The following is a 142,756-nucleotide window of genomic DNA, read 5'->3' on the forward strand; positions in this document are numbered from 1 at the left end:
CAAAGCAGCTTTACAAAAAGTCATATTGTAAGCTTTAATATTGAGCAGTTTTATGGCTTGGCGATATCACAAAATATGTTGCTGATAAATGGTACACTGTTTGAGATTTAGCCTAGTACTATATTAAAGTAACAACAGGTAGTTTTTTGCTCTCGGGGTCCCCCTACAGTTGGGAAACAGTATTGTCCTCTACTACTGTCGTAAACTGTCATCCTACATGCACGTGCATTTGTTGACAACCATGATAGCCCTGAACACTGTAGGAGGAGGTCACATGCAGGTGTTCTCGCGTGTGTGAAATGTCTTCATCCCAGGTACAGTGGCATATATTTCAGCATGTCATATGAATATAATTTCATGTGTTTTATTTTTTTTATAACGACAAATGATCGCGATGATCACTTTTACAAGCCAGGGTCATTATAGTAGCCTAGTCTATTGGTTACCGTTTTTCTGAATCTATACGATACTTCAATGCAATCACACAGAAGTATTGCACAAGAACAACATGAGGGTGGAAATTAGTCATCCGAAAAAATTGCGACAAGAATCCCGTTTGCCTCTGTATCTAGCAATAATCGGAAATTACACAATCAAGTAACTTTACACATGTAACAAATGAGAAGCTATGAACTCAATGATAATATTATTATCTTCCTCCTTTGTTTGTACATGTTGAGTAGACTACACTTTTTAGGTCAAACATTTGCTATTTGCATTTCATCGATTGCAAAGTTCCAATCAGAACGAGAATGCTAAAAGAACGAGAATAGCGTTTACTAGCTACCAGATTGATAATTCGCTACTCTACTATCATTACTTCATTCATGAAGATAAACGGAGGATAAAATAGCTTCCATAACATAATCAGGCAGCCAAAAAAACAAAGAGATAGTATGCACGCAATATACTTACTGGTCCAAAAGCATGACAGCCAAGTCAGCATCTGTCGAGAAAAAGCTGGCCCAATGTTGATCCTCGTTCTGCCTTTTATGCGATCACTTTCTCTTTTTCTCTTTTTGCTTTCCTCCGACAAAACCTTTGCTTTCTTTTTTCTCTGTGCTGCTTCGGCCATGACTGTATAAAATTTGGCTCGCACGTCCGACTTTAAGGAAGTGGGGGTGGTGGTGGAAGTGACGTATATGCCGTAAAGCAGTCGAGTTTTGTAGTTCTCTTTGTTCGCCGGTTACTACCCGAAACCCGAAGTTTAAAAGTACAATTAAAAACACTACAGACCCCGTCAGGCTATGGCAGACGTGTCATTCAACCTATTGTTAGTCGATGTACCATCACAAGTGACTTGGAAATGTATTATGAAGGTTGAAAAGTTACCTGGTGTTACTTTAAGTTACCCTGCAGATAAGTCAGTGCCACTTTTGGTGGGCAATGAGCATGACTGCATGAAATTACTGGCATATCAAAGGAGAGATCATTTCTATATAGGCTGATTTAGACAATATGTTTCCGCATGTCATGCAGTGCTCCGTAATTTTACATCATTCGTTTATGCTTCTTTGTTTTTCCATTAGGATCAGTGAATAAACACAAACTCGGGATTTTACACACATGATGACAATTCCCTGTATTTCAGTAAAACATCAGATAAATCCGAAAGTGTGTTTTATTTTATTTTAAAGCAAAACCACTGTGACAAATAAGACAATAATAGGCTACCAAATAGCAAGCCCTGCATGGCCATTGGGTTTTGTGCGTACAATGGGAATAAAGTCTGTGCAGCGCTACAATGTGAATTTTTTATTTATTTTTTAAACAGATGTTATTATGTCGATCTATAGCAAATATAAGGCTACAATATAGGCTATGTGCTCAAGAGAGTATTTAAGCAATAGGCCTAGTACATGTTCATATCACTTCTCTGCTGGGTATTTTATTTATTTTATTATATTATAATTGCACAGATTTACAGCAGTGGGTTTTTTATGATTATGCAGCTAGCCTATATGTGAGTGTTAATATTTGAAACCATTTTTATCCCCTAGCCTACATATACGATGATTAAAACATGAACACGCAATGCGATGGTGGATGAATAAACAATTGGATTTTTAATATAGGCTACCTGATGTCACAGTCACAGATAGACAGTCGTACATGTTAACCGGTTGACACTTATTAGAAAACATGAATCTTTAAAAACTATAACATAGGGATTTACAGAACCAATAGGCCCTCATATTGAATGAACAGGTAAACAACCAGGAAACATGTTTGCCATTAAACATTTTATTTGCACTTTGTACCAAATAATGCAAGCATTGGACAACAAATCTTGTTAAAAAAAATGACAACAAAAATGGTCATGCTTTAGAATTTAAAATCAGCTGCTTACATTCTTAAGGTGATGATATACAGGGCAACTTTTTGAGCAATGTTCCTGGGCAATGTTGCCGTCAACGGGCAACCAGATGAGACACAGGGCCCACGACCAATCTAAATTATCCAGATAGAAATGTATCGCCCATTTTCAATTGGAAAGTGCCCAAGCAACAATCGCTCGGCAAGATTGCCCAGCAACATTGCTCAAAAAGTTGCCCTGTGTATCATCACCTTTACAGTGAATTATCCTCATTTGCGGAAAATCCCGAGTTTGTGCTGATCAGATCCTGATAGAAATATGAAGAAGCCAAGTGAATGACACGTAATGTAATGTTAAAACATCTCCCTGCAATACAGGTGCCGTCACCAAGCGTTCGTTTTTAAACAATAACTTAATCTATTCTGTGTCTTAAGTATAATAAAGTATTAGCCAATAGATATTAACAAAAATGACCATGGTAAACCGATAATAAGATACGATTAAAGTTAGCATTTAATATTTCTTTAATACGGCCAAATCATTCACTAAATCGTACATAAAAGAATGCGCATGCTCAGACCTGAATCGTCTACACCAATAAGATTGCGGTATTATGTAACCAATTAAATTGGGCGTGGGCGTGGGCGGAGCGACACGTGTCGCCCAGCCTAAAAGTGTCGCCCCGACCCATCGTCCAGACTGCACTCTGGGGTACTACAAATTATTTACGACAGCGGTAATTGACAATTCCGATTCCAACCTGTAGGGCGACCGCAGAGGAAAAGTTACTTGGTGTTGCTTTAAGTCTATGTGCATTTCTACTGTTTTTCGGTCTTGCTAACCTAGCTGGGCAGGCGGGCAGTGCATCTCTTGCATCTCTTTGTGCCTGACAAAAGTGAGGGTAAAATACAATTATTTATTACGTTTGTTTTTGATAAACGACAAAGTGCAACGGTGTTTGTTTACTGCAGCTCGGAAAAGATAACCGCCTCGCGTGTGTTATCATGCGTTCATATGCGCGTGCACGAAATGAAACGCACATTTTTCAAGCAGGAATATATGTGGAGACCAGACACACTGTACAATATATGGGCGTGAATGATGGCACTCCTCATCAAAGTACACATTATACAGTATATACTTTTAAAACAAGACACTGAGTATCTAGTCTCAGTAAATGTGTAGTTAAAAACTCTAAACTGCACTAATTATGCAAGATGGAAAGCAATGTATCGACAATTTGACATTGATTGACTATTGATTTATAGGCTATATTGAATTTAAAATGTTGTTTAGCTAGCTGGACATACTGGTCAATATGGATGCACATCCCTCAGTAAATAATAACCATAAATCAAGAATTTCTTCAACATGCATAATAAAAAAACCTTTAACATGATATGGCAAGCCATTTTAGCTTTTAATCATTCACAGTTTATGCATTTTTGATATCAAGAATTAATTTTTTTTACTATTTGCAATGTGAATTCTTGATTATTTTTACTGGTAGGGCCCCTTAGTTACATTTTTATTAACCAATGTCTATTTTTGATATCAGGAATTACATGTTCACTTGTACAAAAGTTAATTCTTGATATCAATGATGTCACCACTCACAGGGATTATTGATATCTGCATCACTAGTTCACCAGTTAAATATTACAAGAGCCAAGCCATAGTATAAATAGTATTTTATATTTGAAAATGTATAAAAGGAAATTGGGAGCCAGTTTGAATGGGTCTGATGCAGCTTATAAAATGAGTTATCTATAATTTGCAGGTGCTATGCTTAAGTTTGTCAGTAGAGGAGATGCTGGATTATCAGCCAATATTCTATTAAGTACTCAATTCAATAAATATTGTTTGTTTGAACCTCATTCTGTTCTATATTGTTGTACTTATTCTTTGACTGTTTTGTTTAAAGGAGGGAGGATTGTATTGGGAGCACTGAAGTGTCAGGTGTGACTGTGTGGCAATGGCAAATGGTTTACATAGCTCACGGCGTCACGGGTCAGGTAGAGGCCCCTAGCAGAATCTTGCTTAGGGCCCCAGGGAGGTCAGGATCGGCACTGCCCACGAGTTCCTAATCCATGCTCTCAGATTTGTAAATCGTGCCTTCAGTTTTTGCAATCTGTTCCCACGGGTTTGTAAACTGTACTCACGAATTTGTGGCCTCTCCCCCAGTCTGTGCCGGATGATTCAACCAGGCCCTGTTTAGGGATGCATTTCATTATGTTTAAACTTCATTTTTTAAAATGAATAATTTCTTGAATTTTCTAAAAAACAACATTTACTTGTATCTTTAAAGGTTGTATCAGCGATTTCAGGCCCAAACAAAAATTATCACATTCATCTAATCTTTCCTAACGATCCGCTAGCTGCCCGAACCATAAGCAGGCTGTCAAAAAACCGCGTCTCTGTAGGCAGCCTAGGCTCTGAGATCTGCACACAAAAACAAATGGGTACAACCACCACTCAGAATCAAAATAAACAGTGTTCTAACCAATCACCGACAGGGGCGGGTGTTGTTTGTTTTTGCGCTCGTGCACGGGGCCTGCACGCGAAGTCGGAGCTGAAGAATAAGCCAGCGTCTATCAACCCATGGAAGAGGCAATCCCCAAGAAGAGAAGGAGGATTAGGGTGAGGGAATCCCGTCGTTTTTCGTCTAAGAAACGAATAATAATCGGGAAGGCTTTTGAACGGTGGAGAGAACTCAAAGAATTAAACAATTTTAAATCGGACGCCGAGGTTGCACTGTTTTTTCTGGACAGGTGAGTAGCTTCTAGTGCTGACTGTTTTGTATGTGAACTGTGTGTGAAAATATAATTATTTAAAAAAATATGAGTGAAGCTGGACTAAACTTGGATAGCTCTAGCGAATATCAGATTGTAGGGATTTAGTGTGTGAGTTGCGTTTGTTATATGCGTCTACTTTGATGTGTAGCCATAACATTGTACTATTAGCAATACCACTAGCCTACGTTCAGGACTAACGTTAGCCAAATAATAATAATAAGCTGTTATAATATTATTCCAGATAGCTGTTGTTACCATGAGTTTTCCCCATAACGTTAGATCTGTAGCTATATGACTGATTCTGGTATGTTTTATCATACTGCTGCTTCCAGTGAAGCACCAGCAAAACTAGCTGTATGATATGACATGGCTCGACTGCAGATTTTATATACATCATTATACTTTGTAATCCAAAGCAGCCAAGTTCACATTTTAGTTTTATTGTTTTATTTATTTATTTTATTTTTGCGATTTCTTTTGGTGATCTAATGTTTGATTGCCTCAGCTATCAGAAAGACCTGATGACCTTTCCCATCGTGTAGAGGGAGACCTTTCCCATCACAACTGTCAAGCATTGTCTCTTCATCTGTAAGGTGGGGCAGTCTGTCATTTATTCCTCTTGACTTGTGTTTGAACAAAGCAGCACATTTGTAAGATATAATATGAAATGTTATATTTATTTATTTAAATTTGTTATGTGATGGTTGGTGTAGTGATTACTTCCCCATTGAAGGAGTGGAAGAGCTGGACAGGAGTACTTTGTCTGCAATGGAAGAAGGCAGGTATGTGTACAACTACATGAATTCCGATTGCATTGATTGTCTTTAGTATTTCATCTGTCTTATCTTAGTTGGCCTCTAGTAACCTTTTGTGTTTAGACCCTTGTTATGCAAGTACTTCAGGTGCCATGACTGACTTTGTTGTATGTAGGACACTAATTTAATCATTTATTTTCCCAAAGCCATGGAGATGTGGGATTTGACAGTAGGACCCAGTCTGCTGTTGAACAAGCCAGGTATGCACAGTAAACACTACGGCATGGTAGAGTACACAAGTATGCACAATGGCCACAGGTAGCGCTTGCTCTCTATTTATTTTGCACACGATTTATTTTTAGTATCACAAACAGAAATTTGACTGTTAGACATATGTTGCCATATGTATGGATGCTTTCAACGACCTGAAAAATGCCACGTAAGTAGGTTTTATGCATTGTGCTACTGGGAGACTGTACCCTATTGAAAGCCTACAATAGATTTATTTTTCCCACTTTGTTATATAGCATAGATTGGGAGGATACAACAGATAATCTAGAGGAGGACCCTGATAATGTAGAGGAGGACCCAGAAGACTCATCATTTACAGATGAGGATGATCCCCAAGAAGTGGACAGTTCTGATAGTGACCTGGACTTCACACCACGGATTTGTTTGAGGTACACCAGACACCTTGTTCTAATATGAATAACTTTGCACTTTACTGTCAGTTTTAGATTATGATTTTTCATGGTCATGTTTCACAATAGGACTGCTGCTGCCCTGGAAACACAGATCAACTTGAACAACCTTCCTGAATTAAATTTAGAAGACACTCTGTATGACTGTGAAGAAAAGGAGGAGGAGGAGGAGCACGACGACAACGACGAAGAGATATCAACAGATGTTACATTTCCAAGTTCAAGTAAAGTTGTATGTGCAGACGATATAATTGGTGTCCCAGCTTCGATTGTATATCACAGCAGCTTGAAAGAACTTGTCCAGCACGTAAACATACCGACCAGGACATGCACAAAAATTGATAAAAACAGAAAGCTGCCTTGTGGTGCATCCAAGCCATTTGAGGTTGTCGTCAAGTCCAAGGGTACAGCTGCAGTAGTTGAATGGGTACGTTACTTTATTTTTAAAATGTTACTTTATTTTGAGAAATGTAAGACATGTCCATGGAGTAGAGGTAGATATGTCTAAAGAGCTGCAAGTCAGGTGTGTGTGCGTGCAGTGCAATGTCTTATGATGTTTATGTGAGTTATGAGGAGTGAATGTGTGCAAAGTATTGTGTGTGTGTATAAGGTTTTGATGGCCTGAGGATAAAAACTAATGGCTGATGATATACTCTGTTTTAGATATGTCCACGTGGTCACACTGTTTGGAGATGGTCTTCCCCGCCCACATTGAAATATGGGATGCATGCAGGAGACTTCCTTCTGTCAACAAATATACTGTTGTCAGGGAATAATTTCACAAAGGTGGCATTACTATTCAAATTTATGAACATCAAAATTGTGAACAGGACCACTTTCCACCGACTCCAGGGCCACTACTGTGTTGACACCATTAAAGACTTCTGGGAGACACACAGAAAAAAACTTATTGAACAGCTACAGTCAAATGACAGTGTAGTGGGCCTGGGTAAGTATTTGTTTAAAAAAAAAAAGCATGACGTGCTGGCCCCGACAGCTCTTAATAATTGAATCGCAAAAGCTGCACTTGTATATTTACATTTGTCTTTCTAATGTGCCTGCAGGTGATGGGCGGATGGACAGCCCAGGGTTTTGTGCCCAGTATTGCACATATTCCATAATGGAAAATGAAAACAAACAAATAATAGCTATTGAAAATATAGACAAGAGGGAGACAAACAGAAACTCTGTAGCCATGGAGAAGGAGGGCTTCCTGCGAACAGTTGCAGTCCTTTGTCAGGAGGTAAAATTGACAGAGATCTGCACGGATGCCAGTCCTCAAATTTCAGCACTCTTCCGTAAGTTGTACTCCAGTGTACTACAAATTTATTTTTTATTAAATTGAAACTCATATAATGCAATTATATAAATGAGAAATATATTGTTTTAAAATTGTGTCTTGTGTTCATTATTCTTCTATAGATCCAAAGACGGGCAAACTGAAAGATAAGGGCATTCACCACTCCCTTGATGTCTGGCATGGCTCCAAAAATCTTTCAAGAAGACTGACTACGGTATGTTTGTGCTTTGTCTTTTCAGGCCTTAAACTGTGATGTTTTATGATCACTAATTTATAAAAATACACCTTTAAAAATATGCATTTCACAGGTAGGCCAGCAGAAGGGGTGCTCCATTATCCATGAGTGGTGCAGGGACATATGTAACCATTTTTGGCACTGCTGTATGAAGGCTCGGGATTATAATGAATTCTTTGTAAGTACAAAAATTACAAAATACAAAATTAGCAGCAGTCAGGTAGCTTATTTTTTGATATTTGCTGATTTGTGAAATCCATTCACATGCTACAAGGATGTATATCTGTGCATTTATGTACTTTTCAGGACATGTGGGCTGGCCTGCTCCATCATGTCACTGGGGTGCACTCGTGGGCTCTTGGTTTCTGCCATCATGGTCCTTTAGTGGAACAAAGGGAGAAGCACTTGATCGATCCTAATTCAGTTGCTCATCAGAGGCTGTCTGAAGTGGTTTTGGATGCACGATGGCTCAAGAATATTCCCAAATATTTGCATTTCAGGTGTGTTGCAGTCAGAACACATCAGATCCAGAAATTATAGAAAAGATTTTGTATTGTGGACCGCAGCGTCAGTAGTCTAGGCCGTCTTCTTATGGCATTTGTGTACCATCCAGTCGGCCCTCCGTAACTGGTTTTACTGACCAGCACTCCTTGGGTGTATTCAATTTTGTCACTCTGCACCTGTTTGCATCCATGACAATCTGTCATCTTTCCCCTAGATCAACGGGTGACCTTGAGTCCCTCCACAATCATAATCTCATGTATGCGAGCAAGAGGTTCAGCTTTCCCAAAGCTGGGTACAGTGCACGCATTCATCTCGCCGCACTTGATTACAATCACCACACCATCCGGGAAGCAAGGAAAAAGAAAGATGGGTCTCTTCAGTAAGTATTCTATACATGGTGATAGGATGGATCACAATCGTAGGGTTATTGACAGTGCAGACTAACTGGGATCAGTCAGTTACAAAGTTCAGTACCTTTGGCTATTGGTTAAAACATATGTGCTATGCCTTCATCACACACAACTGTAACCACTTTAAAACAGATGTGTATTTGCATAGGCCATAAATGGCTCAAGGGTTATCTGTGCCTTTTGAGGTCATGAGGGGGAATGTCAGTGAGAAAGTATGGTTGTAAACTTTGCAATCCTTTTAAGGTTCACGAAGCTGTACAACAAAAGATCTCGCAGGTGGCGCTTGCACACTTTGAAGGTAAAGAAGGAGTACCGTTACATCCCTGAGCTCCAAGGAAACATTTTGCAGAAGAAGTTGACAGCTGATGGAGGGGTGCCCCTTGTGAAAAAAAAAGACCTGGTGACCCGAGACTACTTGGACTCCTCACTGATGTGATTGCTCCTTCAACCGAGGAACTGCTGATGACGGAGCAGAGTAGAGGAATAGGTAAGACATGGATAGGCTATTTAGGCCACATATGTCCTAACAGTTTGTTGTTGTACATGTTATATAAGCAATTAGACTGCCATTGGTTTATGGTTACAGTAGCTGGTCATAACCCTTTCATAATGTGTTGTTTGTTTCCACAGGTCACTCTGCAACACATCAATGAAAGTAAAAAATTAAATAGGAAGAGGACCAATAAGAAGAAAAAAAGAAAGAATTGACCAAAGTGCCTTGTGTTTTTTCAACATTGTGTTGCAACTAGGCTACAGTCCTAATTCAGAATCCAGATAGCCTAAAAATAACTTTCATGACCACAATTTTTTTTTTCAAAATACTTTTATTTTTTGAAATGTATTGTAAAAAAACAGTGAACATAAAAAGGAACCATTACAATTATGTATAAATAAAAAATTGAAATCAGAAAATTAAAAAGTATTTACATTATTCAATATACACACTATTTACACCCTAGTTGGAATGTAACCCGTGTATTGCCCGTGTGGGTCTGGGTAGCGGTCCCTAATCCTCCATACACAGCAACTTGGGATCACCACCCTGTGTCCCTGGCCAAGTGCCCCATACTGCCACACCACAAACTGCCGGTAGGCAGCATAACGAAATTGTTTCAAGCTCTCACCGGGGTCTGGAAGGTCCTGGGTAGCCCTGACATCATTCCAGATCCTCCGGGAAAGCCTTAGCACCCCTTCATCAATTATGTAAAGGTCCATGTGAGGCAGATTTGAGATACAGTACTCTGGAGGCTGCCCACAGCACTTCCGCTCCAGGTCAGTTGGCATCTCCCTGCAGGCCTCGCAGACACACCAGTGAGGCGGTCCAGCTACAGGAGGGGGAGCGGCAGCAGGGTTGCCCTCAGATGATGGAAGAAGGTCGAAAATTAGACTTGCATCCCTAGCCAGACAGCGCTGTAGTAGCTGACGACATTCGTTCAGGTTCATATGCTGAATTCTGTCCTGTAAAGAGTAAAAATTAATTAAAATTACAACATTCACTCAAGACATATTTATACATCACCATGTAATGTGGGATTTGATAACCAAGATTTTTAAGACATGTTAAAATTTTATGCAAAAGTTCAGGTAAGCTAACATACTTGCTGGACTGCCAGTCGTCTTTCCTGCATCAGCTGGACACGCTCAACATCAGCTGTGGTAGGCTGTAGTTCTTGGGAAGCAGCCCGAGCACGACCTCTCCCTCTCCCTCTTCCTCTCCCTTGTACAGAACTGTTCAAGGTAAATAAATGATAATAGGCAACGTTCTGACAACTTTCTAGAAACCATTTACTATTCTGTTAGCTGGGAGAAAAGCTAGAAGCTAGCTATGGAAAGAGAGGAAAGAGACCCCAATGGAGGAAAGAGGAGGAAAGAGACCCCAATGGGGCTGATAAGGGTTAGCTACCCTTGTCGGCAGTATCCAGCTCTGTGTTTACAGGATGCTGGAGACACCCGCCCAAGGCTTCTGTAAGATTAAAGAGGAAAATACCCCTAGAGTCTGCGAGAGAAGGGGCGGAAGATGACTCAATGGTGGACAACATGGTTAACGACTTTGGAATGGAAACGGATATGAGTATAGAGAGTACTTCACAAAAGACTAGTTCAGGTTCTGCAGTTAGCAAAGCCATTGAACTCCAAGTTTGTGTCTGTGGCTGGAGCAAGGCAACAACGGTCAGGGGTTTGAAGATTCATCAAGGGAAAATGAAATGCTTGAGGGAGAAGGGACAAGGGCCTTGCATTGATCAGTACTTCTTACGAAGTCAGTCAAGTCAGTCGAATGAAATCCAGCGACAGGAAGCAAACCACAGTTCGCAGGATATCAGCACCCCTGTCATAGAGGAGAGGAGGGTTTGCACAGTTAGTGATGAACACATTGATTCTTGTGAACCCGGTCAGACTAACCAGCATAAGAGAGAAAAGAACCTCAACGGGCATAGGCCTGGAGTTAGATGGCCAAGAGCTTGTGAGAAAACTGCATGGGACACGGTAAACACAGATCTATGCTTTGCATTAGAAAGATTAACTGGTACAGTTGAAAAGAAGCTGGATAAATTCGGGGACATCATTTACGCATATGGAAGTGAGAGGTTTGGTGTGGAAAAAAGGAAGGAAAAAGTACAAACTACTCCTGGATTGTCTAGACGGCAGCAGAAAATTGAAGGGTTAGTTAGAGAAAGGAGACAGCTGAGGAAGCAATGGAAAAGAGCGGAACAAAGTCAGACGGAGGGACTCAATCTCTTACAAAGGGCCATAAAAGATAAGCTTGCAATATTACGCAGAGCTGAGCGCCTACGGAAACGCTACAAAAAGAAGGAGCGTGCGAGGGCTAATTTCTATAAAGATCCATTCAAATTCGCAAAGAAGTTATTCACCAGTGAGAAGAATGGCACTTTAAAAGCATCTAGGGTTGAGCTAGAGAGATATTTGGAGGAAACACATACAGATGCAAAAAGGCATAAGTCTATTCCGTCAGACATCCCACCTGTCAATCCACCAGAATACCAAAAGGGGGTCTGTGCACCTAAGTGGAAAGAGATAGAGCAGGTTGTGAGAAAGGCAAGGGCTTCATCATCTCCAGGGCCTAATGGAGTTCCGTACAGAGTGTACAAGAGTGCTTCAGGAGTTCTACGAATTCTGTGGAAATTGATAAAAGTGGCTTGGGAAAAGCAGGTTGTACCTAGAGCATGGCGCAGAGCAGGGGGAGTCTTTATACCCAAAGAAAAAGATGCTACAAGCATCAGTCAGTTTCGCCCTATTTCACTATTAAACGTCGAAGGAAAGATTTTCTTCAGCATTATTGCTCAGAGATTGTCAACCTACCTATTAAAGAATGGCTTCATTGACACTTCAGTTCAGGATGCTTAGAACACATCAGTGTTATCTGGCAACGAATACAATCAGCTAAAAAGGAGAGGAAGGAGCTCCACGTGACATTCCTGGATTTGGCTAATGCATATGGTTCAGTGCCACATGAGCTTCTTTGGGCATCATTTGATTTTTTCAGGGTACCGATGTCGATAACAAATTTAGTGAAAGCCTATTTTGGAGATTTGCAATTTAGTTTCTCAACTCCAGAATTCAGCACTACATGGCAATGCTTAGAGGTTGGAATAATGGCAGGATGCACCATTTCTCCACTGGCTTTTACCATGGCAATGGAAGTAATCATTAGGGCATCAAAATGGGTAGTAGGAGGAGAGCGCTTGGCTTCTGGGATGCGACTACCACCAATCAGAGCATACATGGATGACATGACAGCCATGACTACAACGGTAGCCTGCACTAATCGGTTATTGGGGAAGTTAACAGATAATATTGAATGGGCACGAATGCAATTTAAGCCCTCTAAATCAAGGAGCATCTCCATAATTAAAGGCAAGGTAGTAGATAAAACATTCTTCATTAATGGTGAGGCAATACCAACAGTTTCTCAGAAGCCAGTGAAGAGTCTAGGGAGATGGTACGATGGGGATCTAAAGGACACAGTTCGAGTGGGAGAAGTTAGACGACAAGCAGTGGAAGGGTTGAAGAGCATAAACAGCTGTGCTCTACCAGGCAAACTGAAACTCTGGTGCTTTCAGTTTGGTCTACTGCCGAGGTTGCTGTGGCCACTGACTGTGTATGAGGTTTCTTTGACAACAGTGGATAAGCTGGAAGCGTTAATAAGTTCATACATCAGGAAATGGTTGGGAGTTCCACGCTGCCTCAGCAGAGTGGGACTTTATAGTAAAGGAGTATTGCAGCTGCCAGTCTCTGCTTTAACCGAGGAGTTTAAGTGTGCCAAGGTCAGACTGGAAATGACTTTAGCAGAGTCACGTGACAAATGTGTAAGGGAGACAGCCCCTGTGGTAAAAACTGGTAGAAAGTGGTCAGCAAAGAAATCTGTAGTAGAGGCAAAGGCTGACCTTCAAATTGGGGATATCGTGGGACAGGTACAGCATGGAAGAGGGGGTTTTGGGCTCAGTTTAGCTCCTCCTAAATGGCACAAGGCAGGCCCAGCCCAAAGGAGGAAGCTGGTAGTCAACGAAGTGCGAAAGCAGGAGGAGAGGATGAGATGTATAAAGGCCATTTCCCAGGCCAAGCAGGGAGAGTGGATGAGATGGGAGAGTGTGGAACAACGCAAAATGGGCTGGCAAGACCTTTGGTCAATGGAAGAGAGTAGGATCAGTTTCCTTATTAGGTCAACATATGATGTTCTCCCATCACCGCAGAACCTAAACCTCTGGGTAGGAGAGGATCCATCTTGTCCTTTGTGTTCATCACCTGCCACATTAAGGCACATTTTGACAGGATGTAAGGTGGCTCTTAGCCAGGGTCGGTTTACTTGGCGCCATGACCAAGTATTGCGATGTTTGGCTTTAGCATTGGAAGGCAAGCGTAGTATGACCAATAAATTGCCGCCTGTTCTAGCAAAACATTACACGCAGAAGACAATATTCCTCCGCCCAGGCGAGCAACCACCAGGAAAAGGTGCTAACACCAATTCTCGCCCAGGACAACTGGAAGCTGCTAGGGACTGGAAGATGCTGGCTGATCTTGATCAACGGCTTATTTTTCCACCTGAGATTGCCACCACTAACCTACGGCCAGATATTGTTTTGTGGTCTGGATCAGCACGCATTGTTCAACTGATAGAGTTAACAGTGCCATGGGAGGATGCGGTAGATGAGGCATATGAGAGGAAGAAACTGCGGTATGCTCATCTGGCCACTGAAGCAGAACAGCGAGGATGGAGAGTCCAGGTTTATCCAGTGGAAGTGGGTTGTCGTGGTTTTGTGGCACACTCTACAACCCGGTTCCTCAGAGACGTCGGATTCAGTGGCCAAGAGTTGCGTCGTACAGTAAAGAACTTATCTGAAGCAGCAGAAAGGAGCAGCAACTGGCTGTGGTTGAGACGGAAAGATTCTAGCTGGCTGTGTACAGGCCGCCATGCTACGGTTTCGTAGAATTCTTGAAAACTTGAAAGGTCTGTTGGTTTATTTGTATAGGTTGTATAGTATTTACAGTCATTACGTTCCTGTGTATATTGCGTGAATGACGGGTGGTTGGGCAGATATTGTGTTTTGCGGTAGGTGTTATGCCATACGGAACCGTTGCCACTGAAACTGCATATTAACGCACCAGTGGGGCTCGACAGCCTTAGTCAAAAGGGTTGGCGCGTATGGTTGGGTTGCGGTGAGATTGTGGTTAGGTCTCAGCAGCAACTGTTGGTTTATTTGTATAGGTTGTATAGTATTTACAGTCATTACGTTCCTGTGTATATTGCGTGAATGACGGGTGGTTGGGCAGATATTGTGTTTTGTGGTAGGTGGTATGCCATACGGAACCGTTGCCACTGAAACTGCATATTAACGCACCAGTGGGGCTCGACAGCCTTAGTCAAACGGGTTGGCGCGTATGGTTGGGTTGCGGAGAGATTGTGAGATTGTGGTTAGGTCTCAGCAGCAAGAGGGAAGTAGAGGTCAGTAAGCTGGGCTGAGTTGAGTGGGGGACGGAGGGGGGGGGACTCTGGGACGCCAGAGTCACTGTCGAGCCCTCTTGAGGTGTCGTGGGCTAGTCGACGAAACACTGAGGACGGAAGGTGCCCACTTGAAGACCCTAGAGATGTTCCCTACTCCGCTCAATCCAGAGGGTTGTTATGGGGGACCGCACTGTGGTTGCAGCCGTTGTGTGTGCTGACGCGCAATACACTGTATTAACACCAGACAGAAGATTCACGTCACTAGATGGAAAGAAGCGTAAATGGATGGAGAAGCATAGGTTACTGTAAAGCTACGTCTTAGTTGGTGATTATCTTGGCGAAAGCCGAGTACAAATCAGCATGAAGTTTTAACATCTACTCTCGTGTAATGGAAATCATGTAGTTGATAACATAATGTTCATGCATACGAAGTAAAAAAAAATAGAAACATTTTCTGCATTAACCTATTTTAAAATAAACAATATTGAAAGTGTAAGTAACGGATATTACATTTCCTTGGTTATAAATTTATCTTAGAAAAACAACTTTAATGACTTACCCAGCAGAATGAGCCATCATTGAGGTAGACCGTCAATCTGAATATAGAGTGTTTTTGCCGCTTTAAGAAATGCGCGTGCATGATAGTTTTTTTTCCGGGAGGGAGGGGCGAACTAACTTGGTTTGTTTGGGATCTCGCTTCAAACACAAACATAAGGTGAAGTCACCCACAATCGCTGATACAACCTTTAAAGTCCATTTTTTGGGAGGAAAAAGCTCAGTATAATAGAATAAGCAAAAAAAGACTTCACATATATAAAAAAGAAATAACACAAACACATTTCCAAAACTGTAAAAGGTTAGGTTATATAAAAATAAAACATTTATAAATGATTTTATGATAAACATATTACTGTCTTCAGTGAACTCATTTATAGTTATAAACGTAATAATAATAATAATAATTATCATTATTATTATTATTATTAGTACATTTAGGCCAGATATTTAGAAGGCATTTTTATCCTAAAAAAGGAACAAAGCAATTCGTCAAATGTCAGTCATAATACAGGTTAGACAATAATAATTGTATTATTATTACAGTGCTAATAATACAGTGCTAAGATTATCACAAATAAACACAAGATTTTGACACATATCCAAGTGTTTGTGTGAAGTTGTTCGTTTTTTTAACCCGTAATTGAAAAATGAACGGTTGTTGTATTTTTAAAACGCAAAGTTGAACACCAAAATTTTAATTTGAACTGTAGGCTACACACCAAATGCTGCAAAAAAAGAAAAAAATACTGATGTATTTTCAGATTTTTGTTTATGACTTTTTGCCCCTTTATTAAACATTTAAAATATTCACAAATTAATATTGAAAAAATGTCGATTTAACTGGTTTTCTAAGGCCAAATTAGAAATGATATTTCCCCGCAGTGCTGAATGAGAAGAGCCATGTCTCTGGAACCATACAGAGAGCTTTATAGGCTAATGATAATAAAATAAAATAAAACAAATAACGAGGCATTTTAATTGTTTGTTTAAAAGTGGACATTTTAAGCTTTATATAGTTGGGCTATATTTTGTTTTAGTTCATTTATGAGACTCGCTCCAGTTCACGGAGATCATGAAAAGGCGCCTGATTGTTTTATTTTATTTTACAAAAGCACAACGTTTTCTTGTTATTGTGAGTTTGGACAAATAAAAAAGTGATGCGAATTATGTATTATTCTTTTCTGTATGACCAGAAATGATAGAGTATTTTAAGTTGTTTCCACTGCTGATAGGAAAGTGCAAGTGTTCGCGCCCGCGCCTCCGTGCCATGCAGTGCGCGCTCCACACTCCGCACACACACTTGGATATGCGTCAAAATATTGTGTTTATTTGTGATAATCTTAGCCCTGTATTATTACTGTCTAACCTGTATTATGACTGACATTTGACGAATTGTTTTTTTCTTTTTTGAGTAAAAAACGCCTTCTAAATATCTGGCCTAAATGTAATAATAATAATGATTATTATTATGACAGTAATATGTTTATCATATTACTTTTTTATATGTGAAGTCTTTTTTTGCTTATTCTATTATACTGAGCTTTTTCCTCCCAAAAAAATGGACTTTAAAAGATACAATTAGCCTAAATGTCATTTTTTAGAAAATTCAAGAAATTATCCATTTAAAAAAATGAAGTTTAAACATAATGAAATGCATCCCGCATGGTTGAATCATCCGGCACAGACTGGGGGACAGGCCACAAATTTGTGAGTACAGTTTACAAACCCGTGGGAACAGATTGCAAAAACTGAGAGCACGAATTAGGAACTCGTGGGTACGGTTTATTAATCCGTGTACATGATTTTTTAAACCGAGGTAACAGTTTAAGAATTCGTGAGTACAGTTTATAAACTAACGGTAACGGATTGCAAAACCGTCGCCACGGATTGTTTTGTTTTTTCCCCACAGGCGACTTCCCCGGCTCCGTATTACGGGGTTGAAAACCTGTGTAAATATATTCACCATGGTCCATTAATGTACATGTTACGTTCCACGTATGTTTGTGTTTTGCAGTAGTCCAACCGTAGATCATTTAGAGTGAAGCTTTGTATTGCTAGTTGCCTAATCCTCATTCTGTCTCTACAATTAAGAATCTGTAAGACCACGGTAGGTAGTGTTCTAACTGTTCGTTAGTTGGAGAGTGGTCGTCGCCCATTGTTGTTTTGTTTGTTGAGTTTGTTAGTATAGTTTATGTAAGGCGTCGAATACGCTGAAGATTGCGGGTTGTTTTCTACATTTTTCTTTTTGGTATGTAGTTTTAGAGGTTTTGGGTTAAATAGATATGGGGGTTATGTTTTAATTATTTTGTTAATTTGGCGACCCTCTTGTTTTCTGATTATTCATGTTTTCTTTTACATTGATCATATCCTTTGTAACGTCCTCACTCTTCGGTGATTGAATAAACGTTTTCAACGTTAAGACCGGGTTTCTATGACTGTTTTTGCCACCTGCCCACCTAGTCGCAGTACCTCACTTAAATGTTACACAATCATCCAGCTAACATATTTTAAACACGTAACAATACATAATAAAAATAATACACTAGCCTACAAAATCACATCAAGGTAAAATATAAGTGAACATTTGAATCTTATTTATATATATATATATATATATATATCCTCACCATGTCCTCCAGTAAAATATAAAACATAAAATGACAATAACCAATTCTGGCTCCATATATATTTACTCAATTATATAAAATGAATGATCAGGATGGCAGCTGTACTCTCGCACCGTTGCTAGGCGCCAGGAGCGGTAATCGGGAACACCTGGATGCGCAATTAGGAAATCCTGCGAAGGCTACATGGTGCGTCCTTCGAAGGATGCAGCCTTCACATTGGGACACAGCTTAAGTTTGATACTTGCGTGTCTTGCCCATTTGAATTAAACTGTCCTGATGAAATTTGTTGAGGCTCCAGTTGATCTTTGCTGACGTGGTCTTGATGAGAGAGAGCCAGTGGGAGTCAGAGGATCTTTGGTAAATGGAAAGACAAGCTTTCCATTCAGCCTGGCACAACATCATCTTAGCCTAGTTCAGCATCATCTTCACATCAGGACTTCTCAGGAAGGACTAAGAGACCAAGAGACTTGATATTGTGATCAAAGATTTTTAAAGTGTGAAGATGTCACACCCACTGGAGGTTTGTAAGCCAATAAGAAGTTGTCCCTTTGGAGGGAGATTTTACGACCCTTTGTGTTCTAGCAGGGCATTTGAATCTGTAATTTGATTGGGTGTTTTAGAAAAGAATCTTCAAGATTCTTATAGTACTAAATCGTCATAAAATTTAAAAAAATGTAATGTAAATGAACAAATGGGGGACGAAGATTGAAGTTTATAGAGACTAAACATGCTACATATGTGATTTAGGTTAACCATAGTATGTAAGTCTGAAACATTATTACATATAAGTTTAGAAGAGAAAATGAAGAAACAGGCCAAACCACATAAAAGGAAAATCATGAGATGGGAAAATTAGATACATGTTTATACATTTCTCACATGGTTATATATAATATATATATATAGGATTAAAAGGGTTTATTTCTCCTTCTCAGCCAGAATTAAGTGAGTCACAATTCCCAGCAAATTCCTTTTTTGGGGTCATAATTCTTATCAGTGTTAATGTGTCCTGTAACAGGACACCGGGTGTGTGTCAGTGTGTTAGCTTCATTTGTGATGTTAGTTTTGGGGGAAGTTTCATAGTCCTTTGTTGGGAGATTGAGTTTGCTGGATTATTCATTAAATATAATGAATCATTTGTGTGTGTCTGATTGATGCTACATCTTAATTGTGAAATTAAATTATTCAAAGGAGTACACGTTACAAGGCAGTGCGAGGAGAGCTGCCAGATCCAGATGTCCTCAAAGTTGACGAGGTGTGCAAAGACTTCTTGACAAACATTGCTCCACTCATCACCACCATGGTGACAAATGCAGACATCCCACTGGTTGACTCTGCTTTTGGGAAAGTCCAGGAAGGTAGTCCCATATCCTACCAGCATCCATTACCAGTGAGCCGGGTTGTAGTACACCACCCAGATGCCCCTCCACCACCACCTCTTCCTGTAGATAGAAATAGGCTGGAGCCTACCAGCTGTCAGTTTGTCTGCAGTCACCAACAACACCTCCATCTACAGTCACTTGTCACTACAGTAGACATGGCAAGGAAAATATGATGCAGAATGATAACAGCACTGGTGGTTTATGGGTTGCAGTGCTGAAGACAGCTCTGACACACTGACAAACCAGGGACAGAAGGGGCACTCTCTCTCTCTGTGTGTGTGTGTGTGTGTGTGTGTGTGTGTGTGTGTGTGTGTGTGTGTGTGTGTGTGTGTGTGTGTGTGTGTGTGTGTGTGTGTGTGTGAGTGAGTGAGTGAGTGAGTGAGTGAGTGAGTGAGTGAGTGAGTGAGTGAGTGAGTGAGAGAGAGAGAGAGAGAGAGAGAGAGAGAGAGACGCGATCGAACAGTGGAAACATGTTCGCTTTGCGTCTGCTGCAACAATTAGCTTCCACTATAATCAATGGAAGTAGCTAGACTACACCAGACTGATAGCGGCGCGTACGTTTGAAAAAAATAGACCATTGGTCTAAAATGGATTTTACGCGTTGCGAACGGTACGCTTCAGTTATGTGCCTTGTGTAGCTTACCCCTAAGTCACACATTGGAATTGACTTCAGCTAACTAGCTAGCGCTAGTTAAAAAAAAAAGTTAATGATTGTATTTTATAGGCAAAATATTTTATCTTATATGTATTTTTTAATAGATCGGATAACATTTTAATCTGTCATGTAACAATGTACCCCACCTATGGGGCATGTTGTCACATTTATCTTCCATTCTTTCAGGGTAAACCAAGAAAAAATATGTACTGTTTTAATGAAACAAAACCACATAATTGCACTAGATGTGTGAAATTATTGCAAGAAAAAATAAATATTCTGAATCCTAAGCAGGTTTACACAAACTGAGAAAGTGAAAAAGCGTTAGGTTGTTTAAAGGTACACGATTTTTGAAGTTTCATTCGTCTAATAAACTGACCTGTATGAGTAGTAATACGGCACTTGCGGGTAGTTCGGTAGAATGAAATGTCCTTTATATCCGTGGGACTCGCGTGTGGCGCTGATATCTGTCTCTCGTATTTACCACTATATGACACGAGTGAATCAGTGGGCGGAGCCAAAGACGTGATGATGTAGAAGTGGGCGTCGATCTTCTTCTGCAGAGGCGGTGCTTCATCACACTACTACGTCATAATGTGCCGTTTTCTGAGTTTGGTTTCAATCAGAGCTGTTTTTAGACTAACAAGGACGTTTTCAGTTCTGAAACTTACAGGATTTCTTTATAGTACAACCACTGATAAACACAACGAGACGTGTTTGACCCGTTTGAAAACATAACATGCATTTAATATACACGATAGGCTAACAAGAATACAAAAAATACAAAGAACTGCATCATGGCACACGGGACAGGAAGCTAAAAGTTATCTTTTTATTAGCAGTTACTTTACTCCATCCTAACTCAAACCAATGCTCTGCTGTCGTATATACAGTGTAGTATCTGTTATGAGCTCCTGGCCTTTATTCTTTAATGAGAGAAAGCAGTGGATGAAGATGAGGAGCAACAGAGGAAGAGGATGGACAGACTATTCCCTGTACTCGAGAGATTGGCAGAAAAATATAAGTGAGGTTTTTAATATATCAAACAAAAGATAATCAAGCAATTTGCAGTTTAAATAAGTTTATAAACAGTGAAAAAATTATATTGACAGTAAAGAAAACAAAGGATTAAAAGTAAACAAGAAAACAATTGTGTATTTTTAATGAAATCATATAAATGTACAATTAAAATAAATCATTTTAAAATAAAAAAGGTTCCACTTCGTCATTCTGTTGTCTATAGTGACGTTGGACCTGATGTTGTGTGTGTTTGGGTGCAGTCCCTCAGTTCTCCATGTTCCCTTGTTTTCGTTTAATCCACTCCTTCATCTCCGTCTGCCTGCCTTTGCTCCTCGTCTCACAGAATGACTGAGTGAGGATAACATACACAAGAGTAGCAGGCTAACAGCTGGAACAATCAAGTCTAATCGACCGGGAAAACTTCAGAGAATACAAACACAACAGGAACAACAGAACATAAGAGTCCAGGACACATGTGACACGTGTATCAGAATCGAGTTAAAGCATGAGAAATATCCTGACTGTTTATCAAAACCATCACACACACACACACACACCTACAATACTTCTGAACAATACTTCTACAGCATTAATTAATCTTAGTTACTATTCATTTCAACATTTACTAATACATTATCAAAATTAAAGGTTGTATTTGTTAACATGAGTTAATGCACTGGATTTTTATTAACTAACATTAATGTAACAAATGTATTGCTCATTGTTAGTTTATTTTAGTCAATACATTAACCAATTAATCTTATTGTAAAATTGTTGCCATATATGTGTGTTTGTGTGTCTTTTAAATGTATTCATTGATTTAATTAACGTTACTTTTTTCTTGTTCATGCAGAATAACTAGAATCAATGAAATTAAAATTATATCATCCCAAAACAGCAGTTTGACACGTTATGATCATTTGTGATACGTGACATATTAATATTCAATGTTCAATATAATAAATCAATTTTAGATGTATGATTTTCTCACAAGCTGTTCAGCAAAATAATACAGGTATTTACTGTACATCATGTTTAGAAGATGAAGACCTCTTTTAAACTAACATATTTTAAGTATAGTAAAAATGCATGCAGAGCATCTTAACACAGAGCCAAATGTTTTAGTTTATAGTCATAGTAATTGTAGATAAAGGGTCAGTTTGACTTGAATTTACTGAACAGGGCATCTTAGATCATTAGAAGCTTTTTCTCTTGTTTCAGGTTTGTATGCTTTCCAATCTTCTGGAAGCACTTCTCCAGTGGAAACCTTACTGATGATCTCTGCCTTCTTCCTGACGTCCATCAAAGCCTGAATGCGATTTCGAAATCCAGGCTTGGCTTCTTGTTTCTCAGACTCAATCATCAGATTAATGTAGTCAGGGGTGGACAGAGGATTGGGCTTGAGGGCGATTCCCTGCAGACGCTCCAAAGACTTTTGAGATCTTTCAATCTGTCTGGCCACAATATCCTGGACAGCCTGAAACTCCTTTTCAAGCTCTTCAAAGATCTTTTCTTTTGACATGACCTGTCCATGTGCAGCCTTAAATCGCTTTTTTAAATCCTGATAGGTTTCCTTTCTCTTTTCTGGGACATAAGTCCATTTGTATTTCTGATTGAAGTGCACATTCCAGGCACACTCTCCTGGACAGACCGTACACACTCCATCCGTCATGGCCCTGCACTTATATTTATGACTGTCATTTGCAATTTTGCATGTGTCATGACATGTATAGTGACACTTCTGGCAGTTGGTTAAGTAGTAGTCATTTTTGTTTTTGATCTGTTTTGGGACAGTTACTTCTAATTCATATTCAAAATCCTTGTTCGCATCCATTTCCACCTTGTGTTGCTCCAGAGCAGCTTTTGTCTTCTTGATTTCATCCAGTTTTGTCAGACCAGAATTGATTTGGGGCTGAAGGCCTTCCACAAGCACTTCCAGCTGCTGTCGCTCTTTCAGGACTTCCTGTGTCAGAGACAAGCTCTTGGTTTCCATGTTTATAAGGGATGTGAAGAACTTTCTCATGCTAGAAAATCCCAGCTTCCAGAACATTTGGTCAAAGTTGTCACAGTCAGACTCCTCATCGTCTGCAGAAGTGTTATTGGTAGCAAACAGAGCAGAGTTGTTGAACTTGAAGTGAAGTGGCTCTCCAGACTCATTGGTAGAACAGGGAACCTCAGAGACTTTGATGGCCTCCAGGACAGGAGGTGTTTTCCCATCTGCAAAGGTGACCATCATAAGGATGTTTTCCGCAATATCCTTCCCAAATATGGAAAGAATGGAGTCAAAGATGTATTTCTGTGTGTGCGTCAGACGAGCAAGTGAAGCCTGTACTACAAAACACACGGCATCAATGCGGTCGATCCCTCCACGGGCAGTAAAGAACTCCTGAATCTGCGTTGTGATTTTCTGGTCATGTGAAATTCCTCTGGTATCACCGAAGCCTGGTGTGTCCACAATGGTCAGAGAATATGGGACCCGGAAACCATCCATGTGATTGATTTGATATGCCGTGATCTCCGAAGTTTGACTTTCAGCCTGGGATTTCTGCTTCCCTTCATCTATCAGCACAAACCGGAAGTCATCTTCCCATCGCACTCCCAGGATGTAGTTGATCATGCTGTTTATTAGAGTGGTTTTTCCTGAACCTGTGGCTCCGATCATCATGATGGTCTTATTCTCTTTTGTGATGTCTTTCCCAAACGTGCTTCTTCTGCAGAATCCATCGCTGTTCTGCCATGTTTCATCCAGGTGGAGTTTAAACATGGGCAGGTTTTCATTGCTTCCATCTTCTATTTTCCTGCTCCTGTTGTTCTTTATATCATGTGCAAGACTTAAACTCTTTCCATCGCTGTGGTCTTGTCCCATGGTGCTGCTGCTTGTGTTTTCTCTTGATGTTTTTTTATTGTTGTTAACAGCACCTGTTTCCACTTGTGCTGCTAAAAGAAAAAGAAAATAATAGTTTGAACATCCAGATAAGAATATAGTATAATTATAATTCACACTCTGTAAGGCTGTACTGTACCTAGACGAAATTGAATGTGTTGTGTGAACAGCTTAATCTTTAAACGTATCATGACATGTTTTAAAAGTAAGTTATACAGTCTGAATCTTAAGCTGATTTCCGAAAGCTTCCAGAAATGATGATAAAATCATGCCAGATATATTTGATGTATAGAAAATCTAAATATTGATAGTGACCAAAAGCCAAATTCAAGGGAAAATAAACCGATCACTCTTAGAAAATATAACTAAAGCTAGTAGGTGATTTTCTGGCTCCTTGCAAACCTACAACTTTTTTAAGGAAATCCTACAGGACAACCTGATTTTTCTTTATGGACATGGCCAAGGATAAAGAAGGGTATATGGCCATAATGCTGTTTTTGCACTATTTCAGAGTTACTTTAACACTCTATTGAGTGGGACAATATGTACTTTGAGCAGTGTTAATTAAGCTCTGAGGATATTGCTGTGTGTGTATCTGTCCTTCTTTCTGCAACATCTTTGCAGCAACCTTCTAACAGCAACACCGTAGTATCCATCTTGCAAAGTTAATTTGATCTGCCTGTTTGCCTGAGAGACTACGTAAAACAGGGGTGTCCAAACTATTTTTGAAGGAGTGAGATTCGTTGCTGCGGACGAGGGGCCCAGATTTCTCATTCATCCATAAGGGGCTTTTGCAGCAATTTGAATGATTTTAAGTCTAGGAACATGTTTGAGAGACTAAATTAGCTCCTACTTCAGAGTAGTGAGTAACCAAGCACAATAGGAACTACGAATGACGTAAGTGTACGGTGATTGGCTGAAAACATGCAAAACACCTGCACTTACCATTTTTAAAAAGCCATGTAAACACATAGCTTACATAAACTTACTCAATGAACATAGATACCAGCATTTACCTGTTGTCTGCAATGTAGAATTATTATTATTTTTTTATAATTATTTTTTTATATTATATTATTTATTTATTTTGTCAGAGGAGATTATGCGTTTACATTCCATCTCCATTATCAAGAAACCCACAGCTCCGATCATGGCATCCTTCATCCACCAGTTATTGACATTTGTAAATGCCGTGCTTAAATGATTCCTCTTTCGGCCGCTTCAGTTTCTACTGCTGGTACAAATGCAACCAGGAAAATGTTCTCAGGGAACCACCCTGGTGGCTAGTAGTTTCTAGAACTATGTGGTGCAAAAGCCCCCTATACATATATACACTATATTCCCAAAAGTTTTGGAAGATCTGCCTTTACATGCGCATGAACTTTAATGACATCCCATTCTTAATCCGTAGGGTTTAATATGGAGTTGGCCACCCTTTGCAGCTATAACAGCTTCAACTCTTCTGGGAAGGCTTTCCACAAGGTTTAGGAGTGTGTTTATGGGAATTTGAGAAGCGCATCACGCACTGATGTTGGACGAGAAGGCCTGGCTCACAGTCTCTGTTGTAATTCATCCCAAAGCTGTTGTATCGGGTTGAGCTCAGGACTCTATGCAGGCTAGTCCAGTTCCTCCACACTGAGCTCCTGCTTCACATGTAAAATTAACCAAATTGCTAATTACAACATTGAAATAAACATGTAAAGCCTGTAGAAATACTAGAAATCCTGAAATATTTTATCAAATTATATCAAATTATATTTTAATCAAATATGCAAATTCGTTTGAAGAACTAAATTAGCCAGACATAAATTATCAGGATTAGAAGATCTGGAATCTGTCAAATTATTTCAGAAGTATTAAAGGTACTCTAAGCGATGTCATACGTTTTTTAGGCCAAAACATTTTTTGTCACATACGGAAAACATCTCCTCACTATCTGCTAGCTAACAGTCCCCTGAACACATTGTAAAAAAACGCGGTCTCTGCAGACACCCCAGGCTCCACACACGGCAACAAAAACAAACCCACACCACGAAACATAACACACTTTTCCAGCCAATAACCGACAAGAAGGATTTGGGGGGTTAGTGCGCTGATGAGGAGGAGGGACGGTCTAGCTAGCCTCCGTTTTGTTTGACAATACTTTAAATGTCAACAAGAAGTGATGTCACCCGACAGCGCTTAGAGCACCTTTAACCCACTGGGGTTGGTGGTATCGCCGGCGATACCAGCTCACTTTTTTTCTTATCAGTGTAAAAGAAACTCAAAATACTCTGTTGATTTTGACCTTACATATAAGTGTTATATATCATTCGATCCCGTTAAGTGTCTATATTTTTGTGTATACTCAAAAAGCACAACACTTTGTTTTTATTGTGTCAAATAAAGAAAAATAAACATGATGCTAGTTTTGCCTTCTCTCTGTCAGTGAAGTCCATTCTGAAACGCGTCCTAAAACGAACTGTAACTCTGCGAATACTTGTCATACAGGCACGAGAGATTTTTCTTTATGAAGCTTGAACTCTCTTCTTTTAAATGAATTTGATTAAAAAACAAATATTCTCAGTTTATGTAATCTGTATGAAAAGAGAGAGGTGTCAGTCTTTTTCTTTTCAGCTCATTATACCTGATTAAGTATTAAAGGGGAAATTAAGCAGTCAGTCAAGTTTACATGATTTACAAGATGGATTTCCACTATAATCAAAAATGATATAAGAAACATGACAAATGTTAACATATATAAAAGAAAAAAGAAACACCGTTATATCTTTCGCGGCAAGAGCGCCGCCATTGTGCAGTATTATAACCGGTGACGTCACGGGGTGGGTTTGCTCTGTGCTGAGTTCAGTAAAATACAGTGAAAGATGCATGTAAGCTGGTCGAACCAGCAAACAACAAACGTTAGGTACAGTCATTGTTAGCTAACAGCTGTAAGCATGAACTAGCTAACGCTAACTTAGTGTTTAGCTAGTGAACTTTATTAGTACCAGACAAAAAGACGACGTCTAACGTTAACAAACTGCACATGAAAACATTGTTTGCGATGTCTGCCATCATATTCCTGTCTCTTGTCAACACCATGGTTGCAATACATGGTCAAGATCAGCGTCTTGACAGCAGATGGATCGTGCTATCGTGGCGTAATAATCGGTTTGGTTGTAAAATGTATTACCTGAATGAAATGAAATCGAATGTATCGTCCTGTGGAATCATTCATTCACAGACAGCATACGAAGATGTTCAACTAATAAAGATCTTCATCACTGGCAAACAATTTGACAGATTTGCTTACACTAGACTGTACTGTAGGTCCACGGCCACTTCATCCAACGCTCTTGATGTTCTTAAATCTTCCTGTTACGACTCCGAGTCGAGTGTGAATTGAAAGCGCTTCTGTGATTCAGTGCGTGCAGGAAACTGAACAGATCATTCATACTGATTCGCGAACCGATTTAGACAGATCTGCCAACATTTTTGATGAAGTCTTTGAACAGAATCGACTAAAAAAAAGAGTGATTCATTTGTAAATTGAGCATCGCTCATCATGCGCATAAAAAAGAAACAGCGCGCTTGGAATAAACTACGCATTTAACAACATGTATTGCATTAAAATAAAGTGTGCCGTTTGCATCCCTGCATATAACGAGATTTGGGCCATACTGCCAGGAGTTCTACAGACACATAATGAATGAGAAGGCCCTATTTGAAGCTGTCAGACAAAAATTATAAATTCAAGATGCACTGAATCCGGTAAGAACGCATTTAATCTTTCTAGTCTTTCCTGGTGGAATTTATGTGCTTATTTGGAAATGTGCTTTTAGCGATATTTAGATTGAATAGATTCATTCTGTTGAAATGAGTTTTATATTATTAGTGACGTTCACAGCGCCGTCATTAACATTTTTATAAAGCCAATTAGCAATTTAAAGCATGTTAACATCACTGCAAAAAGACATCTAATATAAAATCAATATTTATTCACCTAGCATAATAATATTAAGTTCTCTCCCTCGTGTCCCGCAAAATCAGGTCTGCTGACCTGCAACAGAGCAATAGCCAGGTGGTCACCCTAGCTCGGTTCCCACACCGTATCGGCTCAAATGCATAAGCAATGGGACACACGGGCTCAACAGGTCTTTCAAGTTCGTCTTCCTCCATTTCAAATCAAGTGCGTATTCAGTCCGGTCCAGAAACGCTTCACTCTCTTCACTCACCAACTGTAACATCACTTCACTCACCAACTGTAACATCATATATAAGTTTCTGTGAGGATACATGCATTCCTACCAGGACATTCTTATCATTCACTAATGATAAACCATGGTTTACTGGGAAACTCAAACACCTTCGTCATGCCAAAGAGGATGCTTACAGAAGTGGGGATAAAATCTTGTATAACCAGGCCAGAAACAGATTGACAAAGGAGATCAGAGTTGCTAAAAGGAACTACTCTGATAAACTGAAAAACCAGTTTTCATCCAACGACCCATCATCAGTCTGGAATGGCCTGAGGAACATTACCAACTACAAGTCACCATCCCCTCGATCTGTGGACAATCAACACCTGGCTGACGATTTAAATTCATTTTACTGCCGGTTTGAAAAGCCCTCATTCACACCACACACCCGGTCTGATCTGCACTTCACACATTCAGCATCACCTCCTGTTCTCCAATTATCACTCCCCCCTCCTGCCATCCAACCTGAGCTTAAGGTCTGTGTGGAGGACGTGAGCCGAGTCTTCAAAAAACAGAAGACTAGGAAAGCCTCAGGCCCAGACGGCATCTCATCTGCTTGTTTAAAAGCCTGCGCTGACCAACTGGCCCCGGTCTTCACGCAGATCTTCAACAGATCATTGGAGCAGTGTGAAGTTCCCTGCTGCTTCAAACGCTACACTATCATTCCTGTCCCCAAAAAACCCAAAATCACTGGACTTAATGACTACAGACCTGTCGCTCTCACGTCTGTGGTCATGAAGTCGTTTGAAAGACTGGTGCTGGCCCACCTGAAGGACATCACTGGACCCCTGCTGGATCCCTTTCAGTTTGCTTACAGAGCAAACAGGTCTGTGGATGATGCAGTCAACATGGGACTGCATTATATCCTGCAACATCTCGACAGACCAGGGACTTATGCAAGGATCCTCTTTGTGGACTTCAGTTCGGCCTTCAATACCATCCTGCCTGGTCTTCTCACAGCCAAACTGACCCAGCTCTCCATACCATCCTCGATCTGTCAGTGGATCACCAGCTTCCTGACGGACCGGCAGCAGCGAGTGAGACTGGGGAAACACACATCCAAGACACTCACAATCAGCACTGGTGCTCCCCAAGGGTGCGTTCTCTCCCCACTGCTCTTCTCCCTGTACACTAATGACTGCACTTCTAAAGACCCCACTGTCAAGCTCCTGAAATTTGCAGACGACACCACTGTCATCGGTCTCATCCGAAACGGTGACGAGTCTGCTTACAGACTGGAGGTTGAACAGCTGGCTGTCTGGTGCAGTTATAACAACCTTGAGCTGAACACGCTCAAAACAGTGGAGATGATCGTGGACTTCAGGAGGAACAGCTCAGCACTCCCCCCACTCACCATCATGAACAGCACTGTGGAAGCGGTGGAGTCATTCAGGTTCCTGGGCACTATCATCTCTCAGGACCTGAAGTGGGACAATCACATTGACTCCACTGTGAAAAAGGCCCAGCAGAGACTGTACTTCCTTCGCCAGCTGAGGAAGTTCAACCTGCCACAGGATCTGCTGATTCAGTTCTACTCAGCCGTCATTGAGTCTGTCTTGTGCGCTTCCATCACTGTCTGGTTTGGTTCAGCTACCAAATCAGACATCAGGAGACTACAACGGACAGTCCGGACTGCGGAGAGGATTATTGGTGCCCCCCTGCCAAACCTCCAGGACCTGTACTCTTCCAGAGTGAGGAAGAGAGCAGGTAAAATCATCACAGACTCCACTCACCCTGGACACCACCTGTTTGAACTGTTACCGTCAAGACGGAGACTCAGATCACTGGCCACAAGAACATCTCGGCACAGGAACAGTTTCTTCCCACAGGCCATTTCCCTCCTGAACAGTTAACACACCTCCCAAGGCATATGCCTGTAAGTGCAATACTCCCACTGTTTAGTGCAATATCCCACAACTCAGGTGATACTTATATGTAGATTTATTTATTTATAATATTCAAAACACTGTAAATAGGTTCATAATCTGTAAATCTGAAAATGTCTATTCTGACTAAACCCAACTGTGATAGTTTTATTCTCATATATTTATATTTTTATTTTTTATTCTTATAATTTGTAGTATTATGTTTCATGTTGTATTTGTATTTGTATTTGTATATGTCCACTGGAAGCCTCAGTACCAAAACAAATTCCTTGTGTGTGCAAGCACACTTGGCAATAAAGCTCTTTCTGATTCTGACCAACAGAACCAACCAATCTCGTTACGTAGGCTGTGACGTCACGCCAAAATGGCGACTCGCTAGATGGATAGCTAGCTAGAAATTTCGAAAATAATTTTGTCATATCTGTGGTTTTAACAACTTTTTAAAATAAAATCTTAGGCAATGTGATTTTTTTAATATATGTAGCTACTACCAGTGCCAAAACATGGACCTTTCATTTCCCCTTTAATGTGCCACGCCCACGGCTATTCAAACGCAATTGATCTGAGGCACACATCAGCTGGATAAACGCATCAAGTTTAATAAGAAGTGTACTTTACCTCTTCTTGCTGCGCTGTGAGGAATAATACTATCTAATACTTCTGGAACATTACCTCAGAAGTGCTGGTATTTTCATTTCGAGGTGCAACGGATCCAGCTGATGTAGTAAGTCATTTATTCTTAAGTGTTTTGTTCTAATCGCGATATTGAATAGTGTCTGACTATAAACTGCAAAAAGACTGTTTAAATATGAATTGCGTGTCTGTGTGTAGGCTAAATGATGAATGAATGGCACAGGCACGTGCGCGCTGTTGTTTACTACAGTTATACAGCGCGTCTGTGCCGTTCATTCACTCTCGCATCTACATTATTAAACATGTTATTTTTACATGGACACATCCAAACTATATTGCTATAGCCTACTAAGATGAGTAAAAATAGACTGAAATATGTTGAAATAAATGTCTGTATAAGCAACAAACTGCAAATGAACATGTATATGCTAAAATATCATAAACACGATATGTTACAGACTAAATATGAATGTTTAGACAAGATTTTGTGATTCTTTTTGGATAGATTATAAAGTTTTGACTGTAAAAAAAGACTACTGTCACATTAAATAGTTAAGCTTTTGTTCACCAATTTCTGCTTGTTAAATATACTATAGTATGATGTTTTGTCAAAAATAAAGTAGGTATATTAAATTATCAACTAAGATGTTATTATAGTGTTTGTTCCAATATTCAAACTAATGAATCCTTACCTTTTTTAATACGTATGATAAAATGTATACTTTTTACAAAGAAAGAATACACTTGAAATATTGATAAAATTGTAATTGTTGTTGTAATTGTAACCTATTTGTAATTGGTTACAATTTCTAATTGTAATATATATATATATATATATATATATATATATATATATATATATATATATAAAATTTATTTTGTAAATTTACTCTGGTACCCCGTGACACATCTGTGTGAAAGGCTCATTAATATGCAGCTCATTAATATGCAGCTCATTAATATGCAGCTCATTATGCGGTCTTTGTCTTCTCAGGTGTGAACACGCCTCCAGGCATATTGCCTTTCCAAACAAAAAGTGTTTTACAAAATTTAAATCAATGTATTGTTTTGTGTAAATGATTAGGCAGGATAATTTTCAGATCATTTTGAAGCAAAAACTCTAGGCAACGACATCCATTGGTCAAAAGTCTTGTGGACACATATTTAGTATGTGTTTTGTGGCCTTATTTCAGAAACTTTAAGAATTCGTTTTTTCAATAACCACGCATAAACAATATTCTCTCAAAAATACATACATGTACATACATGTTGCTCACATATTATGGTAGCCCTGTTTGTGCTAAATAGAGTGTAATTACACCTTTATGGAAGCAGATTAGTCTCAAATATAATTCACGCAAAAAACTAGATTCACACATGCGTAGACAATTTCACATGCATGAAACCTAATTCACGTACACACAAAAAAAATACACGTGCGTGAAAAAAATATATTCACAAAAAGCAATTCAAATGCGCAAAAAATTATATATCCATAAAATACATTTCATAAATGCAAAACACAATTCGTAGATATACAACTGTGCACAAAAACCTTTTAATGTTTAAAATGTACGAGTGTGTCCTTGAATTTGAATGTGCAAATCGTCATTCACGTACGAATCGCCTTGCATGTGTGTGTGTGTGTTTGAGACTTTCCTGGCAGCGCTTTACTCGTAACACAGAGCAGTCGTACTCTTTAGCCAATCAGATGTAAGCTTATCAATCAACCAATCAGTATCTCGTGAGGGCGGGCCATACCTGCATTACATCATCAGCTTTCGACCAGTTCGTGGCTGAGCAGCGGTAAGTGCAGTTAATCGTTCATTTCTGTGTTAACTGAACTTAGAGATCAGTTGAAGCAATAGTTTATGAACTATTAACTGATGTGAGCAAGTGCTGTTGTAATCAGATGTCCCATATCGTGTCAAAAATGAAGAAGAATTATGCTTTTTTTGTTGTATTTTAGCCGCAGGTACAGACAGCTTTCACACCCACAACAATCACGCTAATGAGTGCAAAACAATCATCTGTGGTCAATACCCACCTAGCTCTCTCAGCACTGGCCTCATCGAGATTGTTCTTTAAATGGTGAATAGACCTATTTTAATGAGCACACAGTGTTTATTTGCCATTTGTGTATGTTGTTAAATTATTATTAACACTTGTTTCCCTGTATTTTTTTCAGGATTACTCACCTTTGGTGTGACATCTGGATAGCAGACACAAACATCTTAATTCATGTTATTTCTTTATTCTCTTTTATACTTTTTTCCATTAATGTCTTAATTGGTAACACTTTACAATAACGTTTCATTAGTTAACATGAACTAATAATGAACTGCACGTAAACAGCCTTTATTATTTTTTGTTAATGTTAATTTCAACATTTACTAATACTTCATTAAAATCTTGTTAACATTAGTTAATGCACTGTGAACTAACAATAAACAGCTGTATTTTTAACTAACGTTAACAAAGATTAACAAACACCGCAACAAATGTATTGTTCAATGTTGGTTAATACATTAACTAATGTTAACTTAGTTATTGTACCATATTCTAGACTGTTACCAATATATTCAACATGCATGTCCTTATGTTTTGTGCTGTATTGTCATCTCAAGGTTTTTAAATAAGGTTTTTTTATTGTCATCTTAAGGTCTCACAGGACAATATTGTGAAGCATTATTTTTACTTTGCCTAGTAAAATAGGCAAATCTGATTTTATGCTGATAAGACAAAGGTACTAATCATAGAGAGGCAATTAAGATTATGCGACTAAGATAACTCAGTAAACTCAATTCAAATAGCATCACTTAATCTCCCACGTCCTCTGTCTGCACCTCTCGTACTATAGGTTTTTACTATTTTAAATATCAGGACAAAATCTAACAGAGAGTCCTAACAGAGAGGTCTACTGATGACTGGATTGAACACAATTAATTTGTTCACTTTTCACATGATCCCTACTTGATGACACACTGGAGCCCCTGAGCTCCTGGACACGCCCCTACTTGATGACGCACTGGAGCCCCTGAGCTCCTGGACACGCCCCTACTTGATGACACACTGGAGCCCCTGAGCTCCTGGACACGCCCCTACTTGATGACACACTGGAGCCCCTGAGCTCCTGGACACGCCCTTACTTGATGGAGCCCCTGAGCTCCTGGACACGCCCCTACTTTATGACGTACTGGAGCCCCTGAGCTCCTGGACACGCCCCTACTTGATGACGCACTGGAGCCCCTCTGCTCTTAGACACGCCCCTACTTGATGACACACTGGAGCCCCTGAGCTCCTGGACACGCCCCTACTTGATGACACACTGGAGCCCCTGAGCTCCTGGACACGCCCTTACTTGATGGAGCCCCTGAGCTCCTGGACACGCCCCTACTTTATGACGTACTGGAGCCCCTGAGCTCCTGGACACGCCCCTACTTGATGACGCACTGGAGCCCCTCTGCTCTTAGACACGCCCCTACTTGATGACACACTGGAGCCCCTGAGCTCCTGGACACGCCCCTACTTGATGACACACTGGAGCCCCTGAGCTCCTGGACACGCCCTTACTTGATGGAGCCCCTGAGCTCCTGGACACGCCCCTACTTTATGACGTACTGGAGCCCCTGAGCTCCTGGACACGCCCCTACTTGATGACGCACTGGAGCCCCTCTGCTCTTAGACACGCCCCTACTTGATGACACACTGGAGCCCCTGAGCTCCTGGACACGCCCCTACTTGATGACGCACTGGAGCCCCTGAGCTCCTGGACACGCCCCTACTTGATGACGCACTGGAGCCCCTGAGCTCCTGGACACGCCCCTACTTGATGACACACTGGAGCCCCTGAGCTCCTGGACACGCCCCTACTTGATGACGCACTGGAGCCCCTGAGCTCCTGGACACGCCCCTACTTGATGACGCACTGGAGCCCCTGAGCTCCTGGACACGCCCCTACTTGATGACACACTGGAGCCCCTGAGCTCCTGGACACGCCCCTACTTTATGACGTACTGGAGCCCCTGAGCTCCTGGACACGTCCCTACTTGATGACGCACTGGAGCCCCTGAGCTCCTGGACACGCCCCTACTTGATGACGCACTGGAGCCCCTGAGCTCCTGGACACGCCCTTACCTCGATGACGCACTGGAGCCCCTGAGCTCCTGGACACGCCCTTACTTGATGACGCACTGGAGCCCTGAGCTCCTGGACACGCCCCTACTTGCTGATGCACTGGAGCCCCTGAGCTCCTGGACACACCCCTACTTGATGACGCACTGGAGCCCCTGAGCTCCTGGACATCACTTAATCTCCCACGTCCTCTGTCTGCACCTCTCGTACTATAGGTTTTTACTATTTTAAATATCAGGACAAAATCTAACAGAGTGTCCTAACAGAGAGGTCTACTGATGACTGGATTGAACACAATTAATTTGTTCACTTTTCACATGATGTATTGCACTTATATTTATATAATTTAAAAGCAAAGAAGACTCTGACTGGATCTCACAACTCTGGAAGAGATGTATATTTCTCCGTACTGAATGTTGTGCTTCATACTTCAGACTGTCAGTTCATGATCTTCATATGTAACAGGAACATTAATCATGATCAAGTCATTTTATATATATTTTATTCCTAAAGGATTTCGGAAACTTTCAAATTAATAAAACGTGTACATCAAATTGAACTATGTCTTTGAATCTTTTAATTCTGACAAGAACATTTAATAATGCATGCATAGCAGGGCTTGTTGAAACAACTGTCAAAATGGATGGCTTGCAACAGGACTGTTTTCAAAGATTTACAGTAGGAACGGTAAGATCACAGTACTGGTTGTCTGCAACTTCATACATCATCTGTCTCAGAAATCTGAAACAATAAAACTACATAATATATGCAGTTTAAAACAAAACATGTCTCCTATATAATTACATACATTATCATCAGTTGAATGAGTGGTGGATAGGACATGAAAATCCATCAATGCTAAAAATAAATGTTTATGTTCATATGTGGACTAAACAGCAGTTAATAAACTATTGCTTCAACTGATCTCTAAGTTCAGTTAACACAGAAATGAACGATTAACTGCACTTACCGCTGCTCAGCCACGAACTGGTCGAAAGCTGATGATGTAATGCAGGTATGGCCCGCCCTCACGAGATACTGATTGGTCGATTGATAAGCTTACATCTGATTGGCTAAAGAGTACGACTGCTCTGTGTTACGAGTAAAGCGCTGCCAGGAAAGTCTCAAACACACACACACACATGCAAGGCGATTCGTACGTGAATGACGATTTGCACATTCAAATTCAAGGACACACTCGTACATTTTAAACATTCAAAGGTTTTTGTGCACAGTTGTATATCTATAAATTGTGTTTTGCATTTGTGAAATGAATTTTATGAATATACAATTTTATTTTGCGCATGTGAATTGCTTTTTGTGAATATATTTATTTTTCACGCACGTGAATTTTTTTTGTGTGTACGTGAATTAGGTTTCATGCATGTGAAATTGTCTACGCATGTGTGAATCATGTTTTTTGCGTGAATTATATTTGAGACTAATCTGCTTCCATACACCTTTTGCCATTAATATGTTTATAAGCAACTGAAAAAAGCACAAATGTCAGGGCATGTCAAAACATCTCAAGGACCCCAAAAACATCTTAGACCCCAGAGGGTTAAGTGAGGTTTGAAGAAAGGTTTGAAGTCCCTGTAAAGGCAACAAAGAAAAAAATTCTAAACACATTATAAATGTTAGAAATATATTGCTAAAACCCATTACAAAGACTGTGAACTGAAGTACTGAATTGTGGAGTTAGACCGTTAAACAGTTTTTCTCCATTGCTGTGTTCAGTAATTTTTTGGGCGGGGCTAAAACGGGGGCTCGATGACGCACTGGAGCCTGAGCTCCTGGACACGCCCCTACTTGATGACGCACTGGAGCCCCTGAGCTCCTGGACACGCCCTTACCTCGATGACGCACTGGAGCCCCTGAGCTCCTGGACACGCCCTTACTTGATGACGCACTGGAGCCCTGAGCTCCTGGACACGCCCCTACTTGATGATGCACTGGAGCCCCTGAGCTCCTGGACACGCCCCTACTAGATGACGCACTGGAGCCCCTGAGCTCCTGGACACGCCCTTACTTGATGACGCACTGGAGCCCCTCTGCTCTTAGACACGCCCCTACTTGATGACACACTGGAGCCCCTGAGCTCCTGGACACGCCCCTACTTGATGACACACTGGAGCCCCTGAGCTCCTGGACACGCCCTTACTTGATGGAGCCCCTGAGCTCCTGGACACGCCCCTACTTTATGACGTACTGGAGCCCCTGAGCTCCTGGACACGCCCCTACTTGATGACGCACTGGAGCCCCTCTGCTCTTAGACACGCCCCTACTTGATGACACACTGGAGCCCCTGAGCTCCTGGACACGCCCCTACTTGATGACGCACTGGAGCCCCTGAGCTCCTGGACACGCCCCTACTTGATGACGCACTGGAGCCCCTGAGCTCCTGGACACGCCCCTACTTGATGACACACTGGAGCCCCTGAGCTCCTGGACACGCCCCTACTTGATGACGCACTGGAGCCCCTGAGCTCCTGGACACGCCCCTACTTGATGACGCACTGGAGCCCCTGAGCTCCTGGACACGCCCCTACTTGATGACACACTGGAGCCCCTGAGCTCCTGGACACACCGCTACTTTATGACGTACTGGAGCCCCTGAGCTCCTGGACACGCCCCTACTTGATGACGTACTGGAGCCCCTGAGCTCCTGGACACACCCCTACTTGATGACGCACTGGAGCCCCTGAGCTCCTGGACACGCCCCTACTTGATGACGCACTGGAGCCCCTGAGCTCCTGGACACGCCCCTACTTGATGACACACTGGAGCCCCTGAGCTCCTGGACACACCGCTACTTTATGACGTACTGGAGCCCCTGAGCTCCTGGACACGCCCCTACTTGATGACGTACTGGAGCCCCTGAGCTCCTGGACACACCCCTACTTGATGACGCACTGGAGCCCCTGAGTTCCTGGACACGCCCTTACCTCGATGACGCACTGGAGCCCCTGAGCTCCTGGACACGCCCTTACTTGATGACGCACTGGAGCCCTGAGCTCCTGGACACGCCCCTACTTGATGATGCACTGGAGCCCCTGAGCTCCTGGACACACCCCTACTTGATGACGCACTGGAGCCCCTGAGCTCCTGGACACGCCCCTACTTGATGACACACTGGAGCCCCTGAGCTCCTGGACACACCGCTACTTTATGACGTACTGGAGCCCCTGAGCTCCTGGACACGCCCCTACTTGATGACGCACTGGAGCCCCTGAGCTCCTGGACACACCCCTACTTGATGACGCACTGGAGCCCCTGAGCTCCTGGACACGCCCTTACCTCGATGACGCACTGGAGCCCCTGAGCTCCTGGACACGCCCTTACTTGATGACGCACTGGAGCCCTGAGCTCCTGGACACGCCCCTACTTGATGATGCACTGGAGCCCCTGAGCTCCTGGACACACCCCTACTTGATGACGCACTGGAGCCCCTGAGCTCCTGGTCACGCCCTTACTTGATGGAGCCCCTGAGCTCCTGGACACGCCCCTACTTGATGGATCCCCTGAGCTCCTGGACACGCCCCTACTTTATGACGTACTGGAGTCCCTGAGCTCCTGGACACACCCCTACTTGATGACGCACTGGAGCCCCTGAGCTCCTGGACACGCCCTTACTTGATGATGCACTGGAGCCCTGAGCTCCTGGACACGCCCCTACTTGATGATGCACTGGAGCCCCTGAGCTCCTGGCCACGCCCCTACTTGATGACGCACTGGAGCCACTGAGCTTCTGGACACACCCCAACTTGATGGCGCACTGCAGCCCCTGAGCTCCTGGACACGCCCCTATTTGATGAAGCACTGGAGCCCCTGAGCTCCTGGACACGCCCCTACTTGATGAAGCACTGGAGCCCCTGAGCTCCTGGACACACCCCTACTTGATGGCGCACTGCAGCCCCTGAGTTCCTGGACACGCCCCTACTTGATGACGCACTGGAGCTCCTGGACACGCCCCTGCTTGATGACGCACTGGAGCCCCTGAGCTCCTGGACACGCCCCTACTTGATGGCGCACTGGAGCCCCTGAGCTTCTGGACACACCCCTACTTGATGGCGCACTGGAGCCCCTGAGCTCCTGGACACGCCCCTACTTGATGACGCACTGGAGACACTGAGCTCCTAGACACGCCCCTACTTGATGACGCACTGGAGCCCCTGAGCTCCTGGACACGCCCCAACTTGATGACGCACTGGAGCTCCTGGACACGCCCCTACTTGATGACGCACTGGAGCCCCTGAGCTCCTGGACACGCCCCTACTTGATGACGCACTGGAGCTCCTGGACACGCCCCTACTTGATGACGCACTGGAGCCCCTGAGCTCCTGGACACGCCCCTACTTGATGACGCACTGGAGCTCCTGGACACGCCCCAACTTGATGACGCACTGGAGCCCCTGAGCTCCTGGACACGCCCCTACTTGATGGCGCACTGCAGCCCCTGAGTTCCTGGACACGCCCCTACTTGATGACGCACTAGAGCCCCTGAGTTCCTGGACACGCCCTTGCTTGATGATGCACTGGAGCCCCTGTGCTCCTGAACACGCCCCTACTTGATGACGCACTGGAGCCCCTGAGCTCCTGGAAACGCCCCTACTTGATGACGCACTGGAGCCCCTGAGTTTCTGGACACGCCCCTACTTGATGACGCACTGGAGCCCCTGAGCTCCTGGACACGCCCCTACTTGATGACTCCTCCCCTAACAATATATCTAGAACACATTCACATCAATTGGCGCTCAATCGCGAGTTACTTTTAGTACTATTAGTTACTACAGCCTACAGTTTGGTAGCTAGCTAGCTATGCCTTCGTCACGGAAATGAGCGTTACCCGCATGCCATCACTTACAAAACAGATCGGTGTCCTTATTTAAATTTCTGAAAAACTATCACATCAAGAAGAGGTGGATTAATTTTGTGAAGAGCCACCTTGACGAAGAGCTGAGGATTACCGCCAAAACACGCCTCTGTAGGGATCAATTTACACATTGGGATAGTTTTATAAACTTTCGTCGGAGACAACTGGGATTCACTGATAATCCGCTGTTACTGGTGAACGGGGCCGAACCGACTATCTCCCGCCTCGGCCTTCATCCTCCTGTCCCAAAAGCAGTATCACCTAAAATCACCGTCGCCATCTTGCAGCTTTGGGCGTGGTTTCAGCGCAGCCAGAGGACACGCCACCAGCGTTTGAGAACAGAGAATACTGCTAATTTTTTCAAGATTTTGATACCTTATTTTATTTAATTGGTGGCTTATTTATCATTCAAATTTTGCTGGGTGGCTAATAACACATTTTTCTGTGGTGTGACAAACTCCATACTTAATTTTGACTTTACAGGGACTTTAAACGCCAACACAAAAGTTTGTCTTGATTGACTTTATCTTCTTTAATATAGACGAGTGTCTACATGCACACCAATATGCTGATAATTTGATGCAACATGATGTGACTGCAGAAATTTACAAATAAAGATTACATTTACTCATATTTTGTTGACTCACCTCCTTCTGTTGCTTCTTTAGTGAAATCTTCATATTTGTTACAAATCAAGAAACGTCCATCATTCCCTTGAACAATTTCCTGAAATGTCGCTTTAAGGTCATCAGGAGTGCTGTTTGTCCCCAGTCTGTACTGTCTGTTAAAACACTTATTAATGATTCCCTTTATGACGTCATTGACTTCAGTCGGCTCAGCACCGTCAGGCTCTTGTGTCGTGAGCACCAGAGTGTGTTCAAACACACTGTCAGAGAAACCGTTGAGTACTATCTCTATGCACTCTTTCTCTTCTCTCGAACACTCATCAGGTTTGAGGACCAGAATGATCACATGAGGTCCCGGCACAGACAGAGACACACACTCCTTCACTCCCTGTGTGATGTGACGTAGTGAGAGATCAGGGCTGAGAAGGAGAGGAGTGTTGATGACTGTCATGTGTTTTCCTCTGATTCTCTCACTGTGCGGCTCTACATCATCTGAAGGAGGTTCACTGTCAAACGCTGCTCTTCCTAAGATGAAGTTTCCCACTCGGCTGTTTTCTGATACACTCCTACCCAGAAGAACAATCCTCATATCACTCACTGAAACACACAACACACATTATGTTACAGTATGCCACAATGTAACGTGTGACTGTAAAATTAAAAAGAACATGAGCCACTGTTTAGTCTGCAACCTGAAGCGACCTTCTCGAGAACCTTTAGGAACCCTTTAGGTGCCTCAAATACCCTGTGTGGTGTCTCTGATACCCCTTTTCCACCAAAAAAGAACTTGTTCGGAACTGGTGCTGGTTCAAAGTTGGTTCAACTTGCGAACCTTCTCAGAACCGGTTTGTTTTTCCACTGACTAGAGCGCCCAGCGAACGACGTCGTTACGTCACTGTGTACGTCGCTATACGACTTAGCTAGAAACGCTTGCAAGTACAACATAACTTTGGGATTATCTCTAACTCGTGTACCAAGAAGGCTTTAAAAACAATTGAAATATGTAAGTATTTTAATCTTTTCCTTTGATATGTAATCTTTTCTGATTAGTTATGTACCCCTGTCTTGTGTCTTATTTTCTTTCCGTTTATTTGTTCTATATTGTGACTGTTTTCTTCTTTGCTTATATAATGTTTTCAATAAAAAAAAAAAAGCTAGAAACGCTTGCGCCAACTTCAAGCATAAAAATTACAATGGCGGACTACATCGTGTTTCTGCAAATGTTTCTCCTGGCTTTGCGGTCAGAAAAGATGTATAGAACACATCTAAACCCGCCCCAGCCCCCGACTTAAGCATGACGTGGTAAAAGAACGTTTCTCTGGTTCTGTCACAGTCCTCGTCTGCACCTGTCTGTCCTTGTCTGCACTACACTTCCCAGCATCCCCTGTCATCATCACCTGCACCTGCGCCTCATCACCCTCATCATCATCATCACCGTCACCTGTTGCCCTTGTCATTATCTGTGTATTTAAGTTCCCCTCTCACGCTTGTCTTTGCTGGTTATTGTTTGTGCACTAGCACACTGTTCTGTTTGTTTGGGTATTTACTTATTGGAATAAAACCTTTGCTATTTTGTAACTTCGCCTACCTTCATCTTCTTCATCCACCCGAGGACGTGACAGGTTCTAGCCCAGCAAAGAGTTGGTGCCAATTTGGAACCAGTTTTCCTGGCCGAGAACCGGTTCTTTGGCTGTCGAAATACAAAGAACTGGTTCGCGAGTAGGCACCGGCTCCGAACCGGCTCTCAAAATGCTTTGGTGGAAAAGGGGTATGTGGGGTGTCAAACTCAGTTCCTGGAGGGCCACAGTGCTGCTGAGTCTAGCTTCAACCCTAATTGGCCCTTATAAGCGATTCGGGGTCTTTTTGACGTTTGCTGAAATAAATAAAAAAGTTCCCTTCCTCTAAATGAATGAGACTTGATGTCGTGGTTGACACTTGCTAGCTCCACAAACAAAAAAAATAATTGGAATGATATCTGGTTGTATGTTAGCATGAAAAAAAAACACTAGGATGTCCAGGGTCTCTCGGTCAAGTAGATAAGTCAAGTCCCCTTTATTTATATAGGGCTTTTTACAATACAGATTATTTCAAAGCAGCTTTACAGTTTTGGCTGTACAGTGTAGAAGATTTTATTATTTAGAAAACAAGTAATTTTGCTATATATTTGGACACAATTATTTCTTCTGTCTGTGACTTTGGATTTCCTCTGTGTATGTGAAAGACCTTGAATGGAATGTTGTTTGCTGCAGAAAATTCTATTCTGAGAAGTCACATGGTAAAAGACCTTTACCCAAAACTATCTATAGGGTGTGTTACCTTCTTTGGAAGAAGATGTATGTATATAACTCTGAACCAAAATGTACTCGGGAGCGCACTGGACGGCCAGAGGGCCAGAGAGCGTTAGAGCGCCGTTCTATGGAACGGGACGGCGTTCGAAAATAAAGTCTAATTATTTCTGGCATCAAAGATCTCTGCGAAGTTATTTTTCAGAAAGATTGAAAACCACAACATTTGGCGACCCCGGCAGGACTTGGGTTGAAGCGGAAGGAACCACGAAAGGCGACTCTGGTGACCGACACAGACAACAGTGGCCACTGTAATTTGAGGTGAGCAAATTTTTGCTTTTGAAAAAGTGTGTGTTGTCACCAGTGAGCCAGAGTGGTAAGACCCTTTAAAATGCTTCTCCAAGTTTAAAGAACTAAAAAATTGAAAAGAGGATCTTTGATTCTAGAAATAAGTGTCTATTGTTGTTGATGATGTCAAGTACTGTGTTATAGCGCGGCGGAGCTCCCGTTAGTGTTTGCCTGTGTTTATGTAATCTGATGCAGATTGTATGAATATTGGTAGGATGCTGATGTGCCGCTAAAGGTTTTGTCGTACGTATGTAAGAATCTGTGTTTGCTAAATCAAGAGGGCCTGGATGGATGATTAGCAAGAGTTTGAGTTTATTGGTAAAGGTTACCAACTTATTGTAGATTTTAATGGTATTGGGTATCATTAAGTATACTGGTAAAGGTTACCAGAACTCTGTGTTTCTTATTAAGAGGGCCTCGACGGATAATAAGATAGCATGTACACAGAGGATTATAAGTACTGATAAGATATCAGTGTTGATCTGTGTTTACTTGTAAGTGGGCCTGGACGGATACAAGTATAGCATGCGTACAGATCAAGGTTAACTTCCGGTTACCGTTTTGTTAAAGATTTAGCAAAAGTCTGCTCGGGGAAGTTATGTTTGGCTTACCAGTTACCGCCTCGACTAGCGAGGGACTGCTCGGGTTAAGTTAAATCCTATGGAATAGGGGAATTAGAAGTTTAGCTTATGGTTACCGCATTGTCATAGGAATGACAATGGACTGCTCGGGTAAGCTAAATTGAATCGCAGAGGTCTGTGATAGTTTAAAGTTATTCAGTGAAGTATTGTTTGTAAAAACAGTGAGAAACACTGTGAGTAGAATATAGCTCTGTGTGTGTATGTAGGATCCTGTCCTGTGTGTCTGCTTGACTGTGACTGTGGTTAAAAATAGGGGACAAGGAATGTGTGAATGTGCTTGAGAGACAAGTAATGTATAAATGATGAGTATTAAAAGTAAAGGAAATAGTAAAAGAAAACAATTGTTTCAAGATATTAGTCTTGCAGATTATTGTAGTATAAATAAGTTAAAGTATAAAATATATATTAATAAATGGACTGATATATATTAATGGATAAATAAATAAGAATGCACGTGCTTAATATATTCTATCTTATATCTGAAGACGTCTAAAATTTGTATCTCATTATCCCTGAAGACAAAGTGAGAGAAAAATGATTCTATTGTAGATAATTAAGTTTGTGCTAAGGAAAAAATAACTTGTGCAGTGTGCTAAAAGTGAACAAGATTGGGTGACCAAGTTTCAACAGTCATAAATAATTTACAGCAATCTTAGAATTGTAGTAAATGGGAATTGTTGGGAATGGGTGAGGAAAAGTTTATTCACCATGTTAGATTATTTTGAGCACAGCATGCAAATATAGGAGAAAGATTGAAGGCTGATTTTATGATAGGGAACATTATTTAATTGTATTATACTTAGAAAATCAAAGTTAGATTATTGCTCATATTGCAATGAAGAAATAGCTTGCTTTTTCCTGCAACGAAGAACTTGCTTTACTAAAAACAGAATGGGAGAACTGCTGTTGTCAACCAGTGATTATTATATAGTATAAAAGAACTAGGAAAAAGATGGTTAAAAGTGGAATTTAAATAAAGAGCTAATAGCTCAGGAACAAATATTTATAAAGACTAATTTGATCTATGCAGCTCTCTGAGTGTTCAAGTTTCAGATGGCTTCAGTGTAGAATGGAAGAGGTGAAAGGTCAAAGACGCGACTGCAGAGAGAAGAAGAAGAGAGGGTGAGGGGCTTTCAGCTCCCCTTCTGAAGATGACCACTCTCTGGAAAACTCAGCATGGAGAAAGACTGTTTAATGCTGGAAAAGGTGAAACTTTCACTATTTCACTGGAGACTTTTTCCTGAGGACAAGAGGAAAATCCTGAGATGCAAAGCTGTGGCAAAATCTATCAAAAGCCCAAACTCAGCAGAGGCAGAGAAAAAACAGAGCCAATATTCCAGTTTACACCAAGCCTTGAGTGACAGCTAGGCTGACGACACATGCAGAGCGACAGCCAAGAAGCTTCAACAGACTGATAATCTAAAAACAGAAGAACTGACCGAAACCCTTCCCCTACTGGCAACACAGGTGTGGCAACTCCGATGATCACTCTAGAGACTGCTTCAAATTTAGTTATTATATTAACTTTATTCATTCTGATTATTCACTGGTCTCATAAGCAATTCTTTATATTCTCTGCTAAACTAACCCTCTTTGCTTTTCCAGTAGGTTCAAGTCCAGCCATATAAAAAAGAAAGAGAATACACTGAAAGAGAGAAGTGGGTGCTCAACTCACCAAATAGTTCAAACTGAGGCTGGATTTGTTATAGTGAGGGCTATTATATGAAACGATTATAGGGCTAAAAGCATGAAAAATTATTCTGTAGCAAAGAAAAAGATAGACACAAAATGTCAAAGAATTATTATTATTGTTTGCAAAACAATGATACTGGTCACTCCATTTTGTTTTGGTAAGTTTTTAGAGATATAGATTGGAAAAAAAAATTACTCCAAAAGTCCAAGCTTATGAAATCGCAAAAAATGCTGTCAGAACTGGGATAATGAGATGGAAATGTTGTTGGCCATGGATCCAAGATTATGCAGAGATCTCCAATTTATTTCATAAAGCAGCTCATGAGCAAAAAACAAAAAAGAATAGGAAAAATCAGAAAAACAAATGACAAAATGCATTTGAAAAATTACAATGGCAGGCTTATTATTCTAAAATACTTAGTCTATTAGAATTTGTAAAAAGACAAAAAGGATTATAACAACGGTGTTAAACTAAACCTTATGATCATTGACACTTCTCAGTAGTGTTTGACATAGCTGTGTTGACCTGATCAACCTTATGGCTAAAATTATAGGATGCCACATTTAGAGCACAACCTGCAAGAGTGTATGCTGGACAGTGTGTGTGTGTGAGAGAGACACTGAGTGTGAATGAGTGAGAGATGATGTCTGAAGAAACACTAATTCTGCCCAGTAAAATAATGACCATGGATGCATTTGGTTAAATTTCCTGGTAGGAACTGAAGTAACAATATGAAAAAACAAAGAATGAAAAGAGAAAAATAAAAATAGAAAAAACAGTGCCACATTTGCGCAGCGCATAACATATCTGACTTTCTTTGCAGCATAACACGTCTGCCTTTCTTTTCAGCATATCATGATGGAGCTGATCTTTGTCAAAAGTATGAAATATTGTCTTGTAACTTTTGTCAAAGTGGGTTGAGTATTGTCCAAGATGCCTAATAAATAGTGGGTTGATAGTGGAACTCAAGACAAAGAGATAACTGAGTAGAATTGACTAATTATAAGGGTACATTGAAATTTATTGTAAGAAAAATGAAAAAAGTTGCAAATAATGATCAAAAGTCAAATTTATGAAAAACAAATGGGAATATATGGATTAAAGTCCTGCTGTTAATGAAACCAGAAAGGACACCACTCAGCCCACATGACCTTTCTACAGGTAACAGCGAGAAGGACAATGGGACAGATGAGCAGATGATTGAAATCACATGATGTTTTCACTAACAAAAATAATTAAGCTTTAATTTACAGATAGCAGCAGCTCGATTCCAGGAAAGATTCTGGGACGAGTCTAACAAAAAGAATCAGTAACTGTGCTTTGTAATTTCAGAAGAAGTGATCAACAGTGTGACATTTGAGTCCATGCCTCTCAACTTAAAATACACCAACTGACTTCAGCAACCCCCCCAAACTGAACTGAGGGATCAAGGACATGCTGACAATGAGAGAAAGAGTCCATTGCAACGAACGACTCACTGGAGACACCCTGGTGAAAGATGTAATGATTGATGACAAGGTTAACAGAATGATCAAATCATGAATGGAAGAAAAGACAAACTTGACCAGAAATACAGTAATGAGAAGAACTGTGCAAAGAAAAGAGAATCAACATAGATGAGTACAAGCTCAAACAATAGTCAACATCAAAATAGTCAACGGACCAGGAGAATAGCCTGCATAAATTGAATGCGGCTACTCGCCCGAAGACCAAACAATCCCAATCTTATCTGTTTCGGCACCCCCCTACCAGCACTGGCCTTGGCCAAGGCCGCTGTTGGAACAACAACTCTCCCGGAAGAGCACTGCAGTGAGCCGCTCTTGCATTCCTTCCCCGACTCCTCAGACACCTGCTGATTGTTGACTCTGCCTGGGACATGATCAAGGTTGTCTCCATGGCAACTTGCTGTGTATCGCTATGACAATCCTGCGGACTGAGGCTCCTAGATTATGGTGCTGGCTTAGCGACTCTCTCCAGGCCTACACACACATGAACTTACACATACACAGATATGCACCTAACCCACACCCCATCCCACGCCTTCACCGCTTCGTACCCCCAGTCTGACAGGCGGGTCTGTGACCAGCGCCATAATGGCTGCAGGACCGGATGCTGCTTGCCTGGGCTGGACTACCTCCATCCCCCACTCCCCACCATGTTGCAATGTCTTGTTTGTAGAGTGTACTGTTTATGTGCTAATGTTGCTGAGGTGTTTTTTCCTGTTCCCAGACTGTTCTCCTTACAGGAGCATAGTCTGGGGGTCGCCTTTTTTTTCTCCTCACCTCTCCTCATGTCATGCTGTTTTTTTGTTTTTCTCAAGTTGGCGCTGAATATAGCAGCCTCGGTAACACCTTATTACCAAAGCAAATTCCTTGTATGTGCACAACACTACTTGGCAATAAAAATTCTTGATCTTGATCTTGATCTTGATCTTGATCTTGATCTTGATCTTGATCTTGATCTTGATCTTGATCTTGATCAACCAACTTTCCTATGATTGGATGTTCAGCCCTTGAATAGATTCAGTAGCAACTTAATAATAACCCCATCAAAACAAAAATGATTGAGGAGAAAAATATATTACGCAACATAGAAAACAATGATAATGACTAATTAAGAAAAGAAACTAAAATAATGTTAACAATTAATATAGCATAATGGGAATTAAGAAATTCATGAAGGAAAATTTTAGAACTAAAAATAACTTTAAAATAAATTTTAAGGGGTACTCAGATGTAACTTGTCAATACAAGGGTATACTTAATTAATTTAAGGCTACAGTTGAAATTAAAGCAAGTATTAACAAATATTAAATTTTAATTTTAATTGATAAGAATACAATTTGATTCAATATGCAATTGATTAGCTAAAATTATATCAAGTAGTGCTTAGTAGTAGAAAGTTTATAGACATACAAGAAGTTATTGAAATTCTATAACAAACAAGCCCTTGTGAACAATCTAAATGGCACCAGAGGGGGGTCAAGTATAGATATTTGGCATTCACATGAAGGACAGATTGTTAAACCAATGAATACTTTTGAATATTCTCAGTCCAGATGCGCAATGGTTTTAAACCAGTGCGCAAAGGGGGGAGTAAGGAAAGGAATTAAAAATTAAAATGAATATAAAATTATAGGCATTTTAAATTAGATGCATTTTTGCAAAGTTTTGTGAAATTTGTGGCAAAAACAAAGTTAAGAAAAGAATAGCGACAAAAATAGGCCATATATCAGTATACCATGTGGACATGATATAGATGGGTAAAAGCAATGAAATCAGCAGAGGAGGGACAGGAACAGAAATTCAATCTCTAACAGAGAAGTAATCCTTAGATTGAAAATCTATCAGAAATAAGGTCAGATTATATGTCAACTAGAGAGAAAAATAAAAGATTAAAAATAAGTTGCATACGAACACAAGGAAGTTTTAATAATAATTAAGTTATAATGCTAATGGTTTAAAAGGTTGATAGAAAAACTTTTGGATTGTTAGATATAAAGAAAAAGAAATGTACATATAAGGAATATGTAAGATAGTGCAAAAAGTTATTTGCTAGAGTTATTTTTCTAATTGTCTAATGAGTTTATTGAATGACTTTTATGAGATAAATGTAACATTGCTCTGAAGCTTTCTTAGTTAGAGTGATTACATGAGACATAATTAGTTTATTCATGATAGTTTATTTAGAAATTAGTAGAAACGAAGAAAATGTATTCAGTTTAGTCTTGAACTGAGGAGCTACAATGAGAATGAGAAGCAACACGCGAGATTAAAAAGGTCAAAATGGAATTTATTGTTTAAATTTGGTAATATAATAGACAGTAAGTGAAATGTATTGCAATTTATTAGATGTGTAAAGTGTTCTGTTCACTAAAATTGACTGACTAAAAGATGGATTCTTCGAATTTAAGAAATGATATTCTCTCATAAGAAGTGATAAAAATGAGAGAGTTATGTTTACCCAGCCATATTTTGAATTAATAGTCATATGGATCAAGTAGAAAAAAAATGCATAATAAATTAATTAAACTACTATAATAAGCAGATATTTATTATAATGCTTTGTCTGCATTAGGAGAAAAACAATTATGTGAAAAAAGTAGAATGACTTATGTTTGGTGATCAGTGTTGCACTTTTACTGAATAATATTGCGCAGGGAGGAAAATTTAGCAATTACGATTGAGTCAAGAAAAACTTAAGAGCAGAAGTTAAGAAAAACTTAATGAAAAGTTTTGAAAATTAAGGTTTTCTCAATTAGGGATATTGAAAGTGGGTTATTATTCTGTTGTGTACTTTGTATATTGAGATCATTAGTTGGAAAACCACGGTTAAACGAATGAAAATGCGGAAAAAAGATAATGAAAACTAATTTGAGAGGGCAACCAAATTGATATTTACAAACCCTGGATGTTGATTCCAGTAAATGAGGAATTGAGGACGAAGAAGATGATTGATGAGCCAGACCCTAGAGGATATCTACACCGCAAGAAAACTTTCAATAGTATAAGAGACTTTTATGTTTGATATACTCTACATAACTGTGACAATAACATGCAATGCAAGAACAAAGGTATATACACACTAATAACAATGTTTAAGTTTGTCTGACTAGGAGACCTCGATTCTTTTAATTTTTCCATTAAACAAAAAAGAAAGAACAACTAAAAGAAATAAAATGTATGGAAGAAGATGTTTGGCTCGAGTGCTCCTCCGGAGTGTGGTGGCTTAATCCAGTAATTGGAAAGGAGAATGAGTGACTCAGTTGGGTCACTAGGTAGTATAACTGAGGGAGCTGGATTTTGAAACTACACTCTGGAAAAAAGATAGTGAATGTGAGGCTTAATAAGCCTCAGAGGAGGGAATGTAGAAGATTTTATTATTTAGAAAACAAGTAATTTTGCTATTTATTTGGACACAATTATTTCTTCTGTCTGTGACTTTGGATTTCCTCTGTGTATGTGAAAGACCTTGAATGGAATGTTGTTTGCTGCAGAAAATTCTATTCTGAGAAGTCACATGGTAAAAGACCTTTACCCAAAACTATCTATAGGGTGTGTTACCTTCTTTGTAAGAAGAAGTATGTATATAACTCTGAACCAAAAGATACTCGGGAGCGCGCACTGGAAGGCCAGAGGGCCAGAGAGCGTTAGAGCGCCGTTCTATGGAACGGGACGGCGTTCGAAAATAAAGTCTAATTATTTCTGGCATCAAAGATCTCTGCGAAGTTATTTTTCAGAAAGATTGAAAACCACAACAACAGCTGAAAAATATGACAAAAATCTATTTAGAAGAAACTAGCATCATAGTCCAGCTTAAGTAAGTTCACTGATGGTTCACTTTTGTTGTAAAAAGTTATTAATTTAGTAAATTTATCTATACAGCCGCTCTGGAGAAAACAGTGATTTCATTCTCCAGCTCAGTTCAGTTGTCATATAATGGTGTCAATGCAAGAGATCAATCATATTGTTGAATATTAAGTGTCCCCAATTTAGCAAGCAAAAAGCCCAAAAGCCAAAGGCGACAGTGAAGGAACCAAAACTCCATCAGTGACAGAATGGAGAAGAAACCCCTGTGAGAACCCAGACTCAGTCACTCAGTTCTCCTCTTGCCAACGAACAAACATTGTATGATTATGATTCAGGCAGCATTAAAGGTCAGAGGTCAGATTGGATCAGAACATTATATTATGCAGTTCATCTGGTTGTAGACCAGAGTCACGTGGGTATGGCCCGGATCCGGCTGAGTAGATCATGTGTTGTGGTCGTGTCCAGACGCAGGTCCTTCATCTGATTAAACTTTGATATCTCATTTAACTTTCGAGATGCTGCGTACTGTTGTCACAGTACCAACATTTCAGTATTCGGTACCATTACCAATAAAAATCCATTGTTCTCTGTACTAATTTCGGTATGAAAGCTTAATTTAGGTTAAATTTAAATATATTAAAGTGTAAAGTGTCATGTGACACGTGTTTCGGCGCAAACATTCCCTAGTGCTATTTTGCAGTTCCAGAAAACAATTCCGCCACTGACCCAAAAAACCTAGTCTGAAGTCAGTGGCGCGTTGCGCGTTATTCATAATGCTATTTTAACCGCACATGCTTGGCCATAATGTAGCGAGTGCACAACGCGCATACACTTTGACTCTCTCATCACCAAAGATGCAGCAGTTTTTATTTTTGCAAATCATACATTATAACAAGGAAAAAATATTACCACACGAGGGAAATCATTGTGGTGTCCATGAAGATGTGAAAAAATAGGCATAAATCTAGCTTACACATTTACCCAAATTTTTCAGGCAAATTGTAGTAATGACGGATTAGACCTGTTTGCCCATTCAAGACACATATGTATATAAGGACATCTGACAAATTAGTCTGTCCGTCAATAACCAGGAAAAAAAAAATATCTGGAGACTGCGAAATCACGTTAAGTTGAGCTTTCTCATATTTTTTTCTATTGATTGGGGTGGATTTGTCCCATCCCCAATGTCACTTCTCTTTCTTTTACGGCCCTGACGAGAACATCGATCTCCTCGGCTATAAACCAATTCTGAAGCGCGCCTGGTAAATCCGCCATAATAATAACAATCCGCCATGCAACATGCGCACCTGCTCTTAAAGGGTATGTTGGATGACGCTCTGATTGGTTTATCTCACGTTATGCCCAAACCACACCTATGAATAATGAAGCTATTTCAGACCAACCCCTTTTAAACTTGCGTTGGGCGCAAGAGTCATTTATCCCGCCGGTAAAATAGTGCCCAAGACCCGCCCACAAAGTTACTTGCGGTTTGCGCTTGACACTTGCGCTTGACAAATTCGTTATTTCAAATAACGAGATGAAAACATCTCATCTCAACAGGTCATGTGACACAATGCGATCAGCTTCGGCCTTTCCGTATAACATGGAAAGCTCGGCCGAACAGCTGATCGTAGCTGTACAGGGCGGCTTTTTATTTCTCATCTCCATAAATAAATCTAGTAATAAAGCTAATGCAAGGGCTAGAAATAATCCTTTGCTGATACCTCCTCCTCATCATGGAGAGCGCAGTTCGCACCGCTTTCTCCTTTCCACAAGCTCTCCCGCGGCGTCTGTCGTTGATATGCAACCATGAACAGAGGCGCGCCTGGAAAAACCAGCACGCCGCGCCAAATCGCTTCTATTATGAGCGCATTTACTGCGCGTCTACATTTGAAAAAATGAATTTGCACGTGCAAAAAGCACGCTGTGTGAACGGCTCCTTATGGCAACATGACATTAGCCTAATTCAAAATATTTCCATATGTGGCTCTTTCCTCCTTTCGCGTCAACAAGTGGATTCAGAGCCACCGCATTAGCAGCACCGCCGGTTGCCATGTCTCAGTGTTTTTATGAAGAGGAAGCAACTGTGCACCTTTCAGACAGCGCATCAAGAACTGGATTAACCCGGTACTTTGGTACCACCGCTACTTAAGAAAAGCTGGTACCGTAACCGTAACTTATCTGTAAAGCCAGAGATGTTGGTAGGGATAGAGAAGGTAAGCAAAGCAGACAAAGAAGATGAACCGCATGAATGTAACTCTAACTGACACCATGGGGGATGCGTAGATTTGGACCAAAATGAAATTATATGTACAGGACATAATAAATATATATAAAGGATATATAAAGGTATAAAGGACAAAATTACTGGTATAGTGCGGGCGGGGTCGGAAACATATAGCAACAAATCATCCGCGTAAAGGGAAAGTTTAAATTCCATTCCAAAACGTGATATTCCAGAAAAAAATGGAAGAGGATCTCAGATATATAGACAGAGGCTCTATGGCCAGCGCAAAGAGTAAAGGAGGTAAAGGACAACCCTGTTGGGTGCCTCGAGATAAAGGGAAAAAAGCAGATTGAATACCATTGGTGGAAACACTAGCTAGTGGGGATGTATAGAGAAGGCGTATCCATGAAATGAATGTATCACCCAACCCAAATTTATTTAGTACGACGAGCAGGAAATCCCATTCGACCCTGTCGAATGCTTTTTCCGTGTCAACTGAGATGACCACCTCAGGGGTTATAGTGGAATTTTTTGAGTATATTATATGTGAAAGGGTGCGGACGTTGTAAAATAACTGACGGCCCTTTATAAAGCCAGTTTGCTCTTCTGAAATTCAAGGCCGGGAGAAGTTTTTAGCCTTAGCAAGGATTTTAGCATCCACGTTTAGTAAAGACAGGGCTCTGTAAGAACCACAAAGGTCGGGATCCTTGTCCTTCTTTAACAGCAGACTTATGGAGGCTTGCCTTAAAGAAGATAGAAGAAATACCTCAGAGACCCACGGGCATTTTAGCCTAACCTGGTCTGTGATGCGCATGTGGGTTTCTTGTAGAAACACTATGTCCGTGTTTAGCCTTTTCAAGTGAGTAAATACCCTAGATCTTTTAATGGGACTTCCCAAACCCTTGATGTTCCAACTCACAAGTCTAATATGTGAAGCTTTAAGATTAGGTCCTGAATTACCAGTATTAGTAGCCATTTATGGAGTATCAACTAAGAGTAGTAGATGAATGTAAAACACCACCCCGAAGAAGAATAAAAAAAAAGAAAAGAAAAAAAAAGAAAAAGGGAGAGAAAAAGATAAACACGCACGCACACCCACACACTGGATGGCCAAACAGGCCGAACTTTAACCACATCCCCTCCACCCTCACCAAAGCACTTACATCGACCCCATCCCCAAACGATGGAGAACAAAGCGCTAAAGACAAGGCTACTGGCTTTAGCCTAATGGTAACGGTTAAGCTTAAGGCAGGCTCCGGCAACGTACATCAATAGAGAAAAAGGCACCCATGAACATATCAGCTGTAACATATAACTTAGTGTGTTAAGTAAAAAGATCATAATTGTCCATTCTACTTCCACGGTGGTAATATTGCCTGAAAAGTTGTCAGATCTCTTACTTGATTAATGTCTTAATGTATGCACTGGCGTCATCCGTTGATACGAAATCCCTCTCGGTACCATCATATGTGACACGGAGGCGAGCCGGGTAGAGAAGGCCATATCGTATCCCCGGTATCTCACGGAGCTGGCGGCGGATGTCATTGAAGGCGGCACGAGCACGGGAAGTCTTCGTGGTATGGTCAGGGAAGATATGTATAGCCATGTCGCCGTTCTTTATTCTTTGTTGGGTTCTAGCATGCCGCAGAATGTCTGATGTCTGTATGATAATGCAGTCGGGCGATTATGGGGCGAGGGCATTCCCCGGGTTTGGGCTTGGCCTGCAGGGTACGGTGAGCGCGGTCCAAAATGGGCTCCTTGTCCAGTTGAAAAGCATCCTTGAGCAGAGTAGATACAGCCGACATAATGGAAGAGTTGGTTGAGTCTTCAGGCACGCCAATGATCCGTATATTGCTGCGACACGATATGCCCTAGAGATCTTCACATTTATTGTCCACTCTTAACAGCTCAGCAGACAGGTGTTCCACTTTAGACTGTCGCGAAGTAATGTTATCACTGGAGGAGGAGAGCAAAGTTTCCATTTCAACTACAGTGCTCTCCAGGGCGCTCACTTTAGCCTGAATGTTTGCAATACTACAAGTCAATTCAAATTTAACTGCCTGAAGCTCCGTCTTGATAGACGTAAGATTTTCGCTTAGGGCAGCCTGCAGCTCGGTTTTGAAAATAGCCGCCATCTCCTTGCGAAGTGAAGAGAGCAGTTCCTCCTTGAAATCGGGTGAAATAGAAGGCATTGCAGCACCGTCGCAGGGAGAGAAGGAATCACTACCAGGCGAGGATGTAACGTGCGCAGCAGGCCGCTGAAGCGCCGCTGATGTAGCACTGACCAGTTTTGGGTTTAGCAGGCATTTTGGTCGGCAATAGTCAAAGATGAAGTGTTAAATAGAACTAACACTAAGAAAAATATCACGAAAATGTGCCAATGAACTTAATTTTGAAGCTAATTGCAGGAGCTCCGAAGTTGCGTCCTACTCCATAGATCAGAGGGTGGCGATGCCAATAATGCATCTAAAAGCTGTCAATCAACTCTCAGACAGCAGAAGAAGATACACATTGTCTCACACCAGAGCGTGTGAGCGGAGTGGTGACATTTCCTCCAGAGCGGAGAGCACATTTCTGAAGATTACGCACTGCTCGCTCAGAACACCCGCCGCACGTGCTGGTTAGAAAATATGTGAAATAAGGGTTGCCCGTGCACGACTAAAGTTTTTTTTCTAGTCGACTAGTAGTAGTTCATTTAAGCCATTTGTTTAATCACATATTTATATTGATTTAATTACTTAAATATATATGGGAGAGAATGCTAAACCATAATGAGCGTTTTCATTATATAGCCTATTGCCTATTCTCAACGGACACATAAAGCTTGTCACAAAGAACCGGCAAAAGTAATTATTATGCATGAAACATTTGAATTGTTTATTAATAAACTTGTGTTTTCTGTGTCAGTGTCAGTGTCGGCTACAAAGATAAAGTTGACCATGCAGACTTGCCATCTTCGCAGAAGTGAGAGAAAATATAGAGAGAGAAATGCACATTTCATACGAATTAGCCTAAATAAGCAGAGAGTAGCCCATTTCTTGTCGTTTTTAATTGTTTTGTTTAAAAGTAGACATTTCAAGCTGTCTATATATATATATATATATATATATATATATTAGCCTACTTCTCAGGTCTGTGAGGCAAGTATCTTAAAGGGGTGGTAAAACACGATTTAACTTTTCTAACTTTAGCTAGTGTGAAATGTTGCTGTTTGAGCATAAACAACATCTGCAAAGTTACAATGCTCAAAGTTCAAAGCAAAGGAAGATATTTGCTTTTAAAGAAAAGGACTACAACAAACGGCTGGTAGGGACTACACGTCATTCCTCCCGGGTTTAGTGACATCAGCAACCCTAAAATGTACATAAACCCCGTCCCCGGGACACACAGTCCATGTTGAGAAGAGGAAAAGTTGTTGTATAAGAGTACATTTGTGAGTCAGCTCAAACTTTAGCAACCTTTTTTTTTACATGCAATAAAAAGTCACTCTGTGTGCGTCTCAAAACAGTTCCTATACGAGCGATTTATAGATTATTATGACAGAATATGCTAGTTGAAGATAGTTAACTCCACATCAGCAACATAAATTCATCAACTAACCCTTCAGAGGCGTCCTGTTGCATTCTACATGTTGTCTACATGGGTCTCTCCATCTTTGTCTGACTCTTTTTTAACATTTAAGGCAGAACAGTTTCTGTCATTTTAGTGTGTCTGCGTGAGGTAATCGCAGCTGCTAACACACAAGAGCTCTTGAAACCCCGCCCTCTGCAGCAGCTCATTTGCATTTTAAGGGCCAGGCACAAAACGGTGCGTTTTCGCAAACCCTCAAAAATTTACAACTTTAACATGCTATATAAAAATATCTGTGGGGTGTTTTGTGCTAAAACTTCACACACACACTCTGGGGACATCAGAGATTTATTTTACATCTTGTGAAAAGGGCATTTTACCACCTCTTTAATATGCTGAGTTTCGGTTGATTTATGAGGCGCGCTCCAGTTCATGCGCTGGCGCGTCCTAAATATATTCTTTACTATATTTGCTTCATATTTATTAATCCAGGCAATTTGTTGATGAAACATTGATTAAAATAAAGATACAATTTAAACAAAATGAAATTCACTTTAACGAAAGGTTTCTACAAAACAAAACTTAATAAGTGGTCAAAATCATCATCTTACTCATGCTGCTCACTTTTCATATAATCGACATAGATTAAATAAAAAATAACATTATATTCTTAAACATAAATAAGAAACGTATGTTTAAGTTTTTGATAAATTTATATTTAAGCGTCACACCGCTCCGCTGTATAGGTGTGTAGCCTATACATGCATGTGTGCATGCAGGGGTGGGGTGCGATTTTCGAATAATAATCAAATATTACCAGGCGATCTTTGAATATTATTTTAGCTTGGAATGCCCATCCCTAGTGCCTACACCGTCCCTTCTCATTAGGTCGGAACCCGAAATGCTGCCAAACTGCAGAAGTCGTGTTCTTCTTCGAGACCAGGTCACTCAGGTCACTCTCTCTCTCTCTCTCTCTCTCTCTTTCTCCTCCACACTGTCACGTGATGACAACCACACATAAGCATTTTTAGGCATTAAATAAATTATATTTAATCCTCGTCTTCTATATAAGTGCATTGCATTTTTTTTATATACTTTTTTTAAATAACGGTATTGAAACTGATACCATTGCTATTTTAAGATCCCGCAGTATACAGTAGGTGGACAACCAGAATGCCTATTACTGCCGCGGCAACTACCGCGGCAAATCCACCGCGGCAAAAATAAACCAGTCGCATTTCAATGTCGTTCGCGAAATGACCACCAGGTGGCGCAAAGGGACATTTAGCGAAAGCAAAACGTAATTATGTAAAAGTAGCCTACATTTTAAATAGAATATAGCAAACTTTTAGAGCAGAACATTTTATGAATCAAAAGTTAAAATAAGCCTATCTCGCAGTCAGTGAAAATAAATTGGGTGCAATCAATGACTCTAAACTATTGAGGAATGAGAAGATTGAAGAGCGCTTCTCTCGCATGCACGCACACTGACTGCTGAACAACCCAACTTCTGGGCATTTCTCAGTGAGAAAAGTTGTGGTCGAGTGGTAGAACTTAGGTTTCAATCATTTTGATGACACTGTTTCAAATCCTGAATAAACATGGTATTTATAAAATTACCATGCATTTCCATTTTACACTAAGGAACAAATCTCATCCAACCGATTGACTGAATTAACGTCTTCAAAAGCAGTTCTGTTAAAAAAATAGAAAATAAAACTTCATGGGGTTCCATGTAGAGATGCGCGGATTGTCTATTATTTCATCCGCAACCGCATCACAAAACTCATCATCCATCCGCACAAACGTTTTTGACCAATTTTCCTGCCCGCCATCCGCTGGTACAAGGCGCTGCTGATGACAGCCGCGAGACTAGAAACTGCCCGCCACCTGCCCGAATTTAATTAAAATATTTTTTTCCGTCACGTCATCCGCCCGATCCGCGGTTTATCCGCGGAGTCCGCGGCTATAACCGCCAACCGCGCATCTCTAGTTCCATGCAGAAAGAATTTTTAAAAACGTAAGCAAGGTGCGATTTGCCGCAGTGGCGCAGATAGGATTTTTTAACTGGGGGGGACCAAGCTGTCAGCAAATGATTTAAACTAAATTCGTTATTTTGCGTAATTTGGGCTTTAACTAGTGCTCAAGTAGTTACTTTGCGTAATTTGGGCTAATGATTTGCACTAAAAAGCCATTGGGGGATTCTTATTTGAAATCATGGATAAACAACAATGAACAAAGGTAAACAAAGGCCTACCTGATCACCACTAGCAATGCATGATCATACTCTTATTTGACTAGTATGTGTCACAGTGTCTGGTTTGTGTTTCCCCGGGTGTCACTAGAGATCCTCGTTTTCACGGTGTCCTTCACATTGACTACAATTCCCAGCATTCTGTCTGTCACTTATCACTGTTCATTACACTCAGCTGTTCCCTGTAATCATTGTCCCAGCTGTTCATTGTTAGTCTTGTTAGATCTGTGTGTATATATTCCATGTCTGTGTCAGTATGTGTTACGGAGTCGTTGTTATTCGTCACTACACTTTTGGTCTGTGTTCTAACCTGTTTCTTGTTTTGTTTCTTGTGTTTGGATTGCTAAAATGGACTTTGAACCCTGCCTGGATGACTATGAATTGGATTGCCCTAATAATAAATATGCTGCATTTGGATCTACCTGTTTTCCCGTGTGTTCCCGTGACAGAACGACTCCGTCCACAAATAGATCCAGCAGTATGGACTTTTGTGGATCTTCCCCAAATGCCGAGAAGGAGAGGAGGCAGCAGAGGGGGAATTCGCGGGTTGAAGAGATTCCCCCCCGTATGAACATTCATCAATGTTTTGCTTTATGGGCCCAACTGACTGAGGAAGCCGCAGCGGCTAAGGCTTCAGCGAAATCTTCCATCAGAAGTGGTGAGTCGTTTCTGGGGACTCGTCTGGCGAAGTTCTCCAGAACTCGGGGAGGTTGCAGGGGAGGAGGTGGTCGACAAGTTCCACGACACCGTCCTCCGCCTGGCGATTTTTCTGATCCGGAGCCGCCGGACTGGCCCAGCATAAGATCCTCGCCGCTGGTTCCGCCCAGCACAGGATCCTCGCTGCGGGCTCCGTCCAGCACAAGATTCTCGCCGCTGGTTCCGCCCAGCACTAGATCTTCGTCGCTGGTTCCGCCCAGCACAGGATCTTGGCCGCTGGTTTTGTCCAGCCCCGAGCCCTCACCGCTGGCGCCGTCCAGCCTCGAGCTCTCACCACTGGCGCCGTCCAGCCCAGCGCCCTCTCGCACTCATGGACGGAGGAGGAGGAAGAGACACAGTCCATCTGCCCAGCCAGAGACCGCTCCATCTGCCCAGTCAGAGACTGTTCACGTTCCGTCTGCCCAGTCAGAGACTGTTCACGTTCCGTCTGCCCAGTCAGAGACTGTTCACGCTCCGTCTGCCCAGTCAAAGACTGTTCACGCTCCGTCTGCCCAGTCAGAGACTGTTCACGTCCCGTCCGCCCAGTCAGAGACTATTCAGGTCACATCTGCCCAGACAGAGACGGCTCACGCCACGTCTGCCCAGTCAAAGACAGATCGGGAGATGCCCATTCGCGTGGCCGGAGGGGCACTGATCGGCTATTTAGAGCGTCTAGCTCGGATCCTGGAGACGCCCTTCAGACCTTTAGTGTCTGCTGTTCCAGAGCCGGAGCCAGTGTCTGCTGTACCTGCTGTACCTGCTGTAGCCAGCATCTTTTCCTGAACCAGTGTTTGTTTCTGTGTTTGTGTCTGTTCTTGTGGCTGTTTCAGTTTTGGTGTCTGTTCCTGAGCCGGTGTCTGTTCCAGAGCCGGAGCCAGTGTCTGTTCCCGAGCCGGAGCCAGTGTCTGTTCCCGAGCCGGAGCCAGTGTCTGTTCCCGAGCCGGAGCCAGTGTCTGTTCCCGAGCCGGAGCCAGTGTCTGTTCCCGAGCCGGAGCCAGTGTCTGTTCCCGAGCCGGAGCCAGTGTCTGTTCCCGAGCCGGAGGCAGTGTCTGTTCCCGAGCCGGAGCCAGTGTCTGTTCCCGAGCCGGAGCCAGTGTCTGTTCCCGAGCCGGAGCCAGTGTCTGTTCCCGAGCCGGAGCCAGTGTCTGTTCCCGAGCCGGAGCCAGTGTCTGTTCCCGAGCCGGAGCCAGTGTCTGTTCCCGAGCCGGAGCCAGTGTCTGTTCCCGAGCCGGAGCCAGTGTCTGTTCCCGAGCCGGAGCCAGTGTCTGTTCCCGAGCCGGAGCCAGTGTCTGTTCCCGAGCCGGAGCCAGTGTCTGTTCCCGAGCCGGAGCCAGTGTCTGTTCCCGAGCCGGAGCCAGTGTCTGTTCCCGAGCCGGAGCCAGTGTCTGTTCCCGAGCCGGAGCCAGTGTCTGTTCCCGAGCCGGAGCCAGTGTCTGTTCCCGAGCCGGAGCCAGTGTCTGTTCCCGAGCCGGAGCCAGTGTCTGTTCCCGAGCCGGAGCCAGTGTCTGTTCCCGAGCCGGAGCCAGTGTCTGTTCCCGAGCCGGAGCCAGTGTCTGTTCCCGAGCCGGAGCCAGTGTCTGTTCCCGAGCCGGAGCCAGTGTCTGTTCCCGAGCCGGAGCCAGTGTCTGTTCCCGAGCCGGAGCCAGTGTCTGTTCCCGAGCCGGAGCCAGTGTCTGTTCCCGAGCCGGAGCCAGTGTCTGTTCCCGAGCCGGAGCCAGTGTCTGTTCCCGAGCCGGAGCCAGTGTCTGTTCCCGAGCCGGAGCCAGTGTCTGTTCCCGAGCCGGAGCCAGTGTCTGTTCCCGAGCCGGAGCCAGTGTCTGTTCCTGAGCCGGAGCCAGTGTCTGTTCCTGAGCCGGAGCCAGTGTCTGTTCCTTTTCCTGAGCCGTGGTCGCCTGAGTGGTCGTCTTCGCCGCCATGGCCGCCCGAGGGGTCGTCACCGCCCTGGCCGCCCGAGGGGTCTTCACCGCCCTGGCCGCCCGAGGGGTCTTCACCGCCCTGGCCGCCCGAGGGGTCTTCACCGCCCTGGCCGCCCGAGGGGTCGTCACCGCCCTGGCCGCCCGAGGGGTCGTCACCGCCCTGGCCGCCCGAGGGGTCTTCACCGCCCTGGCCGCCCGAGGGGTCTTCACCGCCCTGGCCGCCCGAGGGGTCTTCACCGCCCTGGCCGCCCGAGGGGTCTTCACCGCCCTGGCCGCCCGAGGGGTCGTCACCGCCCTGGCCGCCCGAGGGGTCGTCACCGCCCTGGCCGCCCGAGGGGTCTTCACCGCCCTGGCCGCCCGAGGGGTCTTCACCGCCCTGGCCGCCCGATGGGTCGTCTGCTTCGCCCTGGACGCCCGATGGGTCGTCTGCTTCGCCCTGGACGCCCGATGGACTGTCTGCTTCGCCCTGGCCGCCCGATGGACTGTCTGCTTCGCCCTGGCCGCCCGGTGGACTGTCTGCTTCGCCCTGGACGCCCGATGGACAGTCTGCTTCGCCCTGGACGCCCGATGGGTCGTCTGCTTCGCCCTGGACGCCCGATGGGTCGTCTGCTTCGCCCTGGCCGCCCGATGGACTCTCTGTTTTGCCCTGGGCCCCGGTTAAACCATCACTCCCTGTTTCGGTTACCTTCCATGGACTTGGCCCACCATCCCTCCCCCTGATCCTCCACCATTCCACCTCCCTCCTGAACCCTTGTGTTTTGTTGTCGTGGAGCGTCTGGTAGCCGCTCCGTAGAGGGGGGGTTATGTCACAGTGTCTGGTTTGTGTTTCCCTGGGTGTCACTAGAGATCCTCGTTTTCACGGTGTCCTTCACATTGACTACAATTCCCAGCATTCTGTCTGTCACTTATCACTGTTCATTACACTCAGCTGTTCCCTGTAATCATTGTCCCAGCTGTTCATTGTTAGTCTTGTTAGATCTGTGTGTATATATTCCATGTCTGTGTCAGTATGTGTTACGGAGTCGTTGTTATTCGTCACTACACTTCTGGTCTGTGTTCTAACCTGTTTCTTGTTTTGTTTCTTGTGTTTGGATTGCTAAAATGGACTTTGAACCCTGCCTGGATGACTATGAATTGGATTGCCCTAATAATAAATATGCTGCATTTGGATCTACCTGTTTTCCCGTGTGTTCCCGTGACAGAATGCCAATCACCCACCAAAACTTCATGTCTTCAGCAAAGTATGTTTTGTGGCTGCCCTCCTGCAGATCCTCACTTGCCTTACTAGTGCAGAGGTCTTCAATCCTGCTCCTGGAGGGCCACTGTCCTGCAGAGTTTAGTTCCAACCCTAATCAAACACACCTGAAACACACAGCTCATCAAGCTCTTCAGAATCGCTTGAATATACAAAGGCAGGTGTGCTGAAGCAGGTTGGAACTAAACTGTGGCCCTCAAGGAGCAGGATTGAAGACCTCTGGACTAGGGCCTGCCTTACTGTCATCAGAAATCGCCTGCAGGCCAGGAGGACAACATTTTAAATCTTATAATTTCAGTTAACCCTCTATACCTCTATAGAATTTCACAACAATGTGAAATACAACATATTCCTGAGAATTAATGGCTAAAACTACTATTTCAAAAATGTCTAAGAATAACTCAATTTTAAATTTAAGTGTTAATTACAAGTTTGTTGCAATTTATAGATTAGAAATATCTTTCAAATGATGTATGACAAATTAAGAAATGTTTTTCATAGCCCATAATTTAAGAATCTATATCCTCCGTTGCTCCAGTCCATACAATGGAAAAAACATGATTTCCTGCTATAAGAGGATGTCAAAAGTTTATGTAGGCCTTTATTTGTTGTTTGCATAAACCTTGCACCACACAAATTTACTTATTATGATTATTTTTATAGTGGCTTACACGACAGTGAACATACCTCAGTCAATTTATACAGTACAATGGGTTAAATGATAAGATAAAACATTATTTCCTGACGACGATAAATTGTTTGTTTTATCCAACCATTCTTTTTGTGTTCATTCATTATTTGTCTCTGTCCACTCACCTAAATGCATAGTTATGGTCTCCACATTTTGCTGTGTTTAATAAGTGCAAAAGCCTTCTTGCCATTATTGTCAGACTAGCTATTCCCCTTAACAAATCTAATCTGCCACATCTGGGAAAGTCAACAGGCATAGGATACTTACATTGTTTGTTTTTGAAAAAATGAGGTGATTGTTTTTTGTCTCTTCATTGCCTTTATGTGGCATTTATACAGTCGATTTTTTTCAGTTCAGAAAATCACCGACTCAGCTCAGTCATAGATTGTATATGATCACTATGGTTACCGGCCCGCCCCTACAGGCACGATTGAGGCAGCTACCAGCTCCTCATAGGACCCCGGCGACGTCACTCAGGAGTCGTAGCACACACACAGAAGAGAGAGTGTAAACGTCGGTGGCATGATGGCATCGTGTGTTTGTTGACAACAGAACAGCGTGATGTGAGAACGTGGGTACAAACAAAGTAATGGTGACCGGTGTAGATTATTATTGTGTGTCAGTCCGCGTCTGCCCCGACCCGATTCTGAAGCAGCGGCGGGCCGGGACACTACTTTGGCTAATGTACTTGGCGAAAACACTGGTTAATCCTCTGTTTTACCGATTTTTGTCACCTTTCGTAGGGATAGTGAGGGCGGGGGACGGATCGGGTCACTATGAATCTGGGGGGGTCATGTCCCCCCCGTCCCTAGTGCCATCTGCGCCCCTGATTTTCCGGTGGGGGATTTCCCCCCTCCACAGTAATCAATGCTATAATTAGCCTAAATAGACCATGTCAAATATATATATTTTTTTTAAATATGCAACACGCACGTTTAAACAACAAACAATAAAATCTGAACCACCGCTTCTGCTCCTCTATTGAGAGATAACATGCAGCGTGTTTCAGTTACGATCCTGGTTCCAGTGGCCTTAATACATTCATTCGCGGCTGTTTAAAGGGTGCGTTATTTAAAAGCGTTTTGAGGTGGTTTTGAACGAAATATTGAAGTTTATAATTAAGCATTTTGACACACCACGCCGAGTGCGTATTCTAAAATCGGGTTTTATTCTGGCATTGAATTAGAGTTCGACAAACGCGGCGGCGCGTTCACTTATTTTTCTCATAACAGCTCAAATAAAATCATCTTTTAAAACTGTAAAAGATCTGCTTTTTTCATGTAAAGTAGGCCAACACTCACAATAGGCTAACGACAAAACGTTTTCTTGCTCATGTGAGCGAACACACACTGGAGAAACAAACGTTTGGGCATTTCTCAGTGAGTTAAGACATGGCCGAGTGGTAGAACTTACGGTTCGAACATTAAGATGACACGGGTTCAAAGCCCGATGGACTACTGTAGTTACATTTTATATTTAGGCTATTAATGCAGAGAGGTTTGTCTAGTTCTAAAACTCTGTTACACCATTTAGTTTTTTGCTTATATTTATCAAATAAAATTACCATGCATTTCCATTTTACACTAAGGAACAAATAGTAGCCTATCCAACAGAATGACTTTACATCTGTATAATAATACCAATCGTAATTTCAAAAGCAGTTCTGTAAAAATAAAAAATTAAAATAATAATAATAGCCTAATAATAATATATATTTATATATAAAGCCTATAGAGTTTGTAAGGTTGTAAGTAAAGTGCGATTTGCCAGGGGAGACGGGGATTTCCTTCTGGTCTAAACATCCCCGCTTCTGCTGAATTATTTTAATCCCCACACCCTTCCCTTCACAGTAATCAATGCTATAGGCTACTTCAGCAATAGACCATACATATATAAAATAAAGATAGCCTATGCAACAGGCACGTTTAAACGACACACAATAAAACCAAAACCAGCGTTTCAGTTGTTCAATAGTTCCAGTGGCCTTAATGCATGCACGGCTTTTCAAAATGTCACAAAGCGTTTTGAGATTATTTTGAATGAAATATTGAAGTTTATAATTAAGTGTTTTGGCACACCACACTATGCATTGTTCTAAAGTCGGGTTTTATTCTGGCATGTTGAATTAGTGTTCGACAAGCGCGGCGGCAAGCGTTCATGTGGATTTATTTTTCTCATAACAGCTAAAATAACTTAATAGGCTCCTCCGTGATTTTTTGGTCATACAGATAAGAGTAGAGTAGCCTACATCGTTCAAAACTGTAAACTTTTATTCATATTAGGCTAACGACAAAAGTTTATCTGTCGTCTCTGTCTCCGGGAACTGCGCGTCACAAAAATGAACCGAAAGCCATTTGCCTCAGCTCAGTCACGATAAGAAACGGCTATGTCTAAAGCCTTTAAATTTCTAAATATTTAATAAAAGTTATCTGATTATGTAATCCATATGAAAATGAGAGGTACCAGTTTAGCCATCATGTAAGCGCTTCCCAATCAGAAAATGACAAGGGTGAAAATCTCGCTCTAACTAAATGTAGGCTAAATCGCCCTGAATTAAAATGTAAGAACAGATCAAATAATCTATTTATCCAAATGTTGTGATATTCTTTCATTTAAGTTCATAATTATTCTATAAATGTTATTTAGTTTACAGCAGTACCACGTCCACGAAGCACCATGGTTCAAGATTTAGGCTATTTGAATAATAATAATAATAATAAAAAATTCACAAACAAAACTTAATAAAGTGGTCAAAATCATGTTGACCCATCTTATGATCCTATCTTACTCATGCTGTTCACTTTTCATATAATCGACATAGATTAAATAAAAAATAACATTATATTATGTAAACATAAATATGGAATATAATTTTTGTAACTAAGACATGTTGGAAAAGGTGTTCATCTTTTATTTCCAATGTGAAAATAATAATGTATTCTCCTTAAAATGATGAATTCAATGCGCATGTATCTGAGAATATTCCTAAATAAGGAAATCTATTCAGTGATTGGTTCATGCCAAATTACTGCTTGATGAAAAGGGTTGTATTTGTTTGTATTTAAGCGGTTTACCACTATACCGCGGGAATATCTTGCTTTTCAACTGCGGTTAGAAAAAATCCATACCGCCCCAGCCCTACATGTTATTAGTATATATACAGATGAAACTCGAAACATAGAATAGAATATTGTGCAAAAGTTATAATTTTGATTATTATGGATTACAGATTATGAAAACCACAAATTCAAAATAATCAGAAAATTAGAATATTACATGAAATGAAAAAAAAAGGATTTTAAATACAGAAATGTCGGCCCTCTGAAAAGTATAATCATGCATATGTATATAGTTATATATACTACATATATTTGTTTCACCTTTTAATTTGAATTACTGAAATACATGAACTTTTGCACGATATTCAAATTTTTAGATTTTCACCAGTAGTTTCTTTTTTAAACAGAAGTCTTGCTGTGTGTATATCTCACCTCTGCTCTCTCTGCTGGACATGATGATATTCAATTTCTCATCCGTCTCTTTCTTTAGTCTTCAGTTGATCGTCTTCTCTGACTCCTGAGGTCTGCTCCTTTTCCTTTGGGAGATTAAATTGATTTATTTTAGTAACAGCTTTCAGATGAAAAAATGTCATTTTAGAATGCATAAATACATTGGCGTTATTTTGACCCTCTTTCTTTTTTTAAATAAATTGAAAATAAATAAATATAAATCACACTACAGAGAGTAAAACACAACAGAACAGAACCACAAATGACTTAAGGCTGGAATACATTTCACAAGTTTTGCCCTGATTTACTGACGTGTTTGGCATGTCAAAAATGTTACATTCAGCTGTTGCAAATTCCTTGACATTCCTTGAAAATCAAGCTAATTTTTTTTTTACCAGGAAAGGAGTGGTTCTGATGCACAAAGTTTTTTTTATTGTCTCTTATAACACAAATGTTTTATTTAAACCCATGCAAATGCAAATTGAGTTGTAAATAATAATGAAAAATCAGAGTTTAAATGTGTTGTGCCATTATTCTCCCTTCAACTTTCCACATATTCATGTAAATGTTGCTCTTAGCAGTGTGTGCGGTGTCGGGACGTTTGCTAACAGTTCTATTCTATAGGGGTACCTAAGTAGAAGAACGAAAAATAATTTTGTCGTGAATATATCGGTGCTTTACAGTCTTGATAAGTCAATTTAATTGATACAAGTTGATTCTTATTTCTATATTTGAGTCCAAGTTCAAACACTATAAACGCTCCATTATTAACGGTCTGTAACAGATCTGGAAACAGATAGTGATCGGATTCACTGATCTCTTCTCTTACAGATATCACCATGAAACTTTACCAGTTGATTAGTCGCATGAATTGGAGAAAAAAATGTATTGCAAGTTTTCTGTAATTGTATGTTTAAATATGCTAATCAGGCTATATCTGATTAAATATGTACTAATTTGCATAGATTTTGAAGTGACGAATCTGATCATTGAAAACAACAAGGTTCAAAATTATTTTTGCATTTTGTTGTTATATTCAATGAAAAGACATTACCTGAGGGGATTATTAATATCTCCTTTTGTTACACTGTAAATCAGAAAATACTGACAATAACCTTAAATTTATTTCTGCTCTATTTTCAGACATTAAATGTCATATAAGTCAGGCCAAGAATGATATATCAACAAATCCCTCAGAATAGTTAGGAATAGGACTTTAAAGTTTGGTGTATGTAGGTGCTACAGAAGTGGAAAATCGTCACTAGGAGTGTGAGAAAAAACTCATTTTGCCGTCTCCATACACCTTGCCCTGCCGGCGCCGCCCAAACTCCCGGCCCTGCCTGCATTGCCCAAGCTCCTTGCCCTGCCGGCACTACCCATTCCACCAATCAAGGCCGAACCTGTTCACGTCACGTCTGCCGATCCAGAGACCAGAAGGGTTTCCCCCCCCCCGGCCGCCTGAGGGGTCTTCTCCGCCCTGGCCGCCCGAAGGGTCTTCACCGCCCTGGCCGCCCGAGGTGTCTTCACCGCCCTGGCCGCCTGAAGGGTCTTCACCGCCCTGGCCGCCCGAAGGTTCTTCACCGCCCTGGCCGCTCGAAGGGTCTTCACCGCCCTGGCCGCCCGAAGGGTCTTCACCGCCCTGGCTGCCCGAGGTGTCTTCACCGCCCTGGCCGCCTGAAGGGTCTTCACCGCCCTGGCCGCCCGAAGGGTCTTCACCGCCCTGGCCGCCCGATGGGTCGTCTGCTTCGCCCTGGCCGCCCGATTGGTCGTCTGGCTTCGCCCTGGCCGCCAGATGGACTTTCTGTTTCGCCCTGGCCGCCCGATGAACTGTCTTCTACGCCCTGGCCGCCCGATGGACTGTCTCCGCCCTTGGCGCCCGATGGAATCTCCGTTTCGCCCTGGCCGCCGGCTAAGCTGTCACCCCTTGTTCCTGTTCCCCTTCATGGACCTGGCCCACCATCCCTCCCCCTGATCCTCCACCGTTCCACCTCCCTCCTGGACTCTTGTTTTGTTTTGTGTGGTTTCTTGGAGCGTCTGTTAGCCGCTCCGTAGAGGGGGGAATAGTGTCTGGTTGTTCCCTGGGTTAAACACTAGAGGTCCTCAGTTTTCACGGTGTTTATGCATTCTCACTACAATTCCCATGATCCTGTCGGTTACTGATTGTTCATTGCCTTACAGCTGTTTCTCGTCACCTTGTTAGCACTTGTGTATATATACCCTGTCTGTTTCAGTGTTTGTCACGGAGAACTTGTATAATGTCCCCACACTTCCGTTGTTATTTCAAGCATGTTTCTAGTGTTTATCTTTTATGTTTTTGGATTGCCTTTTTGGATTTTGACCTTTGCCTGGACATGTTGTGAGTACGGATTACCCTTTAATAAAACACTGCTTTTGGATCTCTAATTCCCTGTGGGTGCTTTTCGTGACATATATAGTGTCTAAAGTATAGTATATATGTGATGTATGTATATAATATCAGAGCGCGTCACGTGACAAATCTGAGGTTTTGGATTGCTGTTCGATTGCTGTTCCTGATCCTGATCGATTGCTCCTGTCTGCCTAGCTGCCTTCTGTGTTTTGTTTGCTTCGAGGCTGTAAGCTCCGTCTAAGCCTCGTATTAGCTTTGTATTTCTTTCTGTTTTGAACCATCATTTACTACCATTTCTAGTTGTTTATACTACTAAATACAGCTTAGACAACATCTCAGATTAACCTGACACCGCTAGCTTCCGTTATTGTTAGAACAACACGCTAGTAACTCGCTAGCCTGTTAACGCGCCACCCGTGCGCTCAGTTATTTATTTATTTTTCTCTCGCGCGCCCGCGCCTCTGAGTTCATAAAAAGCCCAGGTGAGTAAGAATCAGTCAACAAACACGGTGAGTAATGTCTTGTCCTGTTATTGTCACCTGCTCTTCATGTTACATGTATAGCATAGCCTTCCCCGTCGGCAATATAGGGTTTATATGTGATAAATGCAAGGAAACAGTCAGGCTGACGGAGAAGATTTCAGAATTAGAAACACGCATCCAAACTTTAATTGAGGATAGTAAGTGTGCTAGAGCTTTAGATTCTACTTTGGATGCGCCTAGCATAGTGAACTCTTTACATGATTCGGTTCCGGCTGAATTATTGCCTGTGCAGCCAGGCAGATGGGTGACAGTGAGGGATCGCTCGAGTCGCGGATCAAAAAACCACTCTTCCGTTCCGATTACCACAACAAATCGATTTGCCCCACTCAGTGAAAAACCCACTGAGAATTCTGTTGATTGTGCCCTGGTAATTGGCGATTCTATTACACGGAACGTGAAAATAGGGACACCAGCCAACATAGTCACATGTTTGCCGGGAGCCAGAGCGCCTGACATCAAAGCAAATTTAAAAGTGCTGGCTAATGCTAATCGTAAATTCTCTAAGATTGTTATTCACGTCGGCACTAATGATGTTCGACTCCGCCAGTCGGAGATCACCAAAATTAATATTAAAGAGGTGTTTGAACTCGCAAGTACGATGTCAGGCAATGTAATTTGCTCTGGCCCCCTTCCTGTTCGAAGGAGTGATGAGATAGTTAGCAGATTGTCATCACTCAATGGCTGGCTGTCTAAGTGGTGTCCGCAAAATAATATAGAATTCATAGACAATTGGAAAAAATTATGGGGCAAACCTTACCTGTTGCAAAGAGATGGTATTCATCCCTCCTGGGATGGTGCTGCTCTTCTCTCTAGTAATTTGGCTCATAGTCTTAGAGACAAAACATGACAATCTGGGGCTCAGGTCAGGAAGCAGACAAACTGGCTAAACCGACCGTCTGCTAGCGGCCTCGCGTCACCAAGGTCAGATAAATCCCATCACATAGAGGCTCTTTCACCTAGATATCATCATATAGAGACTGTGTCTGTTCCCCGAATTTGGAAATCCAAAAAACGTCCAAACCGATCTAAGGTTAAAAATGTAATTGATATTCAACAAATAAAAAATAGTTATAATACAGATGAGCAAACGATAAAGCTTGGGTTGCTGAATATTCGATCCCTTACTTCAAAAGCACTCATAGTTAATGATATGATTTCAGATTATAACCTAGATGTGCTGTGTATGACAGAAACCTGGCTAAAACCAGACGATTACATTACTTTAAATGAGTCCACCCCCCATGATTACTGTTATAAACATGAACCTCGCCTGAAAGGCAAAGGGGGAGGTGTTGCTGTAATTTATAGTAATATTTTCAAAACCACTAAAAAATCTAGTTTAAAATATATTTCTTTTGAAGTGTTTGTGCTTAATTTAAAAATATATAATGTAAACGATAAATCAAGTTTGAGAATTCTGCTGGCAACTATATACAGGCCACCAGGGAAGCATAAAGATTTTATCAAAGAATTTGCTGACTTTCTATCAGAATTAGTATTGACTGCAGATAAAGTCCTAATTGTTGGTGATTTTAATATACATGAAGATAATGGAAAAGATGCAATGGGATTGGCATTTAAAGACATTCTTAACTCTATTGGAGTTAGACAACGCGTGTCAGGACCTACTCATTGTCGTAATCATACTCTAGATCTAATATTATCACATGGAATCAATTTTGATGCTGTTGAAATTCTGCAGTAGATCGACGACATCTCAGATCATTATCTAGTCTCATGTAAATTACATTTAGCCAAGGCTGCAAAGCCAACTCCGTGTTACAAGTATGTTAGACCTATTACTTCTGCCACTAAAGATTGCTTTATCAATAATCTTCCTAATCAGTTTCATCGTCTCAGCCTCCCAGATAGCTTAGAAGAACTTGATATTGCAACAGAAACTTTTAACTCTCTCCTTTCCAGCACTTTAGATACAGTTGCTCCGTTGCGCTTAAAGAAGATTAAAGAAAATAGTCCAACGCCGTGGTACAACGAGCACACCCGGGCCCTTAAGAGAGCAGCCAGAAAAATGGAGCGCAACTGGAAGAAAACAAAACTAGAGGTATTTCGGATTTCATGGAAGGAGAGCTCGATTGCATACAGAGAGGCTTTAAAAGCTGCTATATCTGCTTATTTTTCAACCCTATTAGAAGAAAATAAACATAATCCAAGGTATTTATTTGAAAAAGTGGCTACACTAACGAAAAAGAAAGCTTCAAGCCCAGTTTCCAAGAAACACAGCAGTAATGACTTTATGAACTTCTTCACTTATAAGATTGATAATATCAGGGACAAAATTATAACTATGCAACCGTCTACTACAGCATCGCATCAGGGAGTGCATTATAGTCTCCCCGAGGTAAAATTTGATTCATTTGTTGCCATAGGAGAGGAAGAATTTTGCAAACTCGTTAATTCATCTAAATCGACAACATGTATGTTAAACCCTATACCGACTAAACTACTGAAAGAGATGCTTCCAGAAGTCATAGATCCTCTTCTTAACATCATTAATTCATCTTTGTCTCTAGGATACATACCAAAAACCTTTAAGCTGGCTATGATTAAACCGCTTGTTAAAAAAATGCAACTTGATCCTACAGAATTAGTCAATTACAGGCCGATCTCAAATCTACCTTTTCTGTCAAAGATACTAGAAAAGGCAGTATCCTCACAACTGTGTTCCTTTCTTAAAAGAAATGGTATCTGCGAGGATTTCCAGTCAGGATTTAGACCGCACCATAGCACTGAGACAGCTCTCATTAGAGTCACAAATGATTTGCTCTTATCATCCGATCGTGGTTGTATCTCTCTATTAGTGTTACTTGATCTTAGTGCTGCATTTGACACCATTGACCACAACATTCTATTAAATAGACTAGAAAACTATGTTGGCATTAGTGGAATTGCACTAGCATGGTTTAAATCATATTTATCTGACCGCTATCAGTTTGTAGCAATAAATGAAGAGATGTCTTATCGATCACAAGTTCAGTATGGCGTACCACAAGGCTCAGTACTAGGACCGCTGCTGTTCACTCTGTACATGCTACCTTTAGGAGATATCATTAGGAAACATGGAATTAGCTTTCACTGTTATGCTGATGATACTCAGCTCTATATTTCTTCCAAACCTAACGAAACTCACCAATTCACAAAATTATCGGAATGCATAGTTGATATCAAAAATTGGATGACTAGTAATTTCCTACTACTAAATTCTGAAAAAACAGAGATTCTAATTATTGGACAAAAAACTTCCACACGTAATAACCTAGAATACCGTCTAACACTTGATGGCTGCTCTGTTAAGTCTTCGTCGTCAGTTAGGAACCTGGGTGTGCTCTTTGATGCCAATCTTTCATTTGAAAGTCACGTGTTTAGTGTTTGTAAAACCGCATTTTTCCATCTTAAAAATATATCTAAATTACGTCATATGCTCTCATTGACTAATGCGGAACAACTAGTTCATGCGTTCATGACATCAAGGCTAGATTATTGTAATGCTCTACTGGGTGGTTGCCCTGCACGCTTAATAAACAAACTACAGCTGGTTCAAAACGCAGCCGCTAGAGTTCTTACCAGAACCAGGAAGTACGACCATATTAGTCCGGTTCTGTCAACACTGCATTGGCTCCCTATTAAACATTGTAAATAATCAGCAATATTTTAAAATTTATACGAAGCACTAAATGGTTTAGCTCCCCAGTACTTGAGCGAGCTCTTAACGCATTATAGTCCTTCACGTCTATTGCGATCTCAAAACTCCGGCCAGTTGATAATACCTAGAATATATAAATCAACTGCTGGCGGTAGATCCTTTTCCTATTTAGCACCAAAACTTTGGAACAATCTTCCTAACATTGTCCGGGAAGCAGACACAGTCTGTCAGTTCAAAGCTAGACTAAAAACACATCTCTTTGACCTAGCATTCACATAACACTCTATAGACTTTTATAATTCAATATTAGGCTGCTTAGATTAGGTCAGCGGGAACTGGGAACACTTCCCTCATATCCTGATGTACTCGTTACATCATAAGAAGAATGGCATCCACGCTAATTTTAGTGTCTTTGTTTATCCCGAGGTTTTCCCGCAGCCTGCCGGATCCAGGCCGTTTCCAGATCTGACGAAGGACTTTCGCCTGGACCCGATGACAATGCAGTGCTAAAGTGCCAACTAGCCTCTCCCTATGGAGGATCCCTATACCACTCTACAGATAAAGCGTTGTGGAATTTTTAGGTTCGCGTACCTACCCAAAGTGATAAGATAAAATAAAAATTCTGCATCAAAATTTATAGACAAGTAGTTTGTTTAGGCATGGTTTGTAAGGAATTATAAACCTGCGCACATATATTCAAACGCACATAACTATAGAATCAATTCTTAATGCGCATGTGAACGCCATCAGCGTCTATCACAGGTTCACGTTTAAAGTCTGTTTAGAGAACGGTGTCGTCTTAGCGGCCCCTAATTTAATAACAAATGATCAATTAGACGGAAGTGAATCAATCAAAACTAACTTTAGCTGGAAAAAACATTTTTCAAGAGCCACTATAAAACCAAACCAATCTCTGTTACCTTCAATTATATGTTTATCTCTGTAAAGCTGCTTTGAAACAATCTACATTGTTAAAAGCGCTATATAAATGAGGATGACTTGACTTGACTTGACTGAATCATGTTGTCAGAAATTGGCAATGAGATTGCTCATTTCGAATTAAATCGCCCATTTTACTTTCATGATTGGTTGCTGATAAACAGGAAATAACCATATTTGGATCTGACAGCATTGTACAGGAGAGAGAGAGCTTTCTGACGGTATATGTGCAGACAGCGATCGAGGATCATCAAGATGATTTAGAACGCCAACTTTTGATGAATTTAGGCGAAATCTACACACGCAAACAGACAAAGTGTTGTAAAATAAAGACCTAAATGTGTATTTTGGACTTATTTTCAGCACAACTCTGAAAGAAGACATGTTGTTGAAGACAAATAGCCCAAAATCTCAAAATTTACCAGTGAAAAAAAAACGATGTTTTCGACATCCTACTAGTTTTATTCAAAACTGTGATTCTACAGCATAATTGCCAGCAGTGTAGAGACCATCAGATAAAATGAAGGATTTTACATACAGTGTGTGCACAAAAAGTTTTCATCTATGGCATTACTAAAACTAACACATACATCAAGAATCTGCATATGAATCTCAACAATGGTGACCATTTAAAAACGATTCATGCTGCAATGCATGCTGGGTACTAGCATAATACAAAACTTATCCATGGCTCCTGTTTTTAGAATCTAAATGAGACCTTAAATGATGTTGAAAATATGTTCACAATGTCCGCAGAGCGGGGTACAATGTAACGTGGGGCTAGTTGTAACACCCTTGTTTTAAATACTTCCACACATGCCAGCATGACGAAACTTAGTGTATTTACTATTTGCCATATCAACACTATATAGAGAAACAATTGCACCAAAATTTAGAAATCTTTGTAAGATATCACTGAACATTGTTTTAACCGTAGAAAAAGCTTTTTTTTTTTGGATGTAGGCGTACTATGGATACATGGATACTTCCCCTCACACTCCTCCTGGTTCCTGCAGAGACGTTTTTGCTTGTTAGCGGCGTGTTTGGGTTCCGGTACACCAGCCATGTCAATGAAACAAATGCATTCTTAGCTTATCTATGCATATCTGAATTCACGGCTACGGTATTTTTGGCCTTGTCCACACTAATACGTTTTCATTTGAGAACGTATATTTTTCTCTCCGTTTTGGCCTTCTGTCCACACTGAGACGGTGTTTTAAGTCAACGTCGCTTTTGTAAAGCGCTCTCCAAAGCGGTTCAATTTTAAAATGCCGTCTTCGCGTCTTAGTGTGGACTGTGAAAACAGAGGCTTTTGAATACGATGACGCATTTTTAGTCATGTGATTCAGTCACATGAACAAGAACACCAAGATGGTGAACGACATTGTACAGCAGTTGTTCTGGATGCTCTCCGTTTTGACAACCTTGTTAAAAGATTAATGTCAGTTAAGTACTTACAAGCCTGATAGCCTTTAATTTTGTAGTTATTGTGAGTTTTGTGACCTCGTCCTTACTGTGGAGTTAAGCGGCGTCATCCGCAGGATATTGCTCTTTGAAGCGGTCCAATATTTCGCTGTATTTGTTTTGGCACGTCTCCCAGTCTTTATTTTCGCTTGCTTTTGCCTACTTTATACTCCTGTGTTACTCGCAGCAACAACTCCACCTTACTGTCGGCCCATTTAAAAAACTCAGTGCCTTTCCTCGACATTGCCACAAAGTTTCAAAGAGCAGGAAAGTAAATAAACTCCTAGCGGAAATGACGCAGGTCGAAGCGTCTCAGGATTTACTCATGCACAGTATGGGGATGTAAGAGTTTTCAGACGTTTCAGTGTGGATGAGCAACTTTTGGGAAACAATTGAAAATGATAGTGTGGACACAGGGCGTTTTTAGATGAAAACTCAGTCTTCAAATTTATCCGGATTGTTGTAGACGTAGCCTTTGTAGAACTTGTGGGACAAGAAAGAAGTAAGAAGCTATGTGCAGGACGACTCAACCTCCACGCACAGTTTTAATGTTTTATCAGACAATAACTACTCAAGATTTTGCTTTAGTGTAATTTTCGGGACAATTACGGACGGATTCGGGACAACAGCTTAGATTTCGGGACGTCTGGTCACCCTAGTTTTGAACTATGCTGTATGGCTGTGTTTTCCGGTGTGTTTGTTGTCAAACTCAAAAATTTGTTTATTTTTAATTATTAAAAAATGCCATTATTTTATATGAAAAAATTAATAATTGTATTTTATTGAGAAAATATTTTAGTTTGACTTGTGTATTTTTTTGATTAGATAACATGTTAAGCTGTTATGTGGTCATGTTACAATGTACTCCACCTATGGGGCATGTTGTCACATTTCACTTCCATTCTTTCGGGTATTTCAAGAAAAAAGTGAACACTGAATTAATAAAATAAAACCACATAATTGTACTAGACATGTGGAACATTAATGTGGGGAAAAATAAATACTTTAAACCCTAAGTAGATTTACAGAAACTGAGAAAGTCAAAAAGGGTTACGTTGTGCCCCGCTCTCCCCTACGACTTTTGTGACAAAGACGTTGAAATGACGTCTTTTGGACCTTGTTTTGCTTAGTGTTTCACTCGAAAATGTAAATTCTGTCATCATGTACTCAGCCTCATGTTGTTTCGAACCTATGAGTAGTGATGTGACATTTGAACCGAGGCGTCGGAGCTTGTGTCGAAAAATAAATGGGCGTGCCAGATGAAGCCGCGATTCGAGGCTTGTGTTGTTAACGTGAAAATCACGTGACTAATGACAAATGAGTCCTCGATTTGTGTGTATACATCATTGGTTCGGTCTGAGTGTCGCTCTGGATAAAGGGGGTCCGAAAATCGCGCCACTTTGTGGCTGTTGTCAGGAGCAGTAGGAGCAGTAGTAGTGTCAGAGAGTCAGAGAGTTACAGAACTCTCATCGTCATTGTCATTATTGAGTCATATGTGTAAGGGCTGTATATTATTATATTATATCAGGTTAGAATACTCATAGTATATTGTTATTATTAATTATAGTAGGCTACCTAAATTATAGCCTTGTTATATTAATTAGATAAGATTATTTTGATTGCTTTGGATTTTTGGATCTGGACTGCTTTTTGTTTTGGATTGCAATTTTGGATTTGTTTGCTTTTTGTGACTCTTCCTTTTTTTCCTGGTAATGGAGCCGCAAGAAAGAGGAGATCCTCCCCTGTCTGGCCTCAACAGAAGCGTCAGTATCCTCATTTATACCAACTGGCACTGGCATTATTATGTTCCCCTGCATCGTCTGTTCCCTGTGAAAGGACATTTTCCAAGGCTGGAGAGGTTTTGTCTAAGAAGAGGAATCATCTAAACCCCAACACACTTGAAAAAATTCTGTTTCTCAATAAAAATTTATTGTAATCTTTCCTTCACACACCCCTAACTGCAATGTTGCAGTGTGCTCCTCTATATCCCCATAAGCACAACACTGCACTAAAACTAGTAACAGTTCACTGCACAAACCCCCCCAGAAACAATTCTTAACTTTTTCCCACCCCAGACTGTTCTATTGCAGTTTACTTTATTACACTCCCTCCACCATAAGCACTGCACTCAACGCAGAGTCACTTTTGTTGTTCATACTGTCACTATCCAAACAATTTCTGAATAATTAATTAACTTTGTGAGTGACAGTTGTCTCTGCACAAGTAAATTCAGAAAGAGAAAGATACATATTTTATTTTACACCCAGGCAATGAACAAATGTCTGCTCAGGTCTTTTTATTATTGCAAATGAAAGGTTACAGACATTAAAGGTGAGAAGAAAATAAATAAATAAAACAGAATGGGGGTTGGGGGGTTTATATTCGACATCATAAATCGGAGCAGACTTATTTGGTCATTGGTTCAGACTTAATTAATTTGTCTGCTATTTCTTTGCACGGTAGCTAATTTTAATATGTGTTTAGTGGTGGATGATCTACTTGAATGTGTGACTGTAGAATTGGTACTTCCAAAAAATAGAAATATTATTGTAAGTTGCATTTATAGGAGGCCGGGATCCGACTTGACAATATTTAGGGAATGGATTGAAAAAATATTTACTAATAATAACAAAAAACATATTATATGTGGGGATTTTAATATTAATTTGTTAAACCCCCATATACACAAAAGTACAGATGAGTTTCTTGATACCATGTTTTTGTTGGGCTTGTACCCACTCATTACCAGACCCACCAGAATAACATCACATAGTGCCACACTGATAGATAACATATTTTGTAATATCTTGGGCAATAATATAACAGGTGGTTTGTTAGTGAATGATGTCAGTGATCACTTACCAGTGTTTATGGTATACGATCTTAACTGTAAATTATCTAAAACTGTACAAGGTGATTATTATCGTAGAGTCATAACGGACCAATTAATTATAGCACTGAAAAACGAGTTGGCAAGCCAAAATTGGGAATCTATTTATCAAATGTCCGATGTAAATGCAGCATTCCATACTTTTCTTGATATTTTTATTACACTTTATAATAAACACTGTCCCATCAAAAAATTTACAATAAGAAAACTTATAAAAACACCCTGGATAACAAAAGGGCTTGCGAACTCGTGTAAAAAGAAAAATTTTCTATATAGGCAATTTTTTAGGTATAGAACTAGTGAAACTGAACATAAGTATAAAATATATAAAAACAAATTAACTAGCATATTGAGAGCAAGTAGGAGAGAAGATTATACTGATTTATTGATCAATAAGAAATATGATATAAAAGCAACTTGGAAAGTGTTGAACACCGTTATTGGTCGTGGTTCCAGCAGCTCATGTTATCTGGAGTATTTTGTGAAAAATGGCACAATTATACGAGACAAAACAATAATCGCGGATAGATTTAATTATTTATTTGTCAATGTTGGACCGGATCTGGCGCATAAAATTCCGTCTACTAATGAACAGATTAAGGGACTAATTGATATAAATTCTATTACTATGTTCCTCACTCCAACTGATGAGAGGGAGGTTATGAAAGTAATCAGGGATTGCAAGAACAAAATATCCCAAGACATATATAATATCGATATGAGGATTGTTCGTAATGTTGCAGAAGAAATTATAAATCCATTTACATATATCTGTAACTTATCCTTTCAATTTGGTCATTTTCCATCGCGAATGAAAACTGCTTAAGTCATACCAATTTTAAAGTCGGGGGACAAACATAATTTTAATAACTATCGGCCTGTTTCCCTCCTGCCACAGTTTTCCAAAATTTTAGAAAAATTATATAACAAAAGACTCCGGAGTTTCATTGATAAACATCGATTACTATCAGATTGTCAATATGGGTTTAGGGAAAATAGATGTACTTCACATGCATTCATTGATTTATTGGAAGAAATTACAGATGGTATTGAAATAAATAAATTTGTTTTGGGAATCTTTATAGATCTCCAAAAGGCCTTTGATACCATTGATCACCAGATTTTATTTAAAAAGATGGAGGACTATGGCTGAAGGGGAATAGCAAAAAAATGGTTGGAGAGCTATTTAGGCGAGAGGAGACAGATTGTTGAGATTGATCAATATAAATCAGGGTTTCTGGATATAACGTGTGGAGTACCGCAGGGGTCAATTTTGGGACCTACACTATTCCTAATGTATATTAATGAATTATGTAAAATAACAACGAAAATGAAACTTATGCTTTTTGCTGATGATACCAATATTATTTGTGCTGATGACAACCTGGAGCAACTTTTGGCCTCGGTAACTGTGGAATTGGTAAAGTTAAAAACCGGGTTTAATATTAATAAACTGTCTTTGAATTTGAAAAAGACAAAAATTATGCTGTTTAGTAATCGTAAATGTAATATACCTGTTAAAATTGTTATTGATGACACACTAATAGAAAAGGTTCAACAAAATACATTTTTGGGCGTTATAATAGATGAGAGGATCTCTTGGAAACCCCATATAAGCTACCTGAGGACAAAAGTGGCTGAATGTGTTGGAATGATGAAAAGATCATGTAATTTACTGAACACTAAAGCTGGACTTCTGCTGTATCATTCATTTATTATGCCATATTTATATTATTGTGTTGAAATTTGGGGTAACTGTTACAAAACTCACTTACAGCCCTTGATCACCTTGCAGAAAAAGGCCATTAGGATTGTCTCTGGTGTTCATTACAGACATCATTCCAATCCACTGTCCTAATATAATTCATTTTAAATATTTGTTTAAAAAAAAGTTATAAAGAAATATGTAGAGGACAGAGAATGATGCCCTCAGCATGAAGCTAGTGGTGAGAGGGTGTAGAGGCAGAGAGTGTTTGGGCCAGTGTCTTTTGTAAGGGTGTGTGGTGTGGGTGCGATGTTTTGTCTTGTTTGTCTTATACCAATTACATAGTAACAATTGTTCTTCTGTATGTACTGTACAAGAATATTGTTGCTCTTGAATTATTTTGTTTATATATTGTTTCTGTATTGCATTTTGTGTTGAATGTGAGGGGGTTTGGAATTATATAAGCGTTTGCTTCATCCACCTCCTTTTCAAACCATGCACTTGTATAATTTGTCTGTTGTGTAGCCTGTTATTTTGATTTGTGAGAAAACTAGAATGCAGGTTTGAAATAAACATCATCATCATCAGCTATGTGTCACTAGCGAGCAATGCTGAATGAAGCTTCGAGTAATGAACCTTTGGGTGAAGCAATGGGCTGCGAGGTCTCAGTGGTTCAGGAAGCCTCATTTTGCCATCACTACCTATTAGACTTTCGTTCAACTTCCAAAACACAAATGAAGATATTTCAGGGAATAAGAAGATAATCAGAAAGAACAGAAGGGAGCGACTGAGAAGCTCTTGCTTTCTCCGCATGACTTCACATTAAAACCCTGCGTGTCGCGTTATTCTCTTGAAGTCTGAACATGAGAACATGAAGGGAATTAAACACATCATTCAGTTGAACTGACGAATAAGGATTATTTGAAGTGCAAACTAATGATTTGTTTCAGTCTTTGTGAGTGGAACTTCCCCAAACCGGAAGTGATTTAACACGAGTCGACTCGTTAGGAAAATACATTGGATATAATCTCATCTAATGCCAACACATATACATCACATCATCATAGCAGTTATTAAGAGAAGGACATCACTGAACTTACCGATAATTACGATGGGACTGTTTTGGTTAACGGTAGTCTGAAAATGGCGTCTTATCTGAAGATGAACGCAAACTTTCAGTTTCGATTTCTTCTTCTTCCTCTTCTCTTGTTGGGAAACAGCTCAACTGGACGAGCAACAGAACTGTGAGTTTATCTCACAACTCGGACTCTATAACTCTAATCTCATAATTCTGAGAACTTACAAATTGTGAGATAAAAGTCGCAATTACATTTTGTAAATAGCTAGTTAGTTTCAGTCACGCTTCTGTGGATGAACAGCAGGTCTTCTAAATGGTTTAAGTGATGATTTAATCCTCCTTTAAATTCTTAACAAGCTATTATATCTAGTGCATGCATATTGTACAACATAACTCTTAAGATCTCTTAAATTAAGAGTGCTGATGTTTGTTTTCAGACCCCTCCCACACCTGTTATTCTTCTACTTCTTTTATTGAAGAAATATCAAAACAAACCATACATTTCATATGCTAGGGGGAGGTATAACAGTATTATGGGAATACTTTAAAGAGTGTACATGCTTGTAAAATTCAAATAGCTTTTTGTTTCTTCGGAGGGCAATATTTACTCAATATAATGCTTCACTCATTTTTAAATGCAATAAAACCTATTTTCCCCCTGAAAATGTACAATTATGAATGTGAAATTTAGCCATCAAAATAAAAAATAATAATAAAATAAGTGTGTGGTTGTTGTGGTGAGATCTGGTATTTACCTCATTGCCTGAATTAAGGTTGCCTTTTGCTGTTAGGTCAGGTTTACTACACCTGGCTAGTTTGTTATACCAGTTAAATGTAAAGGATTTCCCTAACAACATATACAACAATAACAATCAGTGACTCAAAGAATCTTTCATGCTTACCATCCGATGAAAGCTTCCTGGATCCCTTTTGTCCTGGTCAGTGAAGATGTACAAATGCATCTCTTATTGCTATTGAACTTTCTTTGTCCAGCTGAAGTAAGACGAAAAATACTTGTCTTTATAAAATAAAAATGTATTTATACAAAAGAGAAATATACTTAATCAAATCTTGCAGTAAAATAATAAAAGGTTACAGTTTATGATTCTTCAGCTAATCCCTTCCCAGGGCGGTCCTGGAGAATCGATGTACAAAGAGTAACTTCTAAGCAGTTCAATCAAGTAATTTGTTAGAAATAACTTGTTCTCATCTAGAGGTCATCAGGTTATAAAATAACAGCAGGCAGAGTTGAGCAGAGTTGAATCCCTTCTCTCCAGAGATGCACACCAAAAAATTAACACATGAACACACTTTTACTTAGGTATACATACCCAAAAACCACATATATTGTTCCTGTTTCGGTTGCTTTGAGGTTCTTCCAGAGGAACTGGGACCACATAGTCTTGCGACACTTAACGTTTATTTTGCAGTTTGCAGTCCGGCATAAGTGCAGATAAGCAGTTATTTTGTGTCCCTCTGGCAAGCTGTTTCCTTCCCTTGTGCTTCTGTGCAGGAGGGCTTCTACGTATCTGCGTATGTCTGACTGTATTTGGAGGTACATTTAATTCGTATTAAAATATTCCACTACACCCTTCTTGGATGTCTAAATACACAATTTCCCATCAGCACTCTCGGCACAATTTTATCCAATTCATCAAGTTTTAATATTATAAACATGTACGGTAACAACAACTAGATCCAAGCAACACTCATAGAACCTGTACCTAGTTGGTGATTCCTTAAGGAAGAACCCAATTGTGCAAGCTCCATGGTGGAGTGACAGATCACTCATTGTTTTCCTGTAGCACATCCTGTCGACTGGTTGCTAATGGAACAAGTCCCGCCTCCGCGGAGCCCGATCCAACTTCCACAGATTCTGGTCATTTAGAGCCACCTCGATCCCACTGGCCAAGTGCTCTAGAGACAACACCGCCGGTGTTGGCGTGGGCCGGTGAAGTCCTCTCAGACAAATCTATAAGCATGAGCCCCGTCTGATCGGTCGGGGCGGCGGTGTTGCAACAATCTATAGAGATATTCTAAATGTTAAAACAGGTCAAAGGTTTAACTCGTTTGAAGTGCTTGTGCTAAATGTTACGCTCTTAGATGTAAGAAAGAAATCCCTATTATCTCTAGCCTTGGCTACTGTATATAGACCTCCAGGGCCCTATGCTGGTTTCCTAAAAGAGTTTGCAGACTTTCTCTCAGTTCTATTGGTCAATGTCGATAAAGCAATAATTGTTGGAGATTTTAACATACATGTAGATAACACAAATGATGCGTTAGGGACTGCGTTTACAGATCTATTAAAGTCCTTTGGGGTCAAGCAAAACGTCAGTGGTCCCACTCATCGTCTAAATCATACACTAGACTTAATTATATCATATGGAACCAATCCAACCGATATAGATATTGTACCGCAAAGTGATGATGTCACTGATCATTACATGGTATCTTGTATAATACGTACTGCTGAAATTTGTCATGTTGCGCCACGTTATAGACCAGGCAGAACAATCCTTCCAACCACTATAGATAGATTCTCAAATAGCTTACCTGATCTATCTCAGCTGTGCAGTGCACCCAAACAAACAGATGAACTAGAGGAAATGACTAGCAGTTTGAGCACCATTTTCTCTAGTACATTAGAAATTGTTGCACCAATTAGATCAAAAAAGGTTAGAGAGAAAACTAAAGCACCATGGTACTAAAGTGCTACGCATGTTATCAAGAGAGAAACTCGTAACTTAGAGCGTAAATGGAAACAGACTAATTTAGAGGTCTTTAGAATCGCGTGGAAAGACAGTATGTCACGTTATAAAAAGGCTCTAAAAGCAGCCAGGGCTGAGCATCTCCGCAAACTAATAGAAAATAACCAAAATAATCCAAGGTTTTTATTTAACACCGTGGCTAGACTAACAAATATACAGACATCACCAGAGCAAAATATCCCGTTACAGTATAGTAGTAATGATTTTATGAGTTTCTTCACTGAGAAAATAGAAAGCATCAGAAACACAATTGTAAATATACAATCCTCTATGATGTCTTATGATTCAGCCTCAATTATGGCCCCTCAAGAACAACTACACCGCTTTACAACTATAGGACAGGAAGAGCTAAATAAACTTATCATTGCATCTAAACCAACAACATGTTTATTAGATCCAATACCCACTAAACTACTGAAAGAAATGTTACCTGTAGTGGAAGAGCCTCTTCTTAATATTATTAACTCGTCTTTATTTTTAGGTCATGTTCCAAAAATATTCAAGCTGGCAGTAATAAAACCTCTCATTAAGAAACCGCAATTAGATCCAAATAACTTAGCAAATTACAGACCCATTTCAAATCTTCCATTTATGTCTAAAATACTAGAAAAAATTGTGTCCGCTCAATTGTGCTCTTTCTTGCAAGAAAATGATATCTATTAAAAATTTCAGTCAGGATTCAGAACGCATCATAGCACAGAAACTGCGCTAGTTAAAATTACAAATGATTTACTTTTAGCTTCTGACCAAGGCTGTATCTCAATACTAGTTCTACTCGATCTTAGCGCTGCGTTCGACACTATCGATCATAAAATACTCTTGGATCGACTACAAAACTACACTGGTGTTCAGGGACAGGCATTAAGCTGGTTTAGATCGTACTTATCAGACCGTTATCATTTTGTCTGTTTAAATGGGGAAAAATCAAAGATAACGTCAGTAGACTATGGAGTGCCGCAAGGATCGGTGTTAGACCCTCTGCTATTCTCAATATATATGCTGCCACTTGGTAATATTATAAGAAAACATGGAATTAATTTCCACTGTTGTGCTGATGACACTCAATTATATATCTCATCACGACCAGATGAAAACACTAACTTGTCTAAATTGACAGAGTGTCTAAATGATATAAAATGCTGGATGACGTGTAATTTCCTGCTATTAAATTCAGATAAAACTGAGGTATTACTTATTGGTCCAAAAAACTACCCACAAAATCCCTTACAATACAACTTTAATTTAGAAGGATGTCCTGTTACTTTATCCACTACAGTAAAAGACCTGAGTGTTATACTAGACCGCAACTTGTCTTTCGAAAATCATATTTCAAATGTTACAAGAACAGCCTTTTTCCACCTTAGAAACATTACAAAGCTACGTAACATGCTATCTGTTTCTGATGCAGAAAAGTTAGTTCATGCATTCCTGACCTCGAGACTAGATTATTGTAATGCTATATTAGCTGGCTGTCCTGCATCCTCAATAAACAAGCTACAGTTAGTGCAAAATGCAGCCGCTAGAGTTCTTACTAGGTCAAGAAAATATGATCATATAACACCTATTTTATCATCTCTACACTGGTTACCTATTAAGTTACGTATCAATTACAAAGTACTATTACTGACCTATAAAGCCCTAAATGGTTTAGCTCCTGTGTATTTAACAGACCTTCTATCGCCATACAATCCATCGCGCTCTTTAAGATCACTAAATTCGAGGCTTCTGGTCATTCCTAGGATATCTAAGTCCACTAAAGGAGGGAGGGCGTTCTCGCATTTAGCTCCTAAACTCTGGAATAGCCTTCCTGATATTGTTCGAGGCTCAGACTCGCTGAACCAGTTTAAAACTAGATTAAAGACGCATCTCTTTAGCCAAGGATTCACATAATGCTTACCTTTTATACCACTGTTGAATCAGATCGAATGCATTAACATTATGAACAGCAGCTATGCTAATTATCTCCCATCTGCTCTTCTGCTGTTATCGCGGGACGCTAGTACCGAGGTAAATAGCGTTCGTCAGCTCCAGTTTGTATCCAGCCTCTCACGGAGACTTCAGATCCCCCAACACCTGCGATAAGATGACTAAACACCTGCGATAAGATGACTAAACACCTGCGATAAAATGACTAAACGCCTGTGAAGAGACGACTCGACGCCAGCGATATGTTATGCCCTAAATTATTACATGATTAACTAACTGTATTTTTTCTATGTACATTTCTGAAATGCACTTTCTGTAAAGCTGCTTTGAAACAAAATGTATTGTGAAAAGCGCTATACAAATAAATTTGAATTGAATTGAATTGAAATCTACAGGATCGATAACAACAATATATGAGATCTGGCCATTCATCTTGGCTTGTCTAGGACAGAAGCCCGGCACAATTATGTACCTCCATTTATATGTTTGAATGTCTACACAACAAGTTGTTTTGGACATAGTCTCTCTGTGGCCCATTAGAAGTTCCGTTGCTTCCTGCAACTCAACTATCCACCACTTTTTCTCATCAATTAACTTTAGTATCTCACAGGTCATATAATGGTTATTGCTTGGGTCCAGCCAATTGGCCCCGCCTTTACAGTAAGTTATATTTTTAATTTCAGCCATCGAGTAGTCATCCGTAATTATACAGTTGTCATATTTATGAATACCCTTCCTCCAACCTTGAATCCTTACAGGATAACACTTATATTTAAAACATGATTTGCAGAATTTGCTATCTTCCCATTCATGTGGCTGCTTCCTAGTTTCTGGGACCTGATGTGATAACACAGAATCTACAGTAAAATTAAAAGAATAACAGAAGAAAAAGAGAGAAAAAAACATATATACATACTTTCTTCTCTCATTTCATACTCCTCTTTCCCCCTCTTGTTTTTTTCTTTTTCTTCAAATCAGTTCAAATCAATAATGTCAAAAACAAAATAAATTCGAAGTAAAATCAAAAACCATATAAAATAAATTTTTCAACCAATCTCCAGGAATGGGAGTGGTCGTTAATACCCAGCAATAAGACAATCATCAATGATTTTGGTTCATTCAGGTACCGTGAAATCACCGCTGTTATCAAAATCACGAAATATAGCACTGCCAATCTTTTCACTATTGGTCTTAAGGCGATATTTCTCCTCCAGAAAATTACTGTTAGAAAGATGTAGGTAATTGTTCCCAGCCTAATTTCAACATATCCCAGCCATTTGATTTTAATATAGCATTTCATAAAATTGCACAGAGTAGTGGATACCGATAATAACATCAATTCTATAATCCCTTTACCCCAAATAAATGTATATATCTCATGCTACGAAGAAGCTGTGACATTAATAGATGTCAACGAAAATTCCCCCAAAATATTATACTGACTAAAGCTCAAAAGCGATAACACCATTTGCTCAGGCTTTCGATAAGTCATAATACACTGATCCAATAAAAAGAATTAAACTTAAATTGATAGATATCATACTCACAATTTCGTTAGTGTTGTGAAGAGGCGGAGTCAGGAAAATCCATTTGCGGCATTTATTAGAATAGTCAAAACAGGCAGGGTCCAACAGTGGCAAACAGAACAGAGAAGGCAAGGCTGAGACAAACCAGGTAAACAGGCAAAGGGTCGAGGCAGGCAGAGAGAATCAGAGTCCAGTAAACAGTCCAGGGTCAGGGCAGGCAGAGAAGGGTCAGCAACGATAAACAGTCCAAGATCAAACACTGGAATCAAACTCAGGGAAATAACGCTCAGAAATGATGGCCGGGGCAGATCAAGACTTCGCACTGAATGAGTGTGTGAATGAGGCTTATCAGTCCCAGGTATGAGGCATGATGGGAATTGGAGTTCGATGGGTAAAGTTAATATTCCGGAGACGTTTCCCTCCGGTGGTGAAGAGGAGGTGGTGCGGGAGCCTGCTCCTTTACAGTTAGGACCTTTGGTTGAGAGCCATGCCGAACAGGTGTTATTGCTTGCCATAGCTTTTAGCCGATTCCTTTAGTTTAGAAAGTAATTTCTGAATTGACAGTGACCAAAAAAGTCCAGTCAGTCAGTCTGGATTGCTCTTTTTAACTCTCCATCAAGCCATGCTTATTTATCAACCACAAACACTTCCTCTATTTCTCAAAGCTCCGTCTCTGACCCGGAGGTGTCTGAAAAAGTGGAGCCTCGTGATATTTTGCTGAATCAGTTACATCAGTCAAATTTTTGCCGACGATGCATAATTGAGACAATATAATTATCATTACTAGTAATACAATTTGTGGCGAACAGGAAGGCCGAGGGACGTGAGAGAACGGTGTGAGGCCGGTGGTGCGATTGCTAATGAGCAGCACCTGTGAAGCACACCGGTCTCGCATCTCTCACGGAGGGGCGGAAGCATAAAGGAGGAGCGACGATGTTGATGATCGAGAGAGGAACAGGCCTGTGTTTTAGTTGTGTTTTGTTTTTGTATTTCTATTTTATTTTAGCCAGCAGTCGTCCGCAAGGGGCTGCTGGCAGTTACATTTATTATCGGTAGCCAGCAGTCGTCCGCGAGGGGCTGCTGGCGGTATTTTGGTTTGTTTATTTTATTTTAAATAAAGTTTGTTTAATTGTTCGCCGGTTTCCGCCTCCCTCTTCCCTGAACATTGCTACACAATTACTACAATGATAATAGTCAACTAATCAGAGCTATTAGAATGTAATACCACCAACCCACAACTGTTTCCCAAACAGAGATTGCTAATTCTTTAGCGTTATCCCACACCCATAAAACGGCCTTAGTCTGTATTTTCCAGTATGCAGACCAGACATTACCATTACTGGGCCTGTCCTATTGTGATGCGTAGTCTTGCACAAAATACCAATGTGGGCCCATAGACATTCCTTCCAGGTATAGTGGAAATTTTAACATTCATTGATCTAAGGCAAGGCAAGTTTATTTATATAGCACATTTCGTACACAGTGGTAATTCAAAGTGCTTTACATAGAAGAAATTAAAATAATTAAAAGAAATCAGAATAATTAAAACAGTTTAGAATTTTTTTTGTAAATACAGAGTAAATTAAAATAATCAAAAGAAATCATAATTAAAACAGTTTAGAATAAGAAATAAAATAAAATACAGTACAAACAGTCGGACGAACAGTGTTACAGGGCTCATTCAGTAAATGCACAGCTAAACTGAAGTGTTTTGAGTCTGGATTTGAATGTGTGTCATGAATCAGTCTCTCTCCTCTCTGTTTTCCTCATCGTTTACACACGCACACACATCCAGCTGATCCTCATCATCTCAGCCCTCGCTCTGCACACACTTAAGCCTGGTTCACACGGGACGATTTTAAAATTGTCGGCCGATTTTCCAAACCTGAGAGACCCCACACACGGCGATAAAAAAATCACGGGTCACAGTTTCGGTCCTACAGTGTGTGGTGTGCAGCCACACGGCAAAATCAACACATCACACACGAACCGATTTGACTCCCGAGCATTCCCAGGTCAGACGGAAAATCTTGCAAAATCCCTCGAGATCAAACGTGACTTCAGAGTAAACAATCATGGCGGATGATTGTAGTTTGTTTTTAACCGGAAAAAAAAACATTATCAAAAGAAAAGGTGATGGTCAAAGAAGTGGAGACAACGCGAGCATGGACGGCTGTTTTGATCTTGTTTCCCGGTGCTTCCTCTGCGCCTCGTCACCTCGCTTCCTGATTGGCTACACGCCACAGTCCACAGGCTGCGTGCTCGTTTGTCCCCGGGGGACACCACACACGAGGAGAAATCGGGCCAAAATAATCCAACATGTTGGATATCCCGGATTTGAGATCGGAGCGGTCCCGACGACCGGTGTCTGAAGTGACCGGAGAGCACTCTTAGCACACCACACACGGCAGGAATATCTGAGCAGAATATTTTACGATAATCGGAGCATCCTTAAGATTGTCGGAAGGGTAAATCGGGGCTAAAATCGGCCTAATTATCTTGCCGTGTGAACCAGGCTTAAGTGTCTCCCATTCATGGTTTTCCCCTCTCACTCTACTCACAGCTGTTCCCCATAGTAATCAACACTTACACTGATCCTTGTCTCACCTGTTCCCTCTTCTCCTCTAATTCACTTGGCTACTTCTAGTCACGGTTTTCTCTGCTTCCTTGTCAGATTATTGTTGTACGTTGAGCTTTCGCTCTGTCTGTTCGTCTGCAGACTTATGCCGGGCGTACACCAAAGGATTTTCACAGTCCCAGACTAAAGACCGGCAGTCTTTAGGAATCTTACTGGAGTCTCGGCGGGCTCCCGTCGTCTCGATCTTTAAATGTGAGGTGATAATCTGCAGTCGGCGACCCGATTTATGCCAGTCTTTCTCTTGTCTTTCATATCAAACATGTTTGATATATCACAAGTCTTTAGTCTGAGACTAAAAACTGTGAACCCAAGTCTTTAGATGTGAGCTGATAATCTTATAAAGTCTTTTCTAAATCTTTTCAAAGTCTTTAGGTGTACAGAAAGCATTACCCGTATTTTCTCTCACAAGATTTACCGTGTCCTGTCTGTCATGGGAGGGAACGAGAGTGGAGACAAGAGCAGGTAAGTGATGTTTATTTACAGTGAAAATGTAGCAAGGAACAAGTCACAGCCTCAGACACACAGGGACGGGCAAGCGATGCAGGGACCTTGATGGAAGCCGGTGACGTGATGTGATGAGGGTGAAGTGTTGATATCCAGTCCAGAGAGTGCTGTAGAATTGTGACGAGGAACACGAAGACATCCAGGACAGGAACGCAGGTACAAGAAACAGCCAGACAGGAACAGGAACGAACACCAGGAACACATCACAACGTTCTGACAAGGACGAGACGAAAACAGTGAGTATAAATAGGCATCGCTGATCAGGTTCAGCTGGTGCTGGAATGGAATGCAGCTGGTGCCACTGATCAGCGGTACGGACGGGAGACCACAACCACACTCACACACACAACAACAATGACACGAGACAAGAAGGATACAATGAATTCAAACACCGTGACAGTACCCCTCCTCCTAGGAACGCCTCCAGGCGTTCCCAGACGCCCTTACCTGTCGATTGTAATCATCGATAAGGGAGTGATCCAGGATGTCCCTAGCAGGTACCCAACTTCTCTCCTCCGGACCGTAACCTTCCCAGTCCACCAGATACTGGAATCCGCGTCCCCTCCGTCTAGAGTCCAGTATACGACTAACCGAATATGTTGGTTCCCCATCTACGAGTCGCGGCGGGGGGGGAACCGGGGCAGGCGGATTAAAGTGTGAATGAAACACGGGCTTTAATTTGGAGACATGGAAGACGGGGTGAATTCTCCTGTACGCTGGAGGAAGTTTGATTCGGACTGCCACCGGACTAAGGATTTTGGTGACAGGAAACGGGCCGATAAATTTAGGAGCTAATTTATTGGAAACGGAGCGGAGAGGAATGTTCTTGGTTGAAAGCCACACTTTTTGACCAACGACGTAAACGGGAGGCTTCGACCGGTGGCGATCGGCCTTAGCCTTGGTGCGCGCCCTCACCTGGAGCAGAGTCTCTCGGGCTCTGGTCCATGTGCGGTGGCACCTCTGGACGAAGGCGTGAGCGGAGGGGACCGCGACTTCGGATTCCAGGCTAGGAAAAATCGGTGGCTGGTAACCTAGACTACACTCAAACGGAGATAGGCCTGTGGATGACACTGGCAACGAGTTATGAGCGTACTCAACCATGGAAAGCTGTTGACTCCAGGAGGAAGGATTCTTGGAGACCAAACATCGCAACACTCTTTCCAGATCCTGGTTGGCTCTCTCGGTTTGGCCATTGCTCTGGGGGTGAAACCCAGAGGACAGACTGACAGTCGCTCCCAGTAACTTACAAAACTCACGCCAGAATTTGGACACAAACTGGGGACCCCTGTCGGAAACCACGTCAATCGGGAGGCCATGTAAGCGAAAGACGTGGTACACCACAGTAACCGCTGTCTCCTTGGCAGAGGGTAATTTGGGCAAGGGGATGAAATGAGCTGCCTTCGAGAACCGGTCCACTACGGTCAAAACGACCGTCTTGCCCTGGGAGGGCGGTAATGAAATCTAGCGCGATGTGGGACCAGGGTCTCGAAGGGACAGACAGCGGTTGGAGTAGCCCATCCGGGGGTCGATTGGAAGTCTTACCAGTGGCACAAACCGAGCAAGCCAAGACGAAGCTGCGAATGTCGCGAGCCATAAGTGGCCACCAGAATCGTTGCTTAACCAAAAAACAGGTGCGATTAACCCCTGGATGACAAGCCACGTTAGAACAATGCCCCCATTTGATGACGTCGGACCGTAACCCCTCCGGCACAAATAATCGACTCGGTGGGCCACCGGGCGGAGGCGTTACCCCTTCTAAGGCCGTCTTGACCTTCGACTCGATCTCCCATGTGAGTGTGGAAACAACTAGGGTCTCGGGTAAAATGCACTCGGGAGTAAGCGGGCGTTCGGAATGGTCAAAAATACGAGATAAGGAATCAGGCTTGATGTTCTTGGAACCTGGGCGGTACGATAGAGAAAAATCAAAACGACCGAAAAAAAGAGCCCACCGAGCTTGCCTGGAGTTGAGTCTTTTGGCCGTGCTGATATATTCTAAATTCTTATGATCAGTCCAGACGATAAAAGGTACCCCCGATCCCTCTAACCAATGACGCCACTCCTCTAACGCTAGCTTGACCGCCAACAACTCCCTGTTGCCAATGTCATAGTTACGTTCAGCAGGTGATAGACGATGGGAAAAAAACGAGCCCGGATGCATCTTGTCGTCTGTGGAAGAGCGCTGGGAAAGAACTGCGCCTACCCTCACCTCTGACGCGTCGACCTCCACCACGAACTGACGTGAGGGATCAGGGGCTATCAAGATGGGAGCCGAAACGAAGCGGCTCTTCAGTTTGGCGAATACAGCCTCAGCTGCATCGGACCACCTGAACGTCGTTCTGGGGGAGGTCAAGGCAGTCAGAGGCGCGGCTAGTTGGCTGAAATTGCGAATGAAACGCCTATAGAAATTGGCGAACCCCAGAAACCTCTGTAGGGCCTTACGGGAGTCTGGGCTTGGCCATTCTACCACAGCCTTAACCTTGTCAGGATCCATGCGCATTCCCTCAGACGACACGATGTACCCTAGAAAAGAAACAGACTGTGCATGAAAATCGCATTTCTCCGCCTTGACAAAAAGCCCATTCTCTAGCAGTCTATGAAGCACTCGTCGTACGTGCTGCACATGTTCCTGGAGAGAAGATGAAAAAATCAATATGTCATCCAGGTAGACATATATGAACTGATCAACCATATCTCGCAGCACATCGTTGACGAGTGCCTGGAAAACCGCTGGGGAGTTGGACAGCCCGAACGGCATAACCAAGTATTCAAAATGGCCCCTGGGGGTATTAAAAGCGGTTTTCCATTCATCCCCCTCCCTGATGCGAACCAAATGATAGGCATTACGTAAGTCCAATTTAGTGAAGATCGATGCTCCCTGCAACCTCTCGAAGGCTGAAGACATCAACGGTAAAGGATAGGTATTCTTTATCGTGATGTTGTTCAACCCCCGGTCATCAATACAAGGTCGCAGCGAACCATCCTTCTTCCCCACAAAAAAGAACCCCGCCCCCGCTGGAGAAGAGGAAGGCCGGATGAATTTAGACGCTAGAGAATCAGAAATATATTTCTCCATAGCCTCCCTTTCTGGAACAGAAAGTGAATATAACTTGCCCTTAGGCGGAGACTTACCTGGCAGTAAATCTATGGCACAGTCATAGGGACGGTGAGGAGGAAGAGAAGCAGCACGGGACTTACTGAACACTTCCTTCAGGTCCAGGTACTCAACGGGCACGCTGGATAAATCCACTGTCTCCTCCTGAAACACAGAAACAGGTACAGACGAACAGGCAGACGTAAGACAAGACTTATAACATTGAGTGCTCCATTCGGAGATGGAGTGTTGGCGCCAGTCAATACGGGGGTTGTGTAATGTGAGCCAGGGGTGACCAAGGACAATGGGTGTCAGGGGCGAGTCCAGGATGAGAAATGACAGTGTCTCAGTGTGATTACCAGATGTAGTAAGTGTTATGGGACCGGTAGTGAGAGCAATGTTGGACAGTCTTTGACCATTGAGAGCGTTGACGGATATGCTGTGATCAAGAGAAGTGACAGGAATGAAAAGTTTATGTGCCAACTCACGGTCCATGAAATTTCCCTCAGCCCCTGAGTCCAGAAGTGCATGACAGTCGTGAGTACCGGTCATCCATCTCAGTCTTACCGGGAGGAGCGTGGATGATGGTGGTGAGGACTTCTCGGCGGAGATCCCACCCGATAGTAGCCTCAATGTTACTACCGGGCTTGGCCTTTTAACGGACAGTCATGTACGAAATGGCCTGCCCCTCCGCAGTAAAGGCAGAGCCTGAGGGACCTCCGCCTTTCCTTCTCCTCCCGGGAAAGCCGAGCTCTACCCACCAGCATGGGCTCGTGATCGACGACGGGGCTGACCGTGTCTCTGCCGCTGGCTCGTGGGGGTCCCGTGACTCCAGGAAAATGAGCCGGGGGAGCTAGACGTTCCATTCTTGCGAGTCTAGCATCCACTCTGAGAGCCAGATCTATGAGTCCATTCAAACTTGTGGGTAGGTCCAGAGTGTAAATTTCCCTTTGGACACGGTCAGCCAGCCCACGCAGGAACATGTCCCACTGCGCCTCCTCGTTCCACTGGCACTCGGCCGCCAGCGTGCGGAACTCAATGGAGTAATCGGAGACCGGTCGGTCACCCTGGTGTAAATCGGCGAGGACTCTGGCTGCCTCTCGTCCCGCAACCGACCGGTCAAATACTCTCCTCATCTCCTCGGCGAGTGCCTGGAACGAGGCGCAGCATGGGTCTTGGTTCTCCCACACCGCAGTTCCCCATAACGCCGCCCTCCCAGTCAGTAGCGTCAACACGAATGCTACTCGGGACCTTTCGCTGCTGAAGGTGCGAGGTTGGAGCGAAAAATGCATAGAGCACCTGGTTAGAAACGCCCTGCAGTAGTTGGGCTCCCCTCCGTAAGCCTCCGGGACAGGAAGACGAGGTTCCGACTGGAAGGACAGCTCCGGTGGTGTGGGTTGAACCGGCGGTGTGGGCGGCGCAGTGGGACCCCGAAGATGTTGAAGCTGTTGGGTGAGCTCGGACACCTGCATCACTAAAGCTTGTACTGCCCGCCCTGTGTTCGAGATACACTCCTCTTGAGAATCCATCCGATTGACCGTGCGAGAAACAAACTCGTTAAAAGTGATCTCCGAACCACCTGCTGCCTCCATGCCACGGTCAGAACGTTCTGTCATGGGAGGGAACGAGAGTGGAGACAAGAGCAGGTAAGTGATGTTTATTTACAGTGAAAATGTAGCAAGGAACAAGTCACAGCCTCAGACACACAGGGACGGGCAAGCGATGCAGGGACCTTGATGGAAGCCGGTGACGTGATGTGATGAGGGTGAAGTGTTGATATCCAGTCCAGAGAGTGCTGTAGAATTGTGACGAGGAACACGAAGACATCCAGGACAGGAACGCAGGTACAAGAAACAGCCAGACAGGAACAGGAACGAACACCAGGAACACATCACAACGTTCTGACAAGGACGAGACGAAAACAGTGAGTATAAATAGGCATCGCTGATCAGGTTCAGCTGGTGCTGGAATGGAATGCAGCTGGTGCCACTGATCAGCGGTACGGACGGGAGACCACGCCCACACTCACACACACAACAACAATGACACGAGACAAGAAGGATACAATGAATTCAAACACCGTGACACTGTCTTGTCCTGTCGTGGTGTGAGTTATTTGTTGGAGATTCATCATTGTTCTCTACCCAGTTCACCTGCGTTCGGTGGATCATCAGCTACCCGCCTTCTGTGAGTCTCTTCCACTAGAGTGAACTGTTGCTGCTCGCCTCCTTCCTGGCGCTGGACCTGAGGTCTGCCTGCTCTGCTTTATTGTTTATGTTCTGCACAGATCTGACTCTGTTGACGGGAGTCTCCTTATTTCAAGTTACAAAGAAATAAACTCTAATATTGCATTACCTCTGCTTTTGGGTCCTCTATACAAACCCTGACAATGTGACTACTGTAGGAGCACATCTGATCTCTTCTGGAAGCTGTTCCAGCATAGTAGCTAAAAGCAGACTCGCCAAGCTTAGAGTGAAGCCTCTGTGTTTCAAGCTGATGTGATCCTAATGATCTGAGTGATCTGTTGGGTTTATATTCACTGAGCATATCTGCAATGTATTGAGGTCCTAGGCCATTGAATGATTTATATACCAGTAATAATACTTTAAAATCAATCCTATGTAACTGGCAGCCAGTGTAAAGACCTGAGGACTGGTGTGATGTGTTCATATTTTTCGGTTCTGCACAGAATTCAGTAATAGATATTGCAAAGGAATGCAACATGGTTTTTCTCATTTGTAGAGGGAAAATGTAACAGAAAATGTATGTATGGGAGGAGGAAAATTTATGTATATTTTACAACTGAAATGCAGAACCGAGACATCTTGGGAAAGGCGGAGTGGGTACTTCTGACTCCTTTTGGGCTAGTGAGTAATAAATCGAGGCTAGCAGCCATTGTCCCTTTATCTAAGGAATGTGGCAGAAAGGAGGCTCTGCTGGAGGCTCTGAAGACCTTGGGGAAATTAGTATAAAGAACGCTCAGCCCTTCCTGGTATTGTCTCACTCACACTACAGCATAACTTCTGTGTAGTGACTGAGTCCTTCTTGCAAGAATAAATACTTTAAAAGACAGTTTGGTTTCAGAGTGTCTCTTACGCAGTGATGATGGTCTGATGATTAATTTTTGCCACAACAAACCCATTCCAAAAGTGACCGTATGATGTTGAGATCTATCTATTCACACCGAGGAAAACTGAGACACTATTACAAAGGGTGAAAGATAAGTTAAGTTAAAGGTAAGTTAAAGTAGATGAAGAACATGTATGTTGTGGTTCATTACAGTGTGCTTTAAATTGTTCTGATCTGATCAATTTCACTTTTAAATGTGATTTAATCAATTGATTTAATTTACTGCAAGTATTGTAATTGTATTTTTTACTGATTAAATGTTAATATACAATGTTCAGTATGCATTATAGAAGTTAAGATATGTAATATAGCCTTCATAAAGCTGTTGATGTGAAAAACAAAACTTGGTTTAAAGATTTATAATTTAGTTAATAAGTAAATATCAAATTATAAACTGCCAAGTTTGAGTTTAGTCCATTTGCCTTTTAAGTTATCTTTACTTAAACATTTAATTCAATGAGAAGACCACATTAGGTCAACTCAATTAATTGATTTTTTAATTTTCCCATGACTCAATTTTAATTACGCAACCACTTTCCTCCAATCATTTGAGTAGTCTAAATGTATTAGGGTTTACAGTGTTCAAAAAAGAGTAGCTTAAATGGTATGCGTGTATTTCTCAGGAAATGGCAGCGTTGTCTGCAGCAGAAAAGCAGCGACGCTACAGGACACGTCGTGATGCAGATATACCTCAATAAAGAGAAGTGTAAGACGCGCTCGATCGGCCCAAACTCCGGCATCCAATCAGCACGGAAGGTTTCTGCGTGTTACTGTCTTTTCTCGCGGCAAAGTATTTTTGGTTAAATGCAATACATTTTCTCATATGTATTAACTCGTTATTTCATCTGACTCCATAAATGAAAAGGGTTTTAATGATATCTGTGCATCATTAAATGTGAGCGAATGTTTTACTATTCTTTTTAAACTCTTGAATGAAAATAATGTCAAAGTCAATTAGAATAATCAAATATAACAATTTAATATGTCAGGTAAATGTATCATTACAATTTCATAATCAATTCAAAGATAATCAATGCAAAACATCGAATGCCCTAGAACAAAGAGGAAAATGTTTACCCGACAAGAAATACGTGAGGCCCAGAGACTCGGCTCTCGACCTCACCGGCTGATCTGGATACAGAAAAGGCCCCGAGCTCTCGCTGCGTTTCATTATATAGACAGACCTCATTTCAAATGTAAATATGGATTCACAGTGGAAAACTACCTTACTGTCCCAGGCTTACTGGAGGTAACCATTTGCTAGCAGTGTAAATTTGCATTCAGTCAAATGGTCAGAAGGTGTTAACTCAAAGACACCCCCTTCTGTGTGGAAGATATTTCCAAACTTCTTCAGAACTTTATTACCTTTGGGTTTACTTCTTTGGGAATGAGACATTTCAAATTATACCAAACATGTATAAAACTCGATGATAATCATTCACATTAAACCATTTAGATTCTTGTGTGAGTTTGGGAGATCTCACCACGAGTGGGAGGGAGTGGGGGTCGAGCGAAAGAGATGTAGATTAGAAGTTCCAAATGGTAATTTCCTTTGTTCTCTCAGAGAGTAGGGGCCAATCCCAATTCTTCCCCTACCCCTTCACTTTCCCCTTCCCTCTGTTTTGCACGTGCACGTGAAGGGGTAGGTCTGTCCCGATTCTCTTTTGGTTGGAGGGGGAAGGCTAGGGGGAAGGGCCAGATAGATGTACGAATTTTTGGCTTTAATAAGTATTTTAACAACAAATAATGATTTGCTTTATGTTACATTCAATCTTGGGTTCCTATTTACGGTCAGTTTCTTCAAAGAAACGTTTGTAAAAAAAAAATTCGCTAAAATCGCTATAGTTTGCTATCGATAGTCCAGCAACATATTTACATGTCTGATAACTGGTGAATGTAATTGCGGAAGGGAATTGGCTTATATTTTACCGTACATCTGCTATGAACGCATTGTTTTCTTGTGGTTATATGTGAACACGATATAAACAAACAGTGCTTACAGTTTCGTGCTTTTTGCAACATGATCAGTGTTACGGCCAGCTCGTTTTAAACCGCAACATAAAAGAGGGATCAACCACAAATATTCCATGGATGGAAAAGGTTTTATTCTCTTTAACAAATACAACCATAACCACTCATAACAAACATAAGTCTAGGGAAAAAATAAATAAACAAGAAATAAACAAAATAACTATAACAAAATATTAAAGCTACATGATATAAGATAAGTGTAAGAAAGTAAAGCAATGAAATATAAAGAGCCAATCCTGTGAGAAAACTATCCCACAGAGAGCGCTAACAAATGAAAAACAATTTATTTAACAATTAATTGGGAGGGAGTGGCTCAAACTCCCACAGACTGCCACCATCAGGTAAGTAGAACACTCAGGGTCGTTACAATCAGATCAACCAGTCTGACAGCGAGGAAAATTTCCTTAAGTCCAAATAAGTCCATTTTGCAGCCATCATATATAACGTTACCATAAACTGATCCACCAGCAAACTTAGGCGTCGAAGATATCGTCGTCTCCGTTGTTTTCTGCGAACTTCACAAGACAAATGCAACAAAAAACTGTAAACCACGCAACTGAGATGACTGCAGCTGTCGATGGCATCTTGGAAGTTTGTGATAAACATCGGGGCATCTCCTGTGACGTAGGCCCTACGACGTATAATGAAGTGTAACGGTGTAGTAGTGGTGTCCCATTACTTAGGGGAATATTTTCATCCCTACGCCTTGCCACTCTGTTTCAAGGGTCAAGGGGAAGGCGAAGGGTTAGGGGTAAATGAAGGGGAAAAGGGTAGAATTGGGTTTGGTCGTTGTTATGTTCTGCTTTATATTATTCAATAAAGTCACTCATGAACATTTGTGCTGCTAGCTCTGTGTGTTAGCAGGCTCTCTTACTTTTATTGTTTTTATTCTCCTTTCTTCTTCACTACATGTGGCATGCCTCAACAGTCAAGGCTATACTGCCACCTTGTGGTTACTCCATAGAATGCCTATCGTTACATCCCCTTTCCAAAGTTATAAAACAAAGACATTGAACAGTTTAACTTAACTTTAAACTTTGCTTGCAATAAATCCTTACGAAAATGCAAAAGGTCAACATATTGCAAAGTACCCGTACCTCAAAGAAATAACAATAACTATAACACAGCACTCTACTTTAAACAACCATGTACAGCCTCATATTTTTTCAATAAGTCTCTCAGGTGGTTTTCTAGGTGTAGTAGACTTTCTGATTGGTTCAGTCATTTGAGAGTCTGTGGTGTGAGGCTCAGCTTGGTGTGCATTTGGTGTATCACTTTGTTTTTCAGATTCAGCTTCACCGTGTTTGTCAGTGTCCACATGAGTCTTTAACAGACTCCTCCTGTTTCTCCTCACTTTATTTCCATCCTCTGTTTCCACAACGTAAGATCTAGGTCCGACTTCACTGAGCACAGTCGCTTTTCTGTCCCAGCAATTAGGTCCCTCAATTCTCACAGTGTCCTTTTCACAAAGAGGCCCTAGACTTTTTGTAGCTCTGTCATAGGCCATTTTTTGTCTGATTTTGAGTCTCTTTTTGTTGTTAATCCAGTTGTTATTGTCTCGTCCTGGTTGCAATTGCGGTAGTGTGGTGCGGAGCTTGCGATTCATAAGTAGCTCAGCAGGGGATGCTCCACACTCCAGAGGTGCAGCTCTGTAGCTTAGTAAAGCAAGGTGAGGATCAGTCTTACCATCCTTGGCTTTCTTCAGTAGCCTCTTAACAATTTGTACTCCCTTTTCAGCCTGACCATTGGCTTGTGGGTACAATGGGCTTGAGGTAGTATGTTTGAATCCGTAGTGCTTCGCAAACTCTGTAAACTCTCCACAATCATACTGCGGACCGTCGTCACTCACAACACATTGTGGGATTCCGTGTCTGGCAAAGAACCCTTTCATGTGCACTATAACAGACTGTGCGGTGGTGCTGGAGAGTTGTGCAATCTCAGGGTAGTTCGAGTAATAGTCTATAACAAGAAGATAGTCCTTGCCATGCAGATGAAATAAATCTGTGCCCACCTTTTGCCAAGGAGCATTGGGTAGTTCGGCCACCAGCATTGGCTCCTTGACTTGTTTGTAGTGATGTCTGAGGCAGATGTCACATTTCGCAATTATTTCCTCTATGTCTTTGTTGATACCTGGCCAGTAGATGGCTTCACGTGCTCTTCTCTTACATTTTTCCACTCCCAGGTGTCCTTCATGAAGACGCTGAAGCATGTCCTTGCGCATGGTCTGTGGGATAACAATCCTGTTCTTTCTCACCAGGAGTCCTTTTGACATACACAGCTCTGCCCGCACCGGGAAAAACTGTGGGCACACTCCTTTTGACCAGCCGTTGTTCACACAGTGAGCCACTTTGAGCAGCATAGAGTCTACTGCTGTCTCCTTAACAATCTGCTGCAGCATGGTGTCTGTTGCAGGCAGTGAGGCAGTGACCATGTTGATGTGTGTTTCAATTTCTTCTGCTGCGGTGTTCTCAGCTGTGCCACTGTTGAGTTCTGGTGCTCTAGAAAGTGTGTCAGCAAGCACTATGTATTTACCTGGTGTGTATATTAGGTCAGAATCATAGCGCTGCAATGTCATCATCATCCGTTGGATTCTGGGCGACATTTCATTGAGATTCTTTTTAAGGATTGATATGAGCGGTTTATGATCAGTTTCGGCTGTGAATGTGGGCAGTCCATACACATAAGTGTGAAATTTCCCACACCCAAACACTAGGCCCAACGTCTCCTTCTCAATCTGAGCATAGCGTTTTTCAGTCTCAGTCATTGATCTCGATGCATATGCTACAGGTTGCCATTTTTCTTCGTTCATTTGTAGCAATACGGCTCCTAGTCCGTCTTTTGATGCATCAGTGGAGATTTTAATTGGTTTTGTTGGATCAAAGTAGGTTAAAACTGGTTCAGCAGTCACAGTTCTCTTCAGTTCTTTCCATTCTTTTTCATGTTTTGTTGTCCACTCAAACGCAACGTTGTGATGGAACAGTTCTCTGAGGCATTTAGTTTTTGAGGAGAGGTTGGGAATGAACTTACCCAGAAAATTAACCATCCCCATTGCTCGCAAAGCTCCTTTTTTATCAGTTGGAGCCGGCATATTCAGTATGGCTTGCACTTTTGTGTTGTCTGGGAGCACGCCGTTTGCTGTGAGCTTGTCTCCCAAGAATGTCATTTCTGTCACTCCAACAAGACATTTCTCTCTTTTTAGTTTTAGTCCGTACTTTTTCACTCTCTGGAACAGCTTCTCAAGTCTCTCATCATGTTGTTGTTTTGTGTTTCCCCAGACAACTAAGTCATCAATGTACACTCGTGTTCCTTCCAGACCCTCTATTATTGACCCCACTCCTGGTACCATGTTATGTTCTGCTTTATATTATTCAATAAAGTCACTCATGAACATTTGTGCTGCTAGCTCTGTGTGTTAGCAGGCTCTCTTACTTTTATTGTTTTTATTCTCCTTTCTTCTTCACTACATGTGGCATCACTCAACAGTCAAGGCTATACTGCCACCTTGTGGTTACTCCTTAGAATGCCTATCGTTACAGTCCTAGGTTTTCTCCTACATTCTTACAATTTTCCAGTCTTACAGAAGGAAAGGTGGAGAAAGGACAGAGAGGAAGGAAGAAAGAGTAAAGTGTTAGAACTCAGTGAAAGAGAGAAGAGAGCACAGAGAAAAACATGGCGAGAAAAGAAGAAAAAGGCAGAGAGATTGTACCAGAGCCAGGATAATGACCACTCCTCCCCCCAGTCCAGACAGTCTTACCCCTTACCCAGTGGTCTCTGGAAGACACATCCAAAGTGAACGATGGAGAGGAGTCTGGGAAAAGTTTTGTTTGTTCAGTAGTTTACAGTTGCTATTACTGTTATCTGTAAAAATATGTTTGTGTGAATTTTAAGTTATCTGAAACATGTTTAAGTGGAAATACATCTTTCTTCTTCAGGGTAAATGTGAGCGACATTTGAGCTCTTAGAAAATGTAAATATTATAATAACTGTGAATTCAAAACATTTATTAACTGAGATGAGAATGTCCTGTAACAGGGTGGACATTTGGCCTTTGCATGTGTGAAGAATTTGGTCAAAATTATTAAAGAGTTATATCCTGAGCTGGACCAATATATGTTTCTTTAGTGTAACAAGCCATTCTTCAGATAAAATTATTAAATCATAGAAATGTTTACTTTTTTTAATAGAAATGTACCAAGCTGAAATGGCACCGAATAGTAGGAATGACCCTACTGGAGTGTCATAACATACGGCAACATGTACCCCGACTGTCATTGGCACATGAAGCAATCCATAGACATGTCACAAGTTTTATTGGCACAAGTATTATACACTGACACACACTAATGAGAACCGCATGCGCCAGACGACTTCGTCATGTGACACTGACACACACTAATGAGAACCGCATGCGCCAGACGACTTCGTCATGTGACACTGACACACACTAATGAGAACCGCATGCGCCAGACGACTTCGTCATGTGACACTGACACACATTAATGAGAACCGCATGTGCCAGACGACTGCGTCATGTGACACTGACACACACTAATGAGAACCGCATGCGCCAGACGACTGCGTCATGTGACACTGACACACACTAATGAGAACCGCATGCGCCAGACGACTTCGTCATGTGACACTGACACACACTAATGAGAACCGCATGCGCCAGACGACTGCGTCATGTGACACTGACAAACACTAATGAGAACCGCATGCGCCAGACGACTTCGTCATGTGACACTGACACACACTAATGAGAACCGCATGCGCCAGACGACTGCGTCATGTGACACTGACACACACTAATGAGAACCGCATGCGCCAGACGACTGCGTCATGTGACACTGACACACACTAATGAGAACCGCATGCGCCAGACGACTGCGTCATGTGACACTGACACACACTAATGAGAACCGCATGCGCCAGACGACTTCGTCATGTGACACTGACACACACTAATGAGAACCGCATGCGCCAGACGACTGCGTCATGTGACACTGACACACACTAATGAGAACCGCATGCGCCAGACGACTGCGTCATGTGACACTGACAAACACTAATGAGAACCGCATGCGCCAGACGACTTCGTCATGTGACACTGACACACACTAATGAGAACCGCATGCGCCAGACGACTGCGTCATGTGACACTGACACACACTAATGAGAACCGCATGCGCCAGACGACTGCGTCATGTGACACTGACACACACTAATGAGAACCGCATGCGCCAGACGACTGCGTCATGTGACACTGACACACACTAATGAGAACCGCATGCGCCAGACGACTGCGTCATGTGACACTGACACACACTAATGAGAACCGCATGCGCCAGACGACTGCGTCATGTGACACTGACACACACTAATGAGAACCGCATGCGCCAGACGACTTCGTCATGTGACACTGACACACACTAATGAGAACCGCATGCACCAGACGACTGCGTCATGTGACACTGACACACACTAATGAGAACCGCATGCGCCAGACGACTGCGTCATGTGACACTGACACACTAATGAGAACCGCATGCGCCAGACGACTGCGTCATGTGACACTGACACACACTAATGAGAACCGCATGCGCCAGACGACTGCGTCATGTGACACTGACACACTAATGAGAACCGCATGCGCCAGACGACTTCGTCATGTGACACTGACACACACTAATGAGAACCGCATGCGCCAGACGACTGCGTCATGTGACACTGACACACACTAATGAGAACCGCATGCGCCAGACGACTGCGTCATGTGACACTGACACACACTAATGAGAACCGCATGCGCCAGACGACTTCGTCATGTGACACTGACACACACTAATGAGAACCGCATGCACCAGACGACTGCGTCATGTGACACTGACACACACTAATGAGAACCGCATGCGCCAGACGACTGCGTCATGTGACACTGACACACTAATGAGAACCGCATGCGCCAGACGACTTCGTCATGTGACACTGACACACACTAATGAGAACCGCATGTGCCAGACGACTGCGTCATGTGACACTGACACACACTAATTAGAACCGCATGCGCCAGACGACTGCGTCATGTGACACTGACACACACTAATGAGAACCGCATGTGCCAGACGACTGCGTCATGTGACACAGACACACATTAATGAGAACCGCATGCGCCAGACGACTTCGTCATGTGACACTGACACACACTAATGAGAACCGCATGTGCCAGACGACTGCGTCATGTGACACTGACACACACTAATTAGAACCGCATGCGCCAGACGACTGCGTCATGTGACACTGACACACACTAATTAGAACCGCATGCGCCAGACGACTGCGTCATGTGACACAGACACACATTAATGAGAACCGCATGTGCCAGACGACTGCGTCATGTGACACTGACACACACTAATGAGAACCGTATGCGCCAGACGACTGTGTCATGTGACACTGACACACTAATGAGAACCGCATGCCTCAGACGACTGCGTCATGTGACACTGACACACACTAATGAGAACCGCATGCGCCAGACGACTGCGTCATGTGACACTGACACACACTAATGAGAACCGCATGCGCCAGACGACTTTGTCATGTGACACTGACAGGAAACGTGTCGCTATATGACGTGACACCGCTAATGACACATGACACACTCTGTTATGTCTGGTGTGATGTATGCACTTAACGGCAGAACATTTTAATAATAATGCGATGCTTCCAGACATTACATCCCGGTTTACATTTTTACAAACATTGGGCTTCGCCATATTTTTAATATCGTGGTCCGTTGTATGCATTTATATTTACTATGGTTCTTTTTTATAATTTTGACAATGTATTTACCTACATATTGTAAACATACAGTTATGATAACACATTCATTTCTATTTGTATATAGGACTGACAGTTCAGCTGTGTTATTGTAACTATACAAGAATATAGAAACTATTAGCTATTTTAGTCAAATGTTCTTATTAAAGTTGTACTTACAAGCAGGGGTATGTTGTTTGTGCAACACAAATTGACACTAACCAATCAGGTATTTCAAATGTAAACTAGCATGAGAGAAAATGTCACAAACCATTGTAAAGTGACACATACCATTGTTAAATGAATTATGAAAACTGGCACCAATCATTCAGAAGTGTTGCTGGACCTTGACACTGGCTTTTCACAATGCAGAGTAGAGTACATCTGTAGATCCTATATTAAACTGGATATCTATTATAATGTGGATACAGCAAGTCAAATACTTGAACAAAACATTCAGGCATCTCCAGAAGGAATATATATTAAATTAATCTGTAGTTATTGTAGACGAATACCCAATGTTTAGTCAATGGTAGCTTATAAAATCTATACACCTTTTTTGTCACAGTTCTGTCACCTCGGTCTGGATTTTCCCATGGGTTTGTGACGGGACTGTGACACGGCCAGTTTGTCAAGTGTTTATGTCACGTCTGGTCCTGTGTTAGCACATGAGTGTCTTGTTGTTTCTTGTGCCATGTGCTCTCTTGTCTAATTCTGCTTCGCCCTGCTTCGATTTGAGGTCTCCATTGTGAAAAGCCTGTTGGAACAGAATTATGTTAAAATGGTATATATATATATACACACACACACACACACACACACACGCGGCAAGAGATGTTAATTGTGATTTTGTAGTATTCACTTTTATGTCTTGATCTGCGATTATGTTTTCAATTCCAAGTCTCAGCGCCTTCCGAGTGCTACAAAGAAACTAAAATGTAGATGTTAACATCAGGTTATAACATAGCATAGAACAAAAAACAGCCTATAGAATAGTTGCTGGTTATTCAGAAGATGACAATGAGCCAGTGGCACCACAAAAGGCTGTTAATAAGTGGTTAGCTAAATCAAATGCCGCGTTCCAGGCAACCTGTAACCCATGTTTTTCCAACCTTATACCCGTGAAAGTGCACTGGAACGGCAGTCAAACCCGCGACTTCCCACCCGTGAACTCGAACTACATCGAGGTACTCCCAGTTACGAGCTCTGACGTCACATAGCCCGCGAAACCATACAAAACAATGGCAGCCCCTACGGATGCAGTGTTTCTGCAGGCGGTACACGGTGAGAAAACACTTTAGGACAATATAATGTTGCAGTCAAATTAATAATAATATAATGATAATAATACACACACGATTATGTATTACAATGGTATGTGTCTGAAACAATAAGTATGTCGTACGGAAATGTTAAGGTGACGTAAACCTGAACTTGACAGGTAGTTTGGCGTGACTGGCCTGGAACGCTACAAAGTCGTGAGTCGTGGTTTGGAGTCGTGATTTATGTGCTCAAAAACTTGCCTGGAACGCAGCAAAAGTTTATGTAGCTTTTTACTGATTATGTAACATGAATTGAAGTCCCATAATATTAATGTTGAATATCTTTTGTTCCTTTATTTCTAGCATGATCATAAACTTTTCAGTGAAAATAAAAATAAAAAATGTAATTCTAATCTAAACCATGATCCAACTCCATGTTTCTTAATGACAGTAAAAGCTTTCTATTTAAACATACTCATCAAAAGTGTATGGGTTGTAGAGTTACAATACACACACACAACCACATTCACATTCATACATACAGACCTATACTCACACAACGTAATTACGAAATACACACTATAGGTTCATGCAGTTAAAATTCTTAACTTGGAATATTCGTGGAGTTGCTTCACAAACAAAAAAAAACAAAGTCCTAAATTACCTAAAAAATACACAAGCCGATATATGTCTAATACAGGAAACACACTTCTCACAATCTACACAAAACAGCTTAAAAACTACACATTTTAACCACCGTTTTTCCTCCTTCTATAATTCATCCAATTATTATTAGTGATCATTCTCCGGTAACTCTCACATGGAACCCATCTGCAATACAGACGCACGCCACCAGACGGCGTTTTAATACATCCCTCGTGAAAGATCCAGAATTTGACGACTACTTCAAGAGAGAGTGGACGTCCTTCCTTGAAATAAATGACTCTCCAAAGTCGCCAGTGTCACTGCTCTGGGAAACATGGAAAGTAGTTTTACGGGGGAAAATTATATCATATTCAGTACATAAAAAAAGAAGGACAAAGAAAAAGAAGTCCAACTGGAAGAAAAAATAAAAGAATTAGAAATTTTACATGCAAATAATCAATCAAAAGACATCTATAAAGAATTAAGAAAAAATAACTTTTTGCTTAATGAAATAATAAACAAAAGAAACCAGTTTCTGATTCACAGACTTCGTCAAGAAACTTTCCACCATAGCAAAAAATCCGGAAAATATTTAGCCAATCAAATTAAAAGAAATAAAGAAAGAACAGCTATAACCTCCATCAGAAACTCAGCAGGGAAGCTAACCAATTCACCAGTTGAGATAAACAAAATATTTGAATAATACTATACAAAATTATACTCATATGATCTGGACCCAAACCAAGAAGACATAACCCAATTCCTCGATAACACCATTCTACCAAAACTTAACCTGGAACAAATGAACTCTCTGGAATTACCAATCACTGAAAAAGAACTTCACTCCGCGCTGAAACACATGCAAAATAATAAAGCACCAGGACCGGATGACTTCCCTGCTGAGTTCTACGAACATTTTTGGTCAACTTTATATCCACTATTTTCGCACATGGGCTGAAAGGGGTATCACCCACATTAACCATATTTTCAAATCTAACATATTAACAACATTCCCGAAATTGGCCCAGGAGTTTGGCATCGGGAGCATTTCTATTTTTAAAATACCTACAACTCAAATCTTCTGTTCTGGCAAAAATAAACATCAGAGACACAAATTTAGAACTTCCACCGGCAATATCAGACTTGGTTAACATTACCTCTCCAAAGAAACTTCTCTCTAAAATATACAAAATGATTTCAAACCAACTTCAGACCATATACTTGCCAACAATAAAACGGGAAAACGATCTTTCAATAGCTCCTGATGCCAACTTCTGGACCCAAATCTGTAAAAACATCTATCTCATGTCCAAAAATCCGAATCTTCAGTTAATACAATACAAAACGCTTCACAGAACACACTACACGGGCAATAGATTAGCTAAAATGGGTCTCACATCAGAAGTTTGCACACATTGCAATCACAATTCTATAGATACATACATCCATGCAACCTGGCACTGCACTCCAATCAACACTTTTGGGAAGAGTTCACACAGTCACTATCCACTATAGTCGGCTACCGCATCCCACTATATCTTTGCTTGCTGGGGGACCTCACAATAATCACTGATAAAACTATAAACTCTAAAATGCTCCTCGTGGCTCTAACCATCGCCAAGAAAACTATCCTCATGAACTGGAAAACTCGTAACAACATACACATTAACATTTGGAAAAATCTTATTACAGACTTCATTGCAATGGAATACACATCTCCCCTTCATAATTACGCATCTGAAACTGACCTCTGCCATCCAACACTTTCTGATCTCTTACAACTATGAATCATTTCTCTCCTCTCAACCCCGACTCCTCCCGCCTCTTTTTTTCAACCCACGGTTATTACTGCATTTTTGTTATTTTTGTCATCATTGTCATTATTATCATTACTGTAACTGTTATGATTACTATTTTTGTTTTAATTATTGTTGTAATTGCTGTTGTTATTGTCATTGCTCTCGTCATTGCTGTCGCCATTGCCATCATCATTATCACCATCATTATCATCATTATCATTTTTATTATTATAATTATTATTAATATTATTATTATCAATATTATTATTGTCAGTGCTGTTCTGGAATTACTAACCTTGATGTTTATTGTTATCACTACTGCTATGGTTAAATCTATTGATTATTTCTAAATTCCCCCCTAATGTTTTCATGTGTTTTTAATGCACCACAACATAGAATAGGGACCAAAAAAAAATTGTATATGAAAAACCTCAAACAATTAGGCAGGCAGGACAGGAGAGAAGTGGTTTCCATGGGACAGTATCTCTGTCCCTTCTAGTTGGGACACTCTCACACTGTACTCCTTCTTTTAATGCACCTTAGACACTACACATATAAAAAAATAAAATATAAAAAAAGAGAAGATAGGGACTGAAAAGATGTAGGCGGAGAGTTATATTATATTATTATAGTATCTTTTTATTTTTGGAGAGTGCTGACAATGGCAATTGTTACATAGGAGGAAAGATGGAAATAAGAATAAAAATTAAAATTTACTAATACAATGTCGGCAGTATGATGGTGGTGAGGAGTGGTGGTGGTGATAGTAATGATGATGGTAATAAATAATAAATGGTTACTTTATTTATGCATACACACACATACACACACACATACACACACCCACACTCACACACACCCACACATTAACACACTTTTATTTCACTTCTAGAATTATGGAATAACTAGATTGTTTGCTACTGCACTATTTTGGTTTGTATGTCTATCTGTTAAATAATAAAAAAATATAAAAAATAAAAAAATAAAAGAAGTGTATGGGTGTGTCAAATCACATCCACATTTGAAAGAGCCTTTTTTGACATCAGCACAATGTGTGTGTATCGAGCCCAAACACACGTCACACACTGTACCCACAAGCTCTTCACAACACTGGGAAACAATGGCCTGTGAATAAGACACACATAGTGTAATAAGTGTATTCACTTAAAAATATACAGAAAACAAACAAGGCCTACCCTTAGTGTCACGGGGTGACTAGAGGCAAGCGGAACCTTTCTTCTGTTGGGAGGAGTTTCCCCGTCGGAGTAGTTCCGGTGCGACACCCAGCTGGTTCCAGTTGTCGTATGAGCCATGATCAAACGGGGATTTGACGAGGAAATGAGTGTCAGGTACGCGAGAAGAGGATGGCGATCGGTGATTGGGACTGTTGTAAACCTTCTTCTTCTTAAGTGTAGAAAAACTCGAGAGGGAAAACCAGGAGACTTGGGGGTATCTTTTAAGCAGGATTCTTTATTTGCTGTAGCCTGCTTCATCCAAAATCTTACCCAAGTCTAACTCAATAGCTTAACACAGTGTTTTATACCTTTCAAGGGGGAGGGATTTTTACATAGAGATAGAGATCTGGAAGAGGAGGGGGGATCGTCTCACCTTTTAAGGACAGTTTTAAATGCAAACAGATTTTAAATTGTGATCCTTAAAAGCCATTAGTTAAAGACTTTTTAAACGTTATTGAGTCTTTTAGTTTCAGACAATTTGTGTCTGAATCTACACATCAGCGTTGTCATACATTGGATTTAGTGCTAAGTTATGGTTTGTCTTTGTCAGTTAATAATATCAGTGCCCTACCAATTTCAGATCATTCGCTGATGTTATTTGACATGTTTATCCCTAATTCATTTAGTATGGGGAAAATGGTGCAGAATACAAGGTTATCTTGTTATATTAGCACTAATGCTTTACTTGATCTATCTCTGAAATTAACAGATGTGTTGGATCCATTTTTTAGCCAAGCTTTTTCGCTGGACTGTCTAGCAGATAACTTTAATGGTGCACTCCGGGACTTGTTGGAGTGGGTAGCCCCTGCCAAGACACGGAAGTGTTCTCCAAAAAATCATACGCCTTGGCTAAATGATGAAATATTGACTCTCAGATAGTGCTGTAGAAAAGTTTTATGTCAATGGTGCCATACTAAGCTTGAAGTTTATTACAGGGCATGGCATGATAGTCTGATCACCTATCAGACTAGGATGGCTACTGTTAAGGCAGCCTATTTGTCTAATGTGATTATGAATAATAAGCATAACCCTAGACTTTTATTTGAAACTCTTAATAGACTTCCACAGTGTCAGCAGCCAGTAAATAGTATCGATTTGTCAGCACATGATTTTATGATGTATTTTTATGAGAGAGTTAATGACATCCACACTATGATACCCCAGTCTGAGGTTGGGGGTTTAGACTGCGCTATCACAGGACCATTTTCTCCTGGAGAGGCCTACCATGAGTTTGAGCCGATTTCCTTAGCCGAGTTGACTAAAATTATCGTATCTGCAATAGGGACCACTTGCTCCTTGGATCCTTTTCCTGCCTGGGTTGTTAATGAATTATGGCCAACATTAGGACTGTATGTTTTAGCTGTTTTAAACCTTTCGCTCTCCACAGGAGTTTTTCCGGCTTGCTTTAAATTTGTGATGGTTAAACCACTATTTTATTTAAACCACTAAGTATTTGAGAAAGTGGTCTCAAATCAGCTTTTAAAGTGTCTGTCATCTAATAATCTTTTTGAGCCGCTGCAGTCTGCTTTCCGAGCAAAACACTTGACTGAAACAGCACTCACAAAGGTGGTAAATGATTTGTTACTGGCTGCTGACTCAGACTTAACATCTGTCCTTTTGTTGTTGGACCTTAGTGCAGCTTTTGATACTGTGGACCACAGTATTCTTTTGGATAGAATTGAGAAATACTTCGGCATCTCTGGTCAGGTGCTTAAGTGGTTTGAGGTCCTACCTCTCAGAGAGATCTCAATGTGTGTTTTATAATAACACATTTTCAGACCCTTTCCCTCTTCAGCACGGGGTTCCACAGGGTTCAGTCCTTGGTCCACTGTTGTTTTCGTTATATTTAGCGCCATTGGGTCAAATCATTCGTTCTTTTGGGATTGCTTTTCATTGCTATGCTGATGATTTACAAATATATATGCCAGTTATTGCAGAAAATGCATCTGATTCGGTTAAGTTATCGACATGCTTGACTGCTGTGAGAAGCTGGTTATCAGCTAACTTCCTGTTACTCAATTCAGCAAAAACTGAGATGATAGCTATTGGACCAACTAAATTAGGTCATTTGTATGACAATTTTACTCTGTCCATTGATGATTCGTTCATTCAGTGCAAGGATAGAGTAAAGAATCTTGGGGTAGTTTTCGATCAGTCACTGTCATTTGATTTGCATATTAAAGAGGTGACCAAAGTAGCCTTCTTTCATCTCCGAAAAATCGCAAAGATAAGATTAATATTGGCACTGAAAGATGCTGAGGCCCTTATCCATGCCTTTGTTACATCTAGGATGGATTATTGTAATGTATTGCTCTCGGGGCTGCCTAAGAAAAGTTTGCGAGGTCTGCAGATGGTCCAGAATGCTGCAGCTCGTATTCTGACTGGATCATCTAAATACATGCATATAACTCCTGTGCTGGCCTCACTGCATTGGCTCCCTGTTCAGGTTAGAGCAGATTTCAAGGTTTTGTTGTTAACCTATAAAATAGTGAACGGCCTTGCACCATTATATTTGTCTGATCTTTTAAATTCTTATGTGCCTACACGGTTGCTGCGCTCCCACGGGACAGGACTGTACCTAAGGTTAGGAAGAAAACGATTGGTGAGCGAGCCTTTTCGTTTCGTGCTCCAACACTATGGAACAGTCTTCCGGCAGATATTAGGCTGGCATGTTCGATTGAGGTTTTTAAATCTAAGCTTAAGACCTACTTATTCAGTGCTGCGTATGAGTCCTAAATGTTCAGTTATCTTTGTTTTTTTATAGTGGTATTATTTTTTACTGTCTCGATGTACTGCGAGGGACTGGTAACCTGTCTGGAGTGTAGCTCGCCTTTTTCGTTAATGTGGGATGGGATTGGTTCCAGCCCCCTTTGGCCCTGTGTGCTGGGTGGGATGGATGTATGGATGTCTCGATTTAAAAAATTTATTGTATTGTTTGTATTTTAACTATATTCATTTTGTAAAGCACTTTGATTGAAAGCGCTCTATAAATAAATGTATTATTTAAATGTATTATAAACTAATTATTATTATTAGTATCAGCATGACAGTGTAACTCAGAGCCTCTGAAAAAAAAGTAGGTCAATAAAAGCCTGTTCCCGGAGATTCCTCCGACCTGCATTATCAAAGAGAAACAAAGCCCAGCTGTTCTTGAGTCATCATCTATGCCTAAAAATAAAAAAAACAGTGTGCAACTTTCTCAGTTAAAATACTATTGTATTGGAAATCTAAATGAAACATTTAAATAAAATTTGTAATCCTACAGGACACGCATCTGAGATGTGGAATCATAAAAAGAGACTTTGGGGTGAAGTAAGGACGCAGATGGGATCTTCGGAGAATGAATAACGGATGTGCACATGCTCTCTTTGGAACAAGTTAAGTACCACGCTACTTTCTATATTGATTCTCAAAACTCTTTGTTCCTAAATGGATTTGATGGTCGGATGATTACTGGTTAGGAACAAAACACTTTGAGGTTCTGGATTCTCAAGGCATGTATGTTTGTTGTTATCCATCTTTTGCACTGTCTTTGAGTTATAATCTCCTCGAAGCTGAAGATCTGGTTCCCGTATGTATGCACCAGTCTGATGATTGGTTGCTTCAAATTGACATTATGATGTTCTGATTTCTCCAAAACCAGTCATGCCTGTCGTTGTCTACCTTCCATGTCATCTTTGAGTCCAAAATGCATTAAGGATGAGGATTCAGCCCCCACACATGCCCCTGAGTTATAGTTACATCGAAGACAAGGAACCTGGTCAGAGCTACGAGCAGAGGCCTTAATTCACTGTGAGTGTGTGGATTGCAGTGCTTATGGTGGAAATTTGCATGTGTGAAGTGTTTGAAGTGCTTTGCTGAATATACGAGTGTTAGGAGTAAAAGTCTTGCCATTGTTTGTGCCTGTGACCTGCTGAATCGCCTAAACTCAAGAGGTGTTGGGTCTTATTAACCAGTGCTTGTTGAGTGTATCTTATATAGAGACGTGAGCTATTCATCCCCCGCTGTCTTGGCCCGCCTGGAAGAAGAGCCCTTACCTGTACACCCACCGTTGTTCGGCCTGGAGCCGATACTTGCTATTTTGGCTTGCCATGAAGAGGAGTCATTCGTCCCTTGACGTTCTGATCTGTCTTGAAGAGGAGCAATTACCTGTGTATCTCACACTGTCCGGCCTGGAGCCGAGCCGTTAGAGACGTGTGTTACTCATTTCCTGCTGTCTTGGCTTGCCTGGAAGAGGAGCCATTACCTGTACACCCACCGTTGTTCGGCCTGGAGCCGATGCTTGCTGTCCTGGCCTGTCTTGAAGAGGAGCAATTACCTGTGTATCTCACACTGTCCGGCCTGGAGCCGAGCCGTTAGAGACGTGAGTTACTCATCTCCTGCTGCCTTGACCTGCCTGGAGGAGGAGCCCTTATCTGTACACCCACCGTTGTTCAGCCTGGAGCCGATACTTGCTGTCTTGGCTTGTCAAGAAGAAGCCAATTGAGCGATACCTCATTTTAAGAAATACTTTTGATTCAATAAAGAAGAACGTTGTACCTGTTATCTGATTGTCTGTCTGGTGGTGTTCTCTGTTAGCTCCTCGAGGTGGTATGGCTCACAAGGGGCGGTGTGTAAAAGGGCCGGTCAACCGCCCCGGCCTGTGACATTAGCCCTCTGTCTGAAAACAGCACACACGCAAGTCACCGGCCACACACTCCAGTGGTTTTTCCATTGAGTCCTATAATGAAAAATAATAACAATGTTCTGTTCCTGTACATTACTAGTCTGAAAATTTTTTTTGAGTTAAAACAATAATAAGACAATAATAAGCATAGACAGAGTCACAGACAAGAACATTATTAACACTGCTGATCTGAATGTAATAAAGTGCATCCAGACTGATGAAAGTTAATTCAGATTACGCTGCCTTTATATTAATGTGAAATATACCATATGTAATAGTCATTTATGACTAAGAGATTACACATGGTTAGTAAACAAAAATACATATTTTAATACAGTTTGACTGAATGGTCAATTTGCTTTAAATGTACCTAATATGCTGCTGTAACAAACTTGGCTTACAACTTAAGTAAACCAGTAGTCACTTAAGAGTTCAGGGCACACACAAGGCATGAATGAATAAAGGGAAAAACTGTATCAATGCTTGAAATCAGACAAAGAAAGGCATAAACAGATTACCCAACAAAGTATATTGATAACACAGCAATCAAATCAAGAAAAATAACACTTATCCCAAAGTCCTTGATCAAATAGTCCATGTGTGAGGAGTATTGTCCGGGTTTATGAATCCTTAGTCCTTGCGCCCCAGAAATGAACCACAAATATCCAGCAAAATTGATAATAATCCTCCAAATGTGATGCACAGGCAAAAATACCAAAAACAACCCAAGTCTTCTCTTTAACCTCGATGGGTCATCAATCCATAAATGTCCCCCAAGGAGAAGGCTAAAAAAGCACCCATATCTTTGGTTCATAACAGATATATCTCCTCTCCTCTCCCCAAATGGCTTCCTCTCATAAGGTGCCCTCCTATCAAAATAAAAGTCCATTTTGCCAACTACAGGATGTTTCTACACCAAACATAAAGGTCCCACATACAAAAGACAAAACTTCAACTAGGGCCTGAAATCACTTAAATCATACCTTTACTTATTTTACAATGCTGTATCCACCTTCACATTTGTAAAACAAAGTATTACTAAAATAGTGTATTTTTCTTAGCCCTAATATAGAAGTGTCACACTGCAGCACAGAAATTTAAAAAAGGGTACAAATACATTACCAAAATATTTCCATGTGACGTTTTGGTAATCTTTGTAAACACCCGGATCTCATGACTGAACACAGAACACCTTTGAGTTTGAAGATGTTAAAAGGAAAAGATGTACATAATTACATCCAACACATTTATTTGAACATTAACTCTTTTTTTCAGTCTATTTTTATTTCAACAAACCCACAAAATGAAGTGGTTCCCAATCTCAGTGTTCTCACTCTTACTGACACATTCAGGGAAAGCCAGTGTTGCTTCCTTTAAGGCTCTTTTCAAAGTAAAAAAAACATTCTGTGTAATAATTGCTATTACAAAACAGTCCATAACAATCTATAAACATACATACATACATACATATATATATATATATATAGGTAAAGGCAAACTCACACCAAACATCGAAGTGCATTCTAGCACTTACACCATGTTCCATGTTCAAACACTCATACAAATCTCTCCTTCATAGGATTGCTCATTCTTTCAATTGAATCCTGTTAAGAGTGACCCTGAATTTTACTGTACAGTTTTGGAGAAAGGTAAAGGCAAACTCACACCAATCATCAAAGTGCATTCTAGCACTGGACCTGGACCCCGACATCATTCACCCAATTATATATATATTTTTAAATAATAATAAAAAAAAATGTTTTTTTTTTATGCGTTTTTATGACTTACTGTCACTCGGTTAACGTGCACTGCTGATTGATCCCTTTGTTTTTCAGACATGAGCCATGTGGGAAGATTGTTTGTTTGAATTATGTTTTAAAGCCTGTTCAGTTGTGATTAATAACCTCACCTCTCCTTTCTTCATTTGTATAATTGTTCAATTTGTGTTGATGACCACTGTCACTAATTGTATTATTTCTTTGTTACCCCTTATGCAGCACAGAGACAATGCATTGAACCAAAGTCAACCTGAATGATCAAATAAAATACTCCTGGTGTTGAGAAAACCCTTGCCTTCTCCCTGCCTCATTCATCGCTCTCCATATCACCTGATGTCTTCTGACCGAGACTCTGTTTGCTCACCAAGCCCTCACTCTACCTGAACCATTCCCATCACCCTAAAGTTCCTTCACACTCCAATCATCACTTGCACCATGTCCCATTTTCAAACACTTATAAAAAGTGTTCCTTCATAGGTTTGCTCATTCTTTCATTTGATTCCTGTTCAGGGTGACCCTGACTATTACTGCTATCATTTTAATGTCATTTTACTGTATTTTAGAGAAAAATAAATGCTAAATCACCCCAAAAAGTGCAGTCTTACAGTGTATTTATTTAGGAAATATAAAATAATTTGCAAAATAATTTAAAATTACTTTTAAACTGTAATGTTTATACAAAATTGTGAAATTATAAAAAAAATTAAATATATAAAATAAAGCTTTCTTCAACTCCACTCTTTTGGTGTTTCACCAATGTGGTGTTTCTTAAAATGTGTTTTAATGCTTCCTCATGTAGTGCCCACTACATCCGTTGCATTTGAAACATTGCCAGACCTGATCATTTCCGATTACTGTTCTAGGTATATCTACACATGTAGGATGATACCACTCTTGGCATTTGGAGCACTGGACCATGAACTCATTGTAATGAGCGGTTCTGGGTCACGTTTGCCTCCGCTTTACTCTCTCGAGTCTTCATGCCAAATGTGATGCTGTTTTTTGTTAATTTAGCATACAACTGAGCCCTTAGCCTGCTTTCATTAAATATGCATAACTCTGGTGAATGACCGTTGCACAGAGCATATGCAAATGCAATTGAAAATACGCCACAATTGCTTAGATTTGATTGCTGCTTCACAGCTGGTTGCAGAACATCAGAATGGTCTGACTTTGGCCTTACCAGCCAGGACAGTGTCTGTGGGGTTCTTGGGTCCAGATGGGCACTTTTACTGTCATACACAGAGAGCTGATTTTCACCACAAAATAAATTGCTTACTGTGATCCAGTGGTTTTGTCGAATGTTCATTATCTGCACAAACTTTTCTTGTGGAGTTTCCACAATCCCTCCAAGTGCAATAGCACTAAAGGGCAGAACTGACAGGAACCCATCAATGTCCATATTGTCCTTTGCCATGAGGTAGCTGGCCAGGTCGACAGTATCACAGGTCAACCAGTAATCCTGCTGAAGGATTCGTTGCATGTTTATTTTTGGTGGCCTGGATAGTCTTCTAGGGGCAGTTGTTTCCAATGGACATGACTCATTCCAGATTGGCCCCTTGATTTTCGATCGTCTTCCCCTGATATTCTTCACAAGAGCTTTCTGTAAATCGGAAGATATAAATTATTACTTCGCTTTGTATGTCACTTATTACTTATTTGTATGTCACTTATTACAATTACTTCGCAATTGTATGGAATTGCGACTATCTTTAAGAGTGATTTTAAATGCAAGCAGATATCGCTGTCTTCCCCACCCAGCTTTGAACTGAGTCTGTTTGAGCTGGGTCAGTCGCACACGGTGTTGTGTGCGGTGGTTTATCGGCCTACCAAATATAATAAGGACTTTTTAACGGACTTCTCTGTGTTTTTGGCGGATATTGTGCCTAAATATGACCGGGTCCTTATTGTTGGTGATTGTAATATTCATGTGTGCTGCCCTGAGAATTCATTAGCGAGAGACTTTTTAAACATTATTGACTCTTTTAATTTTGTCCAATCGGTAACTGGGCCGACACATGAACGTGGTCACACGCTTGATCTAGTTTTATCCTATGGTTTGCCTGTTTTTAATCTGGAGATTTGTGATGCTTTTTTCTCTGATCACATGCCAGTACTGTTTCAAGCTACTGTTTGTTGTCAAACAGTTAAACCTCGCGCTGCTGCTCGCACTTGCCGAGTTATTAATCCCTCCACTGCTGCCTTTTTTTCGACTGTTTTCAGTCAAAACTGCATCATGCCTGAAACTGTGTATAATGATACTGAGGCTTTGAACTCTTGGTTTCTCGACACCTGTCAATCTGCAATTGACATAGCGGCTCCATTAAAAACTAGACGGAAAAAAAGTCAGAGCCCTGGCTGAATGAATCCACTCGTGCTTCCAGACAGCAGTGTCGAAGAGCTGAGAGACAGTGGAAAAAGCACAAATTACAAGTGTCTTTTCAAATATTGAAGGATCGTTGGCGCCATTACCAATCTATTGTAAAAGAGGCTAAAATAAAATATTTTTCGGATAATTTTGTCCTGTTAAATTCCACCAAGCCTCGTGTTTTGTTTAAAGTTATCAACTCTGCTCTGAATCCACCACAGACTGTAGCAATTGATGCATCCCTGGCTTTGTGTGAAAAATTTCTTAATTTCTTTATTGATAAAGTATTTTCTGCAAGAGCACTTATTTCACCCCCTGGTTTCGATCCTTCAGTGTTTGTCCCCTCTGCTGCTATTCTGGACACTTTTGAGCCTGTGACTCTGCCTTTTGTGCAGGAGATTGTTGGTCATTTGAAGCCCTCAGGTTCTCCGGGTGATATTATCCCTCCTCGACTTTTTAAAGAGGTCTTCCCGACTATTGGACCATTGCTTACAACAGTTATGAATAGCAGTCAATCTACGGGAGTGGTTCCGGTTATTTTTAAACATGCCGTTGTGCAGCCCTTGTTAAAAAAACCTGGGCTGGATCCTACTGTTTTGGGTAATTTTAGGCCTATTTCCAAATTGCCTTTCGTTTCTAAAATTTTGGAAAAGATTGTCTATTTCCAGCTCATGGACTTTATAAATGAACATAATATTATTGAGATTTTCCAATCCGGTTTTAAAACACTACATAGCACTGAATCAGCACTTTTAAGAGTTTTTAATGACATATTTTTAGCTACTGACTCGGGTCACTGTGTTGTCCTTGTACTTTTAGATGTGACTGCTGCTTTTGATACGGTGGATCATGAAATCCTGATTACTCGTTTGGAGCAGTGGGTGGGCATTAGTGGCACAGCGTTAGAATGGTTCAGGTCCTACTTGTCCCAGGGAACTTTCTGTGTTGGCCTTGCTGACTCTGTTTCTTCGACTGCTCCCCTGTTACATGGGGTGCCACAGGGTTCTGTGCTTGGCCCTCTCTTATTCTCCCTCTATCTGCTCCCTCTCGGTTCAATACTCAGGAAGCATGGTATTTATTTTCATTGCTATGCAGATGACAGTCAGATCTATGTTCCTCTCAGAAAGTCTGACTCCTATTGTGTTAAGCCTTTGCTAGAGTGTTTACATGACATTAAGGCCTGGATGTCTCTTAATTTTTTTAATTTTAAGGAAAAAAAGACAGAAGTCATAGTGGTAGTGGCACTCCTGAAACGCCCCTGGTTGATCTGGGTTCTTTAGCACAGTATCACAAGAAAATCATTACGAATCTGGGGGTAAAGGTGGACACTGACCTTAAGTTTGACAACCAGATTAAAGCCGTAGTGAAGTCTAGTTTTTTCCAGTTAAGACAGCTGTCAAAAATTAAACCTGTCCTTTCAATACAGCAACTTGAGACAGTAATTCACGCCTTTGTGACCACTCGGTTGGATTACTGCAATGCACTTTATTTGGGGGCGAGTGGGTCCTCCATTGCCCGTCTTCAACTGGTTCAAAATGCTGCTGCTCGTCTCTTAACTGGCACGAGAAAGTAAGAGCATATTTCACCTATTTTAGCTTCACTCCACTGGCTGCCTGTTCATTTTAGGATTCATTTTAAACTCCTTTTATTTGCTTTTAAAGCTTTGAATGGCCTTGCCCCACCGTACCTCATTGAGTTACTGCATCCCTATATTCCCAGCCGCTCTCTCAGGTCTGCTGACCAGCTGCTCCTGACAGTGCCTAGAACGAGGCTGAAACGTAGAGGAGAACGAGCTTTTGCTGTTGCCGCTCCAAAACTTTGGAATGTATTGCCGCTACACATTAGACATGCTTCTTCACTGTTTCATTTTAAATCTCTGCTTAAAACCCATCTTTTTACTCTGGCTTTTAACAGCAGTTAATTGTGTTTAATGTGATTTAGGTGTGTTGTGTGGCAGTACATTTTGATTTATTTATTTTATGTTGTTTTATCTTATTTTATTACTTTTATCGTATTATGCGTATTTTATTATTATCCTATTGTGTTTTTATTGTTATGATGTAAAGCACTTTGGAAACCCTGTGTTTATTTAATTGTGCTATATAAATAAAGAGGATTGGATTGGATTAAAACACAAAAAGTTAGTGTTTAATGTTGTGTGTGGTCTATTAAGTGTCTTTTTAACGGGGGACAACAGTTTCAGTGCTAAGTTTGGATCAGGACCTTCTAGAGAACCACAAGATTAACAGGAGGGGCAATGAGTTTAAGCTCATTAGACATGAAGATTAGATCAGAAGACACATTACTGTTAAATACAAATGTATACTTAAAATGTATCTATTTAACATAATATTTGTGCAACTTGCTGACAATGTCTTAAAAGGCTATACTGCTATCATAACAATACCATTCACTTGCCATCTAACCAATTAGTCTTTTAATTCAGATATTAAAGATAATTACAGGAAAAAAAAACTGATTTAGGATCAAAACTTCTCGTTTTTCCTCATGTACTTTTGGGGGTGTCTTTGAAGACTTCTCCTGACAAACACACACACACACACACACACACACACACATATATTTGATTAATATGATTTTTAGCAAATACGTAATTGATTTTAAATAAATAATTGTACATAAACATAGCAAATTCTTCTAGATTTGTAATAGTTTTATTATTATTATTATTATTATTATTATTATTATTATTATACCCTCTGATTAAAACGACCTTGCTTCTCACATCTTTGAATGGCAGTCCCTTCACTAGTGGAGAAATGTATACTCCTTTATGCTTCTGACTTTTCTTTTTCCACTGTTCCATTTCCACTTGAAAGGAGTGGAAGAGATGTAGTATATGCACATACATCACTTTTTTATGATATATATTTCAGCATCTTCTGTTTATAACTAAGGGTCATTAACTCTTCGGGGTCGCCGATCACGCCGGCGTGATCAAGTAACATGACCAGTTTAAGACGTTGAAGCATAAAAACAAAGTCACGTTGAGCGCTGCCGTCCACTTCTGTCGAAAGTGCTGGCTTGAAATTCTATTTTACTTTTTGTTTTGTGTTGATAGACCAAGTAAAAACGGAGATATGATCATTTAAACTTTACATAAAAAAATACTGACGCGTTCGTAAAAGAACGCAAGATGGGATGCGACAGGCGTTGCATTTATTCTAATAACTTCGTCGGTTTTTGTCATAAAACAAAACGGAGAAAAATGTGTGAATCTGCTGACTCTGCAATTCAGGCTGGACATTTTAGGGAATGGAGGAGGAGCCAACTGAGCTAAGACGCAAAATTGAAAGGCAGAGGATTTACGGAGTTGATAAAGAGAGACATATATACGTTATATATAGAGAGAGAGATTATGGCTAGTTTTTGGAAGAGTTTGAGTAGATTTTGAGAGTAGTTTAGGAGTAGTGTAGATAGTTTAGGTAGTTTAGGAGTAGATTTAGCTAAACTGTTTTGAGGAGAGGCACAGATAAAAAATAAAAAACACCTGATATTTGCTGTAAATAGTTGTATGTATAATTTGATTTTGTGTTCATTTTACCTATTGTATGGTATATTTGCACTATTGAGGAACCCCTCTTACTCAAGGAATGAAATCCCTGTAATGTAGCTATCTGTGTAATTGTACATGAAGTGTTTTGTAGAGTTTCTAAGCAAAAAAGAAAAGAAAAAACGCCTATTGCCACACCTGCTTTTTGCTGCATATAGTTTAATTTTACCTCAATTTTAAAAATTTTATGTTGTATTTGCACTATTTGCGAACCCTCATACTCTGGGAATGCAAGGGCTTAAATATAGCTCTCTGAATAATTGTGTGCACAACATTTTTTAAAAAGTGTAAATTTTTGTAAATCATATTTTTTTTGTATATAGGTTGATTATATCTGAATTGTACCTGTATATGTTGACATTTACAACTTGTGTTTACATTTTAAACCTTTTAAAATGCTTTATTGAGCATGTTTGTGTTTTTTGTAGTAGAAAAGCTATAATTTTTCTATTCGGATTTTGTGTTTTTTGTGTGATTTTGGGTCCAGTATGTTGATAGAGTACATCAAAGTGAAAAACTAATTGTCTGATCATATAGGTGATGTTGTGCTGAAAAAAATTATACCAAACATTGGTATGGTAAACATTTTTTTATGTTGCAAAATTTAAAAAAAATAAAAGTACTCAAAAACGGCCAAAATAGCCCAAGACTCCGAAGGGTTAAATTGACGATGTTTTGTAAAAGGTACAAACACAAAAAATATTTCCATACCTTCTTCCTTGATCTTTCTGTGTCTTCATATTCATGGAGCTGTGCATCATCCATCCTTTGATATATCTGCACAAAGTCATCCATTCATGTGAGTCTCCTCGTCTGGAACCTCATTTTTTTATATTGTTATCATCAATAATAAGTTAGTTAGCATCAGACCACAGTGTTGCGTGTGGGAGGAAGTACTTGGCCAATCTCACAATGAATGTCGGTGCATGATAATATTTTTCTTCACCATCATGGTCAAGAGGTGCTCTCTCTATTACCCGCTGTAAGTGCCTCACGAGAAGTGTGGTTCCCACATCATTCTGGAAAGAAATGTTTTTTATTGTATACAATTAAATATTGTGTTATATATATGTGACCAGTCACGGAAACTAGGGACACAAGTCGGTTCTGGGGCATTTTGAGTTATTCATAGATTCTGAGAGTGTAATATCCAAGCTTTCCAACGATGTGTAACATGTGGAAATCTGATAATATTTGGAGAAGTTGTGGCCATTTTAAAGTAGGCACTTAAAAAAGCTAAAAGAGGAGAAAACGAGCTCTAAAGATTGTGCAGTTCTCACCTGTCTCTGCTGCTGGGGGTGACAATAGGGCTCATTTACATCTCATTTAGATAAGCCATACCCCCTGTAAAGCTCCTCCATGTGCTTTACAGCTTTTTTTGCACTTTGAATGAGTGCACTTCTGCCGCACTAGGCGAAAAACAATTGTGCTGCCCCTCTATTTGCAACGTACCAGCAACAACACACAAAGACCAATAATGCCATATAGCCTGCATATAACGCGAAACCAGCAACAACACATAAAGACCAATATGCCATATACATATAACGCAAAACCAGCAACAACACACAAAGACCAATATGCCATATAGCCTGCATATAACGCAAAACCAGCAACAACACACAAAGACCAATAATGCCATATAGCCTGCATATAACGCGAAACCAGCAACAACACATAAAGACCAATATGCCATATACATATAACGCAAAACCAGCAACAACACACAAAGACCAATATGCCATATACATATAACGCAAAACCAGCAACAACCCACAAAGACCAATATGCCATATACATATAACGCAAAACCAGCAACAACCCACAAAGACCAATATGCCATATACATATAACGCAAAACCAGCAACAACACACAAAGACCAATATGCCATATACATATAACGCAAAACCAGCAACAACCCACAAAGACCAATATGCCATATACATATAACGCAAAACCAGCAACAACCCACAAAGACCAATATGCCATATACATATAACGCAAAACCAGCAACAACCCACAAAGACCAATATGCCATATACATATAACGCAAAACCAGCAACAACACACAAAGACCAATATGCCATATACATATAACGCAAAACCAGCAACAACACACAAAGACCAATATGCCATATACATATAACGCAAAACCAGCAACAACACACAAAGACCAATATGCCATATAGCCTGCATATAACGCAAAACCAGCAACAACACACAAAGGCCAATATGCCATATACATACAGTATAACGCAAAACCAGCAACAACACACAAAGACCAATATGCCATATACATATAACGCAAAACCAGCAACAACACACAAAGACCAATATGCCATATACATATAACGCAAAACCAGCAACAACACACAAAGGCCAATATGCCATATACATATAACGCAAAACCAGCAACAACACACAAAGACCAATATGCCATATACATATAACGCAAAACCAGCAACAACACACAAAGACCAATATGCCATATACATATAACGCAAAACCAGCAACAACAAACAAAGACCAATAAGCCATAGGCCTACATATAGCGCAAATAGTGCGCAACGCTCGTGTGCCCAAAATGTCAACAATATTAAAGTTTATGTAGGAGGCAAATTCCTGCTGGCATTTTTCTTTAAGCAGTCATTTCTGCAATTTTCCAAATAATCACATTTCACCTCCTCAAATTACTGTTGCAAATCTCTTTACACCACTTTCTTATGTGCGTATACACACACAAATGAAATGTCCGCAAGCACATTATATCATCAGCAGGTTCAGCATCTTAAATAACGACTAAAGAGCAAATGAAGCTTAACTTACATTTCAGAAACACGCACGGCAGGCCTTCATCGCAGCAGCAAAGGTCTTAACTGCATCCTCTATTTCGATTCTCCGTCACATATGAAACAGCCAGCCACCGCTGTCAGCGAGCCGAGCCGCCGTATTGAAGCACTGAGGGCGCGCGCGCTGCGCCCATACCTCCGGTTCAGTTTCCCGAGCCCACGAAGTGCGGCGAAAACATTTTCGGTGTAACTGCCAGACGGTTCATCTCGCCTGCGACAATCTTTGCGGCATCCATCTTCATTGAATTTTGATATCAGAGAGAGCCGGCCAGAGCACAGCATAATAAGTAGCCATGTGGTTGACTTGGAGGGCGGGGGCAAAAGCGCCGGGTTATTCAGTATGGAAATACACACAGACAATGACACGCCACGCCCCTACTGCATGCTGGAATCTCCGAAAACAAGCCGATTTCAACCTCAAAATGTAAGCTTTTAAATATACCAATACTGCTATCTCAAACATGGAGAGGCTTCTTCGTGATTTCAATTAACAGATTCTCCAAAAAATTGAAAATCACCAATTTTGAAAAAAAACTCTTCTTTCTCATTTTGCTCGAAAGTTGTGCTGCCGACTTGTGTCCCTGGTTTCTGTGACGGGTCACATATGTTTATGTAGCACACTATGTTGTGTAGTTGTCACGAATGGAACAGGAGACAGACAGGTGGTAAGTGTAATTAGTTTATTTACAGGTTTAGCAGAAGCAGTCGGAGATATGGTGAGTGTTCAAACAGAAGATAGACAGTTGGTAACTTAGCTTAGCTAGAGTCTCTGTTGCAGATGCAGATGGGAGATCACATGGACAGATATAAACGGATGGCAGAAGACTGAAGATGGTATCCAATGGCTAGGGATCGAAGAGAGTCCAGCGGGAATCAAGTAAGTAGCGGGTAAGTAGCAGGTGAGTATCATAGGTGAGTCTAGGGTGACCAGAAGTCCCGAAAAATTTGGGACAGTCCCGAAATTTAAGCTGTTGTCCCGAATCCCGAATCTGGCCCTGATTGTCCCGAAAATTATACTAAAGCAAAATCTTGAGTAGCCTAGTTATTGTCTGCTAAAACATTAAAATCTGTCCGTGGAGGTTGAGTCGTGAAGAGAGCGCAAGTTGCAGCAGCCGTGAGCTCAATGAATGAACACATGTGCAGGCAGCCAGTTGTAAAGTAGTGATTGATTTTTCACGGCCAAAAAAATACCTCGGCAATGAATAGAGACAGAGCGTATTTATTTAAAAGCTGCTGTGTGACAAGGTGTACAGCAAACAAGCTAAATAACCCATAAATAATTTTTTTATAAGCTGTCGTCCCCAAAAAACGGTTTGTTTCAGGACATAAAAGTGGATCAATTGAGACAGAGCGCATCTAGTTCTCAAACTAATCTGAGAACTACGCCCACTGGAACGCGACATGATATTGTATAAAAAAAAAAATCATAATTTTAACCATGTCGATTGCTTATTTCACCACCCTATGTGAACCTGAGAGGAGATAGGCTATATTGTGCACACGTAGCCATACTGAGTGTCAGGATCACACAATTTACCTATTCTTCCTGCTGATGCTTCACGTCTTATTGCCTGTATCCACTTTTGTCTCCTTAAAGGCTGGCTTTTATGGTTTGGAAGCTTCTAAAAAATGTATTTCTGGGTTTTTTAGCTTGTTTGCTATACACCTTGTCACACAGCAGCTTTTAGGCATTTTTCTGTCTTTTGTTATGTCATAGGGGTGGTGATGGCACAGTGGATAAGACATGCCTTTGGTGTGAGAGACCTGGGTTCGAATCCACTGCGAGACACCAATGTGTCCCTGAGCAAGACACTTAACCCCTAGTTGCTCCAGAGGCGTGCGACCTCTGAAATATAGCAATTGTAAGTCGCTTTGGATAAAAGCGTCAGCTAAATGAATAAATGTAAATGTAAATAAATAACAAGGAGGCAGCCTCTCGCAATGCAAAGTCAATGGAGACGGTTAGATTCCCCTCCCCCCCCCCCCCCTTGGGCGTGGTCTTCAGATTATGATGCGTTGCGCTTTGTCCCCCCCCCCCCCCCGTCCCGAATTTCAGCCAATCTCATCTGGTCACCCTAGGTGAGTCTGTGTGTCATGTAGCGACAAGACCAGACAATGAGTGAATGAAAGCTTAATATAAAGGGAGGTGGAATGATGAGGTGCAGGTGAAGGTGATCAGAACTCCGGTGATAATGAACGAGTGGGAGGAGTAAGTGAATGAGTGGGAGGAATGAATGGAGCTGGTGGAATCCTGACAGTACCCCCCTCCTCTGAGGCGGCTTCGGGGATGCCGAAGTTCCGAAACACATGATTGAAAAGAGCTTCAGCGGCCTCAAAAGTAGTTGGAAGTCCAATGGAATTAGCTTGCAGGCCTTTGAAAAACGATCCACAACGACGAAGATGCAAGTGTTGCTGCTGCATCGGGGAAGGTCTGTCATGAAATCTACTCCAATGTGGGACCACGGTCGTCGGGAAATAGGGAGTGGCACGCCCCTTCTGGACCTCCCGGCGGAGCGGGATGACGCCGGTTCTCTTGGGAAATCTGCTTGTTGATGTCCCAGACGATCGGGTTGACGAACATGGCTGGAGGGAGAATAGGTTTAGGCGAAGGATCTTCGCAGGGAGGACTATGAAGACGGGAGAGAGCATCTGCTCTACAATTCTTACTGTCAGGCTGGTAAGACACAAGGAATCAAAGCGGGTAAAGAAGAGGGCCCATCGAGCTTGATGAGGATTTACCCTTTTCGCCTCTCTGAGGTATTCCAAGTTGCGATGATCGGTGATGACCTCGAACTGGTGGTTACCTCCCTCCAGCCAATGCCTCCACTCCTCTAAGGCCAACCTGATGGCGAGTAGTTCACGATTTCCGATATCATAGTTCCGCTCCGCCGGGATAGCTTCTTAGAGAAGAAGGCACATGGATTTTGGGAGGATCAACCTGCCGCTGGGAGAGAACCGCTCCAACTCCTGTAGAGGATGCGTCCACCTCTGGATGATGCAGTCAACATGGGACTGCATTATATCCTGCAACATCTCGACAGACCAGGGACTTATGCAAGGATCCTCTTTGTGGACTTCAGTTCGGCCTTCAATACCATCATGCCTGGTCTTCTCACAGCCAAACTGACCCAGCTCTCCATACCATCCTCGATCTGTCAGTGGATCACCAGCTTCCTGACGGACCGGCAGCAGCGAGTGAGACTGGGGAAACACACATCCAAGACACTCCCAATCAGCACTGGTGCTCCCCAAGGGTGCGTTCTCTCCCCACTGCTCTTCTCCCTGTACACTAATGACTGCACTTCTAAAGACCCCACTGTCAAGCTCCTGAAATTTGCATACGACACCACTGTCATCGGTCTCATCCGAAACGGTGACGAGTCTGCTTACAGACTGGAGGTTGAACAGCTGGCTGCCTGGTGCAGTTATAACAACCTTGAGCTGAACACGCTCAAAACAGTGGAGATGATCGTGGACTTCAGGAGGAACAGCCCAGCACTCCCCCCACTCACCATCATGAACAGCACTGTGGAAGCAGTGGAGTCATTCAGGTTCCTGGGCACTATCATCTCTCAGGACCTGAAGTGGGACAATCACATTGACTCCACTGTGAAAAAGGCCCAGCAGAGACTGTACTTCCTTCGTCAGCTGAGGAAGTTCAACCTGCCACAGGATCTGCTGATTCAGTTCTACTCAGCCGTAATTGAGTCTGTCTTGTGCGCTTCCATCACTGTCTGGTTTGGTTCAGCTACCAAATCAGACATCAGGAGACTACAACGGACAGTCCGGACTGCGGAGAGGATTATTGGTGCCCCCCTGCCAAACCTCCAGGACCTGTACTCTTCCAGAGTGAGGAAGAGAGCAGGTAAAATCATCACAGACTCCACTCACCCTGGACACCACCTGTTTGAACTGTTACCGTCAAGACGGAGACTCAGATCACTGGCCACAAGAACATCTCGGCACAGGAACAGTTTCTTCCCACAGGCCATTTCCCTCCTTAACAGTTAACACTCCTCCCAAGGCATATGCCTGTAAGTGCAATACTCCCACTGTTTAGTGCAATATCCTACAACTCAGGTGATACTTATATGTAGATTTATTTATTTATAATATTCAAAACACTGTAAATAGGTTCATAATCTGTAAATCTGAAAATGTCTATTCTGACTAAACCCAACTGTGATAGTTTTATTCTCATATATTTATATTTTTATTTTTTATTCTTATAATTTGTAGTATTATGTTTCATGTTGTATTTGTATATGTCCACTGGAAGCCTCAGTACCAAAACAAATTCCTTGTGTGTGCAAGCACACTTGGCAATAAAGCTCTTTCTGATTCTGATTCTGATTCTGATTTCTCTACATCAAAGGGAATCTCTGGGTCAGGATAAAACAGGATTGGAGCGGTCTGGAAGGCTTCCTTGAGGTGTTGAAAGACTGTGATGGCTTCAGGAGATAAGGACAGAGACTTGGGCCGGCCCCTTAGGGAAGATGTTAGAGGAGAACTGATGTGACTGTAGTTATGGATGAATCTTCTATAGAAGTTAGCGAACCCGAGGAATCGGTGAAGATCCTTCACAGTAGAGGGCTGTGGCCAGTTCCGGATAGTTTCCACCTTCCTCTGGTCCATCTGAACCCCTTGTTGGTCAATGATGTAGCCCAGAAATTGAACAGTGGTGGTGTGAAACTCACATTTCTCCAGTTTTAGGTACAATTTATGTGCTCTCAGTTTGCCCAGGACAAGAGAGACGTGACGTTAATGCTCAGAGAGAGAGATGAGGAGTAGATGAGAATATCGTCGATGTAGACCACAACAAATCTATTGAGATACTCTCGGAAGACCTCATTCATATACCCTTGAAAGACTGCTGGAGCATTGGACAGTCCGAAGAGCATGACCCGGTACTCATAATGGCCGGAGGACGTGATGAATCCCGTCTTCCATTCGTCGCTTCGATTACTTTGGATCAGATTATACGCACTACGTAGATCTAGCTTAGAGAAGATGCGGGCTCCACGCAACTGCTCCAGTGCTGCTGGGACCAGAGGAATGGGATAACTAAACTTCACAGTTTGAGAGTTGAGATGACGATAATCAATGCATGGCCTCAAGCCTCCGTCCTTCTTAGCCACGAAAAAGAAGCTGGAAGCGGCAGGGGATGTTGATGGACGAATGTACTCTGTTTCAGGGCCTCCTCCACATACTCCTCCATGGCCTTCTGTTCCGGGATGATTTACAGCCTTTAGATAGAGTGGCTCCAGGTAGCAGGTCGATGGCGCAGTCCCATGGCTGATGAGGTGGTAGTTTGGTCGCCAACTGCTTGCTGAACACATCCTGGAATGCCTTGTACTCGGCTGGAATCTCCCCCTGGTTTTGGACCTCAGGACTCTCAATAGAAGTGGAACAAACGGGAAACTCGGACTGTCTCTCAGAAGATGACAAGGTAGAGGAAGGGACTTTCAGGATCCTCTTAACCGAAGCTATACCGGAATGGAAACAGTCCTCACCCCAACGAAGGACCTCCCCGGATTTCCAGTCAATGGTGAGTTGGTGTTGGACCATCCAAGGGCATCCCAGGATGAGCTCAGCAGTGGACTCCTCCAGCACCATAAAGGAAATCTCCACCGTGTGAAAACAGCCAATGCAGAGCTTCAGTGTGGGGCTGAAGTGACAAATTCGACCTTGACCCAGCGGCTTACCCTGGATGGTTTGAACTCTGAGATCTTGATGACTTCTGTGTTTACGGACGTTCAGCTTTTGTAGGAGTTGCGTGGAAATGAAGTTCCCCGCAGAACCAGAGTCGAGGAGGGCTAGCTCTGAGACACTTAGACGAGAGGTTATCAAATGGACAGTAATACGGTTTAAGGAGGCAATCTTGGGAGGAATATGAATGGTGCTTACCGCTGGGCGTTGAGGTCGAACCGGGCAGGTGTCGATGAGATGTTTTTCACCCCCACAGTACAGGCAGAGGTGGTGTTGAATACAACGCTGCCGTTCCGTGGAAGAGAGACGAGTGGAGTCAACCTGCATAGGCTCGGGTGCTGGAGGAGTAACAGATGGAGCCGAGGGCGGAGGACATATAGCGGTAGCAGGATTATCGCAGGCAGACAAAAGTTGGGATACACGAATGGGATACACGAATCATAAACGCGATAACACAACAAATGTGATCATCAGATTAATGTACTATTTCATCTGGCGAGGCTGTGTGAGGAATAGTCCTGGGACATTTACCTGAGAACATGTGCTGGTTTATTTTCATTTCGAGGAGCGACGGATCTAGCCGAGAATTGTGAGTACGTTTTTTATTCTTGTGCTTTGTTCTAATCGCGATATGGAATAGTGTCTGTAAAGGCAAAAAGACTGTTTAAACTTGAATCACGTTTCTGTGTGTGAATGAATTAAGGGCACATATGGGCGCTGTTGTTTATGTTACAGATGAAATATGAAAGACAACATTTCATAGTTTTTGGATAGATTATAACGTTTTAATTCTAAAATAGACATCAAATAAGTTTATGTTAGCCAGTTTCTGCTCATTTGATAAATATATAGTATGTTCGGTCAAAAATAAACTCATCAACTAAGATGTTGTTATAATATTTGTTCCAATGTAAGTGTACTTTAAAAAAGAATACTTCATAAGAAATTTAAGGGAAAAGACGATTTTCTTTTCAAGATGTTTCCAACTCTAACTTTGAACAAATTCTGTAGAGTGGCCCATATAGCCTACTTGAACAGGATATGTTTCCAGGCAAGACTATGTACTAAAAATGTGCTTTTGACTTATATGGATTATATATATATACTGCCGTTCAAAAGTTTTGGGTCGGTACAATTTTTAACATTTTTAAAATAAGTCACTTATGCTCACCAATGCTGTATTTAGTTCATTAAAAATACAACACAAAACATTAATATAGTGAATTATTATTACAATTTAAAATAACTGTTTTAGATTTTAATATATTTTAATAAAATATACCTTACTAACGATCAAACGTGATAGTGTTCAATTTAAAATAATTAGGTTTAGGGAAAAATCTACCACAAGATCACATGGACACATGTGAACAGGTGGCAGAACACTGAAGATGGTATCCAATGGCTAGGGATCGAAGAGAGTCCAGCGGGAATCAGGTAAGTAGCGGGTAAGTTGCAGGTGAGTATCATAGATGAGTCTGTGTGTCATGTAGCGACGAGACCAGACAATGAGTGTGTGAAGGGGAGCTGGCAGGTGAAGGTGATCAGAACTCCGGTGATAATGAATGAGTGGGAGGAGTGAATGGAGCTGGTGGAATCCTGACAGTAGTTAGACATAGTATTTGTTTTAAACATAAATAAAATGTGTCTGTGATTTTGTGAAGACATTGAAAATGTATGCTCATATACTAAATTTTGATAATTATAGGCATTAAGCAAGAGGTAGTGCACATCCCAAATAAAAAAACAGGCATGTGATTGGCTAAGAATAAATAATCAGGAAAATATACTGAGAACCCCCCCACACACACACCGATCAAACTGGTGGCGGATCTATATGGATAGTAAAGCAGGACCCATAACGACTTATTTGAAAAAAAAAAATACATTTTAATTTGTTTTACAGCTAGATGTGCAACATGCAACTTTTTTTGTACAGTATGACAAATGACAACTTATTTGGTGGATGTGTCACAGTGGAAATCAAAGCCACTGCTAAATGTGCAACATCCAACTTTTTATGACACATGACAACAACTTGTTGTAAACATGACAATAACAGTTGAACAAGCTGAACGCAAATACGTCCTTGTTGATACTTGCAAAGGAAGGAAAAAATCTGTACGCATGTCAGCCTGTAGATGTCCTCATATCCTCTCCTTTTCACTCCGGCAGCTCTTGACCCAAAACCTCCCCCCCATTTTCAGGTCGGAAAATCCGGAATTCCGGATTAATCCGAAAAAAATCACATCTCTGAAAAATCATATTTAACTGTCTTCATGTACATGATGTTAAACACTCATGATTGCGAATGCAATGCAAGAAATCCACAGTGGTTCAAACCAGAGACTCCAACACAAGACCATACTGGTGACTGTGTGCTGCCAACAGTCTACATGAACAGAAGTCACGCTGTGTTGATTATCGTGCAGTCTTCAGCAGTAATGTTCTGTTCATCAACGTCCAGTGGACCCACTTGTTGCATGAGCACTAGTAGTTCGTTGTAATGCTTTGTCACATTGTCTCCACAACACAGCACTGAGAAGCACCTCATCATCTGCTTCAGTAGGGATGAACATGCAAGTTGCCCAGATGTGTGCATTCCAAGCTTGTAATGTTTTTGCATAAAAAAAAGCATTATAAACTACTCTCCCTTAAAAAAAAAATACCTACTGTTTTTTGCACAGATCCTTTGCATTTTTCATGATGTGGCTCAGGCATCTATGAAGGATGGGAAGATCAAACTTGTCTGCCTGGTATTGGCCAGTGATCACTTCAAAGCAGAAGATCCTCCAGACTTCATTTGCAGAATGTAAAAGAAATAGAATTGTGAAGTACAAGGGAGCCATCACACATTATCATAATTGGCCTTTTGACTGCTTTTTCCCATACAGCTTCATCATGTCAGTTTGAAAAGCCTGCAAGAAGTGTGTGACAGAGACTGTGGTGTGGGCACACGTTAGGTAGGTTGTGCCTGGAAGAGGAGATGCCCCCTGGAAGGATTGCACACAACTAATTCATACACATATTATAGTGAACTTGTAGAGCTTCCTTTTTGCATTATACTTCCAGTTGCATCCAGACACACAATATCTCCTCTGGTAAAACACTGACAGTGTTTTCTTTGACCACAGCATAATGCCTTTTGGGTGCATCATGACCCTCTGCAGGACTTCATTGTCTGATCCCTTCTTTTCATTCATCAGCATTTGGAGATTTAGAAGTTCATTTGAATGAGGTCTTTTCAGTTGTCTTTGGCTCCATGCAATGGTTTTCAGAACCTCTTTTGTTGGCGCTTCATCTCTGCACTGAGACTGCATCACCATCTCAGGGAGCTTTTGCATGGAATCCAAATAGACACTTCTGGGTAGTTCGGTTTCCAGAGTTTTCCCAATCGATGTGCGTGAATCTGCACGCACTGGCCTCCTTTTAGCTGACTGGTACTGTGGCACACGTCTCCTCCTGTGAACGGCACAGATGCCTTCAGCGTGACCTCATCTTTGACTTCCACAGAAACATTAATGGGGAATTTTCAAGCCGACAGTAGCCATTACATCTGAATAGTGGTGTGGTTTTCAGTGACTGCAGGGTTTTCACACTGTGGCATTTGAAACCAAAACTGCAATATGGGTGAATGGACCTAATTCCTCTGCCAATCACGTTTGTCACTGTAATCCTTGAACGCATCTTCCTTTCTGATGCTTTCTCGGGTCTTGCCATTCTTTTTTGTCAATAAAAACTACATGGGAAGAATGTGTCTTCTGCTCCACTGCTCTCTGTCGAAATGTAAGCTGATTCACCCAAGTCGGATTCCTTAACACAAAAATAATTCCAATGACATTTTTTGATTGAAATAAGATATGCAGGCTTTTACTGTTAAACAGATGAATCGTATTATTTATTTTCTGTAATGGTGAACCTGTAAGATAGATATCCATGTTATATGTGTGATAATTTCACATTTCTCAAAGAGGGCGCACATTTTTGAGGCAAAGGTTTAATAAAGGTGCTATTTCTATAGAATTGTTTTTATCCTGGATGTTATTTCACCTTTGAATATGTTTGTAAATTGCCATGTAATCTCTCTATACTTGCATGTTCATATCAAACTGCTACTTGTTTGAATGTGATAGGATATTGAAAAGGTTAAAGGACATTTCTTTTAATATTCTGCCAGTGTGGCTTTCCTTAAATGTATCACTTAAGCAGAAACCGAGCTGTTTTGTACAAATATAAATACACTTTTACTACCTTTTCACCTGAAGATTCATACTCTTTTTTTCAAAACGAGGACTGTCATCCTTTAAAGATGATGTCGAATTCGGCCAGGAGCCCTGAAAATAGACATTATCAGTGTAAAGGAAAATTTAGATTTTCATTGATCTCAGTAGATATTACAAACCTGGTAGTAATGTGTGAACAAGAGATATATTTGTGTATCTGTGAACTAGAGGTCAAGATGCAGCTGAATTCGATGGTCCTAGTGTCAGCTAGCGACGAAGAGAAGCGTATGCAACAGTGTATTCCTTATTTGGCACTGAAAGTCTGCATAGGACCATGAAAACAGCATAAAGCAGCTCAGCTCGTCCTGGTGTTGGTTTCACTCGCTCCACAGCGTTTAGCTCTGTGTGGTGACTGGGCCTTCTTGCAAGAATAAATACCTTTTAAAAGACTATTAGATTCAGAGTGTCTCTTACGCAGTGATGATGGTTTAATAGAAATTTTTGCCACAACATTAGCAACACAAAGAGAACCATTAATAGGAATTCAACATAGAATAGGTCAATTTTATCTTTTACTTCATAACCTTTTAATCGGGTACTGGCTTCATTTCGGATAATTTTTAACTCCAAAAAGTTACAGAATGCAGCTTTAAGAATTCTTTGTTTGCACTTTTTTCTTGTTTAATGAATTTTCTTGTTTGTTTCTTGCAGATGTATTCTAGCGATCTTCAGGCAATTGTAACTGACACGTGTTGGATGGGTGGGTAATATGGGACGGACGGGGTTTGATGTAACACCTATGTTTGGAGAATGAATATACTGTTTTATTAATCTCAGGGCTCGACATTAAGCCTTTTCATGTGCATGTCCTTCGGACAAGTAAATCTGTCATTCATTTGTCAGAGTAAAAAAGTTGCTTGTCCGGATTTTTTTTTTTTTCCGTGTGTTAATTTATTCTGAAGCAATATTCTCATCAGTGTTCAATCAGCTTTGATATTTAAATCGGCATATTGTAATATCTGCACCTTTAAAGGGCATCCTCTTCCCCAATCTTATTAAATGTATGCTTCATCTTTCATTTTAAATTCCTAAATATGATAAATACATTCATTTATTTAGAATAATAAGATACTATAGGACTGTTACCCTAGGTAGGGCTGATTAAATTAAATCATTTACACTGAAAAATTACAATTGCATAAAATAATGTTATAAAATTGATTTAAATATACAAATAAGAAACGTTGGAAAGAATGTTACTACTTTTAAACATAACACTAAACCGCCAGTAGGTGGAGTCATTGGTTCATTCAATCGAACGATTCGTTCAAACGGCTGATTCGTTCAAGTATGAGACAGATGATTATGAATGGGTCATTAGGCTTGTTCGACTTGAACCGGCGCTGCACAGACCGATCGGTTGATGACATCAAAGTACCGCGAGAGCGATTAGAGAGCAGACGGCTCCTTATGCTTTTGAATCGCTCTCGCGGTACTTTGATGTCATCAACCGATCGGTCTGTGCAGCGCCGGTTCAAGTCGAACAAGCCTATTGAATCTTTGACTCAACCGATTCGTTCAAAATGCTGAATCATTCAGTAATGAAAACAGGTTGAGTGTTCCTGTGAGATGCGCCGTGGTTCTGCTGTGATTTTTGTTTGGAACTATTTTCGCTGCTGAAACAGAACAAAAACAGGCAATATTGCATCTAAAATGTAAGTGACTTAATTTGAACTGTTTACTGAACTGTTGTAGGAAATCAATGTCACATTTTCAGTCGTGATGGTATTCAGGAAAAATAATTGAGGTTGCTTAACATATGTTAAAAATATAAAAACTCCACATTTAGATTTTTTATAGGCAGTATGTTGTTAACCGAGTGTGTGTGTGTGTGTGTGTGTGTGCTGCGCTCATTTGTGTAGATTTCTCCTCGAGAAGCTGCGCGAGCGTCAACAGCGCAACCTTACCGTCAGTAATACGTTATCAACAATCGATCGCAACTTACAATAAATGTAGCAGTTCCGCATCACAATCCGTACAGCGGCGCTTCCGTAACATGAATACGTACAGTGACCTTTTGAATCAAATGTACAATGAATCACTTCCAGGTCAAATAAAGTTATATATACCTTTGGAAACTGTGTTTTTTCATATTTGATCATCTTCACTCATTGTCGAAGTCCACGCCCTTTGAAGACGACATTTCAGCGGTAAGTACAAGGACACCCGAGTGACGTTTAAAAATGGCGGTGGGCGGGGATCTCGCGTAGACTCCGGTGAAGGAGGGAAGAGAGTCAGCGAATGAAATGAATTAAGTTTTGGTCATGTGGTCTATAGTATTGAAGTTAAACGTAATGGTTATCGGTATTGAACATTTTTAACCTAAAATGTGTGTTATAAGGTTAATAAAACCCCATTTTAAACGGCGGTTTAAAAACTCTGTTCACGAGGTCTTAGAAACGACCTGAGGTGACTGGACGCGCCATTTTGCGTAATGAACTATATTTTGCAGATCAGCGATATAAGGACTTTAAAGTCAACCAAAGAGTCAAATCTGAAGTAAATTGTGTCATAATGAAATCTAACTACTATAAGACACCCTGCACGATGAGGTAGGGTGTCCATGAACGAAGTTAAAGCTAGCAGCTTAAGCAGAAGAAACTGCACTTTGACGGGCACTTTGACGTGCGCTAGAAACAGCTTTTGCTAAACGCTATTTTACTGCCCATAGCAGTAATTAATGTAAGTCCCCCAGGACAAATGTAAACATTTTGTTTTTTCAACCCAGTGATCTCAAATAACTAGCTAATGAATACATGAATGAACAGTGTTTACCCATTTTATTGAGTTTATATACATAGTTATAATGTAAACCACCCAGGAAAAATGTACACATTTTGCTTCAACCCAGTGATCTCAAATAACTAGCTAATGAATAATTAATTAATTAATAACTAGCTAATGAATAAATGAATGAACAGTGTTATACCCATTTTATTAAGTTTATATACATAGTTATAGTGATCTCAAAGAACTAATGAACAGGCGAATGAATGAACCATATATTCTTTATTTTTTTAAATCAAACAAAACAGAAAACTCAAGTCTTTTGTGTGCGTTTTCAGAAAATGCCAAAACAAAACAAAACGTATAAAAATGGTCCGAAGAGGACATGAAGGCGGCCCTGGAGGAACTGGAGGCAGGGCAGAGCCTGAGAACGGTGGGGGTCCGCTACGGCATCCCCCACAACCCTCTTCAGGACCATCGGCGAGGCCGCTACGCCTACCAGCCGTGCCCTCCTCCCGGAGGAAGAGGCATCTTTAGTTGCTTATATCATTTGGATGGGCAGGCACGGCTTCCCCGTGACAAGGGCCGTAGCGACGTTGATGGCCACTGCTATTGTCAAGGCCTCGGGACCCCAGACAATGGTGAACTTTGAACATGGGCTGAGCCGTATGTGGTGGTGCCGTTTCCGGGAACGCCACCCAGAGCTGTCGGCCAGGACCCCCGACCCCCTGGACCGGCAGAGGGTCTTCGGTGTGACGGTGCCTCGGGTGGAGGCACTATTCAACATATTGGAGCCCATGTTTGCCGGGAAGAGCTGGCATGATCGTCCGTACCTGGTGTTCAATTGTGATGAAACAGGCTTTGGGGATAAACAAAAAAGAAAGAGGAGAAGGTGTATGCACAGAGGGGACAAAAACATGTGTATCGCCAAACTGTGGTAACAAGGGAGCACATCAGCGTCCACTGCTGTGCCAGCGCGGCAGGTGTGAGCATCCCCCCCATGATTATATATGGCCAATGCCTGCCCAGTAACAGTTATGCGCTAGATGGCCCCCCCAACGGCCTGTATGCTAGCAGTGAGAAAGGCTACATGGATGGGCCCCTGTTCGTGAGGTGGATCAAACATTTTCTGAAGCATGCTCCGGCAGAGCGTCCACTACTGATAACTTGCGACCAACACGAGACCCATATGTCCAAGGACGTGGTGGACCTCTGTCGGGGCAATGGTGTGGAGGTGGTGTGCCTGCCAAACCACACCACCCATGCCCTTCAGCCCCTCGATGTGTCCCTCTTCGGGCCACTGAAAGAGGCCTTCACCAAGCTGGCTACAAATATGGAACTGGTTAAGGGAGACCTTGTCCTCGGGAAAAAGCATTTTTCTTCCATATTAAAATTTGCTTACCCAAAGGCGGCCACCGTGGAGAACATAAAGAAGGGGTTCCGGCTGACAGGTTTGTTCCCCCTGAACAGGCACGCACTGGAGGACAGTGATCAGGTACAAACAAAATAACAAAAAATAGACACTGCATAGGCTAAATACAATAGAAACAATGCAAACAATAATAAGATAATATATCTTTATATTATAAAAATATGCCCAGATATACTAATATCTTTATCTCCTCTAATTTACATTTCAGATGATGATCATCCCTCCAGTGGCAGTCCACCCAGCCCCTCCTGCCACCACCATCACCACGGCCCAGATCCACCCAGCCCCTCCTGCCACCACCATCACCACGGCCCAGATCCACCCAGCCCCTCCTGCCACCACCATCGCCACGGCCCAGATCCACCCAGCCCCTCCTGCCACCACCATCACCACTGCCCAGATCCACCCAGCCCCTCCTGCCACCACCATCACCACGGCCCAGATCCACCCAGCCCCTCCTGCCACCACCATCGCCACGGCCCTGATCCACCCAGCCCCTCCTGCCACCACCATCGCCACGGCCCTGATCCACCCAGCCCCTCCTGCCACCACCGTCACCACTGCCCAGATCCACCCAGCCCCTCCTGCCACCACCATCACCACGGCCCAGATCCACCCAGCCCCTCCTGCCACCACCATCACCACGGCCCAGATCCACCCAGCCCCTCCTGCCACCACCATCGCCACGGCCCAGATCCACCCAGCCCCTCCTGCCACCACCATCGCCACGGCCCTGATCCACCCAGCCCCTCCTGCCACCACCGTCACCACTGCCCAGATCCACCCAGCCCCTCCTGCCACCACCTTCACCACGGCCCTGATCCACCCAGCCCCTCCTGCCACCACCGTCACCACTGCCCAGATCCACCCAGCCCCTCCTGCCACCACCATCGCCACGGCCCAGATCCATCCAGCCCCTCCTGCCACCACCATCACCACGGCCCAGATCCACCCAGCCCCTCCTGCCACCACCATCGCCACGGCCCAGATCCACCCAGCCCCTCCTGCCACCACCATCACCACGGCCCAGATCCACCCAGCCCCTCCTGCCACCACCATCGCCACGGCTCCTCCCGACAGCATATCAGTGCCAGTTGTTGCTGGCTGTGTAGAGTGCCCCACCTGCCATCGGCCACCAAATCCATTGGTCACGGCTGGAATTATCCCGGCGGGGCTCGCCCACATCCTGGTCCCTCCACGCTTTGACAAATCGGCCCGGAGGAGGCGGCGGCAGCAGGTTCCTGCTGGAGCACGCTGCATTACCAGTGACGAGTTTGCATCTCACCAAACTGAGAAGGAGAGGGAAGAGAGGGAGAAGCAGGAGGCGAAGAGAAGGAGGATGGAGGAAGTCAAGGAAAGGAAAGCATTGATGGAGGAAGAGAAGAAGAGGAAGCAGAGAGAGAAGGAGCAGAGAGAGAGGGAGAAGGCGCAGAGAGAGAGAGTGAAGGAGCAGAGAGAGAGACAGAAGCAGAGGGAGAGGGAACAAGAGAGAGAAAGAATACGGAGAGAGAGGGAGCAGGAGTGGCTCCAAAATGACATCTGTGCAGCTTGCAAGCAGCCAAGCCCCCCAGGAACTGGAACAGAAACATGTGAAAATTGCACCCTCTGGTACCACATTGAGTGTGTCACTAATGTGGTACCAGAAGAGGCATGGCTGTGCAGGGAGTGTGACATGACTCGCAATCCAAAAATATGCTTATAAATAGTTTTGGTATTATTATTGTATATATTATTATTGATATATTATTGTATATATCAATTACATGTTCTATTTTATATTGCTATATTTACTGCATTCTTTGTTTTAATAAATATGTCCATGTTCCTAAAACATTTATCAAAAGTGCATCAGTGTTTTCTTGTAGCACAGTTTCCTAAAACCTAAAGCCATGTTTGATACAGTGACCATTATTAACGGGTTATTATAGACCTCAGTGATTTAAAAAAAAAAGTAGCATACTGAAACTAAATGATGATCTAAATGAAGGACTTTTGGTGGAGGATACAAGCTTTCATAATACACACAGCCTATCAAATAATAAACAGCAGAAGCTAAGTTTATCAAATAAAACATTAGCTGCTACCACCGTTGAAAACACGTGAAGTTTATACTGAAACTAAATACACATCCAAATCGGTTATTTCGGCCTGACAACAGATAATATACATAGCATATGAAGTAACAAACAGCAAAAGTTAAGGTAATTCACATAAATTTATATATAAACGATACCTTCACGTCGTCGAAATCATGATGCCCCGTTGTACGGTTTCATGTTACGCTCCCAACAATGACTGTACGGAATCTTGTGACGCGTAACATAGTTCCCCACCCAGCGCCGCCTCAGCAAATCGCCATTTATGAGTATTTTCATAGGCCAAAAATAAACCAATCAAAGCTAAGAAACGAAGATAAGACCCTCCCCCAGTAAATGACATATCAAAAGTTCATTGGTCTAA

At 41.5% G+C, this 142,756-nt stretch overlaps 2 protein-coding genes and 1 long non-coding RNA gene across 8 annotated transcripts; 2 read left to right on the forward strand and 1 right to left on the reverse strand.

Moving 5' to 3' along the window:
• The first annotated feature begins 4,877 nt into the window (after positions 1–4,877).
• Positions 4,878–6,122, forward strand: LOC143718383 (uncharacterized). The gene is made up of 3 exons (XR_013196342.1): positions 4,878–5,705; positions 5,826–5,894; positions 6,074–6,122. It is a non-coding gene; the product is annotated as an uncharacterized LOC143718383 (long non-coding RNA).
• A 152-nt stretch (positions 6,123–6,274) lies between these two features.
• On the forward strand, positions 6,275–10,050 carry LOC143718569 (uncharacterized). Its single transcript, XM_077209584.1, has 11 exons — positions 6,275–6,306; positions 6,395–6,547; positions 6,638–6,995; positions 7,232–7,517; positions 7,633–7,866; positions 7,991–8,082; positions 8,177–8,281; positions 8,410–8,603; positions 8,822–8,986; positions 9,261–9,504; positions 9,648–10,050. Exons 1-10 carry the CDS (start codon positions 6,275–6,277, stop codon positions 9,451–9,453), a joined length of 1,812 nt encoding a protein of 603 aa, XP_077065699.1. The 3' UTR covers positions 9,454–9,504; positions 9,648–10,050.
• A 10,960-nt stretch (positions 10,051–21,010) lies between these two features.
• LOC143718294 (uncharacterized) lies at positions 21,011–83,058 on the reverse strand. 6 transcript variants are annotated; one of them, XM_077209345.1, is made up of 5 exons: positions 82,865–83,058; positions 82,436–82,526; positions 66,869–66,972; positions 40,514–41,089; positions 21,011–24,155 (listed from the first exon to the last, which is right to left on the reverse strand). In XM_077209345.1, exons 3-5 carry the CDS (start codon positions 66,888–66,890, stop codon positions 22,390–22,392), a joined length of 2,364 nt encoding a protein of 787 aa, XP_077065460.1. In that variant the 5' UTR covers positions 66,891–66,972; positions 82,436–82,526; positions 82,865–83,058; the 3' UTR covers positions 21,011–22,389. The 6 variants fall into 6 exon arrangements, with proteins under 6 accessions (XP_077065460.1, XP_077065462.1, XP_077065458.1 ...); XM_077209347.1 differs by lacking the exon at positions 82,865–83,058 and adding an exon at positions 82,696–82,829 and having other exon boundaries at positions 21,011–24,152; XM_077209343.1 differs by lacking the exon at positions 82,865–83,058 and adding an exon at positions 82,696–82,829.
• Positions 83,059–142,756: the final 59,698 nt, after the last annotated feature.

The sequence above is a fragment of the Siphateles boraxobius genome, unplaced genomic scaffold (genome assembly GCF_051911475.1).
Source record: "Siphateles boraxobius isolate OS27281-9 unplaced genomic scaffold, OSU_SipBor_1 61, whole genome shotgun sequence".
Classification (NCBI taxonomy): Eukaryota; Metazoa; Chordata; class Actinopteri; order Cypriniformes; family Leuciscidae; genus Siphateles; species Siphateles boraxobius.

Excerpts from the sequence above, each read along its gene's own strand:
- LOC143718569 (XM_077209584.1), top strand. The coding sequence starts at position 6,275 with ATGGATGCTTTCAACGACCTGAAAAATGCCAC. Across the intron at positions 6,548-6,637 it reads ACACCACGGATTTGTTTGAG|GACTGCTGCTGCCCTGGAAA; the intron begins GTACACCAGACA and ends GTTTCACAATAG. Across the intron at positions 7,867-7,990 it reads TCAAATTTCAGCACTCTTCC|ATCCAAAGACGGGCAAACTG; the intron begins GTAAGTTGTACT and ends ATTCTTCTATAG.
- LOC143718294 (XM_077209345.1), bottom strand. The coding sequence starts at position 66,890 with ATGTCCAGCAGAGAGAGCAGAG. Across the intron at positions 41,090-66,868 it reads GTCCAGCAGAGAGAGCAGAG|TGAGTGATATGAGGATTGTT; the intron begins GTGAGATATACA and ends TGTGTGTTTCAG. Across the intron at positions 24,156-40,513 it reads TAAAGAAGCAACAGAAGGAG|CAGCACAAGTGGAAACAGGT; the intron begins GTGAGTCAACAA and ends TTTTTCTTTTAG.